The 135,964-nt window shown below is 39.9% G+C and overlaps 1 protein-coding gene across 1 annotated transcript; it reads left to right on the top strand.

Moving 5' to 3' along the window:
- The first annotated feature begins 38,011 nt into the window (after positions 1–38,011).
- Positions 38,012–113,146, top strand: TMC1 (transmembrane channel like 1). The gene is made up of 20 exons (XM_076362441.1): positions 38,012–38,051; positions 47,696–47,761; positions 47,873–48,245; positions 54,185–54,325; positions 70,422–70,512; positions 71,781–71,862; positions 79,335–79,441; positions 80,706–80,804; positions 85,308–85,450; positions 88,180–88,324; positions 90,610–90,804; positions 97,713–97,892; positions 98,112–98,264; positions 99,675–99,803; positions 103,689–103,756; positions 107,108–107,347; positions 109,934–110,059; positions 111,743–111,821; positions 111,920–112,055; positions 112,878–113,146. The coding sequence occupies exons 1-20, from the start codon at positions 38,012–38,014 to the stop codon at positions 113,144–113,146; spliced, it is 2,862 nt and encodes a 953-aa protein (XP_076218556.1).
- Positions 113,147–135,964: the final 22,818 nt, after the last annotated feature.

Below are 135,964 nucleotides of genomic sequence, written 5' to 3'. Positions count from 1 at the left end.
TGTACTTGGCTGAAGTGAGAATCTTTCTCCATCCAGCATGTGCAAGAATATTTGTATTCTTTCTGCGCTCTGTCACCCCAAAAGACATTGAGACCTTGCTGAGTTGTTCACAGAGACACAATCATTAACATGATCGCATGGAGGTCCACAATGTCATGATCAAGATATTGTGCTGACAATATGGGCAAACCAAAAACTTGTGGAAAAATTTATTAATTCCAACACAAATGAGTAATGTGTTGAAAGTCATCTATCCAGCTGAAAAAGCAGGTGGGAGTAGTCTACTAAAAGGACTTTCATGTTGCTTCTCTTTAATCTCACAGTATAGGGAGATGCAATACTCCCGGGAGGATCCGATGAACATGGGAGAGAAAGCGACTGAGTCTGGAACCTCAGCTGGGAGGAAAGGGTGCCTCCATTCCCCATAGAGGAAGATGGAATAAGACTCTCACCACCTAGCGCATGCAGGCTGATGATGACAACATGGGTGGTTACCTAGGAAGACCCTAAGTCTTTGCTGTATTTCCAGGCAGATAAATTGTTTTTGTGCAAGAGCTGTTCTCACACAGTTTTCTAAGTTCTAACCTGTTTTAAACACTACACTAATCCATGTAATTAACAAAAAGCACACTTCTGCTCTTGCTGAGATCCAAAAAGATCAGAAAGCAATTACACCAAGCGTGTTTACCATTCCACCTCCTTTACTGCAGCTGCTGTTTTATCAGTTGTCATTCCTAGATATGAGCGGGTAAATTCCTTCCAATTTTACATTGCAATTGACAAGCCCTAATTGGCTAAACTTTTCAGTTGTTGCTTTGTAGACATCATAGAGCTGGTAAGTAAAGAACACTGGTAATAGCAAGTGAAGCTTCAGTTGCTTTCTCCAAAAAACATACTGAAAGCCAAACAGTGTTCGCAAAAAAGGAATTACAGTGAAGTCTCTGCCACAGCTAACCTAGCTTGTACCTCAGATGCTGATAGCAGTGTTATAGCACTTTAAAAAAATAAGTAAACTAGATACTTTGCTTGATATTAATTAGGTGACATTTTATATTTGAAAGTCACACCACAGATTTTTCAAGCCTGTCTACTGCTTTCGATACTCCTATTTTAGATTACTTTGGAGGTAGTTGTTTTTGTGGCATTTCCCCTGTCAGGGGAGAGAATTTTGCTCCTTATTTGTGTGTTTCAACTGGCATTTAAAAGCTCATATTTTTTTAAGAGTTCCTCCATTAAATTGCACATGTTTAATGGCAAAGGAAGTACATAATCTGCCATGTAACGTGCTAAAGTAAAACTAGTACATGCTGCTGCTGAAGGCCTGTATGGTACTCGGATAAAGAACAAATTGTTCAGTGAGTTTTTGCCTTTTCTATTCCCAAGCATTATTTAAAAAAAAAAAGACAAAAAAAAAAGACAAAAAAAAAAGACTTAGTCACTGTGGCTTTTTAGGTTTGTGGCAAGGTTAAGATATACCTGTGCTGGACTCAATGTGCTCATTACTTAGAGTCTGTATCCTTACCCAGCACATTCTTCCTCTGATAAGCACACATTTGCACATGGAAAGATGACGTTTTCTTCCTGCAGACAGTTCCCAAATCCCATCAAATATGAGTATGGACAAGTTGGAGTCATCTGTGAGTTAACTTTTGCTGAACTCTTGAGTGACTCTTCAGCAGTATCTGTTTGAGGAGCGAGTGACGCCCAGGTAGACAGGGACTTCCCCATGGGACTCCCACACAATCCCCTCAATATTTTTCAACTAATGTTAAACTGTGTGAGCTGCTCAGAAAAAAAATGGGTTATAAATGACATGATAGGAGGAACTGGGTGGGCACTGTAGTCTGCTCCAGAGCTGCTGGCTGCTAGGAGTCCAGCTTGACCTCCTGCTGAGCATATGGGGCCATTTCAGTGCAGCAGGCAATAGCTGGGGAACTGGAAGGAGCAGGGGACATGAACAGTAAAAGGACTCCTATTCTTGTTAGGAGTAGGTTTCTAGGAAGTTGCTCAGCTGGTGAGAAGCACTTGCTGGGTTTCTTAAGAAGCTTGATCTCGTTTTAGAGAGTGGTGGTGTGGCAGGAGAGGGCACCTGGATTTCAGTCAAAGGTTTCTCAAAGTGCAGTCCAGTGACTTTTCCCTGAACTCTACCCTGTGCTCCTGCGAGGTCACTGCCAGTAGGAGTTTAAGTGAAAAGAGATGAGTGCAGTTTTTTTATTGTTTGAAGATTCCCTTTCTCAAAATGTCTTTTCTCTCCTGGTTAAACTATTTAAGGTATAAGAAGCCAGAAGGAATTCACAGCTGGTTGCAAACCCCCAAAGGGAAAAGCAAATTGCACAGATATGCCAGCTAAGCAGACATGATAATTAACCAAACAGACAAATTCAAAGACTGGGAGAGCCAGAAACTTTCACATTTCCTGGTGTAGGGTCAAGAAGCTCAGACAGCTGACAAGATTTACTCAGGCACAGAAAAATGGTTGATAGAAGAACAGGTGACTCTTCAATGAATTTCTTCTAAAGAGCATTCCTGTAGGAGAATAACACGGAGTGAGGGAATGGAGAGCTGGGATGTTACTCTCTCTTATTAGCAGGGGCTGTTCATACCAGGGATGAACCAAGTTGTTGAACACAGGAAAGCTTTTTTTGTCCCAAGGAAACTGAGGGCCCACAACACCCTCCTAACCCCAAGCCAAAGTTCTTCAATAAATTCATCTCTGACTCTGACAGGCACCTACCCTGTTTCCACTAAAGAAACAGTTAGTCACTGTCTCTTGGATGTTATTTGTGAATAGATCTGTATAAAATTAAAAATGAAAGATTAGGGCATATCCCTATAGAACTGTTGATGTTTCTTAGTACTCTTTCTGTTTGGGTACTCTAAACTTAAAAAGTGAAGTTTTAAAGGGTAGAGTCTTGATTTCAAGTGCAGATGGTTATGATACTAAGATTTTTATTTGTCTGTGACTGAACTTGTTACAAATGTAATTTGTCCTTTATGTGTGTCTCCTGAAATTTTTTAGAGGGTTGACTGGTAAGACTCAGGTGACATGATTGTAGAAATGTACAAATGTCAGGAAATAAAATGGCATGTGTCATGTTTTAACCTCAGTCGGCAACTGAGCACCACACAGCCGCTCGCTCACTCCCCCCCCCGCCCCCGCAGTGGGATGGGGGAGAGAATCGGAAAGGTAAAAGTGAGGAAACTCATGGGTTGAGATAAGAACAGTTTAATAATTGAAATAAAATAAATTAAAATAGTAATACTAGTAGTAGTAGTAGTAGTAGTAATAATAATAATAATAATAATAATAATAATAATAATAATAATAATAATAAAAAAGAATATACAAAGCAAGTGATGCACAACGCACAATGCAATTGCTCACCACCTGCCGACTGATGCCTAGCCAGTCCCTGAGCTGCGGCCCCTGGCCCCTCCTAGTTTATGAGCATGACGTCATATGGTATGGAATATCCCTTTGGCCAGTTTGGGTCAGCTGTCCTGGCTGTGCCCCCTCCCAGCTTCTCGCTGGCAGGGCAGGAGAAGCTGAAAAGTCCTTGACTAGTGTAAGCACTGCTCATCAGCAACTAAAACATTGGTGTGTTATCCACATTATTCTCATCCCAAATCCAAAACACAGCACTGTACCAGCTACTAGGAAGAAAATTAACTCTATCCCAGCCGAAACCAGGACAGTATCCACCCCTTACTCTATACCATCTACGTCATGCCCAGGTCCCACACTCTCCAATACATTCCCATTAATCACTACTACTTTTCCTGTCTTTTAGTATATATACACACAGATATCATTCCCTTAGCCTATGGGCCATCCCTCTAAAATATCTGTTGAGTTCATATAGTCCATGACTTTGGGCTCCACCTGTCATAACAGTCCTTCAGGGCAGGAGAGATGGTGTGTGGTGTTGGGTTGTTGCATGCTGAAGCCAGTTCTGGTTCCATTATCACTGTGCTTTGCTCAGTTCCATCAAAGTTCTTTCTTCATTAATCTGTGTGATTCTTACTGTAATACCATTGATATGACATATAGTCGCCATAGAAGTGATGATATACAATGTTATATATCGATTAACATCATAGAATTTGATTTATTGACTATTCTCACCCAAAATCAAACCCCCTTGAGGTACACATCAGACTTGCCCATCCTCCCGCATCACCCACCAAGTGCACCCAGGTCCTTGAGCAAAAGCAGTCCCACGGGTGGGTTTGCCTTTGCCCGAGGCAGGAATAACCCAGACTGTCTTCCCCAGCCTATTTTTTATGATCACTACAGGGACTTTATCCCCTTCTACAGTACGTAGAAGTTCTGACTGGGCAGGGCCAGCTCGATTGGCAGATCCCCTCGTGTTGACTGACCAGGTGGATTTGGCTAAATGTGTATCCCAGTGTTTGAATGTCCCACCACCCATTGCTCTCAGCGTAGTCTTTAACAGTCCATCGTATCGTTCGATTTTCCCGGAGGCTGGTGCATGATAGGGGATGTGATACACCCACTCGATGTCGTGCTCTTTGGCCCGGGTGTCTATGAGGTTTTTTTGGAAGTGAGTCCCGTTGTCTGACTCAATTCTTTCTGGGGTGCCATGTCACCACAAGACCTGCTTTTCAAGGCCCAGGATAGTGTTCTGGGCAGCAGCATGGGGCACGGGATATGTTTCCAGCCATCCGGTGGTTGCCTCCACCATGGTGAGCACGTGGCGCTTGTCTTGGCGGGTTTGTGGGAGTGTGATAAAATCAGTCTGCCAGGCCTCCCCACATTTATATTTCAGCCATCGTCCTCCATACTCCAGAGGCTTTAACCACTTGGCTTGCTTGATTGCAGTGCATGTTTCACATTCATGGATAATCTGTGCAATAGTGTCCATGGTCAAGTCCACCCCTCGATCACGAGCCCATCTATATGTTGCATCTCTTCCTTGATGGCCTGAGGTGTCATGGGCCCACCGAGCTAGAAATAATTCACCCTTATGTTGCCAGTCCAGATCCACCTGAGCCACTTCAACCTTAGCAGCCTGATCCACCTGCTGGTTGCTTTGATGTTCTTCAGTAGTCCAACTCTTAGGTATGCAAGCATCTACGTGACGGACTTTTACAACCAGGTTCTCCACCCGGGCAGCAATATCTTGCCACAATGCGGCAACCCAGATGGGTTTGCCTCTGCGCTGCCAGTTGCTCTGCTTCCATTGTTGTAACCACCCCCACAGGGCATTTGCCACCATCCATGAGTCAGTATAGAGATAAAGTACTGGCCACTTTTCTCGGTCAGCAATGTCTAAAGCCAGCTGGATGGCCTTTACTCCTGCAAACTGACTCGATTCACCTTCTCCTTCATCAGTTTCTGCGACTTGTCGTATAGCACTCCACACAGCAGCCTTCCACCTCTGATGCTTTCCCACAATACGACAGGACCCATCAGTGAACGGGGCATATTGCTTCTCATTTTCTGATTGTGGGGCTTCTTCAGCATGGGTCACCTCCTCCTCTGGTGATATTCCAAAATCTTTGCCCTCTGGCCAGTCCATGATCACTTCCAGGATTCCTGGGTGGCTGGGGTTTCCTATTCGAGCCCCTTGTGTGATCAGTGCGACCCACTTACTCCACGTAGCATCGGCTGCATGATGTGTACAGGGGATCCTCCCTTGAACATCCAGCCCAGCACCGGCAGTCGGGGTGCCAGGAGGAGCTGTGCTTCAGTACCAACCACTTCCAAAGCAGCTCGAACCCCTTCATATGCTGCCAATATCTCTTTTTCAGATGGAGTATAGTGGGCCTCAGATCCTCTGTATCCCCAACTCCAAAATCCTAGGGGTCAGCGTCGAGGCTCCTCTGGTGCTTTCTGCCAGAGGCTCCAGGTAGGGCCATTCTCCCCGGCTGCGGTGTAGAGCACATTTTTTACATCTTGCCCTGCCCGGACTGGCCCGAGGGCTACTGCATGAACCATCTCCTGTTTAATTTGTTCAAAAGCTTGTCGTTGCTCAGGGCCCCATTTGAAATCATTCTTCTTCCAGGTCACTTGATAGAGGGGGTTTACAATCAGGCTGTAATTTGGAATGTGCATTCTCCAAAAACCCACGACGCCTAAGAAACCTTGTGTTTCCTTTTTGCTAGTTGGTGGAGACCTGGCTGTTATTTTGTTGATCACATCCATTGGGATCTGATGACGTCCATCTTGCCATTTTATTCCTGAAAACTGGATGTCCTGTGCAGATCCCTTGACCTTACTTTGTTTTACGGCAAAACTGTCCTTCAGAAGGATTTGGACTATTTTCTTCCCTTTCTCAAAAAATACTTCTGCTGTGTTGCCCCACACGATGTTGTCATCAATGCATTGCAGGTGTTCTGGAGCTTCCCCCTGTTCCAGTGCAGTCTGGATCAGTCCATGGCAAATGGTGGGGCTGTGTTTCCACCCCTGGGGCAGTCGATTCCAGGTGTGCTGGACAGCTCTTCAAGTGAAAGCAAACTGTGGCCTGCAAAGGGATTGAGAAAAATGCATTAGCAATATCAACTGTGGCATACCACTTGGCTGCCTTTGACTCCAGTTCATATTGAAGTTCTGGCATGTCTGGCATGGCAGCACTCAGCGGCAGCATGACCTCGTTCAGGTCACGATAGTCTACTGTTAGTCTCCACTCCACATTAGACTTTCACACTGGCCATATGGGACTGTTAAAGGGTGAGTGAGTCTTGCTGATCACTCCTTGGCTCTCCAGTCGATGAATCAGCTTGTGGATGGGAATCAGGGAGTCTTGTTTGGTGCGATATTGCCACCGGTGCACTGTTGTGGTAGCAATTGGCACCTGTTGTTCTTCGACCTTCAGCAACTCCACAACAGAAGGGTCCTCCGAGTGACCGGGCAAGCTAGACAGCTGTTTAATTTCCTCCGTCTCCAAGGCAGCTATAACCAAAAGTGCACCAGTACCCTTTTGGGTCCTTGAAATACCCTCTCCTGAGGTAGTCTATGCCAAGGACGCATGGAGCCTCTGGGACAGTCACAATGGGGTGCTTCTGCCACTCATTCCCAGTTAGGCTCACTTCAGCCTCCAATACAATTAGCTGTTGGGATCCCCCCCACCAGTCCAGAAATACAGATGGGTTCTGCCCCTTTGGAGCTTGATGCCATTAAGGTGCACTGTGCACCGGTGCCTACTACAGCCTTATACTCCTGTGGGTCTGATGTGCCAGGCCACCGAATCCACACAGTCCAGTAAACCTGATTGTCCCTTTTCTCCACCTGGCTGGAGGCAGGGCCCCTCTAGTCCTGGTCATAGGACATTCGTTATTCATTTCTTGTAAATATGAGTCAGAAGTCCCTTCATTAAGATCAGAAGTGAGATCAGCCCTTCTCCTCTGTCTGGGGAACTGCCCACTGGAAACTGGAGCAGCAATTTTCCTGGAAGAACGCACTTTTGTGACTGTTTTCCCTTGCAACTCACGTACCCATGCCTCTAGGGTTGAGGTAGATTCTCCATCCCACTTCCTAATGTCCTGTCTGTGGTCATGCAGGTAAAACCACAGGGTGGCCCGTGGTGTGTACCCACTATATCCTCTCTCTTGAGCAGAGGGATGCCTACTCCTAAGGGCTGAGATACTGGTCTGTACAGGTGGGGAGTAGGACCTATCCTCTTTGAGTTGCTGGACCTCCTGGGACAGTATTTCCAGAGCCAAGATGCAGGCCCATAGGGAGGAAGAGAAACTTTCTTCGTATTGCTAGAGGTGGCCAGCCAATTCATCCACCATTTGTTCCTCTCTCTTTCCAGGTCATCACTGCCAATGATCACTGCATGTGACGCTGGTGTGCTCCGTACAAACTTCCACCACATGGGTTGCGTGCACTTGACTTCATCTTGCTCTTTGGATAACTGCTCATTGTTCAGGTCATCATAAATCACCTCCAGCATAGCTAATTCCTTCAGGTACTGGATACCCCTCTCCATGGTGGTCCACTTGCCTGGGTGACATATAACATCTTCCTTGAAGGGATACCTTTCCTTCACGCCTGACAGGAGTCGCCTCCAAAGGCTGAGGGCTTGTGTCCCTTTTCCAATTGCTTTGTCAATGTCCCCTTCCCTAGAAAGGGATCCCAGCTGTTTGGCTTCCCTACCCTCTAATTCCAGGCTACTGGCCCTGTTATCTCATTTATGGGTTCTGCCTCTTCCTCCTCCTGTTCTTGTGATGGCCCTGGTTCATCTTCATGCCTTTACTAAATGAGCTGATTTTCTTGTGTATTTCTTCTTGTGTATAGGGGCAACTGATACTGGGATGGGTTGGTTTTCTGGTTCAGCTGCAGTGCCTGTCACCTGGGTTGGAGTAGCTGCAGTGCCTGTCACCGGGGTAGATCTCTGGATGGTATTTTTAAATAGTTGTTTAACCCTAAACAAGACGTGAACCACATTCAGGAGAGAGAGCAATAGGAACATGCTGGTTTGAACATGCCAAGGATATTCAAAATTCTCAAGAGCTGTTGTAACTTGCCTGAAGGAGAAAGGGAAGGTGAAGGAACGGGGGAAAGTGTCCCCCGCGTCTCTCCCATAGATTGGTTCTCCAAGGAGAAAAGGTAAGGAGTGGAATTATTAATAGTTTCTGAGAGGTGGCTCCTGAGCTACAGAGATGACGGCAATGCTGAGTACAAATATCAGATTAGTCTCACAACCAGTAATTTTTTCACATCATAAACCAGTAGTGTTACACAGTGCAGCAAAATGATGTCCGTGATCCAGTTCCCAGAGGTGAGAAACAGCACAACAGGGAACACGTACAGCAAGTAAGGTGTTGCATAACACAACTTTGAGAGCAAGCACGACGACTTTGAGAGTAAATTAATCAACAGTGTGACCAGGGACCATTAAACCAATATGATGAATGCTTATAACAAATTTGCCTTAACATGCTCTGGTCAGATCTGTCGTTATCTCAACCCTTATTGCCCCACATTGGGCACCAAAAGGACTGCTGTGGTTTAACCCAGCAGGCAGCTAAACACCACACAGCTGTTTGCTCACTCCCCCCCCCCCCCCCCCCCCCCCCCCCGCAGTGGGATGGGGGAGAGATTTGGAAAGAAAAAGTAAAATTAGTGGGTTGAGATAGAGACAGTTTAATAGGACAGAAAAGGAAGGGGGAAAAAAAAATAATGATAAAAAGAATATTCAAAATAAGTGATGCACAATGCAATTGCTCACCACCCATTGACCAATGCCCAGCCAGTTCCTGAGCAGTTGTCGCTGCACCCCGGCCAACTCCCCCCAGTTTGTATACTGAGCATGATGTCATATGGTATGCAATATCCCTTTGGCCAGTTTGGGCCAGCTGTCCTGGCTGTGCCCCCTCCCAGCTTCTCGCTGGCAGGGCATGAGAAGCTGAAAAGTCCTTGACTAGTATAAGCACTACTTAGCAACAACTGAAACATCGGTGTGTTATCAACATTATTCTGATCCTAAATCCAAAACACAGCACTGTACCAGCTACTAAGAAGAAAATTAACTCTATCCCAGCCGAAACCAGGACACCAAGGAAAAATAAAACCTAAAGAAGGTTTTTATAGAGGCTCAATAAATAGAGGCTCAGCAAGCTACAAAATGGTATCTGCTCTGCCAGAAGTCCTGTAGCACATTCATTTTACCTTGTCCTCTTTGCCATTTTGGTCTGCCACGTAAGATACTAAAAGAATGATTAACATAGCTGATTAGTGCTATTGTTGTCTCTTTTTCCCCCTTCCATGACTTAATGCCTCATTCTAATAAACTTCTGAAGTAGCTTTGAAAGCCTGCCAAGAATTCTTCTGTTACATGATTAATAAGTCCATTTTGACAGGCATGCAATGTCATGCAGCATTGCATTTAGACTGGATTTATTCAGATTTGATTGTGAGGTCATTGCACATCACAGACACAGTGTACAACTCCTTGAGAAAATTTTTTGCTTATTTTGCTGCATGCTGAGAGGGACACACAAATCTGTATCTGTGTTTTTAATAACTGGGATTGCTAAGTGATTCCAGCCATTATAACCAGAAATCACTCTGAGGTCCAGAGAAAGTCTGAGGGGGTCTACCAAGGGAAGTTGCCTCAAACTGCCATCTGAGAGTTACACCACATTGGCAGACGGTGAAACCTCCAACACAGCAGGAACTAAGGATTTGATGAGTAAGACCTCCTAGGTTCAAATGAAAACCTTCTTACTATGCTTCCAGTCTGCCTATGCTCTACCCACCATGGCAACACGGCTTTAGACATCAGTTAACATCTCTGCAGCTGTTCAGCACAGGTTTTGAAGGAATTAATGGATCTCAGTGCCATATTAATTTTCACCTTGACTACTGTATAGAAATTACAGGGAGGAGGATGTGGGGATGAGGTGCTGAAGCAGTTTGTAGCTCTGCCTTGGCTCTTACTGGCATTAACAGGGTCCAGAAAGTTGTGTTCCTACAAGTGGACAGCAATCCCTCCTTTCTGAGCAGGCACTTCGGTGAGTGGTGCCCACCTCTTCCCTCAGGTTGCAAATCAGAGTATGGAGCTTCTGTTCACTAAAACAGAGACACGTGGTACCTAACTGTTTGCAACTCAGTATGCAAAGTTATTCAGGACAGATTTCAGCCTGGATTGCAAAGGTCTCTCCTCTGTCCCTGGCTTGACTACTCTAGATTTTGGGCAGGATTCACAAAGTGTGGGAACTGGCTATATTAAAACCCCCAATCTGATGTCTGGGAGTGGGAAAGGAGTGGTGGGAACCACCAGTGTTTTTGTGGACAAACCTGAAGGAACAGGCTTTTGAGAGGGTTTTGGGGTTTTTTTTGGGTAGTTAATAACCAGTCAATATTTAATATTTGGAAGTTGCAACTTCATCTTGTAATAGTTCACTTGCTCCTGTGGTTTTCTTTCTATGACCTACTTGGACAGTATTTACCAAATATTTCTGTTTCTACTTTAAATGAATTTTACTTCACCTCTCAGCAGATATGTCTGTTTGATGAAAAGAAAGTCAACCAGAAATGTGATGTCTGGTGTTTCCAAACACATAAGTGAGAGAACCTTTTGTAAGACGAAAGTTTGTAAACATCCAGCAATACAAGGAGTACAAGTAGTCTGAATCACAGTGTGTCTCTTTGTTCAGGAAACTGTGAACAGATTCTTACCCTCACAACCATGTAGCAATTCTAAAGCCTGTAGAGTAGTTGAAAACCAGTTCAGTGACTGAGTTGATCCTGTTCTTGAAACAAAAGCTTTCTAAAGGTGTTCTTTCTGGAAGCTATATTCACAAAAAGTAATTTCAGATGGCTCTTGACAATGGAAGATGGGAAATTTGCTGTGCTTTCTAATTCACAACAATACCTCTTGTTTCTAGCTGTTCTTCTCTGCTGGCTTAAAAAAATAGCTAAGTGTCTAGAACTTCGTCCAGCACTGCTCTTCGCTAAACAATGGTTATCATCTGTTCCTTTTTCATTCTGTACAAGTTTCATTTTTTAAATGCACTTAGGTGAAATGCATAATTTTGGGTCCCATTTGATGTGACTGCTTTGGCAATGGGACTATGACAGCGAAGAGGTGAGGAGCTTTGATACTAAATAAGCATACTGTGAGGGTCTGAAAGGCTTCCTTGCTTGTATTGTGCATTTGTGGCACAGTGAGTTAGAATTGTCATGCAGTATTCCTCAGGTGCACTGTACAGTCAGATGTGCACCACTTCCCTACTCTGCTAGTGTCCTTGTGAAGTGCGCCTTGTGTGGATGGTATTACAAAATAGATAAAGCTTTAATGATTACTGTGATTTCAGTGAGATCAACTTTGGGGAAATTTGACAAGTTTGTTATATGAATATTTTCACACACTGGAGGTTTCCGTGAGCTGCAGCTATAACCAGTTTTAAAAAAGGTTTACGATTTGGGGATAATTTCTCCTGCATTAACTCAGACTTGGTAAAAACAAGAAAACAAAAATACAGCTTCGGTCTGTGATATCTGAGTCAGTCGGTGGAGCAGTTTTGTGTACAGATAGAATATTTTATTTAAGGATATGACACAAAAAAGACAAAGTTTTTTTGACTAATAGGAGGAATACTTTCCTCAGGAGGCTGACGTGAGTGAGTGAAAGGAAAGCAGAACCTTAGCCCTATGTACCAGTGGAAGATACTTACTAATTTGAAGCTGCAAAGTAGTATAGCTTGATAATTTCCATATTTTCTTGTTTTTATTGAACGGGAAGGAGGAGGACACTGTGAGGTGAAACTCTTAATACCCTTTTTTCCAGGCTCAGGAATGCCAATCACTGTTCTCACTGTCAGCTCTTCCCACACAGCTGATGAGGGACAACTGGAAACTGTCTGAAGGGTAAGGTGGATTCAGAGCTATACAGGTCTCTAGGACATATCTGTGTGCCCCTCATGCATGTGCCTGAGCACCACGTGCCATTTGCTATACTTTTCAATTTATATCCTTCCCACCACAACAATATCTCAACAATATGATAAAGGTCTCAGCTTCCCCCCCCTCTTTTTTTTTTTTTTTTTTTTTTTTTTTAATCTAGTGTGTAGGTGGGGGATTTCTTATATGTAACACTACAGTATAAAATCTGAGCACTCAGTCTTCTGCCTAAGAATTAAGCGCTTTATCTCAGTGAAGCAGAAAGTCTTTTAAGAACATTATGAGAAGGCTTGCTTCAGGCAGATTTTTAACTGAAGTTCTCTGTGCCCCAACATTGGGCACATTACGAACTACAATCCCTCCTTTATCTTAGCAGATAGAGTGCCTAAATTAGACAGCTGAAGACCTGCTGAATAAAACCAAAAGTATGTGGGTTCTTCAGACATTATAAAAATCATGTATTAAATGGCATCAGGCCTCCAAATCAAAATTGCTAGTCTAAAAAGGTCACACCGGACAGGACACAAGAACCAAAAGATGCATCAGATGACCACAGATGTATTAGCCATATTCAGCATGAATACTTAAAAAGGAGGGAACTAAAAACAGGCTTTTCACCGTGTAGACTTTTCAGGCACAGCTGTATTGAGACCGACAGCTAGTGCCTGAGCCCTGGTTGCCTGTGGTGTCCTATCCTGCAGGACCAGGCTTAGTGGAATGAGTGACATATAACTGTACGCACAGCATCTTCAGCTCCTGCAAAATGACATAGTTTTGCTGAATTCAGCTGGACTCGTTTTTCAGCTCATCTAAATCACCCCAAGATCATTGACTTCAGCGGAGCCCTCTTCATGTCCATGTAGTGTAGTACAGCGTCTTAGCCTTTCCGCTTATTTCAGCTACTAATCAATAACTTCTTTTGGAGGGAGCTTTGCATTCATCAATCAGCTTTCCTTCCTGCTCACCCCCTGATACCAAGCAGGGACACCCGGCTGGTGTCTTTGCTTTAGCCTGTCCGGCAGCGCTGCCTCCTTTCAATGCTCCCGGAGTGCCTGCAGCCAGTGTGAGGTAGTGTAGAGGGGGAGGGAGGGAGGGACGACAGCAGTTACTGTACTTTTCCTCCGGTTAACACTGAGCCCAGCTTTTGTAATGTACATGAGAAGATGCATTTTGCTAGCAAAGACTTGATAGGTAACAAAAGACTGCAAATGGCTCACAATTTTAATGCTGTTCATCCAAACTGCAGAGCTGGTTTTCATGTTGAAATGAAGAATCCTCATGTTGCCTTGATTGAAATCAGCAGAACTTCATGGATGTAAAGCTGGTGTAATGGAAAGGAGAATCAGGCCCACTCTTTAAAGAGGTATATAGCTGCTTTGGTGAGAAGCACTGGCATACTGCTTTTGCAGTCATTCGTAAATAGGAATGCTTTGGCTGTTAAGCAATACATTTAAAGCCAGAGAAACAGCATGGAAAGCAGACGCTTTGACTGCCCCCCACCATGTTTACTTAATATGCAGACTAATTGGGAGCATCATCTGATATCAGCTCCGGGGAAAGATATTTCCTGTGTTTGAAAATAGGTCAAGAGGAGACCTGACATTGCCTTGACTACCTGATTGCTGTGCTTGCCAGTCTGGGCAGCCTTTCTCAGAATAACTTCTGGGAGTGAGAAATAAAAAAAAGTGTCAAAGGGGCTGGGAGTCTTTACTCTGCTAAATTCATGTACCGGTTTCAGCTTTTTGCTCTTTTTTTCCCACCTAGAACAAATCACTCTCAGGCTTTGCAGCCTCAATGTTGTAAGCATCTGATTAATTTCTTGGGTAATCCAGAGCAGAGGGGGGAAGTGGCTGGTTGGAGAGGACTGTTTCTTACTGGCTGGGGAGGTACTGCGAGGTGTGGCTTCAATGACAGCTTCGGGGGTGACTCAGCAGACGCTCCTATTGTCGGGTTGAAAACGTCATTCAAAAGCAGCTGGTGCTTCTTTTTCTATTTTCGTTCACTTCATCCAACTGCACCAGTGCAAAGCCCTGTAATAACATGAATGAGTCATTTCTTACATTGCTCAATATTTGTTTTGAAATTCTGATGCAGATTTGGGCACCAGGCTACTCCCTCTTCCATGATGACTTGGTTTTAAAAACAAATGCAATGTTGAACACTTGGTTTAAGGAGTTGCAACAGGCAACAGCCCTGATCAAACAGGAGCACTCTTCTGTGTATTTGAGAGTAGGGTTAGTCTCTGGGACAGCTTGAGGATTTTTTGTGTGTGGTGCAGCATACAGTGGAGCGATGCTCTGGCTGGAGTTCCAAAAGAAGAGTTTTGTGGCCTCCAGGCACACAGAGCTACAGCATCCATGCATACAAACAGGCAGGGAACGTGTTTTTGTACACATACACGTACCTACTTGTGCAGTTGCAACAGGTGTTTTCTTAAAATAGTTAGGCATCAGCAAGTGATTTTGGAAGGCTTGCAAAGTTTCAAACCCCAAGTCTTCAGGGCTACCCACCTGCCTTCTACATAGCAGGAGGAGGAACAGAGTTCAACCTACTATGCGCTAAGGCCATAATAAAAATGGAGCTGCACCCACCAAAATGTGGTTTGAAAGTCTACAGATTAGGGCCAGCCTTTTTATCCCTATCTTCTGAGCTTTCTCTGAGCTGACTACTCCATCTCAGATTACTTCCCCTCTCTCTCCTCCCTGCCTGCACTACAAGCAGGTGATGCAAGATGATGGATGTGAAAGTCACATAATGCTAGCAGCTGACTTGTCCAGCTCAGGACAGCCCTTGCAGCTGTTTGGCATCTGCAACATGCTGTCCTATGTGGACCTGAGGAGTGGGGAGAGGGACAGCTGCCACCACCCTCTTTTCAGTGCTCTGCAGCAAGTCCTGGCAGCCCGAGGGAAGGGGATTAGAGGAAAGGCAGGTGTCTGTGACCATTAATAACAAAACAGGGTTTGTTGTGTTGTTAAACTTGCTGGGCCTACTTCTTCCTGTTGCAAGGCGGCTGTTCAGGACAGCTGAGGCAAGCTCTGTGGTTTCCTAAGACTGCCCCTGAAGGGGATGGAGGATCATGCGGTACCACAGTTTCTGCCCCATCGGCAAAATCTGGCTGACCCCACAAGGAAAAAGTAGTCATTTGTGTGGCTTCACCTGTATTTGTCTTGCAGTGAATTGGTACTTTCTAATTACTCCAATCAGTAGCTATAGCTTCCTTTAAGAAGGTGAACCAATCTGGTGCATGCTGCAGCATCATGAATCATGGGCTTTGCTGCTCCAAGCTACATTTATCATGGATGGGTGAATGTTCTTAAAGGGTATAGGGACCCTGTTTAAAACTGCACTGTTCTGCTTTCTGCTTGCAGGACTGTGTCTTGAAAGGTTTCATGATCTGCAAACAGAGAGTGAGTAAATTTTCTGGAATAGGGCCCTGGGCTGAAGAATTCAGCTGTCCCATAAAGGCTGCCTAAAGCAAGTAATCACAGACATTCCTTGAGTGCACCAAGCAATTCCAGTGTCTCCTGCCTCTTTCCCAAGTGGACCTGTGACTGTTACACAAAAAATGCTGGCCAGGTGAACACAAAAGAGTGACAAAGGCTTGCTGGACTTGGAGGAGAGACGTGCAGATCAGAGCTCTGTGATGGAGGAATAGCTTATTGCAAGGTAAGGAAAGGAGAGAGGAACTGAAGTCGGGGGAAAATAGGGGAAAGGGTAGGTAAAGATTTAGCCATGTGGTACAAGGTAGTTGAGAAAGGGAGAGGGCCAAGACCAAGAGGAGATACAGGGTGAGGCTGTGTTTTGGTAACAGCACTTGGGTAAGGACATTAATTTCCATCCCCATGCTGCAGCATGCGTATCATGAGCACCCTACTCAGGAGTGCTGGGATACAGCCCTGCAGGGGTGGGAGGTGCTCAGCCCCATCCCCATCCAGTGAGTCTCAGCTGAGGACACCTGTCCAACTCCTTGAAGCCAACGAGACTTCACAAAATGCTTAACTAACCCTGAGCCTCTATACCTGCACCACTGAGTCTCAGCCAGGGAGACCACCCAAAGTTGAGAGAGAGGGATGGGAGTGGGAGGGGGAGAAACCATGTGGGACTGCAGACAGAGGCCGTGGCAGCAGGAGCTTTTCCAGCGTGCACGCTCTGACTCAGGGTGTTAGAAGTGAGCTTTGAAAAATCACATTGCCAGCACACATGAATGTCGCAGTGTGAAGCAGATTGCTTTAGTCATTTTTTTGGCATGTAAAAAGCGAAACTCCCTCTCGCCCCTTGTAGAAGAAAAGAACATTGTTCATTAGGCTTAGTAGATGCTGGTTTTTTTCTGTCTCTTTTTAGCAATCAATGAAAGAAAAAAGGCAGCAAGAATGAATAAACAAACAAACAAACAAGAGCCAGTCTTTTAATTCCCAGTGGCAATGTGTGGCTTTTGCTCTAGGAATCATGCTTGCCTTCGTACAGAGATCCCAAGGGTGCAGTTGCCCCTGCTCCACTTTTCAGTAGGCATCTCTGACTGTAACTTGTGGTGACTTATCCTAGTGTGTCCCCACAGGATCTCACTGTTACTGCCTCAGGAAAAACTAGCAGTAGCTCCTTTCTCTTACCATACCATGCTACTATGTCAGTGGTATCAGTCCCATCAAAGGTCTGGATTCAGAATATTTCTTCTACTGACATGAAATAATTTTGTTGAGTCACTGCCCAGCACACAAAATTAGCTCAAATTGAATCTTCCAAAAATAAAGTGTTTGAAATTCTCTCACATCTATGCTGACGGCTATTATCTACCAGTTCTTCATGCAAGTTAAATAAGCCGCTTAGAAAATAAAAGACTTTCGGAAAGCTAATCTTTGCGAAGAGGGCAGAAAGCCACCCTACCATGCTTGTGTTGCCACTGAGCTCCGCGCAACTCAATGGCAAACCTTCAGCTGGCCTGTGCATGGCACAGCACATGGCAGGACTTGGCAAAGGCCGGCCATGTCTGAGATATCAGACTGCTGCGGCTTGTCCTCAGGGATCTATCAAATCATGAGTGCAATGCATCAGGCAGGGTCCTTCGTTTGTGGTCTCTTCCAATATGAGTGTTGGGGGGAACAAAAGCAGGGTTGGATTCGGCATGAGCAGAGGCACTGGTTCATCAGGCTGATAGGGGTCAGGGTGTGGAAGGGTGCCAAAATAACGCACGGGCTGAGGGACAAATTCATGGAAGAGAAGTCCCCTGAGGACTGGTTAAGGCACAGGAACCACGTCAGCCTTAGGAGGTGTGTGAACTGAAGAGGGTTAGAGGCTGCGAGGAGGGCACTAGAGGGAAGAGTCAGAGATGCCTGTCTTCCATAGCTTGTGCTTATGGCCATTGTTACAGGCAGGATGGACCTTTGGTCTGATCCAGAAAAGCTGTTCTTTATATATATGCAAAAGTACACAACCTATTTTGAAATAATAAGCCATTAAAAGAATGGAGTGTTACTTTGAAAAATGCACTAGGATTATTTTTGAAGATTACAAAAATGACAGAGGATCTTGATTTTCCTGATGATTTTTTAAAATATTGTTCTCTTGCTCACTCTTCTAAAATGTTTCTAAAATGTTCATATGTAGACAAGGAATAATGACATTGCTGGGGGGGTCTGTCATGAATAGGGGTTGGCCTTTGTCATGGGGAAACATTTTAGCTCAAAATTTTTGTATAAGCTTTTAGCATGAGTCATAAGTGTATAGTTGTACATTTTTTAGGAATTCCATGAGTTAGAAGGAAATTACAACAAAAAATGTAGGTGGAATGGTTTCCAGAGGCAGTCTCTGCCTTTGCAACAAACGTTCCCACACACATTTTTGTACCTGTGACTCACCATGGAGGCTGATATTAATTGTTCGTGCCAGTGCTTTCATAAGAGCCCACTGATTTAGTGTGGCTCAGTGTTTGGGTGCTCAAATGAAGATGTCATTGGGAACTGCCTGTAACTGACTAATTCCCACTAGCTTCAGTGGGTGTTAAGTGCCCAACTACATAAACATCCTTTGTGAATCTCACTGGCTATTCTTCTGCATTTTAGTGAATATCTTCCTTTGTGCTCTATGTTCTGTCCCAGGGACAAACAAAGGTGTCTAGAGGACTTTAGTTGCCCTCACACATGCCTCTGCTTTGGAAACTGTCCTTGGAAGACCCTCATAACCTTTGGTCACCAAAAATTGATTTAGCTGAGGTCTTTGGGAGGGCATTAATAGTCTAGCACAATATTTTCTTAGCTCATGAGGCAATGAGTAACCTAGCTAGACTTGGCATCATCTACAAGAGTGGCACAACTCTCACATGACAGATCAGTGTGGTTAAAACCAGGAAGGACAACTTCCATTTTTAAATCATGGGGCACTGTATAAACAGTAGCACAGGTGAAGTTTTTATAGCTAGAACTGATCAGTGCTGTTAGTTAATGTAACTGGCATAATGTCACAAGCTGGTAATTAGCCTGAAGCATGTTTTACCATGGTTGTGCTCTTTATATTGACTCACAATAAATCAGCACAAATAATGAGAGAGCCATGATATAAAATTCATATTTTTTTGTTGTGACAAAACAAAACTCACGTGCTGGATTGTTTCCTGTCTAAATCATGAGGAACTGGAGGCAGAGCACAAATGGTAACTCCTGGTTAAAATTTTGTTCCAGGGCTTTCTGCCAATTAGGAAGACATTGCTTTTTCTTGAGCATGCCCTCTATAAAAGCAACTGAGAGTTGCTGTAATGTCATCACTGACAATATTACACTATCTGTGTGCCCTGCACTGGTTTGACTGACTTACTGATAATAGTGATTAAATTACTCTGAGAGGCACAGAATCCAGGTGCATACCTTTGCAAATGGTGTGTGTATATGAATAAGTTCTTTTTTAATGGTGTGGTGGGTTGACCCTGGCTGGACACCAGGTGCCCACCAAAGCTGCTCTATCACTCTCCTCCTCAGCTGGACAGGGGAGAGAAAATATGATGAAAGGCTTGTGGGTTGAGATAAGGACAGGGAGATCACTCGGCAATTACCGTCATAGGCAAAACAGACTTGACTTGGGGAAATTAGTTTAATTTATTACCAATCAAAATCAGAGTAGGATAATGAGAAAATAAAAACTAAATCTTAAAACAGCTTCCCCCGAGTCCCCCCCTTCTTCCCGGGCTTAACTTTACTCCCAAATTCTTTACCTCCTCCTCCCCAGCAGTGCAGGGGGATGGGGAATGGGGGTTGTGGTCAGTTCATCACATGTTGTCTCTGCTGCTACTGCCTCCTCACACTCTTCCCCTGCTCCAGCATGGGGTCCCTCCCATGGGAGAGAGTTCTCCATGAACTTCTCCAACGTGGGTCCCTCCCACAGGCTGCAGTTCTTAACGAACTACTCCAGCGTGGGTCCTTTCCACGGGGTGCAGTCCTTCAGGAACAGACTGCTCCAGCATGGGTCCCCCACGGGGTCACAAGTCCTGCCAGCAAACCTGCTCCAGCGTGGGCTCCTCTCTCCACGGGGTCCCAGGTCCTGCCAGGAGCCTGCTCCAGCACGAGGTCTCCACAGGGTCACAGCCTCCTTCGGGCACATCCACTTGCTCTGGCGTGGGGTCCTCCATGGGCTGCAGGTGGATATCTGCTCCACCGTTAACCTCCAGGGGGACAGCCTGCCTCACCATGGTCTTCACCACAGGCTTCACCACGGGCTGCAGGGGAATCTCTGCTCCGGTGCCTGAAGCACCTCCTCCCCCTCCTTCTCCACTGACCTTGGTGTCTGCAGAGTTGTTTCTCTCACATATCCTCACTCCTCTCTTCTGGCTGCTGTTGGGCAGCAGTTTTTTCCCCTTCTTAAATATGTTATCACAGAGGTGCTACCACCGTCGCTGATGGGCTTGGCCTTGGCCAGTGGTGGGTCCATCTTGGAGCTGGCTGGAACTGGCTCCATCTGACATGGGGGAAGTGTCTGGCAACTTCTTACAGAAGCCACCCTTGTAGGGCCCCCCACTACCAAAATCTTGCCACGCAAAGCCGATGCAAATGGTTACTGTAAAACAAACTAATAGAGAAACAACCACCAATAGTTATACTAAATCTAACCAATTCAGAGCACGCGAATTCGGCTTCTGCTTATGGAGGACCATCTCTGTTCTCTCTCCTTCAGAAAGAACCTAGGGAGATAAACTGATCATGTTAGTTCATTAATACAGATGCTGAAATTTGAATGAAATATATACCCACAGTATACAAACAGTGTCATCCACAAAAATAGCCTTTTGTATAATTTTTTTTATCTTCTGCATTATATAATTATGTCAAGGAAATTTAGACTTTAAAAATGAAATCCAATGAAAAAGTAGCATATTAGTACAAAAGTAGCTTTTGTATTAGTCTGGCTCAGTTTAAAATTCTAGCTGTGAAAATCATCTGATATACTGATATTCTTTTTTGGTTATTTGTCTGTCCATGTCCATTGTCCTGCCTAAGTAAATGTAGTAGGCCTTATACATAAAACACAGCACTACAAATTTGCAAGATTCCCCTGGTCCATATTGTGATTGAACAGGCTCTACTGTGCAACTTCTTCAGATCTTTCAATAACGAAATCTATTCATATTTCATCTTATCAAAAATCATCTTTTTGGCTGAAAATATGTGATCCATGTAGTATTTTTTAAAATTAAATTATGAGGGCAAGAAAAAGGAGTGAAAACAAAAGGAGCAAAGGAGACACCACTCTCTTATAAGAGAATAAGCTGAAAAGAAGATGCGGGGAATTTATACTAGGTTCATCATTAATTCTAACCGAGTAAAATGTTAAGATAAGGAAAAAATAATTCCCACAAGAGATCTGAGATTTGCTCACTGCTGAATTACATCACTTTTATAGGTTCAAAGCTGTTTTTCAATGGAGTTACATGTCCAAAACCAGAATAATGAAATGGTGAATTGCAACAATGCCCTGCCATCTGTGGGAAGACTCCCACAAACTTCCACAGTCTGATTTGGGCACTCTTTGGTGCACATGGTTGAGCTGATCCCTAGTCACTGACCTTGGTGTGGTCTGCTCTTCACGAGGGGTTTGCCATTGGCTTTGCTGAGAATGAAACAACACATGCTTATGCCATTTGGTAAGTAAGGACAAGATTAGCCTCAAACATCTAATGGCTAATTGTTTTCCTGGATAAGACTGCACACATGCTTCAGGGTAAGCATGTGCTTCAATGTTCACCTGAACCAGGGTCTCCACTAATCATCTGGGCAACGTCTACTGCAGTGTGCTGGCTCTGGTCAACAATGGCTCTTTGTAGCCTATGAAAAGGTGGCTACACTTCCTGAAGGTTTCATTTCATTCTCACAGAGTCTCAGAAAAAAAAAAATTACATTACTCTATGCTTCAGTTAATTCCTAAAAAGCACTGTGAAATGTAAATAGAAGATGCAGAAGTAGAAATAAAAGAAGAAACAAAAGCATTGCAGTATTCTCTTACTGACCCTGCACCAGTGTAGCCAGGCTGCAAATTCTCTGGAGGAGGAATGCTGGCTATAGCTTGTGTAGTACAACCTAGTTTGTACAGATGAGGTTTTCTATCTCTAGGTCTCCAAGGTGGTGATATCCCCTTGTAGCAGATGAGGAAGCAAGAGCACAGAGAGGTGAGATGTTCTGCCTAAAGGCACCCAGCATTTCAATATTAGATCTAAGTCTCCCAAACAGTAGCAGTCCCTTCTCCATGCAGCAGGCCAGAGTCACTCCCAAATACATTCCGGTGTCTGTATAAACAAATAGATAATCTAGCAGGATTTCTGTCTGTATGAGAAAAAGAATAAGAAGCACTGAATGGTAGCAAGTTGAAAAAAAAGCAGAAGTAATAACTTAAACACATCTAGAATTCTTGGAAGCTCAGAGTCTGATATGCTCTCAATTAAAAATATGCATCATCATCTCATTAATGCGTGCCAGCCACAACTGTTCTGAAATCATAAGTCTAAATAGCAACATACAGAATGTTCACATATACCTTCTAGCACTTGCAGTTTTAAGAACATATTTGTAAGCTTATTATGAGGGCTATTCTTTTGCAAGAGAGGCTATGATCACATGACTGAAGATCAATGAATTTAAGAAGAAATACTGAATATTGTGAAACTTCAAAGTAAGTTGCCAGTGTGGCAATGTTACTACTGGCTACTAGTTACAAAGCAGGGATGGAAGAAAGAAGAGGAATAAAATACAAAATAATTTGTGTCTATGCCAAAATTGAATCAAACATATATATCTTCTGAGTTCCATAATATATAACTGCTGTTCAGTTTTATTTGCATTCCCGATTTTGCCTGATCAGGATAAAGAAATGCTAATATAGTAAAAGAAATACCACAATTTTTCTGGCCTGGCTTGAATATTTGGAGATCTTATAAATTTATATTTTCTTATAACATTTAAGGTTTCTTTGCTGATGCAAGGGGCTTGTTTAGTTAAAAAAAAGGCACTAGTTCAGGACTTTTGTCCTTCACCATTACTGTTGAGTTTGAATAGTGAACCAAAGTGACTTAAAAGTTTGCAGATATTATGTCAACTTACAATATGGAGGATGTACCATTTGAAATGCAACTGATCCCCAGAGCTATACATAAGAAAGTGACCCTTTTTTCTACATCAGCTGTACAAATGAGTTCTACCATGTGCAGGGATAGGTGTGACACATTAATTCTGTGGGAAAAATGCATGTTTTCTGGTAACTGCACTTTTTCATAGTGTTATGGGTCTTTAGGTTTGTGTGTAATGGGGAACATGTAGCCCCATTTACTGTGGCAATTAAAATATGACAAAGGAAAGACTCCAGGACATCATAAAACATAATTGAACTTTGGGGTAGACATGACATGGATGTTTTCATTTAAAGCCATCACTCTGTGTGCACTCCACTGGCAGGCCAGTCTCTGTCTGTTGGGGAGCAAACCCTTTCCACAGATGGGCACATGAAAGAGGTTGCCTCTGTGGTTTTAATGCCAGCGAGGCAGAGCCTCTTGGTTATCTCCCTTAGTCTGCAGTTCTGTTCCGCAGAAGGGGCAAGTGAAACCTGCGTCTTTTTAAATTTTCAAAACAACTTTTAAAGAACTTGGCCATGACCTGTCAGAAACAGAAATGTGCTGAAATCCCACAATGAAAAGGTCCTTTGTGATTTATGAGGAGAATATCCTTAAATAGTAATCGCTAAGTGAATTGGAAGCTCCTACAACTGACCATGGCAGTTGCCAACATGGCTGTGAAAAAGGTTGTGTTTGGCAGACTGACTTGAGTCAGCTGCATTTTGTGGTTACTGGTTGGTGTTAGTGTCTATATTAAAGGATCTGTGAGAGCGTCAACTGGGTTAAATGTGCTTTCATTTACAGTACTGAAATTGAAGACTGCTTTGTATATGGGTGATACTGCAGAGAGTAGAACATGACCCATAAATATACATGCATATCCCCAAGGCAGACTTAAATGAAAATCCTGAGTTTGAACATCATGAAAATTTTAGTAAGGCTCTGATGCAGTAATGAATTTCATGTCTTTCCTTCTTATGACAAAAGTCTGATCTCATTTGCACAGTCTACTAGGTATGTTCTTTAGGGTACGTAGGATTTACACCAGTGAAAATGAAATTCAGTTCCCTAGATCTAATACCTTGAATCTCTGAAAGATTTCGACCCTGTTTCAAACACAGACTCATTTAAATGACTTATATTCAGCTCTGTGTTAGAAGAGAGGACAATTTAAGTCTGCTTTACTTGAAGAACCCTTCCAGAAAGCTCCAGAAAAAAGCTTTGTTTCCACACCACTGCTCAGCTTCTCCATTTTAAATTAATGTATTGTGTTTACATGAAGACAATGAAAAATATTCTTCATAATTAGAACAAGATGAAAATTTAAAGGAAATTTAAGCCGTTAGCAAGACCTCAGTACTTAAAAAAACTAAAAAGGACAAGACATGAAATGTTTTATAAAGGAGCTTATGGAAGAAACGTGATACTTGACAGAAAAACTGATCCCCTCCCCAATTTTTTTATTCAGGTGCAGGAAGCACAAAAATTAAAGAAATACTTGGATTTTATGAGCATTTTAGTGTCTATTTCTTCATTGAAGGTATCAGAGCTCATTGGAAGGATTTGGTGAAGCCTGGGGCTGCTCCAGTGCTACGTCGCCACCTCCAGGTAGGTGTGTGGCCAGGCACTGCAGACTGCATCCTCAGTGCATTGCTTCTGCCCATTGAGCTGTTTTGGTACAGCCCAACCAGTGCTGCCCCAACAGAGAAAAAAAACATGGTTAGCTGTAATTTTGAACTCATTGCTGTTGATAAAAGAACACCCTTTAATGAAGTGCTACAGAAAGTTGGATCCTGTCAGAAGACAAGAAGGGTCTGTGCATTCAAAGCACAGCTATCCTCTGCTGGTTATTTTTCTAAAACACTTTCCTCGGTTAACACCTACTCTGATTTGCACGTTGACTTTGATTAACTGACTTTTGCAGCTTGACCAGTTGAGTGGTGAAACTTTGGTGATTCAGGGTAGAGGCTGCAAGGTCTTTCCAGCACCTTGGGACCATGGAGGCCTCCAGGAACAGGCTCGTATGGACTGGTATGGAGATGCCTCGTTCCTGCGCCTGCGTTTGCAACATCCCTAAGAGGTTTAAATGTCCCCCTGCATGTAAAGAGCAGTGCACAGCAACCCGTAGGCATGTACAACAGCAAGTTTTATCTGTCCTTGAAAATCCCAGGAAGAGTGCTACATATTCTTGAGTGCCAGCCACTGGCACTTTCCCTGTGTCATATATACAGTCATACTTTTCTTACAAGCACTTTCATATTAGCTCCTTCATAATAGCTTTCACTGCCAGCTTTGGTGGTGTGGGTTACTTTATCCAGGACTGTAGGGTAAGTTGTTCACCACGCATCCCAAGGAGTTCTTCACCTCACATCTCCCACTGCATCCAGGACCCAGACCCCCAGAGACCTGCACCCAGTTCCTAGACCTACAAAGTCTTCATGCTGGTCCTCAGACAAACACCATACGTATCTCAGCATCCTAGTTCTTCAGTTGGTTATTCCCTCTCCTTATCCTTCCTGCTGCCTTTGAAAGTATCTTGGGACAGCAGCTCAAGTGCCTCCATTGAGGCATATAAACAATGTACACATAGCTAAGGGCAAAACAGCTAATCATAGAATATCTCAAGTTGGAAGGGACCCATAAGGATTATCGAGTCCAACTCCCTGCTCCTCCCAGGACTACCTAAAACTAAACCATATGACTAAAAGCGTCGCCCAGACACTCCTTGAACTCCGACAGGCTTGGTGCTGTGACCACTTCCCTGGGGAGCCTGTTCCAGTGACTGACCACCCTCTCAGTGAAGAACCTTTTCCTAATGTCCAATCTGAACTTCCCCTGATGCAGCTTTATTCCATTTCCTCGTGTCCTATCGCAGGTCACCAGAGACAGGAGATCAGCACCTCCCCCTCCACTGCCCCTCTTGGGGAAGTTGTAGACTGCGATGAGGTCACCCCTCAGCCTTCTCTTCTCCAAGCTGAACAAGCCAAGTGACCTCAGCTGCTCCTTGTAAGTCTTGCCCTTGAGATCTTTCGCCATCTTGGTGGCTCTCCTCTGGACACACTCTAGTAGTCTGATGTCCTTATATTGAGATGCCCAAAACTGCCCACAGTACTCGAGGTGGGGCCGCACCGGTACAGTGTAGAGTGGGACAATCACCTCCCTTGACCGGCTAGCTATGCTGTGCTTGATGCACCCCAGGACGCGGTTGGCCCTTTTGGCTGCCAGGGCACACTGTAGACTCATATTCAACTTGCCATCAACCCAAACCCCCAGATGTCTTTCTGTGGGGCTGCTCTCCAGCCTCTCATCCCCTAGTTTGTATGTATAACCAGAATTACCCTGTCCCAGGTGGAGAATCTGGCACTTGTTCGTGTTAATTTTCATACGGTTGGTGATTGCCCAAGCTCTCTAGTCTATCTTAGATCTCTCTGTAAGGCCTCTCTACCCCTGAGGGTGTCCACAGCTCTTCCTAGTTTAGTGTCGTCAGCAAACTTAATTAACGTACATTCAATTCCTGCATCCAGATCATTTATAAAAACATTGAGGAGAACTGGCCATAAAATCGAGCCCTGGGGAACCCCGCTGATGACTGGCTGCCATTCTGATGTAACCACATTTGCTACAACTCTTTAAGCCTGATCCATCAGCCAATTACTCACCCAATGTATTAGGGTCTTATCTAGCTGTGTGCTGGACATTTTGTCCAGAAGGATACTGTGAGAGATAGTATCAAAAGCTTTGCTAAAATCCAGAAAACCCCCACATTTACTGGCTTCCTTTGGTCAACTAGATGGGTGACCTTGTCATAAAAAGAAATTAAGTTGGTTAAGCCGGACTTTCCCCTTGTGAACCTGTGCTGGCTGTGACCAATAACTGCACTGTCTCTTAACTATTTTTCAATAACTCCTAGAATCACCTTCTCCATAATTTTACCAGGCACTGAAGTGAGTCTGACAGGCCTGTAATTACCAGGGTTTTCCTTCTTTCCCTTCTTGAAGGCTGGGAAAGTGGAAAAGTTTGCCAGCTTCCAGTCAACTGGGACCTCTCCAGACTCCCAAGACCGTTGAAAAATAATGAAGAGCAGTCCCGTGATGACATCGGCCAGTTCTTTCAGTACCCTGGGATGAATCCCATCAAGCCCCATAGATTTATGTGCATCCAGGTGGAGCAGTAGGTGTTGAAACAAGTTCAGGGTTGGCTAGAAGTTTATCAACCACCCAGTCATGGTTTTCTAACACAGGGCACCAGGGGTCCCAGGGCCTACCATCGGTGTTGAAGACAGAGGTGATGAAGGCATTAAATATCTCTGCTTTTTCTACGACCCTATTTGTGAAGTTACCGACCTTGTCAAGCAACGGACCAGTGTTATCTTTGGTTCTCCTTTTGCTATTAACATATTTAAAAAGCCCTTTTTGTTGTCCTGCACAGTGCTGGCCAGCTTGAACTCTAGTCAAGCTTTGGCTGCACACATTTTCTCCCTACAGCAGTGAACAGCATCTCTGTAGTCCCCCTGTGTCACCTGTCCTTGCTTCCAATGTCCATACACCTTCCTTTTCTGCCTACGTTCTAGAAGAAGATCCCTGCTTAGCCAAGCTGGCCTTCTGCCCTGGTTGCTTGACTTCTGACACTTTGGAATTTCCTGTGCTTAAGAGATGGCTTTTAAAAAGTGACCAGCATTTATGGACTCCAGTACCTTCAAAAGCAGATTCCCAGGGGACCTTACTAACTAGCTCCCTCAGCAGCTTGAAGTCTGCTCTCCCCGTATAAGTTTTGCTGTCCGTTTTTATCCTATCGCCAACTTTTTATCCTATAACTCAACTACTTTGTGGTCACTGTGACCAAGATAGCAACCAATCACCACTTTGCCCATGAGTACCTATCTGTTTACAAACAACAAATCTAGGAGGGCACCTTTCCTAGTTGGCTTCCTTAGTACCTGCACCAAGAAGTTATCTTCAACATGCTTCAGAAATTTCCTGGACCTGTTTGTGTCCACTGTATGATATTCCCAGTTGATGTCTGGGAAGTTAAAATCACCCATAAGGACAAGGGCAGCTGATTTAGAGATATCCCTTAATTCCTTGTAGAATAATTCATTGGTGTCATCGTCCTGGCTGGGTGGTCAATAGTAGACTCCCACAACAACATTCGCTTTATTTGCTTTCCCCTTCATCCTTACTCAGAGGCCCTCAACTGTGTTGTCACCAGCTGCAAGTGCCACACAATCCAGCCCCTCCCTTACATCCAGCACCAGCCCCCCTGCCTTGCCTGCCCTACCTATCCCTCCTGAAGAACCTATAACTGTCCATCACAGCACACCAGTCACAGGACTCATCCCATCAGGTTTCGCTTACGCCAATGATGTTGTAGCTCTGGGACCGAGCCAAAGCTTCTAGCTTCTCTTGCTTATTCCTTATATATCTTTATATACTTGAATAGAAAGCTTCAAATGTGAAGGTGAAGATGGGAATAATAGTAATAGATTTGGAGGGGCGATACAGGTAAATAAATTTATGTGACTGATTATTAGAGGAAAACTGGACTTTATTTAAGAAGAGGGGACAGGTGAATGGCAAGGTCAGTATATTTGAAAATACTTATTTACTCCTGTCCACCTGCCTGTCTCTGTATTTATGTCTGTCTGCTCTGTATCAGATTCTTGGTACATATTGTTCCTGTAAGGATAAGTTCACAACATTATTTGTAGATGTTTAAGTCTTACAGCCACATTTAGGTTTTTGATTCATGTGCCTTCTGAATATGTGGAGATACAATTACATTTCTAAACCCACTTTTTCTCCCGGATGGAAGAAGAGATGGTATAAAGCATATATATCTTCTTGCTTTTCTTTCTAATTCATATTGTCGAGTGGTGCATTTTGTGCACGTTAGCATCCATTTACTGTTAGAAACAACAGCCAAAGAAATGAGGTTTGTGTGTAATGCCATAAGTGGACTGTCTTCAGAGCCTTTATCTCCTGTAGTTAGCTGCAGTCCAGGTGTCGTTCTGAACTTGTTTAGCTTAAGCCATTCAAACACACTGAAACAGAAGAGAACATTGTTTATGTCACAGCCAAATTGACCAAGAATCATTTTTTTTCTCTGCCATCCAAATGGTTGATCAAATTAAATCTAACAGGTCATGGAAAGTAGGGACATAACTGACATGGTGCAAGATTAATGTGGTTTAATTTCGTGCTCTCTCTTTTGCTGCTTCTAAGCAAAGCCTCTGTTGGGGAGTCCTCTGCTTTCTTAAGTAATGAGACCGTGATTTTTCTTTGACTGCAGGTTTTGTTATGAATGAAGCTCTTGCTTTAAGGTGCGACTGACTCACACGCATTGCCATCTGCTGATAGCAGCTGAAACTGCAGCTTCTCGGGAGAGGTCTTCGAGGTCTGGCGTTTCTCTCAGCAAATTGTAATCCAAATAGTTTAACAAAACCTCTACCTATCTGTCTGTCTGTATATCTATCTATCTATCTATCTATCTATCTATCTATCTATCTATCTATGTATATCTAGAAGGTAGAGATATGACATATCATTCATCAACACTGCCTATGTTTCTAGCTTTGCATATTTTTACAAACTGAGTGATATGTTTTGAAGGTGTAAGAAGGCTCTTTCCTGACACTTTTCATTATTGTGATAGTCAAAGAATGACAGAAATAATAAACTAATAATCTTTCTCTACTTCTGCAGAAGTTAGGAGTATTAATTAAGTCAATTAATATAATTTGACAGATATGCATGTGTGTACGTGGAGAGCTGAAATTAAAACTGTCATATTCTTTCCCAGAGTTTGTCCTGCTGGCCTTGGCCAGGACTCTGCGACATGGCATGTTAGGCACAGTAAGTGGATACTGAAACCTCCAAGGCATTAAGAAACATTAGGAGGAAAAGAAAAGAAAGCTCTTTCCACGCCTTGTGCTCAGCTGCTTCCCCTCCTCTTGGGGATGGCTGGAAGGCTGACCCAGGGTTTGGAGTACCAGGACCATCACTGATACTAAGCCTTTGATTGTGGCATCTTATCATGGCAGTGCTGGAGGTGTCTGCTCAGGAATGCCAGGCTGTGTTTTTCCCAAGGATCTTCCCTTGATAAATGATGACACAATGCTGCCGCGTTCAGGAACAAGGACAAGAACATTCTGAAAAAGCTCTTGCAAAATTGCCTTTGTCTTTCAGCAACTACCAAAGCTTATGAGAAGAAAAGCTCACTTGCAGGTCATAATGGTGTAGTTTTCTATAATTTGTTCAGTAGCTGATGATCTGCATTTTGCCCAAATCATAGTAAATTTAAGACAAGTTTTAGTCTCTGCTACATTTACTGATATTTCTTCAAAGGATCTTTGATGTTGCAAATCATTCTTTCAAGGGTGCTTACCTTTATAGCTTTGGTTTTAATGAGAATATGATTTTATGATTTCAAGCATATATTTCAAGCCTGAGTTTTTGTGTCCAAGGTTAGAGCATACTAGTATTTTTCCACTGTTGCTTGTACATATGTGTGTATTTTTGCGGGCCTTCGTGTTTGTTTTCAAAACATTTTATCTTATTTTATCCGTGGTTTGTTCTGTGTTCACTTGATACAAGCATATTTGGTGACAAGTGGTGTCCCGCAGGGGTCCATATTGGGACTAGTACTGTTTAATATCTTCATCAATGACATAGACAGTGGGATCGAGTGCACCCTCAGCAAGTTTGCAGATGACACCAAGCTGAGTGGTATGGTCGACACGCCAGAGGGACGGGATGCCATCCAGAGGGACCTGGACAAGCTGGAGAAGTGGGCCTGTGTGAACCTCATGAGGTTTAACAAGGCCAAGTGCAAGCTCCTGCACCTGGGTTGGGGCAACCCCCAGTATCAATACAGGCTGTGGGATGAAGGGATTGAGAGCAGCCCTGCCAAGAAGGACTTGTGGGTACTGGTGGATGAAAAGCTGGACATGAGCCAGCAATGTGCGCTCGCAGCCCAGAAGGCCAGTCGTATCCTGGGCTGCATCCAAAGAAGCGTGGCCAGCAGGTCGAGGGAGGTGATTCTGCCCCTCTACTCTGCTCTGGTGAGACCCCACCTGGAGCACTGCATCCAGCTCTGGAGCCCTCAGCATAAGAAAGACACAGACCTGTTGGAGCGGGTCCAGAAGAGGGCCACAAAAATGATCAGGGGGATGGAACACCTCTCCTATGAAGAAAGGCTGAGAGAGTTGGGGTTGTTCAGTCTGGAGAAGAGAAGGCTTTGGGGGGACCTTATTGCAGCCTGTCAGTACTTCAAGGGGGCTTATAAAAAAGATGGCAGCAAACTTTTTAGCAGGGCCTGTAGTGATAGGACAAGGGGGAATGGCTTTAAACTAAAAGAGGGTAGGTTTAGACTAGATATGAGGAAGAAATTTTTTACGCTGAGGGTGGTGAAGCACTGGCACAGGTTGCCGAGAGAGGTGGTGGATGCCCCATCCCTGGAAACATTCAAGGTCAGGTTGGACGGGGCTCTGAGCAGCCTGATCTAGTTGAAGATGTCCCTGCCCATGGCGGGGTGTTGGACTAGATGACCTTTAGAGGTCCCTTCCAACCCAAACTATTCTATGATTCTATTCTATGATTCTATATTTATTTCCCTCATCAGCTGAATTGCTGGATTTGTGTGTCAAGAGATCATTAATAGTCTAGGAAACCCTTAGCCTGCAGTAAACATGTTAAAACTTTAACCTATTTGTCAAGGGTTGCCAAATAATAAAACTTATCACTTCAGCAGCTGTTCAAGAGGTCAGTAGAGGATGAGTTAATAGTTTCAAAATCTTTCCTAATGAAGGGATGTCCACGTATCAAAGACTATTACCACTGACACTGATGGGCATCCATTCTGGCACATCAGCTCACAAAACTAAGGCTGAATGTGTATGGAAGTTAAAAAATAACTTTTCAGTCATATGTTCATATTCTTGTAACAACCCTGAGGCAAATGGGTTTTATGGGAAGATTGCCATATGAGTAGTTAAAAAGACTCTAAGTAGTATGTTTTTGGGTTTTTTTTCCGCTTCATGAAAAAAATTTTCTTTCTATTCTTCTAGTACTAAGCTTTTCCCAGTACTACAATAAAAACTGCTGGTGTGCTTGGCTTGTTTGACCTTGTCCTCTCAGGATACTTATTAGCTCCTAGGAGCAGGCACTGACTGAGTGCATTGGAGGACTATAGGCAGTGTTGTTAATAATCTTTCATTCAGTGGCTGAAGAATTTGTCATTGAATCGATGACTTGTTGCACTGTTCTTCCCTGGACTCCTGCCTTTCATTTGTATTGTATTCACTTGATTTTACGGGCAATGTGAAACAGAGAGGTATGAATAGACTGGTTCCTCTGGCTAAAGGCACCATGCCTTCAGTCATTCTGTAGAATCTGCTTTTTTACCTTAGGGTTTTGTTATTTTGCTGAAGCTTTGCATTCAAGACTTTACTTTCTAATTCCTGACTTTGATGGAACATTGTTTGGGTGCTCTTTGCTCTATGATATCCCTGAAAAAAAAAAAAAAAAAAAGAGGGTTGGTTTTATAGCGTTTACCACTTGCCATGACAGCAGAGGAGCCATAGTGGGGTACAGATGCTAGCTGGGGAATATGCGGAGCTCGTTATGTTCCTAGTGCCTTCATGAGATATAGACAGGTCTGCTCCAAGAACATGCCATGGTCAAAGTCCAAAGAGAGGAGTCCCTGAGGATGGTTACAACCTTTCCACTTCCTCTGGCATGCACAGTGGTAAGGAAAGTTTTGAGCTGTGCCACGGGTGCCTGCTACGTCCTTTGCAAACAGGATGCCTGAAAAATGCAATGAAACCTTGGAGTGGAAAGTAATCGCCGTTGAATGTTATGTTCTCTGAATGATAATGGCTTGTGCAAGTGTTGTCTGGTGTAGTAGAGTACATTAAAGTGGACATGGTATTTAGGAGGAACTGATCTGTGATTTACATGGGCCATTGATGGCTGTGGAGTCATAAAGTCTCAGTATTCTAGTGCTCCCGAGTACATCCTGCCTCAATCAGTCTGTGCAGGCTAAGACTTCTGTTCACCCCTTTTTGGTTGCTCCAGCTGCACTTACTATACAAATAAGTACTTCAAGACATGTAACAATTAGTGGTGGTTTTTTTTTTTTTTTAATCTTATTTTAGGACAAATAAGCAATAAATGTTTGCACCAAGAAGTAAACCTGGAGTCCCTCCATTGAGTGCAGCCACAGCTAAGCAACAAATGTAATTATCTGAGCAGTGTGCCCATTCGTCAGCATAGCAGGTGCTGTGAGCAGTCAGACATAGCTGGCAGTGTGTGATATCAGATGTTATTAAAGAAAGCAGCTGTATTAACGACCATTCAGTCAACTATTCATTTTGGTTAGGATAAAGAGAAGAATATGATTCTAAGTAGAATTATCTAATTCTAAGTAGCATTATAGTTAGAGGAAATATATATACACATATGTTCAGATGAACTTCCCAAATGCTTGTGGCTACAAATTTTCAGAAGTGGTCTAAAGAACAGAACATATGGATATGTAGAAACTCTGTTAAATATTTCCCTTTCTAATAAAAAAATTATTTGACAGAATTTTAATGAATGTTTAGGAATTTAAAGCTGTTTTTGAGGTTTTAATAAAACATTCTGATCAATGATGGGGTAGGATAGATTCAGTGATCAAGAGCAATTTGGATAAATTCCTCTAAATCTTATATATCACCCTAATTTCTTGTGATCCACATTAATTGACTAGAAAATTTAAAAAAAAAGACTTCTTCATGAGACTTCTGATGTTTTTCTTCTGAACCTGGTGATCATATCTACTGGGAGAGTGTAAAGCACCTAAGTATAATGAAAAATACATCCTGCTGTACTTTTGGCATAACTTCCAGTTTTTCAGAGAAACCTGAAATACAGTATTTTAAAAATGTCAGAAAAACTACAAATGTCTTCAGAAACAAAAATTGCAGAAGTCTGTTGGAATTTTGTGTAGTTTTTTGACTTATCTGTTAGATTTCCTTTTCATGAGCTGCTCAGAAACCTCTACCCAAATAAGGTTTTGTCTGCAAGTAGATTTAAACTGCAGCTGTTTTCTCTGTGGATACCAGTGCAGCATCAGAACAAGGTTACTTGTGTTTCTGTTACACGGCATTCCCTAATCAGTGTTCGAGAGCTGAACATGTTGATTTGGGAGTTAATATTCGAAAAGGATGTGAATCGGCTTTTGAAAGTTTCTTGCATGAAACTAATCAATCTGATTTGTCATCTGACTGTGCCTGCCCACCCTCACCAGGGTCCCCCCAGTGCCACTGTCACCGCCCTGCTGTGCTTGCACTGCTGTGGGATGGTGCCCCTCGGGGAGGTTTTGACACTTGTCCTGCCTCCAATCCCTCCTGCTGCAGCCTCCTGCTGCAGCCTCCTGCTGCTCCCGGACATGATCGGCATAATCATCCACTCAGCTGTGAAAAGATGTGGGATAATGGGGATGGTAGGCACAGATTTACTAGTTAGTGCTGTTCAGGCTCATCTGACTCATTTGGATGCAGCAGGTTAGGGAAAGAGCGACCTAAGTATTACATTACATAGAAAAAGGTGTTTTCACTGGACAGCTACATTGCCATGACTTCCGCTTGTTTTCATATCTACTTCCAGAACTGCCTGATTTTACCATGTGCTTCAACAGGGCAGAATATACATTTTGTATGCCTCAAAACAAAATGGCATTTTAAAATCCCATCCTGAAAAGAGTCACCTTTAAAGTCTGACAGAAAATCATTTATTGCCCTAAGTTTTGCAGTATGTTTAGAAACTGATGGAAAATACACCTTGAAATGTGGAAAAATCAACATTCAGGGCATTTTATTGTGGTAGAAAGTGTTCACAGCTGATGTGCAGAAGTGGTAGGAAAGAAATTACAGTGATTATTTCTTTGTAAATAGGTTGTGGCACTGTAACTTAAATGCTGATTACAAGCAAAATTGATGCTTGCAGATTTACTGAGGCACTAATGTTTGTACCAAACATAGTTATGTCATCGTTCTTTGGTGTCATCTTTATTTCCCTTGGATGGATTTATCTGGTTGGCAGGTGGCTATCAAATGGGTTATCAGTTTAGCGGTATGAGGAAGGGTATGCGGAGCAATACTTTCCACTGCTCCTTCATTACAGGTTTTTCCATCAGTTTCAGCTGTGGTAAAAGGATACTTGTGTATTTCCATCCTCATCTTTTGTGCACCACTCATGCTTCAGCACTTAGAATATATACTAAGTGTCTCTGACAAGGAGATACAGATTTGAACAAAGAAATAAAAATGTGGCATATGTGCTAACAACAGAAATATTTGCAGTGTTCAACAAACTCATTTATGAATAAGCCCAGTTCTCTGAACCTGTCTGCACTGGGGCCATTTTCATCATTTATTATATATTAAAACCACTCTGTATTGCTCTGATTTTATTGGTATTAAATAGAGCTAAATTAAATTAAAGACCTTTTTTTTTGCAAGACTGGTGTGCTGTAAAGAGAACCTTGTGTAAATGAAAACTGTCCATGCTCTCTATGCAGTCATTTATATTTGTGCTAGAGAAGCAGTAGGATGCTATGAAGTTAAATTGGTACAGTTTGTCCTCAATCTTTGCTTAGTATTTGGTCTCCAAGGGTAAACAGAAACATAGGATGTGGCTCCATGCTATGTTATCTCCAGTGGCAAGTCTGTCTTCAAAGGTTTGCACCCTCTTTCTGCCTCCTGACCCTGGCTGCCCTTTCCCACATCATGTCACAATGTGACTCCCCCTTCTGTGCTAATACAATTGTTTGTGGGACCATGCTGTGGATGGGATCACTGCACTAAGCTGACTTAAGAAAATGATTATTTGCTTTGATTAGTGACCCAGTTTACAGGGCAGCCCCATGGACAGTTTTAGTGGTACACCGGTGAGGGCAGCAAGTGGTGGAACTCACGGAGACAGTTAACTCCTACAGCCACAAAAGTAAACCACAAACCAGCCTGGATCTGGCTTGTCTACACTAAAAACTTGCGTTGTGGTAAAAGTATTTAACTAAATCTGATCACTGTCTGAATCAGGAGACCTTGAGAAACAAATAAAATGGAGTGTGCAATTCACCTATATCATAGCAAATGTTCACCCAGAGATCACATTCAGACTGAGTATATGACCTTAATTCTTTTATTTATCTATCTTTTTTAATACTGCTTTTGCATCTTTGATGTTCATGTAATGTCATTTTTGTTGGTAAGATTGATAAAGCAGCCCTCAATGTATGTCCCATTCCTTTTCATATATCCAGTCAAGTATATTTCAATGTGGCTAATAAATGAAAGTGAGGTATTATTAAGTTAAATTTCTGATGAAGACTTGTACAGTTCCATCAAGACTATGGTCCTGATTTGACTGCAACTGCAAAATATCTTGTTACAATGCTTTCACTGCTTCTTTTTGCAAGTACTTGCAGAATCATTAACTTGAATGCCATGCTCATCATTCCTCCCAAGATGTTCTTCTTTCTGTTATTAAAGAAGTACAGAAGTCTACCAACTGAATTTTTAGAACATGATTATTCTTCTTCTGAGTTCTTAAAACCATGGCTTATTAGACATGGTCTAACTATGGATTTTCAGAGATGATTTGAATGTTTTCTTGCCTTTTTTTTTTTTTTTTTTTTTGCATTAGAAGTCTTTCCCAAGTATATGAAAGCACAGGAGCTAGGATGTTATATGATGACCAATATGAGAATGCAGTAAAGGAAATAATAATAGTTCAGAAAACATGTTTTATTGACAAAGGTGTAGGGCCTCTTACAATTGTATATGTAGACTTAATCTCTTTGGGAATATTTGAAACATAGGATGTTAACGTTCTAACAGAAATAGGACTAAACACCTGGATGTGTTTTGTCTGTAAACTGAATTTCAAGTCAGTCTGAACAACACCCACAAACATTTTCAGCATTTCCAAAAAAACCCCGATGCTAAAATTTGAAAATGAAAAGGTAAGGTAGCCGGCATCATTGGATAAACTTCCGGATAAACTTCCAGATAAACTTCCTTCAGACATCTGAATGACAGCTCCAAAGAAAAACAAATGGCTTTCATAGTCATGTGGGTAAGAGGATCCAGAAACCACCCAGGAGCATCTGAGAATGTGGGGAATTCTGCAGATGCTTACCCCTTTTTTCAAGCTGGGTCACACTGAAAGAATTCCAGATGAGGAATACTGGGGAAGCTATGAAGGAATTCTCTAGTTAAATACAGATCCAGAATTACATTTTATGTAATTTGTTTTATTTGTAGCAAGTTGTTTCAAATCTTTTACTTCCAAGCTTGACCTGTCTTGTTAATTAAATTTTTGCTTTGTTTCACCATTAAGGTTGTCTGGTGTTGTAGATACAAGGTGAATCAGGGTAAAACTGGGAAACTTAGGATGTAATATCTGCATAAAGGCAGAAGCAAGGAGTCTTAACAGAACTGCAAGGAGATGCAAATATAAACCAGCAGATATATCAGCATCTGGCTCCTTTTGCTAAGATGTTTTAAATCAGTGTCAGGCTGTTAAAGCTATGCAATTTAAATATGTCTAAGGTAAAAGCTGTCTTTCATGAGAAAAAAAAATCCATGTAACGTCCTCCACATGCTGAAGTGTAGACCTGTATACACCATCAGGGTGTGCCTGAGTGGACAATGTGCAACATCCTTGCTCAGTAAGGCACTTGAGCATTTAAACATTAGTATTAGTCATAAATAAGTACATTGCAGGAGAGTTTTTCTTTTTTTCAGTAATAATAATAAAGAAGTTGAGCAACTTCTTCCATTCTTTTGACCCTAGCATGCCAACCCTAAATAGTAAACTAAACATTCATGAAAAATTAATCACTTAGGAAATTAGTATCTTCTTATATTTCAGTCAGTGAAACTTCACCAGCGCCATCCGTTCAGTGACAGTCAGGACGATTTTGATGTGGTACACTTCATCTTGAACCACGCAACCTTCAGACGATCTCTTATATAGGTAGCAGCTGGAGCAGCCCTGTGAAATATAGTCACGATGCCTAAACATGAAAAGCCAACCGCCATTGAAGGAAATGGTAATTACAGCTATAATTATGCATCTTAAGCACATACTCATTTTCTGCATGTAGCTCAACAGTGTGCAAGTTTTGTTTTCTTCTTGTTCTTTCTAATACAAAATCTCCTTTGTCAGAATTCATTATCTTTTGTTCAGAAATGTATTTTACTTGGCTTTCGAAAGCAGCTTTGCTGTATAAGTTGGCTAGTTGTAGCATGGCAGTGTGGCTTTCCACTGGTTAGTAAATCAAAAGAGTGCAACCACAGCCCTGTTACTTGTCTTACATTTATATGTAGTTTATAGGGAAGATTAAGAAAACAAGGGTATTTTGTGGCTTCTGTAAGCTGCACAAAGGCAATGCCTCCTTTTCTTATTGCTTTCAGTATTTGGTATGAAATGTCAAGCATTCTTCATGGTAAGATTAACAATATTTCTATACTGATACTGCACTGTTCTGGATGTAAGAAATGTTTTTGTGGGATGATAATGCCTAATGGCTTATTTTAGCAAAGTGCAAGGCAACACTTTGATATGCAAAGTGCTTTCAGTTCTCATGAGCAATACTACCCTTTCCAAAATATGGATCTTTTTCATATGGAACAGGCATGACATTTCTGATCTTCAGCATGGAAGAAAATTGCCAGGGACCTTATTCTAGATGGGTTTCTGAATGAATTCATTTGGTCTTGCTAAATACCAGGGCTGGCACAGTGCTTTCTATATTTTTAATCCACACTTGTAACGTGTAATAGTAATAAAATGGGTTCTGCTTCCATAGAAAACATCAGAAGGGACTGCTTAGCATTTGGGCAGAATATAACGTGTAGTCCATTTTAAGAGTCCATACTAGTTTCTTTCCTTTTGTTGTCTGAGCACCTTCATTGTTTTTTTTCCTCCAGTTTTTTCTACAAGTCCCTTTACTGACCAATTTAACTTTCAAGCAGTACATGCTAATGGAGCTCATTTTAACATGAGAGAAGCACAGAATTTAATGTAGCATAGGCAAAATACCAGCTTCAGCAGAATTTTCATCTGAATAAGAAACAAAATTAGCATGACCATAGAACATACACATTTTTATAAGCATTTCTAATGAACAAATTCTTAGAATATCAAGGTTCTAAGTTTACCATAAACATCTGCCTTCTGCTTGCAGGTATCTGACTGAATTGACTTATCTTCTGATTCAGTAACTTTATTATTCATTCAAAGTACAGAGGTTAGCATTCCCATGCTGAACAAAAACGACACATCTTTTAACTGGAGAACATTGAGATCTCCAGGTTGCAGAATCATGATCACTCCTTGACACATTTTGCATGAAAATTTATCCTGTACATAATTTATAATAAAATCTAGCTACCTTAATGACAGTTATGAGTATATTCGGAGGTGAGATTGTGTGAGTAAATTCAAGACTCAGTCTTGATTTAAGAAGACTTAAAAAGCTGGAGGTCCACTATAAGTGACTATGAGACGCTTTCAGAATGTGGTTCTGAGTCCACTTTTGACTTAAAATGTTCCAAGGGCTGGAGTTATTCAGCACAGAGCTCAGGCACTAATCTAGTTGCAATTTCTTTACAGGAGGTTTTGCTTCATCATTGCTGACTGTCCTGAGGAATATTCTTGCAAAAAATGGACGCCATCAACAGTTGCAAAAATGCAGTCTAGGGCCATACATTTTTGCTTTTTGATATCTTTAGCTCTAGTGAAGCCCTGGTTTGGCCATAATGTCTTCTTGTTTCATAATGTCTTCTGCAAAATCTATGATAGGAGATTTATGGTTCATTATGCTAAGTTCATGAGTGTGAATTCATTGTGTCTTTCTCATACAGGAAAAGAAGACTTAGGGCACAAATCTTAGGAGTGGATGTTTAAAAGAGATCAGATGGAAAGTGCTTATTATCCTCTAAAAATAATAGAGAATCTGTGGTGAGCTGGACAGCTGTAGGTATCAACCTTAAAAGAGCTGTCTTCTCACAAGGTAGTCAAAAATACAATTGACTTCAGATCCACTAAGAATGCTACATTTGTAACTTGAACATGAACTGTTTTCTCCATATTAACGTGTTCTTCCCATGTTAACAGTACAATGAATGAATGGCAATAAGCTAAGCAAATCACATTTCGGAACCTGAAAAGGTCAGATTGGTATGATTTACTGCAGTCTCACACTTCCCAGAATGCATTGGACAATTAATATTCTGTTCCTAATTCTTGCAGTAAAGACTGCAATGAAAATGAAAAATTGCTGACCATCAAGCCAACTGTGTGATGAAGACACAATGCAAATGTGGCTTCTCCTTGTTGTTTTATTACAGTAACCAATGCGTCCTGCAAGCTCGTCAGATCTCTAGTCTTGGGTAGGACAAAGCACTACATGGTTAGGTCTTTGTCTGGCATAGGTAGGGAAATGTGGGTGTATCCACAGAGACAGTGTGAGTCACAGTGGCCTGGAAACTTTTATCTGTGCCTTCCTGAAGAGGGTGAAATACTGAGGGGTTTCTCACTAAATTATCTTCCTCCTCTGCCTTCTGTAGGTTTTATAATAGGAAAATCAGATTTGACCTAAAATTCTTGCACTGAAATCGTGCAATAAACTTATTTATCCCTGAAGGGGAACTTTGTCTAAGAGAAGTCCTGACCCACAAACTGAGAGACAACACTCAAACCTCCTGGTGTGTAAGTACAGCCCAGAAAGAAACTGGAACGAGGAGAGTGTAATCAGATGATGTGCCCAATGCCAGCCACAGTGCCAACTTGATCTATGTGAGCTCAGTCTCTGTCATTTTAGTAGAACATTTGTAATTTTTCCTTACCTGTGGAAAACAAATGAGCAATTTATGGATGTGAATTGAATGGATTCCATTTGTTCCCTGTGGTCCCCATCTGTAATTTTCAAATGTTGACTGGGCTACAATTAGTTGGGCAAATTCTCTTCAATGGCAATCTGCAGAGAGTGAAAGCTTGTTGCCTCTCGGGCAACTTCTGGAAACTCTTTGGGTATAGAAGTCTGCAGGCCATAGCATATACATTAAGACTAATAAGTCTACCGAGACACTAGTGACTTTATGACATTGTAGTATAAATATTCTGCCTACTTTAGTATTTACAACTTGCTAATTCAGGTGCAGAAAAATAAACACTATATTTGCCAGTGTGATTGTAACTGAATAGGAATTATTATTTTACTTCATAAATTCATAGCTATTGCTGGACAGGGTATATTTTTGGGTTGTGATTTTTATTTTAGTCCATTGGAAGAAAAAATTGCAATACTAACTGGGAAAAACATAGAAGAAAAATCAAGCATGGTCTCAAATACTAAATGTTCCATTTGTTCTATAAATTCAATTTTTATTTGTAATTTCTGTGTTTCAAGTCCCCTTCTCCTGTGCCCAAGATGGGCCAAGCTGTTTTTCTCAATGTTTGGAAATACACTAAGAGGATGGGGTCTATAGTATTAAGGTCTCAGATCTTGGATGTTGAAGTCTGCACCAGTTCACTCTTGCCATAGACTTTCTGTGAGATCTTGGTATATTATTTCTTGTGTGTTTTACAGCTGTTACTTCTAGTGATATTTATCCTCACAGAAGTGTTGTGAGATGCTCTCATATTTACACGATCAGAAAGAATAGTATGGAAAAGTATGTAAATACCTAGAATTGAGTATTATACAGCTCTTCCTATTCTTTTTGACTAATACTTCACATGCATTTGTTGTCTAATATGGTCTTGCATTGCTGACATTTCTGCATGTTGGGCAGCTGGTTTATTAGCTATCTAGGCTAATGGCTTTCTGGCACTGAAAAAAGTCCAGCATGGTCCAGTCCAGAGGAAGACACAATAATTGCTTGCAAGGCTCTATCTGCATATGATCCATTTCATTGGCTTGACAATTAATTAATAAAGTAGAAATTTATTTTATAACATGTACAAAAAATCTGATAACATTTTTTGAATTACAGATTACTTTTTATACCACTGATCTTTTTCTATGGTACCAGCATGCAGAAGTGCTTACCAGCAGTCAGTTTTACATAGTAGTAATGTGAGCAGTAATATTGCAACAGTGGGCCATATTTTATGGGGTACTTCTAAGAATCATGATCCCTTTCACAGTGAAAAATCAAGGAGACTTTATCAGTATAAATTAAGTTTTAAAAAAACCCAAAACATGAAATGTGAGTGTTGTACAGTTTGATCTCTCTCCTGAGCTGTCTGATGTTCTGCTTCACTGCAGTCTCTGACTTGCAGGTTAGTCTGAGCCCTTATGCAGGACACCCTCCTTTAGTCTTGTTGGCTCATTTGTGGCTATAGTCTAAAACATAAATAAGACTTCAAGTAAAATGATAGCTTACTCAGATTACACTTTCCCTGCCTTTAGTCTAGAAAGATAAGGAAGTTTCCCTTAAACTACTGTGGAAAAAAAAAAAAATCAGAAAGTGATTGGGTTTCCTAGAGCATAAGGAGTTATGGACCATAGCTCCAAATATACCTAATGATATATGTATCATTAGGGCAGGATGACGTATCCTGGAAGATATAACAGCTGAACAATAGTTTGCTCTGGGTCACATAAACTCAAGTTAGCTGACTCAAAGCCTAATAACCTGATATTAGCCCTATGAATATTAATACCGTGAAGAAATGAGGTCCTATCAACCCTTTTCTGGAACAACAAGTAATTCTAGACTGTGCTGTAGTGAGACTTAGTTGCTTTTAGTGGAGGATTCACTGAACTTTTGATAAGCGGGATCACGTGAAAATCTGTTTAAAAAAGCAGAAGACAAGTATATAGATCTAAAAGTATCTCACATAATGATGATTTTGTTCCTGCATCAAAGACTATACATTTCTATTTTAACAAACCAGAGCATCAAAAATGCTCTTCAGTTTTCCTATAGGATGATAATGCTGTGCCTGAGGAATGCACTCTACAGTTTCTTTATGTTGTGGTTTATAGAAGAACATTTAAATTTAGTGCTAAACTGCATTTAGATTTTGTGTCACCATGAACCGTAATTTGTGTATTGTTGAAATGCTTCTCCCTGTCAGTAAGACAGGGTTTGCCACAAGCAGCTAAAGTCTGAGTTCTGAGCTGCCTAGCCTCTTGCTTTCCTCTTTGAAAAGTATTACAGAGTTCATGACCTGAAATAGCTTTCCAATAATAATAATGTTAAACAGTAATGATTATTTATCTCTCTTACTGCTCAAATACCCAACCAGCTAACAACATTGGTCTTTTAATGACATGTACAAAACCCCCAAACACAAAAAGACAACTATTAATACAGTTTGTCTGAATTACAAGTCTCCAGGGGTAGATATAATGTGGGTGTGGTGGGGGGTGGCTATGTAGCTTATATGAACGCATGCATATACGCTGTTCAGGACAAACGTCAGGGGTGGTAAAGCTTCTTCATCCCCCCTCCTCAGTGACTTTGCTCTTCCTAAACAGCACCAACTGCTATCACAGCTGACACAAGTGAATAACTTTTAGTTCTACCCTGAGCTTCAGCTTTTATACTAGTGACACAACTCATGACATAAAGTAGAGTGCAAGGAAACTGGAGGATTGAAGAGTCCTCCTTGGCTTCCAGCTTCTTTTAAAAATAAATTCTAGTATAATACTTCCTGCATCATACCCCAAGAGCTGCGAGACGTCTCTTATTCTGTGGATACACCAGAATGAGAAGGACAATCCTCTAGCATTCTTCATATCAACATGTTTCATCTATATATGAGCATGGGTCTGTGGAGGCAGGAATGTTCTGAAGTTCAGTTTGGAGCTATAATTTTAAATTTTTGCAGAAATAACTTTTGAAGCTGCAGTTGTGCTTGTTGGTTATGTCTGTAGTACCCACGACTCTTCTAGCTGCATGATTCCATGTAATCACTGGTCATTTTTTCTAGGCTTGTTTTGTGGCAATATATACTTCTGTTTGATTTTATGCTTTTTTTTCATTTCTTTAAAAACTTTTTTCTTTATCACTCATGTGCCTGAGCATTTAGATGAAAAAAAGACATAAACACAAAGGAGTCACTATTCAGATACACTCCCCTCTAGTAGTGTACACTAGAGTGCACTACACTCTAGTAGTGTTTGCAGTACTACAGGGCAACCAGGTGATCAGGCCCAGTCAGCATGGATTTATGAAAGGCAGGTCCTGCTTGACTAACCTGATCTTCTATGACAAGGTGACCCGCTGAGTGGCTGAGGGAAAGGGTGTAGATGTTGTCTACCTAGACTTTAGTGAAGTCTTTCACACTGTTTCCCACAGAATTCTCCTGGAGAAACTGGCTGCTCATGGCTTGGATGGGCGTATTCTTCGCTGGGTAAAAAACTGGCTGGACGGCCAGGCCCAAAGAGTTGTGGTGAATGGAGTTAAATCCAGTTGGTGACCAGTCACAAGTGGTGTTCCCCAGGGATCAGTACTGGGGCCAGTTCTGTTCAATATCTTTATCAATGATCTGGATGAGGGGATCGAGTGCACCCTCAGTAAGTTTGCAGATGACACCAAGATGGGCGGGAGTGTTGATCTGCTCGAGGGTAGGAAGGCTCTGCAGAAGGACCTGGACAGGCTGGAACAATGGGCCGAGGCCAATTGTATGAGGTTCAACAAGGCCAAGTGCTGGGTCCTGCACTTGGGTCACAACAACCCCATGCAGCGCTACAGGCTTGGGGAAGAGTGGCTGGAAAGCTGCCCAGCAGAAAAGGACCTGAGGGTGCTGGTCGACAGCCGGCTGAATATGAGCCGGCAGTGTGCCCAGGCGGCCAAGAAGGCCAATGGCATCCTGGCCTGTATCAGAAATAGTGTGGCCAGCAGGAGTAGGGAAGTGATCGTGCCCCTGTACTCGGCACTGGTGAGGCCGCACCTCGAATGCTGTGTTCAGTTTTGGGCCCCTCACTACAAGAAGGACGTTGAGGTGCTGGCGTGCATGCAAAAAAGAGCAATGAAGCTGTTGAAGGATCTACAGCACAAGTCTTATGAGGAGCGGCTGAGGGAACTGGGGTTGTTTAGCCTGGAGAAAAGGAGGCTGAGGGGAGACCTCATCATGCTCTACAACTACCTGAAAGGAGGTTGTAGAGAGGTAGGTGTTGGTCTCTTTTCCCAAGTAACAAGCGATAGGACGAGAGGAAACAGCCTCAAGTTGCGCCAGGGGAGGTTTAGATTGGATATTAGGAAAAATTTCTTCACTGAAAGGATTGTCAAACCGTGGAACAGGCTGCTCGGGGAAGTGGTTGAGTGACCATCCCTGAGGGTATTTAAAAACCATGTAGATGTGGTGCACAGGGACATGGTTTAGTGGTGGGCTTGGCAGTGTTAGGTTAATGGTTGGACTTGATGATCTTAAAGGTCTTTTCCAACTGAAACGATTCTATGATTCTATGATTCTATGATTCTACTTTCTTCAAGCAGCCTGAAATCTATTAAGTAGTTTAACACTTTATTTTACCTGAAATGTTGGATTCAGACGAGCACATTTGTTACCCTTATGCTATTTGAATTATTAAACCTTGACAGCTACCTTCTGCACTGCTTAAGCCTCTGTGTTGCATAGTCCATTGTCACTTTCACTATTATGTCAATATGATGTCAACTTGAGCACGATACACTTTCACTGCTAATGCATGTTTCAGTATATATGATATACCTCCAGCTGTTTGCTTGTTGTATGCGCTCATCAGAATCTGCAGTGGGGCCAACCTTGTACCATTAAAGTGCTTCCCTGGGAATTTCCGTTTGGCTGGAGGAGATCAGCAAAAGCATTAGTTGCAATAAAAGACCGTGCCCTATTGTTGCATGCAAAGTATCTCTTTAGAAGTGTCTGTCTTCATCTTTGCAAGCTTTCAATAGCAACGTAATGATCTTTGTCAAATGGAGATCCTGTTACTGTCAGCAGCAGAAGGCATATGTCCAAACAGAACAAAGGAGTGCTTATTTTCACATTCCACTGATGATATTGAATGATAACATTTTTGCATAGTCTTAAAAAATTATTGTGCTGATGCTGTGGAAATGATAGAAAATGTAATTATAATGAAATGTTTTGTAGAGGGAACTTAGACTCCCTGCATATATCCCAGTTTTAAAATGCCTGTCAAATTCTGGATAATAACCCTTTGCCCATTATTGCACACAGTGAAACAAGACCCTAGATTCCTTCTTGTTTGCAGCCTTACATATTTTACTGCTTTTCTTTGATACTGGGTAAAGCTAAGAAGTTGTGCCTGATAGTTAGCTACAGCGGTCCCTAGATAAATCAATTTATGTATAAATTTTCGATTAATTGCTAGTGGCTTAATAAAATTTGTAAAAGGAACTAGGGAACTAGGGAATGGGTGGAGAAAGAATATAAAGAAAAATTCAAAAGTGTTACAGGTGAATGAAGAAGGAAGATAACTGTAGTTTCCTCTTGCCTGAAAAACGCAACTATGACATGATCATGACATGTCACCTGTCCTGTCTGTACAGAGGGGACATTAGACAACATACGTCTGGAACATACATGGTATATAGGAGTGGAATGACAGCTGCCTATTTCTATTCATGGTAATATTTCTTAGTCTTCTCATTAATCTCCTACTACCATTTATTTCTATATATTTCACTGATGTGTCTCAAGTGCTGTCCCACATGTACAAGCTCAAAGATACCTCAAGAGAGCCTATTAACTCCTGGCTTCTCAGGTATTAGTTGGATTGCTTCTGAAGAAACATTGCTGGTGAATACCACTAGCAGTTTCAGGAGTGACCCATTAAATAATACGTTCATACCAATATTTGCAAAGAGCATATTAATGGATATAATACATATGAAAGAGAGGAATATTTTGCTTTCTTTATATATGCATTATCCCAGTTTCAAAGTGTCCCAGGCAAATGAATTGGATACTTTCCTGGTTATTGATGGGTAGCAGAGGCAGCATCTCTTATTGAACTTATTAAGACTGAAAAACTTCAGCAAGAGATCCACCCCAAACCAAAAATGTTTCTAAGCAGACATACTACTTGCTTCTGTAAATAGGCTCTCTCTCTAGAGTCTCCAATGTTTTTATCATCTCCTGAGTGGTAGAAGACGACTGTGGTACAGCATGCGAGTGAGCTGGGTCAACTTTTGTCACTATGCTTAGAGATTTGGTTGCTGGAGCTGAGAGTACATCTTCCTCTTTCTTCTGGGACTATGCTTTTCAGCCATGCTGCAGCTATGAAGCTTCATGCCCTCCAGTCAGTGAAATCGGAAAATGATTCTTTTAATCTTTAATATCAGCCAGTGCTTATCTTTCACATTTAAGAAAATCTTTGAGAATTGCCCTAGAAACTTTTTCATCTTCCTTGTTCTTTTCCTCAAATTGTAGGATATTGCTATCGTGTTTCTTTTTGAGGGTCCTCCTGTCCTACGGATTTCTTCCATGAGAGGAAGTTCTTCACGGCATAACTTGAGGGTTTACTTATTTGAGTGCTGAAGTAAAGTGTAACTATTTTTTCCTGTCTTCGTCTTATTTCTTGAAAACTATTTGCCATGTTCCAAAAAGCTGGGTTTGTGAAATGTTGTAAGGGAGTACAATGCAGTAATTGCCAAGAATTTCTTAAAACCTGTGCATTCCTGGTGACTGATCCACACTTCACATGCACTGGCCTTTGTTTTCACTCCACAGATGGCAGTGATGTTGACAATGAAGAAGGCAGTGCAGCTGAGAATGAAGAAAATGTCAGAGGAACAGGTCAGTAGTGTAGATTACTTTGAGGCCACACTCAGATGTTTTCTGATTATCTGTATGAATGAAGGAGGAGGAAACGTCTCCCTCTAATGTGTTTTTTTCCCTTCATCACAGATAAAGGGGGGAAGAGAGCAACACCAAGAACCAGAAGGGGACATACGAGAGGGAGAGCGAGGCATGGTGGTGAGGAGGATGAGGATGATGAAGATGGGACAAGGAGAGCTGGGCATCGAAGGCACAGAAACCGTAGAGGACGGGGACAAGCAGCTGGAAATGAGGGCAGTGATTCTGATGGGGACCCTGCAAAAGCCAGGAAGAACCAGGCAAATCAGAAATCCAAGGAAGATGATGAAGATGACGAAGATGAGAAAGGGGGTAAAAGTGGGAAAGGCAAAAATGAGAAGAAACAGGACAAAAAGCCTGATAAGAAAGGGAAAAAAGAGAAGGCCAACAAGAAGAAAAAAGACAAAAAGAAATCAGGATCTGGGTAATTAATTAAATTATTTTTTTAATATAAACCCATGGTTATCTTACATAAAACCTGCTTTCATTCATAGCTGTGAAATACCAAGCGTCAGTATGACTCCATTACTCCTTACAGCCCAATTACAGCTGGACAGATTATTTTTTTTTTCCTGCAATGAGGAAATGCTGGCTGAGTGAAGTGGAAACTTTCCACAAAGCCATATCCATTTTGGTGGAATGAAGTCAGGGGTTTGTCACAAGTCGAGGGTGGGCCTTGGGAAATGACCAGCCAGGCCCTTCTGGGACTGCCTGAGGATTAGGTCAAATTTGGTCAGGCAGAACAGGAACTCAAGCCAGGGTCACCCTTATTGTAGTTAAATATCCTAAGTTTATGAGCCGTTCTCTGGAGAAAGGGAGTGAAAGTGACAGAGGAGGGGAGCAAATGACAGAGAGAGGTCATAACAGGTGAGATCTCTCCTGCCTTTTCCTTTCCCCAGAACTAAAATCCCCCAAACCCCAAGCTGATAACCCTCCAAACCCCCAAGGTATAGTTGTATTTCCAGTGCAGAACTAAAATCTTGACACAAGATTGAGTTCTTGTTTCCCAGCCAGGTTTGAGCCAGCTTTTTATAAAAGATCAGTGCCAAAACTTCTAGAACCCAGAACCAAGGACTGAGATGGGATTTTCCAGTCTGTCTCCCACTCACTGCCTCTGAAATATTACTGTTCACTTTTCCAAAGCATTTAATGCAACCTGGGGTCTTTGGAAGACCCCACTGAAATGGAGCACTTCAGAGAATTATTTTGTATTTTTCTGCCATCCTGGCATTCTCTTGCTCCCTGTCCCTTCTCATGCTATTGAAAGGAAACAACCCCTGGGAATGGTGTATAATGGAACAAATGGAGCTAGGCATGCTTATCTCAGTGGGGAGGGAGAGAGGTTCCCCTTCCCTCGTTCAGCACTTGCTACAGCTGTTTGTGTTCCCAAAGGCATCACTGGAGAGTGCAGCAGGAGTCAAAAGAAAGAAAAAAATACAGTGAGACATGCTGTTGCATTAATTTGTCCATGATCCCATTTCAATATACTTCTACTTCATTTCCCTTCCCTACAAGAATGCCTAAAATCTTTCTTTGTGCTGGCTCTTCGCTATGGTGCCAATTATCCCCCATCTGTGCAATTTCCTGTACTCGTATAGCAACAGTCTTGAATGTGTCAATCCATGTTCCCTTGCTTTTTATTGTCTTCCATTGTAAACATTTATTGAGCATTAATTAAAAAAAACAAACACTGAAAACATAAAATTGAATGACGACACAATATTTTTCATTGTCTTCCAAAGCTTTTAACATTAAAATACATATGTTTGGGCTAAATAATTAGAAATTGCTACCTGGATCAAGACTTAGTTCTTGAAGTAATAAGCATAACCTTTGAGGAAAAACTGAGGATGCCATGGAAGATACCTCAAGAACATTATATTTTTAGACTTTTAGGACACCAGCTGACAAGATTGCAGAGTAATAAATTTAAGAATGTTTTAAAAGGTTTTTAAAAGAAAACCAAAAATAATATAAAAACAAAGGAAAATAAGCTGGTGATCAGTTCAGCAGTGATTCAGATAAAGGATTTGCAAACCTTCAGGACAGAAGAGAAGGGTGGCAGCATAGAAATATAGCCTGTCTAGCAAGTCTATGAGGACCTATCACAACAAAAGCTACGTACTGTTTAAAAGTACATCTTGCTGATGTAGTTTTTAATTGCCAAGACATTTCAGCATGAAAAAGCATGATAAGAGTAAAATAAGAAGTTGAGAAAGAAAAAAATGAAAAAAAAACAAAACAAAAAGAAAAGTAAAATTGAATGTGATATTATTCCACAGGGAGATATTATTGTATTTGCTGCTGTCATTGTGGATTTTGCTGAGCTCTGCAAACACTACCCTTTTTGGCTATGTCACAATACAAATCAGTAGAATCTGGTGCTGTTACCCTCTTCCTCTCTGCTACTTTTCACCTAAATCAGGAAAACCTCTTTATGCCTTAATTATTCTACATAAAGGACATAAAGGAATCCTAGATGAACTCTGTGTTGACTTTTTTTTTTTTTTAACCTGATTATTTTGATCGCTGCTAATTTGTGGTAGTGAGTTTCACAGGGTAATTCCATGGCAAAAGGAGTTATTTCTGGGTGAGTTTTAAATCTTCTGCTCTTAGATGCTATTGGTTGTTGATGTAGTTGATTCTTACCTGTTACTGAGGGTGTGAGGAGGGCCTGCTCTACACTGTTCATAATCAACATCCCAAAAATATTAATGATAAATTGCTCCTTATAGTCTCACTGTGAAGATCTGTGATATTCCTAGGTTGAAAAGCGATTTTGTTCTTTACTGGCTTGTCTAATTGTGACTGATCGGTCTTAGATAGAAACCGTATGCAGTCACTTGAGCTACAAATCCTCAGAAAAGGAATCTTATATTCTGCCTAGCCTGTGCAATTTCTATTTTTACTGTATATGTCTATATGTGAGCAAATCAACTGATTTTTAATAGGATTACTCAATAGCATAAAACTTATGGAAAAGACTAGAGGTACCTGGAAGATTAAGGCAGTACAGGCACTGCATCTTTTTGCTAGCAGGAAGATTGTTGACGAGCACTAAGTGCCAGGGGATGTTATAGGGGTTATCAATAAACAATAGAATTTTCACAAAAAACTAGGAAGAAATGTAGTCAAATTTATTCACTCATCACTCTAGACTTTTAAAGTCCTACCAGTCTTTTCACTGAAAACATCCAAGCTCCAAGAAAACATTTTCATCTTGATTTTTACCTCTATAAAATGGCTTTTACAAAAATAATGAGAAGAGTAGATTACATCCATAAAGAGGAGAAGAAACTAAAACCGAAACACAGATGTGTAATATGGGCATAAAACAAAACACAGATTAATAGTATGAGCAAGTTCATTATGTGTGTGATTTAAGGAAGCGCCATTGATTTCAAGAGCTCTACTGACTTAGGAAAGAAAGCATTGTGTGCGTTTATGCTCTGTGTTAGCCTGAAGGTCACAGTGAACCCTTCTGGCCTTCAAATGTATGAATCACAACCTTTCATGAAAGGCTAAGACTTTTACTTGCAGAAGACAGAATTCTGATTTCCTGGCTTGAATCTCATCGTGTTCAACCGCTCGAGCTAAAGGAAAAATCTGCTGTAACTTCACAAAGTTTGACTGTATAGTGTAAACACTCTTGAAAATACTGATTTCTTAAAGATGCTTTGAAATTTGGAATTTTTATTACTTTCCTGGTTCCAAAGGAAAGTGAAAAATGAAAGATGAGATGTGTTTGCAAAAACAAATAAAGCACTAGTGGGCAATGGGCACAAGAGCCAATATTATCCCTACTTTACCTCTTATGTTCTGCTCAGCTTCCTTTCCTCAGTAAGCTCACTGCATTAGCACCTACCACTCATATTTCCCACCACTCTCACTGCAGTCTTGTAAAACTGCATGTTTCAGTTTTGCATAACCCAGCAATCTTCTGTCAAAGGAAATCCTCAATATTGGGCACGTTGCTGTCTGTTTTGTAAAATGCTGTCGTGGTTTAACCTCTGTCGGCAACTAAGCACCACGCAGCTGCTCGCTCACTCCCCGCCCCCCCCGGGTGGGATGGGGAAGAGAATTGGAAGAGCACAAGTGAGAAAAACTCGTGGGTTGAGATAAAAACAGTTTAATAATGGCAATAAAATTATATATATAAAAAAAACCCCAAAAAACCACAAAACAAGTGATGCACAGTACAATTGCTCACCACCCGCCAACCGATGCCCAGCCAGTCCCCGAGCAGCGGGCCCCCCGGCCAGCTTTCCCCAGTTTATGTACTGAGCATGACGTCACATGGTATGGAAACGTCCCTTTGGCCAGTTTGGCTGTGCCCCCTCCCAGCTTCTTGTGCACCTCCAGCCTTCTCAGTCGGTAGAGCATGGGAAACTAAAAAGTCCTTGGCTAGTGTAAGCATTACCTAGCAACAACTAAAACATTGGTGCGTTATCAACTTTGTTCTCACCCTAAATCCAAAACACAGCACTGTACCAGCTACTAGGAAGGGAATTAACTCTATCCCTGCCAAAACCAGGACAAACGCAAAGCAGCTGATTGTAAAAACTAAAGATTTAAAGCGTTCTCAAAACCAGACTCCCTTAATCTTTCTGTTCTTCTTAAAGACATGACTCTTTTGGCATTATAATGCCTCAAAATTATATGCACAAATCTTTTTATTGACCTTCATCCATTTGACTTAAGTTTCTCATCTCAATACCGGAATAACAATAAATATGTATGGTGTTCAGTAGCAGTCTTTCTTTCTGTAGATTTATATTTTCTGTGGCACTGTTTTTTATCACAGGAAGTCTGAAGTTTTATGGCTGATGGGTTCAACTTTCAAATGTGACAGTCTTTTCAATAAATACCATTTGAGTCTTTAATAGCAGGGCATCTGATAGCTGAGAGCTTCCTTCTTTCTTTTGCTAACTTAATCCTGTGTGTCTGAAGTTTTTAAAGGGATCCCTGTAGCTTTTGCTATAACAATGTGTATTTTATGAAAACTAAAGGCGGATGATCAATGAGAAATTTGTATTTTGCTGTATTGCAAAAAGAATTTTGCTTTTATTGTATTTGTTTGTTTTGAAACTTTTCATAAATATTCTTGCTGATAAACCCTTTTGTCCTTTATGTCACACAGATAAACCCTTTGACTTATATGTCACACAAATCTTTAACTACAGCTCTGTTATCTATTTTGGTAGAAGAAAAAGTTTATAATTCTTTAGTTATCAAGACAATAGAAACTATACAATTAGGTGACTTATATAATGAATCATTCAGCTCTGACTTCAGATTTTGAATATCAAACTCTCAGAAAGGTGAATTATAAGCAAAACAGCCTGAAAACTGCTTGCTTGATGAAGTCTGAATGAACTGTTCCCATAGCAAACTAGAAAACTATTTAAAAAAACCTGTAGTATATTTTCAAACATTCAAAACAGAAAAAAAAGGCAAAAGAAAACACAACAAGAAACAAATAGAAACGCATCAAACTGCTTTTACTAAGAGCTCACTTAGTGCTGCTGACAGTTGTCACTGTCAAGTTTTTAGGGCAGGAAGTCAGAGTCTAAAGACTTCCTTTTTATCATTTTCCTGTTTGCTGGCATAAGAAGAGGAAACACCTGTTGCTAATGATTTGCTATATGCCATTATATGAGATGTAAGATTGCTCACAGAAAAGGATATCTATGAAGGTTTTAGGGAAGTGGACATTGCCTTAATCAGCAATGCTTTCCAAAGATACTAGAAACCAATGCATGGATAAGAAGTTCAGATTACAAACACAACACATCTGGAGATGCCATTAATATTGCATCTGCTTACTCTGAGTGCTAGGACACATCACAGCCTTGCTGCAATGTGGCTTTGAATCTTTCCCATCTCTGAAATGTTACTGCCTTGATCAGTGGATGGGCTGTCATCTAGTGTTTAAACTTGTCTTTTCTGTGGCTGTGGTGTCTTTTTTCTCTCCTGCGGCACACTGAAGTGGGGTGAACAGGTTCATTTTTATGGCTGTGTGTCCTCACTTGCCCGTTGTGAGTTTGGGTTGGACGCTTAGGAGGCTGGTTACTCCTGCATGAACAATCAGTGGCTGTCAGACACTTCCTCAAGAGCGCTGCCCGCTCTCCATGGGATGCTCTGGGTATAGTGCTGGTTCAGCTGTGGCTCTGCACTTTGTGTGCAGGCTTTGCCTTTCATACTAAAATTAATAACAAGTCTAAGTGAACTGTGTCCTCCCTTCTGCGCAACAGTATCTAGGTCTCAAAGTTAACAAGAATTAACACCAAGTATGTGCTTCAGTGAAAACTTCTGTCTTTTCTGAGTTTTGGTGATGGTTTTTGTTCCTGCTTTTGTTTGAAGCTCTGATTCTGACTCTGAGGAGGAGCAGATTACTGAGGAAGAATTGGCCAAGCTGAAAGAAGAGGTAGAAGAAAAAAAGAAACTAATTGCTACGCTACGAAACAAGCCATGGAAGATGAAAAAGAAGTTGTCCGTCCTGAAGTATGGTTTGATTTCCATAGTGAATATCTGCCATCCTGCTTTGCACTGTTTTTCTGAACTTTCACTTTATTCCTAGACCTAGTGACACAATTAGCTTCAAACCATCTCTAATATCTTTTTCACAGGATGTGATTTCACAGACAGTGGAGGTAAATGACATTGCAGATCAGTGCTTTCTTGTCTCTGTAGACCTGAAATCAAATATGAAAAACTCAGATCTTTTTCTTTTTTAAATTTCCATTACACCCCCCTGCAAAATCTTTCATTTTCTTCAGTAAGGTTAATGTTGGTAAATTCTTCCATTTATAAGTTTAATACCTCATTCAAGAAAAATGATGCAATTTCAGGAATACCTCAAGATTACCGGGGTGGGAAGAGAAGATTTATCTTTCTATTCTAACTTCTTGGAAAGAAAAACAGATTTTTTTTTTTAACTTATGAAAAAGCAAACTGTTTGGAAACTGAGTTGACATTTTCATGCATTTTTAAGTATGCCACATATAAAACGGTATTGTCCTAGCAAACCTATCACTACATTTTCATTAAGGATAAAAATTAAGCTTTCATTTACAGTTAAATTTCCACCAAGTACAGGAAACTGTGTAAACACAGAGAACTTTATTCTTTTGCCAAAACTGTTACAGTCCTTAGTTTTGAATAACTCATTCACTGCAGTACTGCCTAAACACCAACAAAACCTATGGTCATGTTTCGTTAGACACATCTAACAGAGAAAAGATGGTCTCTCCTGCAGACATTTTTTGATATGGATAGAAAACACAGACAGAAAGGTAGGAAAGAGCATATGAAATATGGTGTGCAAGGTCTACAACTTTTTTCTTCTAGAAGGTAAGGTCATTTTGGGAAGGATGCAGTTACAAAGAGGAAATGGAAGGTATGTTATGAAAGAAGGCAACATGGAAGTGGGTAAAAGAGAGCGGAGTACCTAGGAGATGTAAAGTGGAAGCACTGTGAAGGTGAGAGAAATTTCAGGAAAAATAGATAAGCAGATTAGATAATCAGCTAGCACTTACTTTATTTTGCATAGTCTATAATTGAAGGGTCCCCATGTACATAAAGTTAAAATTTGTTGTATCCTTACTATGAACAGAGTTTCTAGTTTTATAGCTGTTCTTCTATCCCAGCATTCCTAGCAATTCTTAGAAAACTTGCTAGCCTGGTACAGCCTTCAGACTACCAGCAGTTATTGCTCTTCTATGTGGGTGGCGATGAAGCGGCAACATGTAGTCCAAGGACAATCAAAAGAGACTTCCGGGTCTTGGGACGGCTGGTAAGGGAAGCCAGAGCAGAGGAAATTTTTTCCTCTATCATTCCAGTTGCGGGCAGTGATATTGGAAGAAACAGATGGATCCAGTCTATTAATACATGGCTCTGTGGCTGGTGTCACTGACAGAATTTTGGATTTTTTGATAACTGGATGGTCTACATGGCACCAGGCCTGCTGGTGGATGGATTCTTCTCTCTCAAAGGGGGAAGAGGGTCTTTGCTCATGAGCTAGCGGGGCTCATTGACAGAGTTTTAAACTAGAATTTAAGGGGGAAGGGGACAACATCAGGCTTGCCCATGACAAGCCATGGGACAATGAACCAAGATTTGAGGGACAGGGTGCTAGTGAGGGCCCTCAACCTGTTGCTTTGTGATGTGCTGTGTACACTGGAACACACCTGAAACTTACAGAGAGGAGCCAGGGGCTCCTGAGGTAATAGGAGCCAACAGGGAAACACCAGGGAAGTACCTCAAAAGAATTAAGGCATGTTCTTCTAAAAAGTTGACACGTCTGGCAATCAAGCTGAAGTGCCTCTACACCAATGCAGATAGCATGGGCAACAAACAGGAGGAGTTGGAAGCCACCATGCTGCTAGAAAGCTATGACCTTAGTTGCCATTACTGAAACTTGGTGGAATGAATCCCATGATTGGAGCACTGCTATCGATGGCTACAGGCTGTTCAGAAGGAACAGGCGAGGAAGGAGGGGTGGAGGGGTTGCCCTCTACATCAAGAAATGAATAGAGTGTGAAGAGCTGTCTCTGAAGAATAGCCACGAGCAGGTTGAAAGCTTATGGCTAGGAATTAGAGACCAAGGCAACAAAGGGAACCTTGTGGTCAGTGTTTACTACAGGCTACCTGATCAAGGGGAGCCTATTGACAAAGCGTTCTTACTCCAGCTGCAGGAGGCATTGGGCTTGCAGGCTCTCATCCTGCTGCAGGACTTCAACCACTCTGACATCTACTGGAAAAGTAGCATGGCGAGCTGTAGGCAATCCAGGAGACTCCTGGAGTGCATCGAGGATAACTTCTTGGGCCAGGTAATAGACACCCCTCCCAGAGGGGATGCATTACTGGACCTGTTGGTCACCAACGCAAGTGAGTTAATCAGAGGTGTCAAGATTGGAGGCAGCCTAGGCTGCAGTCATAATTCACTGGTGGAGTTCGTAGTCCTGAGGGAAATGGGACAGGCAAAGAGTAAAGTCAGGACCCTGAATTTAAGGAAAGCAAAATTCCAGCTGTTCAAGGAGTTAGTCAAGGGGACCTCCTGGGAAACTGCTCTCAGGGACAAGGGAGAAGAACAGAACTGGCAGATCTTTAAGGATGTTTTCCATAGAGTGCAAGAGCTCTTGATCCTCATGTAAGAAATTAGGAAAGGACAGCAAGATACGGGCATGGATGAGTCAAGACATACTGGTCAAACTAAAGAGCAAGAAGGAAATGCATACACAGTGGAAGCAGGGACAGGTATCCTGGCAAGAGTATAGGGAACTTACCTGGTTGTGTAGGGATGGGGTCAGGAAGACCAAGGCCCAGCTGGAGCTGAACTTGGTAAGGGATGCAAAGAATAATAAGAAGGGCTTCTATAGGTATGTCAGCCAGAAAAGGAAGGTCAAAGAAAGTGTACCCCCCCGATGAACACGACTGGTAAACTTGTAACGACAGGCGATGAGAAGGCTGAGGTACTCAACAACTTCTTTACCTCAGTCTTTACTGGCAACCTCTCTTCCCACACCTCTCAAGTAGATGGACCTCAAGGCAGCGACTGTGGGAGCAAAGTCCCTCTCACTGTAAGAGAAGATCAGGTTCACCTGAGGAACCTGTACATACATAAATCCATGGGACCCGACGTGATGCATCTCAGAGTCCTGAAGGAATTGGCTGATGTAGTTGCCAAGCAACTCTTCATGATATTTGAAAAGTCATGGCAGTCAGGTGAAGTCTCTGGTGACTGGAAAAAGAGAAACATTGTGCCAATTTTTAAAAAGGGTAGAAAGGAAGACCCTGGGAACTACAGGCCAGTCAGTCTCACCTCTGTGCCTGGGAAGATCATGGAACAGATCCTCCTGGAAGCTATGCTAAGGCACATGGAGGACAGGGAGCTGATTTAAGACAGCCAGCATGGCTTCACCAAGGACAAGTCCTGCCTGACCAACCTAGTAGCCTTCTATGATGGAGTGACTACATCAGTGGAGATGGGAAGAGCTACTGATGTCTTCTGTCTGGACTTCTGTAGGGCCTTTGACACGGTCCCCCACAACATCCTTCTCTCTAAATTGGAGAGAGATGGATTTGATGGATAGACTGTCCAGTGGATGAGGAATTAGTTGGATGGTCCCATCCAGAGAGTTAGTTGTCAATGGCTCAATGTCCAGATGGAGATTGGTGACGAGTGGCGTCCTGCAGGGATCCATATTGGGACCAGTATTTAATATCTTCTTCAATGACAACCAGTGGGATCAAGTGCACCCTCAGCAAGTTTGCAGATGACACCAAGCTGAGTGGTACGGTCAACACACCAGAGGGACGGGATGCCATCCAGAGGGACCTGGACAAGCTCGAGAAGTGGGCCCGTGTGTACCTCATGAGGTTTAACAAGGCCAAGTGCAAGGTCCTGCACCTGGGCTGGTGCAACCCCCAGTATCAATACAGGCTGTGGGATGAAGGGATTGAGAGCAGCCCTGCCAAGAAGGACTTGTGGGTACTGGTGGGTGAAAAGCTGGACATGAGCCAGCAATGTGCACTCGCAGCCCAGAAGGCCAGTCGTGTCCTGGGCTGCATCCAAAGAAGCGTGGCCAGCAGGTCGAGGGAGGTGATTCTGCCCCTTTACTCTGCTCTGGTGAGACCCCACCTGGAGCACTGCGTCCAGGTCTGGAGCCCTCAGCATAAGAAAGACATGGACCTGTTGGAGCAGGTCCAGAAGAGGGCCACGAAAATGATCAGGGGGATGGAACACCTCTCCTATGAAGAAAGGCTGAGAGAGTTGGGATTGTTTAGCATGGAGAAGAGAAGGCTCCAGAGAGGCCTTATTGCAGCCTTTCAATACTTAAAGGGGGCTTATGAGAAAGATGGTGGCAAACTTTTTAGCAGGGCCTGTAGTGATAGGACAAGGGGGAATGGTTTTAAACTAAAAGAAGGTACATTCAGACTTGATATAGGGAAGAAATGTTTTACAATGCAGGTGGTGAAGCACTGGCACAGGTTGCCGAGAGAGGTGGTGGATGCCCCATCCCTGGAAACATTCCAGGTCAGGTTGGATGGGGCTTTGAGCAGCCTGATCTAGTTGAAGATGTCCCTGCCCACAGCAGGGGGGTTGGACTAGATGACCTTTAGAGGTCCCTTCCAACCCAAACCATTCTATGATTCTATGATTAACATCAGCTGGTTCTCTCAGTCTGCTTATATGACATCGTAAAAAAGATGTGTTTGAGGACAACTGGCAAACATATTTGCAGTGAGGCTAAATGGTGATTAACTACAGATAGAAACCTCTAAATGAGATGTGTATTTTTTTACATGCTATGTTTTAGCTCAGCCACTAGTTGTGGGTTTGAATCAGGAGCCCCTCAATGAATGTCTGCAGCCTGTGTCATCCTTTCCAGGTCAGAGGGAGTGGGAATATCAATCCCTTCTGATCTTAAAAATCTATGTTACTATGAAACATTTGTAATTGGATGAGTGCTTCTAGTCATCCTCAGTGAACGCTGAGTTACTGCATTTTTTTAATTCTCTGAGGCGGGCTTTCTCAATCAAGCCAATAGTGAGTTTTCAAAATCCCATCCTTGTTATCTGCCTTTTTATCTTAATAATTTCTTTATTAATATTCAAGGTGAAGTGGTCCTTGTACATTTAGCATGGGCAGCAATTCTACCTAAAAGTCCTTTAGTTTATCAGCTTTTAAATTCTTATATTTATGAAATCTAGACTGAGAGACTAGACATGCATTCGATTTTATTTGTTGACATCAGAAGGTTTATTTTAGTAAAAATATGCATCAATGTGCTCTTATGGCAGTTTGCAACAATGTTTTTTTCCTATGCTTTGCTACAGTCCTCTCTGAAGTAGGCTTGGAAGCATATTATCAGCTTCTTTGCCCTAGAAAAATGTGTATTCCAAGAGCAAATGACAGTTCTTCAGATTAGCTTATTTATTTTGAATCTACTTTTATTAACTGAAGAATTACGTTTATTACCATATTTCTCTGTGAAATAAGATTCCAAAAATAGCCACCTTTTATTCCAGGCAATCCCATTCAGATTGTCACAGTTCTGTAGAGAGTCATGCATATCTCAGCAGACAAAACACATAAATCCAGCAAACAGCTGAAATAAAAAATAAAAGCTAAAAACTAATATTTGGTCATATTTTTGAATGTGTGAGCTGAGAATTAGGCATTTAAATCTGTGTTTAGCATCTTAGATGAAAATGATGGAATTTGGAAGCACTCAGTACCTTTGAAAAAATCAAATCCAATCATTCACGTACCAAAGTACAGTCATAGACTAAGTTTTCTAGAGTCCTGTTTTTATAATTGGCTCTTTGGAGCCCAAGTTCAACTGAGTTGCAATGGAAGACCTGGTGTTATTATGCTGCTTAAAATAAGAAGTAACATCTTATCAGTGGGTGCTCTATTATGATTGTAGTTATAACAATACAGAAGTGTCTATATCAGCACATTTTAGGGTATCTATGTATTTGTTTTTTATTTTAGCAAGTTATTTAAGATTTATACAAGAATCATTAGTCTGATAGATTGGCACCATTCTTGTACATGTGGAAAATGGACACAGACTAGCTTTAGGTGCCTTAAACTTGTAAATCAATAACAAGTGACTTTTGAATACTCTTATATTAGCATCTCTTGCTGTTGAAACTTTTGGTCAACAGTTATTGTTAGCGTGTATTTCCCTATGTCATCTGCTTCTTCCCCTGTGCAGGTTTTAGAGTATTATGAGATGTGTGGAAAAAAAAAAGAAGCCTATCTTAGAGATAGAAGAAGAAAATTCCATATTCTTTGCCTTCCAGCTTCCACAATAGAGAGATACTTCACTGGCGATTTCTTCTCAGCAATATGAGAAATGTTCTTTACTGTAAGCCAAACTCCACTTCGATGTTTGCTCTGCATTAGCACCTATTTTTTTCCAAGAATGGAAAAAAAATGCTCCCCAGAAATGCTCAAGGATTTGTTACATATTCATGACAAAATAAGACCAAAAAAATATACTTATTTCATATTATTTTGAAAAGTGAATATTAGGGTTGATTAGGATTTTTCAGTCTAAATATTATTTTCTTAAAAGAAGTGTTAATTTGTCATGGCAAACTATTTTTGGGGAAAGATTTAATTTCCACTAAATTTTGTGTTTTGAAAAAGAGCTAAGAGGTTTTAAATTATTGAAACATTTTGTTTAAGCATTTTCAAGACCAAACAACTCCCTCACTTTGATGATTCAAAACCATTTCTCCTGAGGGAGCGTTTTTTCATAGCTTAAAAAGTATAAGGTGGAAAAGATGATTTCTACTTAGCTCTAGTGACTACTTTGTAAAATAGTTAATCTTTTCCTTCATTCATTTGTTCTGAAAATGAATAAATGAACAATAACTTTAGAACACAGACAGAACTAGTTGCCCTGTAGAAAATATATTCTGTCAAAACCTGGCTGAGATACTCATTGCTGAACTGGCATTCTTAATAGAGCTGCACTGGTAAAGTAGATCAGCTCTAATTTCTAATTTACATCCCTGTGTCTAGAAAGATGCATTTCAAACAGCCCCTGATTATTGTCTGAAGAACTGTGACTGAGGATACTGCTCTGCCGCAGTGTCCCTCTGCAGTTTGAAGTTAAGCTGTACCGGCACTGTTGGACTCCAACTTCACCTTGAGACATCATGGTCAGATCTCTACAGGTCTGGAGATGTGAAAAAAGTGAGGAAGAAGCCATGGAGAGGAATGAAAAGATGTTTTGCAGGAAACAGCATCACCATTCTCCCAGGCCCTAAGCAATAGACATGTTGGGCTGCGGGTTGGGGACATAGTGGTCCATGCTGTTGAGAGCACGAGTGTGGCTGGAGTCCAGACTTCTTCTCATTTCCAAGACAAAGATTCTCCTTCAGAAGAGTTTTCTTGTTCTTTTCATTTTCCCTCCACTGGTTTACATGGTTTGCGAATACTGTTGTGCCTTTCCTATGGGAGATGATAATTTGTGCACATTTCCTCTTGACACTGCCTACTCAGGTCGGCACAAAATTACCTGAAGAGCCATCAGATTATAATGACCATCAATCATTATTTACAAGACTGATATTTAGAGAGGAAGGTAAATTATTGAAAAGAATTTTGGATTAGAAAAAGGTACAGAAAAATAAAACTCATGGGCCACACCTTCAGCTGTTGCAAATTGGAAAACCTCCAGGGAAAGTTATTCCAACTTACCTCTGAGGGTCTGATCTTGGGGACTGCATCCCTGTCTGTGCATTCTCCTGGTTGGGTTTTGCACAGATATGAAGGAAAGCAGAAGGTTTAAAAGCTGTGCTACTGTGTTTGGCTCTGGTATAGAATCATAGAATAGTTTGGGTTGGAAGGGACCTCTAAAGGTCATCTAGTCCAACACCCCGCCATGGGCAGGGACATCTTCAATGAGATCAGGTCCAGCCTGACCTTGAATGTTTCCAGGGATAGGGCATCCACCACCTCTCTGGGCAACCTGTGCCAGTGTTTCACCACCCTCAGTGTAAAAAATTTCTTCCTCATATCTAGTTTAAACCTACCCCCCTTTAGTTTGAAGCCGTTCCCGCTTGTCCTGTTGCAACAGGCCCTGCTAAAAAGTTTGCTGCCATCTTTTTTATAAGCCCCCTTTATGCATTGAAAGGCTGCAATAAGGCCCCAAAGCCTTCTCTTATCTAGGGTGAACAACCCCAACTCTCTCAGCCTTTCTCCATGGGAGAGGTTTCCATCCCCCTGATCATTTTTGTGGCCCTCTTCTGGACCCGCTCCAACAGGTCCATGTCTTTCTTATGCTGAGGGCTCCAGAGCTGGACGCAGTGCTCCAGGTGGGGTCTCACCAGAGCAGAGTAAAGGGGCAGAACCACCTCCCTCGACCTGCTGGCCACGCTTCTTTGGATGCAGCCCAGGACACGACTGGCCTTCTGGGCTGCAAGTGCACATTGCTGGCTCATGTCCAGCTTTTCACCCACCAGTACCCACAAGTCCTTCTTGGCAGGGCTGCTCTCAATCCCACAGCCTGTATTGATACTGGGGGTTGCCCCGACCCAGGTGCAGGACCTTGCACTTGGCCTTGTTAAACCTCATGAGGTTCACACAGGCCCACTTCTCCAGCTTGTCCAGGTCCCTCTGGATGGCATCCCGTCCCTCTGGCGTGTCGACTGCACCACTCAGCTTGGTGTCATCTGCAAACTTGCTGAGGGTGCACTTGATCCCACTGTCTATGTCATTGATAAAGATATTAAACAGTACCGGTCCCAATATGGACCAAGTATACGAATTGAGCACAAGAATCCAGAAATGTGCCAACAGTGGTCTCACTTTAAAGCTATACCACAAGCCAGTTAGCAAACTATCAAAACAAGTGAAATGACAATATAATAAAAAAAAGGCAGTCAAATGTCAAATTTAGGCTTTTTAAAGGACTTCCAATTAAATACAGACCATAAAAAGAGCCATGAAAACTTTTTGGTTTTTCTAAGAAAAACAAAGCAGAGCGCGGCAGAGCAGTCTCTTCTTCATCTGCCGGGGACAGAATATAACATGGTGATTTTTCGGTATTTTTTTAGCATCATTTATTTTATTACAGGACTTAGATTACCCATCAAGACAGTTCAGTTGGAAACAGAGTATTTTATAAGTATACAAAACCCAAAGATACATAAGGTGCATGTGTGGGATGGTGGAAATATCTCAGCTTTGGATGTGCTCTTTGTACTCCAATGAATCAGTATTGCATCTCTCTTACTGTGGACGTACTGGCAGTCCTGAAGGCCAGCCTGGATGTCCTGGAGGCCAGCTGGGTATTAAATAACACCATAATTTGCCCATTATTGCTGCTGAACTGCTTTTCAAGTGAGTGTGCCTGACAACAGTTGTTTTGCAGTCAGTTTTTAGCCAATCTTTTTAAGACTTGGAGAAGTCCTGGGTGATCAATATTAATACGACATTTCTTTTTAATGAGTTTTTAGATCTTGGAAACTGAAACCTTCCTGAACTGTTACTGAAAGATGTGAGCAATCCATTTGAATCCTATTCATTAGCAACAGCCTCTGAGAGCTGTAATTCATCCTCTCTATGCAACACTGAAGTGCCTGAAGTACCGTACACCTAGCACTTTGGAAGCTGTAACTCCACACCTAGTATTAATAATTAATTCAGGCTTCTCTGGGACAATAATGCCTAGCCCCATGCAACATTTATTAGTTCCTTGTGTCTGTAATTCAATTAATAAGGTATCTCTGAAGTTTCTTTAAATTCACAGTTAGCTAATGGGGCACACTTTGGCCTATCTTGTGATATAGATAATTTACCTATAACACATGATACCAGTGATTACAAAGCTCAGTTTTGTTGCTCTGTGTTGTTTTTGACACATCCTCATGTTAGTGAAGTTGCATTACTTCCAAGTAGGCATGCATTTATATGTATGTGGTTTTGGTTGTTGTTGTGTTTTCTAAAACAGTTCTATCGTTTTAGGACTACTTTTTATTGCTTGATCATTCTTCCTGTCCTCACAATTGATTTTTAGCACAAAAGAAATGGAGGAAAGGACAAAGTGTGGCAAAAGTCTGCAGGGATGTACAAATAGAGGTCTTTCAGTGAGATAGTTTAGACATCAAGGTAGAAACCTGAATTAAGTAACATATTGGATTATATTTAACAAAAAAACCCCATGTCACAGACATGGAAGGAACATTGCAAGCCTGTTCCCTGACTGAATGGTGCCAAGTCATTGCTGAACTTTTAAAGCCAGGAAGCTTAAGTAGAAGTCAGGGAAAGTTTTCCTTAACCTACAAATCACAGAGGTCAGGAGTAATCCAGTGGGACTAACCTGCTGCAGAACTGGTGAGGGAAGAAAAGCTGAGTGGGAGAAGGAAAACATGTTCTGTTTGATGGTTCCAGCATCGTCTGGTAGTTATGGTTTCTGTATTACTTCCTTACACATAACTGCACATATGTTTCTGCCTCATTACCCATAGGCCCTCTTTCAAGCTCTGCTTCTGCACTGAACTTGCTTTTCAGGTATTTCATTAAAACTCTGATGGGAATTTTTCATAGAATCAAGTTGTTATTGAGATTCATATTTAACTACCAATGAAATAAGATCTTTAAGTCATGCAAAGATTCATGGATGCAGCTAACAGATAGGCTGCTGTGAGGCACTTAATAACACCTCTGTATATCTGCATGTGGTAGAGCTCCCTTGTAAGATTTAGTCCCTCTAAATGAGTGGTATGAAAATGCTATTTAGAATGTTATTGGTAAAATCCACCACACACCAAAAGGTAAGACATGCTTATAGAACATCAAACGTAACTTGATTTCATTTATTCCAAGAGTGGAAGAAGATTTTCACTCTTTTCTTTCATAAAAAAAATTCTTTTTTTAAAAAATAATTTCATTTCTTTCAGCTGCATAATAATTATAGAATCATAGAAGCATTTAGGTTGGAAAGTACTCTTAAGATCATTGAGTCCAACCATTAACCTAAGACTACCAAGTCCACCACTAAACCATGTCCCTGTGCACCACATCTACATGGTTTTTAAATACCCTCAGGGATGGTCACTCAACCACTTCCCCGAGCAGCCTGTTCCACGGTTTGACAATCCTTTCAGTGAAGAAATTTTTCCTAATATCCAATCTAAACCTCCCCTGGCGCAACTTGAGGCTGTTTCCTCTCGTCCTATCGCTTCTTACTTGGGAAAAGAGACCAACACCCACCTCCCTACAACCTCCTTTCAGGTAGTTGTAGAGAGCGATGAGGTCTCCCCTCAGCCTCCTTTTCTCCAGGCTAAACAGTCCCAGTTCCCTCAGCCGCTCCTCATAAGACTTGTTCTCCAGACCCCTCACCAGCCTCGTTGCCCTTCTCTGCACACGCTCCAGCACCTCAACGTCCTTCTTGTAGTGAGGGGCCCAAAACTGAACACAGTATTCGAGGTGCGGCCTCACCAGTGCCGAGTACAGGGGCACAATCACTTCCCTACTCCTGCTGGCCACACCGTTTCTGATACAGGCCAGGATGCCATTGGCCTTCTTGGCCGCCTGGGCACACTGCCGGCTCATGTTCAGCCGGCTGTCGACCAGCACCCTCAGGTCCTTTTCTGCCAGGCAGCTTTCCAGCCACTCTTCCCCAAGCCTGTGGCATTGCCTGGGGTTGTTGTGACCCAAGTGCAGGACCCAGCACTTGGCCTTGTTGAACCTCATACAGTTGGCCTCGGCCCATCAGTCCAGCCTGTCCAGATCCCTCTGCAGAGCCTTCCTACCCTCAAGCAGATCAACACTCCCGCCCATCTTGGTGTCATCTGCAAACTTACTGAGGGTGCACTCGATCCCCTCATCCAGATCATTGATAAAGATATTGAACAAGACCGGCCCCAAAACTGAGCCCTGGGGAACACCACTTGTGACTGGTCACCAACCGGATTTAACTCCATTCACCACAACTCTTTGGGCCATATAGCAGGTGCTACTTTTTTATTAACTATGTGACAATTATTAACTATGCGATGATTTTGGCTATAACTGCACAAGAATGGGAAATATTAATAGCTACAGTTTTTAGTGCATTTGAAACATCTTCTTGTCATGGTCAGTGTGGTATATGCATTAATGCCAAATGTCCTATTAATTCCAAAAATCACAGTGTGTTGTAACTGGACTAGAATGCAAACACAGTGTAAATGGAAAACTAAAATAATACTATGAGTCCACCATTTGGACTTAGTTGATTTTTTTCAAGATTTGTACAACAAATTTATAAATACAGGAAAGCAATGTATAAAAAAACCAAAAGGAGTTGCTTCATACTTCTTTCATGAAACATGAAATTCACATGTTCACATACGGTGCATGCATGGATCTGACTGGTTTTTTCTTGCATGTGTAACTCAGTTGACTGCATGTATGTAATCACCCAATAAGAAGCTTAACCGGTATCAGATTATTGTCTGGTTTGTTTGTGCTGCAGTGACGAACTTAGTCCAATGCAGGCCAATGGAGTGAAAATCTGAGAAAAACAGATTATAAAGTGATAACATTTAGGGGCGGTTTATAACAGTTCTGTAACCAGCACACACTGGAGTGGGGCAGTGTTGGGGAAGATGGGATGCAGGGAGAAAGGTTTTACTTTTGCACTGGCAAAGTAAAACCCGGGGAAGCATCCAAGAGAGTCAGCAGCATTAAACCTGGAGATCCAGATCACCACCTTCAAAAAGCAATGTTTGGATTGCTTGATGGAGAGTCCAGGAGGCAGAGAGGGGTAAGAAATACTACTTTTTGTAGAAAACCTTGTAAAAAGACATTTCAAAAAAGTGAACAGAAGGCTTGGATTAAGAGTTTAAAATAAATCTTTTTATGACTTTGTCGTGGTTTAACCCCAGCTGGCAACTAAGCACCACACAGCTGCTCACTTACTCCCCCCCAGTGGGATGGGGGAGAGAATGAGAAGGGTAAAAGTGAGAAAACTTGTGGGTTGAGATAAAGACAGTTTAATAGGCAAAGCAAAAGCCGTGCACTCAAGCGAAGCAAAACAAGGAATTCATTCACTATTTCCCATCGGCAGGCAGGTGCTCAGCCATCTCCAGGAAAGCAGGGCTCCATCACGTGTAAAGGTTACTTGGGAAGACAAACGCCATCACCCCAAACATCCCCCCCAAACCTTCTTCTTCCCCCAGATTTATAAACTGAGCATGATGTCATACGGTACGGAATATCCTTTTGGTCAGTTGGGGTCAGCTGTCCCAGCTGTGTCCCCTCCAAACTTCTTGTGCACCCCCAGCCTACTCGCTGGTGGGGGTGGTGTAAGAAGCAGAAAAGGCCTTGACTCTATGTCAGCACTGCTCAGCAACAACTAAAACATCAGTGTGTTATCAACATTATTCTCATACTAAATCCAAAATACAGCACTGTACCAGCTACTGTGAAGAAAATTAACTCAATCCCGGCTGAAACCAGGACAGACTTTCATTGTGGAAAGTTCTTTCTTGTTTTGGCTTGGCTTAATTTTATAGCAGAACATGTTTGTGGTGAACTTTTGTGTTCAGCTACAGATGCAAAATGTGTTCATATCTGCTATGGAGGATTTTTTATGTGTTAATGGTTATTTTCATATTATCCCCTTAAATTTCTAACTTACTGCTTCACTGTATAAAAAAAAAAACAAACAACCTACAATTTGGAATCTTCATGTTCTGCAGCCTAACTGCACGTAATTAGTAAGTGAAAGCACAGGATTTCTACAGGTTTTGATTTCAGTAATTTTTCATGAACAAGCTCCAATGCTTGAATTACCTAGTGATAGACGTCATGATAGAAGGTTTCCCGCTTAAGTCCAGAATATGATATGCTGACATTGGGAGATTGGTACATGTCCAGTTTATTGGTTCTGGCTGCTTTTATGGTACTGGTCCAACACTGACAGCTGAGTTTATGAGGAAGCTGCCATCTGCTGTTAGGACTGCCTTATATCTCCTGACAGTGCAACAAGATTTTAAATCCCCAGGACATGGATTTAAAAGGGACTCTCAGACACTGGTTTCCTGAAGCTGAAAGAATCTGTTTTCTCTGACTTATTTGAAAGGACTGAAATTTAAGAGTAAAATTTTTTGAGAATCAAAATGAAAGAATGAGATGTGAGCACTGAGCCTGAAAATCTCTGAAGGACTCTAAGTGGCTTGGAAAATAAAGAAGGCTCAGTCAGTGTCAAAGTTAGCTGAAATACATAAAGATCAGACTCCAAAATCCAGAATAGAAATGTGATCCAGACGCACAGAATTGAGAATAAGGGATCTAGAGCCTTAAAAATACACTGACTCGATCTCCGAGGAACACTTTGAAGTGGTGAATAGGTGGGATGTGTGGCTGGGGTGGTGGCTGGGTATTTTATCTTTTTTATCTGAATCTGTGCATGCCTTGTGCCACAGGGAAAATAAAAAAAAAAGAGTGATTGTATTGGGATTCATGTCATTGTGTGTAACTTTTTGCTTCTGCCTACCTGTGTCTTTGAAGGAGAAAGTAGGATCTCAGATGGTGGGAAAAAGCATGCTGAACTCCTGGGGAGGTCAGATGAACTGGCACTGGTCCTGATGCCTCACCAGCTGGGTTTAGGTGTGAGCACTCAGAAAGTGAGAGTGCTCAGAGGGCTCTCAAAGAGGGAAAGCTCTCAGAGAGTGAAAGCTAAATTTAGCAGCTCAATTTTGCACCGTCTTGGGAAGCATAGAAACAAAAGGCTGTTCAGAGCCTTAGTACTGCAAGCTAAAGAGACTGGTGCAGTGGGTGTCTAGTGGGGTAAGGTTTTGATAGGTTTTCAAATTATCATGAAGATCACCCTAAGCATTTGCAGTTACTAAAAATACACAATATTTTTAAAGATGTTGAGATTTTTAACCATGAGTTAAGAGAAATTATGACATAAGTAATAGCCTTTTTCACACTTAATTTTAATTCTCCTTTATCACAGCTACACCAATATTCTGCCAATGTCATTGTCAGATTTTGCAGTTTAACACAATCTTTTTGCTTGCTTACATAAAATATGTGAGCAGAAGTTATAAACATGATAATTAATTTTACTCAGTGAACTTATCTGTAGTGATTCTGGAGAGACTTGCATCACAATTAACATTTTCCCAATAGTGTACCTTTTCCCAAGTGCTTAGTGTAATACCTAATATAATATAAAATGCTTTGCAATCACCTAGTGTGATGACAAAATAGTTATACAGTCTTGTGCATACACTGACAGCTAAGAATTCTTACTCTATTTTCCAGTGTTTTAGATCAGGACATTTAGCCTTTAGGGCACATTTTTTCAATAGAGACACACATGAAAGTCATAAATGAAAGTTAGATGAAATGGAGGAAATAGTAGTATACTCTTGATCTCATCTGTTTATTGTTTTAATCCATGGACTTTATGCCTTTTTAAAACAATTTAAAAATCTTTTTTTCATATTTGTATCACCAGGGTATTATTTAACTTCCATATCTTTATAAGCAAAATTTTAGACTTTGGGGACCACTGAAGTTACACTTCTAAGAAATGATTCCGAGAATGGTACAGGTAGAGATGATATACACAGAAATTCTGAAGAGTTGAATTAAATCTAGTCTTGAGAAAGGTAGACACAGGGGAACCAAGGTTCTAGTGTATACATATCTCCAAAATAAAAAATGATAATAAATTTCCCTTAGGTAGCTGGACAACAATTTATATTAGGTGGAACCAGGAGGAATAACAGTTTGTGAGAGGCACAAACAGGCAGCAGCTGAACTGCAAAAGAAAGTCACTGCGACTGAAAATATTTGATAACATTAACTGGATGTAGGCAGATCTCAGAGCTCCAAATGAATTTGGATTAGAGCAGATGACTGAAGTTGCTTGTTCTGTTTGTACTACATATGATTAGTCTTCTGTGAAATTCAAAATCTCAGAGCTTTTCTTTCTAAACATTACTAAGAGAACAAGATTGTACAAAACTCTATGAGGAGTTAGAAGACATAAAAAATTACATTGCTATGGTAGAGATAATATCAAATTTACCATAGCATCATCTATATCTCTCTTTTGCCCTCATTTTCCAGGGAAGCCCAGCTTTTTGTTGAAAAGTTTGAAGGTGCTCTTGGAAAAGGAAAAGGAAAAAAATTCTATGCATACAAAGTGATGATGACCAAGGTAAATTTATTATTTCACTAACTTCACATAATGCAAATGGGGAGCCTTTTGCAGATTATTGCCAAATATACCCATCTTGCAAAACAGGGTTCTTTGTCTTTCTTTGCATTTTAACACTTAGTTCCACTGCTGTCACATGAAAAGTTTTCTAACGCAAGTTCACAGTTTGATTGAGACTTGTCATCAAAACAAAAAACAACTGTTTTGCAAGAGTTTGCAAAAGTTTAATATCTTGTGAAAGTTAATTTCTCTTGGTGTAGATTGGGTTTTTCTGTGGACTGAATCCAAAGCTCAGTCTTTCCCTTGAGACAGCCCTCTGTAAAGGATCAAAAAGTGTCTTTTTGCCCCACAGCAAAAATACTGTAGGCATCTCCACTAAGCCAAGGCTCTAGGGACACATATACCCTAGGAAGCAATATGGCTCTGTAGGATTGTGACTGAAAGGCTGAACAGTGATTGCTGAGGACCCAGCGTCCACACAATAGGTGTTCTGGTAGGTCTTTTTTGGGCTAAGTCCTGTGTGGTCCCGAAGACTAAATACCCAGTAGCGGTGGATGTGGATTAGCATGCTCCTCAAGTACACTCCTCAAGTACACCTTTTGACTTCATTTTATGCTCTGACACTGCTTTACAGTGCAAATGTAAGAGTGGAAAATTGGGATGGTTTGGGAGATTCACTTCAAAAGCACACTCTTGCCCCAAAATAAAATGCTGATGCAGAATGATACTAAGAATATTTGGCAGGGCTACTTGCTATGACCAGGTTTACCCTTAGTTAGACTGGATTTTCTGCAAGCAGTTGTGTAGTCACATCTCATAATCATTAATGTTCACAAAAATAATTAGGCTTTCAAACTCAGCTGGCACAGGAAGCTCAATTACAGAAGTTATATTTATCCAATAGACAAACTACTGGGTAGAGTAATTGTAATTAAATGACACAGCTTGAGCTGCAGATCTGAATTTTGAATAGCAAAGGAAATAACAAATTCAATTCTCAGAAGCAATTCTAAAAAAAATGAATGGCATGAAAGGAAGGGATTATTTAATCATTCTTCTTGTGGAAGAAATAGGGACTTCACACAAAGCCAGTAGGAGACATATTCAGAACAAACAAAAGGAGGTGGTTCTTTGTAAGCTAGTGCTTCTATTGCAGTGGGCTCTGCCAAAGGATACTGTGGATGATTAAGGGGTTACGTTAGCTCAAGGGAAATTGAACACCTGGGCACTGAGGTGATGGTGTCTTTTTAATCTGTGACTCTTTTCAGAAATGGATGAAATTTCAAAGAGATTTTGAGAATTTTAAGACAGCCTGCATACCCTGGGAAATCAAAATTAAGGAGATTGAAAGTAAGTACTTATGGAAGGTAATAAAGAATAATATCTAGTATCATATTCCTGATGCATGCCAAAATGGTAAATTACTTTTTGATACTTTAGAAATATATGTCTGTATTCGATGTGTAGTATAAAATCAATGAGTATTTATTTTTCATTAATATTTATTGAGCTTGATATTATAGCTAGTTGAAAATTTCCTTGTGACAGTGTTAGTCACCTTACAGATAAAAATCCCCAATTCACAGGTAACAGTTCAGGAGCCAGTGTTGAAGTTAATCCTAGAAAAGTGGAATTGGGATTCAGCTATTGCCTACCTTCATTTTATTTTGTCTGTATTTATACTATAATTATTTCTGTGATGTTTTTTCATCATCTTGAGTCTTATGTAAGAGGTATTTTGGTGTTATTTTTTACATTTTCAACCATATTATACAACACAGAGAAAACAATAGTGGTCTTGGATGTCTCTGTATATTTAGGCATAAATATAAACAAAACAGTGTAGTTAGTACTACAGGTATGTTTGAGAGTAGGTTTTTGGCACAAGTCAGTTTTGTATTTCAGTTCCAGTGATGAATTTAAACTGCAGCCCTCTCTTTGAAAGACATTTGGCTTAACTGCATAGGTACCTGAGTGAGGCTCTGCCACTGATGAAATGCAGATGAAAGTGCAATGGAAACTGATTTTAGAGAAGTTGCCTTTGGAAGAAGCTGTGGGTTGCATCAAAAGGCAATAACCAAAACAGTAGAAGAACAGGAAAATGATAAATTGTGAATTTTGTGGAGTTTTGGACTGCAAAATAACCCTTGAGAAGAACTTATGTCCTTAAAAATATTGTCTACAGACTGCTGAACAGATTACCTACTCACTTGAGGTGGAGTTTAGAAAGAAGCTGCTGCATATGTGTAGTTAAAATCAAACTCAGCAGCAAGATGCATTTGGTCTCTTACTGGTCTGGACACATAATGGCCATCTTGAGGATTTGTGAGAGCGACGTTTCTGCAAGTTTCTGTAAAGCAGTAGTCCTGGCACAAGCTGTTCTGTTAGTAGTAACTTCCAACAGACACATCTCTTTCCTTGTAAAATCAGAATGCTAAAACAGAACAGGGTCATTTTTCCAGTCCTGCTTTTATATCTATTTATTTTTTCATATGAAATGAGTAACATTTTTGCTGTCACCTGGAAGGTCCCAAAATCATAGTGGAATGTAACTTTTCATAATCTCATGAGGTAAGATTGTGATGTTTACTCTTTTTCTATTAATTTTTGTTCTGTTCAGTGTATTGCTAAGGCAAGCTGCAATTGCTTTTACTTGCAGAAACAATCTTCTGTCTGAATATTAGTAATTTAAGAAGTACAGTCAAACCACAATTTGGTCCAAAACTCTATAGTCTAGAATAAGGCTTGATTTCAAGGGAACAGCACTGAAATATTGCTGAAGAAAAGAATTTTAAGTCACAATTTATTTGATTCTGGTTAATCCAAACAGTAGCTCTCAACATGTACCTCATATTAGCGAATTTGTAGTAACAAGATCAAGGTCATCTTAAGGATGATGCTGATAAAGTTGCCAAGTCCCAGAAAAAAAAGGAATTTTAGATATTAAAAAAGGAGAAGTGAGGGAAACTGAAATGGAAAAAAGCTAGTCTGTGTATAAGGGAAGAATAGAGATTAAGATACATTTAGTCACAGAGACCAAAAAACTGCTGCTTCAACTTTTTTTAGAAATCTAATTGTCATCTGAATTTATATGTAGGTATATTATATTTATATGTGCTACATTGGTCATATTGTATCAAGTTTAGTAAAAGGGAAAGAGTTGTCCTCTATTTCTTGGTATTTAACAAACTGTTGGTGCTGAGTCAAGGATTACTCTGCATTCTTCAAATTTCAGGTTAGCAGAGTCAGTAAAAGATCATTTGTAAAACCATTTTTTATATCAAGCTCTGATCAAAATCTCCAGATTTGTCAGAGATCAAATACAGAACATACTGGAGGAGCAGCCACCTTTTCAACAGAGTCAGCTTCAAGCTTGTATACATGAACTTCAGGGAATGAAATGTTCTTAACAATTGCTGTCTTCAGACATGCAGTTGTGTTAAAGAAGCAGAAGAAGCAACTCTGCAAGGCGAGGTGTGTTTCCAGATGTCTCCAAACTGAGTAAGGATCTGATTCCCCTTTGACTCCTAGCACCAATGGCTTTGTCTTTTGGGGCTCAGTTCAGCCCCTTGTAAAATGACAGTTACAGTACTGACTTAAACACATGACACCAGACAATGAACAGAATGTGCCTGATACTGCTGATGAAGAATTTGGCAGAAAAATATCTTTGGTTGCTTAAGACTTTAAATAAGACTTGCTAAATGCAGCACATTGAACACCTTAGAGAATCTTGTTGACACAAACACCACCTTGCATGTAAGCACTGGATCCTTCAGTCCACCCAAAACACTGAGCAGTGGTTGAAGAAAATGGTTGAACACTAGGCTTGGACACCAGGATCAGTGTTTAAAAAGATACTGTTGTTGGAGAGTATTGTTTGTGGTGAGTCCTTAGTCATGTCAGTTCCCATGGTCTGCAGTCTCATGTGGCAAAATACGGTTGCATAAAGGAAATCAGAGGGAGCACTGTCTACATGGCAGCTCATTTTTGGAGGAGACAGTACAGTGAAACAAGCAGCAAATGACATCGGGTTGTCTCAGGTAAAGTAGGCTGTTTGGACCACTGTTGGAAATCTGATGATGCAAATTGTGCTGGCTCAGTTCTCCACCATGGAGTTGGGTCTGTACAACTGCTTTCCATGTCACTACACAGTTTAGCATTTTTAAACTTATGTTTCTTTTGTGATAATTTTTCCACTAGAAGACATGCATACACACAGGTAAGTATCTGGTGTATTTCATTCACCAGTTAAACACGTTTGAAAATGAAATGTTCATGGGTAGCTTCTGCTCCTTCCAACAGATGGGATTACAGCTAGATCAGCAGCCTCTTAGCCCAAAGAAACTAGAGGTAAAACTTTTATATAATCCTCCATGATCACTGCTAATACTATGCTATAAGCTATTTTCTTTCCAAAGGCAGGCACTAAGCACAGAAGTGTAAGTATTAACAGGGTATAAGAAGAGGCCATGTCACTAGCACCTAAAAGAGAGGCAAGAATTTATGAAATTTCAAGTTCTGTTTGAAACTTGCGTGGTCCCAACTAAAAGAAAGAGTAAGCAGCAGGAGCATGAATGGAACAAAAGCCTGATACTTATGTGCAGGCTACTCTGTATGGGAAACCTCTTCATTTGGCTAAATATCTCTGTGTGGGGGAATAGTTTATGCTCAGCAAACCTTTACAGTTGTTAGCTTCCAACCAGTTAACTTCTCAGCATGTCATCTCTGTGATCTTACATGAAGATGATTTGCATTTTCTGACCTCAAAGTGAGCTCTTTATAAAAAAATCCCAAGCAAACAAGGCAGTAGCTGTTTACAGTAGAAAATGGGGGAAGTAAATATAATTCTCTAACTGCTGAGAAACACTAATGTTTATTCTTCAGTCCTTCTAAAAAACTGCATCTGAACAACCAAGCACGACTTGTCCAAAAGAAAACAGTTTCAGAGCACTAACAATGTTTAATGCCCTATAAATTAGCATTAGTACAGGACTATCATGATACCTACTTTGAAATCTAGAGGATCAACAAAGCAAAGGAGGTCAAGCCATATGTTAATAGAATGGCAAAGATCTGTCTTCTTTGTGATGCAGTTCAGGAGTTAACGTGTAATAGAGGCTCTCTTTTAGAAAACCTGATGCTTATACTGTGGTGTTGTTGGGAGTTGGTCCATTCTCAAAAGTAGCCAGGGTTGTAGACAGATTGCAAATGAAAAGTGAATTAAGGTCCTGTATAGTGGCAAAAGATCAGTTAGGTACTACTGGGGAAGATTTCTTTGACTTAAAAAGAAGTACTGCACTGGTAAAACAATGTTAGATGACATACAAAGTTTTCTCTCACGCAAACTGAAGAGGATAGGTAGCCGTGCCACTGTGCCACTGCCAACTGATGCAGAAAATTTAATGGGGAAAGCAACGTTGAAACAAACACACTTTATGAGAACAACAAAACTGCTAAATTCACATAAAGTCGATAGAAATAGTGTAGCTTCAGGAAAAAGGAGGTTAAATGAAGAATGTGTTGGACTGGGGCAAGTGGCACATGTGCCTGGCAGTGTTACTGAACTGAAAAGTTCCTTGGACCATTACTTATACACTAGAAAGACCTGGGAAGAAAATGCTCTGTGCTGAGCAAACTCTCTGTATCTGGAGTTGTGTTGGTATGTCTGGGAACTCCCAAGGTGTAAGACACAAGTTTTATCATGCTTTTTTTGTTACCATAGTTTCAGCTTGATGGGAAAATTTAAACAGACTTCAAGAAGATACTTTTGATAAACAAAGGACTCCTTTAGGATAGGTCAGACTGACCTAAGGAGGAGACCAGCTAATGCTATAGCTAAATCTAAGTGCTTCTGTCTGCTTTGAAGATACAATTCTGATTTTATTTCAAGGCCACTTGTAGACACCCAAGAACCACCTTGACCACATCAAGTCAGATAATTCAACAGTCACACTACTGTGCCTTAGATGTGCTACAGAAGAGTATATGAAAAATAAATAAATATTATTGACTATCAATCATTATTAATATTGGCATGAGAAGACACAGCTCTGTTTTAAACTTTTCATACTGTGTCCTAAACTTGCATTAACCACACATTTAAACTTTATACAGGGATCATTTCTGGTGGGCCTATGGACCAGCAGCAGGGGGATGGTTAATGCTTAGATACTAAAATTCTTGAAAGATTTTTCCTTTCTGTCATAGTTATAACCAACAATGTCATTTAATAATAATAAATAAAAGAATAAAAAATAAAGAGAGTAATAAAAAGAAGAAGAGAAAAGGAAAGTACTAACTACATTTAAGCCTGAGCAAGAAAACTCAACTTTAATCTCTGCTTAGTTTCATAATGCTCCCCACTATAACAAATAGGGCCCTTCTTATCACAGACCTCTTCAGTTGGGTCTGACTATTCCAGGCTGCCAGCTATCTAGAAAGACCAGGTATCAACATGAAGTGCTGGGCTATCTTAGGTAGGTTCCCTGCATCAAGATGAGAGTCCTTTCTAGTGCAGGGAGCCCAGCTTCAGAATAACAGGCATCAAGCTCTGCTGTGCCACATCCTTGTGTCGGAAATAGGTGAATCTGCTGCTGGGGTTTTGATGTTTAAGAGAGATAGAAGTTGATAAATGTATGAAGTACTTATATTTAGATAAGAGATGCTTCTTTTCCTTACAGAATGGACATTCAGTAATATCCATGCAACAGGACTTTATGGGAAACACACATTGCTGTGCTGGGACAGGGCGAGCCTCTTCATTCCACTGCTGAAATTTGTACTATGCATGCCAGTCTGCATGCCAATGCATAGTATTGTGAGGCTGTGGATGCAGGAAAAGATGGCTAAAGCCTGCTTTAAAGTATTACTCTCTCATTCATACCTGGAACATGTTGCACCCCAGAGTGGATTCAACACACTTGAACTGGTAAAACTTGAACTGGTTTTGTGCACAGCTGGTGCAGGCTGTTTGTACCATTTGCCATGTTCCCTATTGCCCCCTGTTTGGACCTGCCCACTGTGGAAATGTAGTTAAGGGCATCCGTAGCTAAATTATCCTTATCTTCAGCTAAACTTTTCACGTATCAGAGGTTGCTGTTCTTGCCTCATTGGTGAAAAAGAATAAAGTCTATGTGCAGTCTGTGCGTTGTGACTTGCAGTAACTATACTGATGCATGTAATTCCAATGCAGCGCCTTAATGCAGATGTTCCAGATGGATGCATGGCAGTGATTTCATCAGGATAAGTGATACAAGAGCTATAACTCAATGCATGAAAAGAAGCCATTCCAAAAAGAATGGGGATATTAGGATTCGAGCAAAAGAATTACATGGCATGGAGAGGTCTACAGTATCAAAAGTGTCTAGAAATCAGAAATCTTCCTAATTTCCCGCACTTCATTTTTTTAAGTCCATAGCATCCCCAAAGGCTGCAGCTGGGTTGTAATTGGGTAATTAGCATACCACAGCCAGATTGACTAACTCAAGGTCTCTTGCTTTATGCCTCTACCCAGACTTCCCGCTATGTAGGCAACTGCTAGGATTGGGTACTTCTTCATGCAAAATTTCAAAATTGTGGTTTCATTCTGAACAGTGAATAAAGCAGATTTTGATAAGCTGAAATTCTTGGCAGAATGGTTTGCTCCTCCCTTTGCACAGCCCTGATACCAGTCGGTCTCTGTTTATACTCTGGGGTTGTACCACTTCAAGTGTATTAAATTTTCTACCAATTTTATTGTTATAGTAAAATGTGCATATATATGCTACAAATAGCATGTTAACCATGTTAACCTCATTTTACAGAATGTAAGAATCTGTTACAAGGCTTGCAAAAGCAGTGTAGAAATACCAATGTAAAGTCCTCTAAACAGAGAGATTTGCTTCTCATTATTTGCCATCAGGGTGCATCAGAATGCTTAACTAGACTGTGTGTGGAAAAACCTGTTGAAAGGCAACTTTTTTTTCCTGTGAATGACTGGTAATGGAACTGAAATCTGGTGTTTTGCTAATTCTGACAGACAGATGAGCACAACTGCCAGCTGTCAGCAGAACTGTGCTGCAGCAAGCTGGGGTTGAATTTGAACTGTTATTTCTGTTTGGTCTGACTTGCAGAGTGTTGGTCAAATCAGGCCCTTAGTGCTCACTGCTTCCCCTGCAGCCTCATCTTCTTCGCACAGGTCTGGGTCAGGGGTCTAGAGTGGATGGAGTCCAAGGTTTCATCTGTGCACCTGGTGATGGGACTGCCTCCACACCTGGCTGCAGGTGGAACACATATATAGCAAAGTAAGAGAAAGAAAAGGTACAAACACTTGCAGATCTTTTTGTTCTTCCCTGGTGAACAACTCTGGTGAGCACTCCAATAACAGCACTTACAAGTGTTTTGTGCCCTTGGAAGGACGATCCCCACTGGCTAATTCTGTGCTGCTTCCTATTAAAACTGGGCTGGTGGGGGCTTAACGTGTCAAGAATGCTTACAATCCACATAAGAAAAAAAAAAAAAGAAGAAAAAAAGAAGTGTGATTTGCTTTGAATCCTGCCACTAGAAAATTTAGTATTAGTAAATATCACAGCTCTTACATGACCCTAAATGCTCTGTATAAATAATACTTTCATATTTTTTGTTTCTGTTTTCTCTGCCAAGTCAGTGAATGCTAGTATGCAATCTGGAAAAAAGTTATTAGAATTATGGTAATAAAGAAAATGAAAAGCCTCCCCTGATTTTATTTATTTTGAATAAAATTTGAGCATCTTCTTCTTAAGGTAAAATAACATAAGAGGCCTAACTTATCTGCCCTTTTTTCACATCTCATGTTTTCATAGGTCACTTTGGCTCATCAGTAGCATCTTATTTCATATTCTTGCGCTGGATGTATGGAGTAAACATGATTCTTTTCGGACTGACCTTTGGACTTGTAATGGTGCCTGAGGTGGGAATCTTTCAAATTATCATTGAGAATTATTGCGTGAATTTCTGTCTTTGCAGTAAGATTTCACAGGACTGGACCTTTAAATAAATTTGTAATCTCTTTATGCTCCATTTAAAAGTTTTAAGGTGTACTAAGGCTGTAAAAATATACTTTCTTTGCGGACAGTTGTCTCTACAGAGAGATGTCTTGAAATAGACACAACAGAAAAATGTATAGGGTTGTGTCTTGAAAGTGTTTTCCCATGGCCTGGTATGATGCTAAACTCTTTTTTTTATGGAGAACTGAGAGGAACTGAGACTAAGAAGCAGCTACATGGAGTATCTTGACTAAAATGTGCATTGCAATACAAAGATACATTCCAGGCTTCTAAGGCACCATAGATCCTTTTCAGTTGCCTTAATACTCACATACTGATAAGGCGCAACAGGACTGTAAAGTCATGAGAGAAGCCCGTCATGTTTTGCGCTGCGTGCAGCATCACTGTTAATAACGTTGCTCAGAGCAGATGTAATTCAGGCAGAAATCACTTCTGTGAAATGTAATATTCTTCTAGTTCCTTTGAGCCACCATATTGTCTTCCTAAAAAGAGGGCTTATATGGAATTAAAAGTATTGTGCCATCTCCCTGATTTCACTATTCCACATCCTCTTACTTATCTTCTAGTAAGCAGATGGGAAAGAGTCAGGTAGGGATTTCCAACAGCTTCCTAGTACAACATTTCAATAGCATGACCCATCTTCTGTTGAAGCCAAAACAGAGAAAATGCCCAACAGTTTTCAGGGTAAAGCCTGGAAAGGACCCCATGAAGACATATACTGTGGCTGAGCAAGCACCTCGCCAGCAGCAGTGGGGCTCAGAATCCAAAACCTGAATCCCTAACATCTTCCCATACATTTCAATTAAAAACCCAATAAAATCCATAATGCAAGAAAAATTAATCTTCTGGTCTTGTCTGTGTAACAAACACCACTCATTAGAGGAATTTGGATTTCTGTGTTGCCTTTGAATGTAAGAGGCACAGTGACAATCCATTGATACTAGTGAAACATCACTGTAAATTTAGAAAATATCATTAATGCATACTTTAAGCATAGTTTCAATCATTAATGTGAGCAGCAATGAAAAGAATTGGAGAAGTAGGTCATCGTCACTAAGGAGTTTAGGAGCATAAAACAAGTCTTCCTAAAAAATGACAGACCACTGTCCCTTCCCTTTGTTGGTATTCTGCTTTAAAATGTAAATTGCTTTAATTTTTTGGTTCCAGGCTTTGATGGGGAAGCCATATGGCTCTTTACCTAGAAAAACTGTCCCAAGAGCTGAAGAAGCAAGTGCTATGAACTTTGCTACTCTCTGGGATTTTAGTGTAAGTGCATAAACTTGCAATATTGCATATTCACATGACTGATTATTACAGGCTTTTATTTTATTATTTAATATTCAGAGATTTAATATTAAATATTTCAGGAGCAAATGGCAATAGAATTAGTTTACATTTTTTTTCCACAAGTTTTGAGTATAGATGTTTCCTTCAGACAAAACATATAACGAAGCTTAATGTCCACACGCATATTTCAGTATGTGTAGCGATCCAAAGACACATGGGAAAAAGTCTCAAAGCTGGATTCACATCCCTGGGTACTGACTTTCCATTTCTTATGGGTGAATTTGGTTGTCTGTTTTTATATGATTGAGGTTCTGAATTTGAGGATACAGCATGAATTAGACAAAAAGAAAAGAAATTCCAATAATGTGCTCTGTAGGCTTTTTCTAAAACAATGCTATTTTTAGTTGTTCTGTCTTACGGAATATGCAGCTATTTTAGCTGAATTGAGAAGCATGTCTTAATTCTTTACCATTGATGTGATGCCCAGTCTAGCCTGCGGATCTACACCTCCTGTACTGGCAAGCTAATGGTATATTCCTAAATATGTCATACTGCTTTTTGTTCCTGAAAACAACAGTTTTATCTAATTTTGCATGTGGCATGTCTCTGTTGTCAGCCTCTTCACATAAAGATGATACAGCTTTGCATAAAGTCAGCTGATGATAAATTTGGTATCACAATACGTTGCTTAGAAGGCTGTTAGGTTTCTCTATGGTGTGCAATCAATGTTGTCAAAAGGTACTCTTCAACTGTGAAAGGGTGCAACTATCTAGTTAAGGTTTTCCTTCAGATTAATGGAAGCAGCATCCATTGAACTAACTGTGATTTCTCCCTCATTCTGCTGTGCTCTTTTTGTTCTGTGAGAAGTACTAAGACTTTTAAAGATTATGCGTATACCTATCCTTTAGCACTTGAGGTTTTTTAGCAGCAGCAAGCATGAATATGGTATTAGAAGCAGATGCATTTCTTGGAAAAATAAACTCAGGCGCAGGTTTCTCCAGTTTACAGCTCAGCCTCTCCAGCTGTCTGCAGAACGACTCATCTAAAGGTGGCCTCTCCGTGTAGGTTTGACCCACGTGAGGTCCTGTTCCACCCGTACCAGTGGGGAGAACTGTGCAGGCTGTGGAGCTCTACACAGGCAATCCCAGGAGGGGCACAGGCAGATTTTCATACCTGTCCCCTTTCCAACAGAAGGCCAGCTCTGATCTCTCCTGAAAAAACATAAAAGGGTATGGTGTCTGCTGCTCATTGATATTGCCATGTTTTAGTATGGTTAAGGTGTGGAGAGGTCCCTAATCTTGTGACATGCAGGTCTGAAACAGGATCCCTTGGTTTGTGGCTCAATACCTTCATGTGGAGACTCAGATGATGCCAGATTTTGGTCCTTTATTTAGCTTCCTTGGCTCTATTTTCAATCTTCAGCTATCAGTGGAGGAAGAATCAGGCTGTAAGGTGACAGAACATTGGAAAAAACTTGACTGGATATACACATTTTCGCATTTACAAGTAAATCTTTCAGGCTTATTAACTGTAGACAACCAAATTTAAATAAAATAATATAATAATAGGTAGAAATTACAATGCTTGTCTGTCTTTTGACTATAAAGGTATGTAAAGTGAACAGATTACTTCTGCTTTATTTTGCCACATAAATTGATGGACCCTCCTTGGATACAAAAAGAGAGAAAGGTCTTTCTAAAAAGCCATGTATGTAACATTTTGCAATGAGTTGTATATTTGAATGACAGGAAGAATACATCTAGACATGGACCTGGGAAGTTAGATAATGATGACAACATTATAAAATGAGAAATTAAAACATCAGATATTGGAGAAAAAGGAGCCAGAGTAACTTGGAGATTTTGTAAAGAGAATAGAGGCTGGAAAAGCTTTATACAGCAAATGGGAACAAAGTTTTTAAAAGAAACGTATTTGAAAAAAGATGAATGAAGACAGATGGTGGAAAGAGAAGAGAAGGTTATAATAACTGTCGGAAACAGGATCTGACAGCTCTGAAGAAGAAAGTATAGTAAATAACAGAGTAGCAGTTAACACAAGTAGCAAATACAAAGGTAATAAACATGGAATAGGGCAGTGAAAGAGATGGATCCCCTGAAATACTGAGGGGAAGAAAGAATTTTCTTGAGGCACGTCAGATTGATAAATACTCCCTGAAGACAATGACATCTTTAATTAAACAACACAGGAAACAGTACCTTTCATCGGCTAGCAGTTCTTGTATGCTACCATGTAAGTTACAAATAAATGAACCCACATCAGCAAACATTATTTCATCCTAAAAGAAACCCCAAAACCCCACCAATATTTAAGACAGTAAAGAAAAGATGAGCTCAACATGTCTTTTGCTTTTTTGCGTTTGAAATTGTACTCATTTTACTGACATGGCAAAGAGAAAGTTTTGGATTTTGGTATGTTTTACTTGGAATTCAGTTTTAACATTGTATATTTTACAGTTCAGATAATAATCCAAACCTAAAAAAATCAGACTCTCAAGGCTCATTACAATAAAGCATTTGACCAATATTCTTATCTCACCCTTCTTATGTTAGGCTTAGAAAGGAGTGAGAGATCTTCCATGCATGCCTACCTTTACCCAGCTAAAGATATTTCAGGTCTCATGGAAAAGCTTTATACAGCAAATGGGAACAAAGTTTTTAAAAGAAACGTATTTGAAAAAAGATGAATGAAGACAGATGGTGGAAAGAGAAGGGAAGGTTATAATAACTGTCGGAAACAGGATCTGACAGCTCTGAAGAAGAAAGTATAGTAAATAACAGAGTAGCAGTTAACACAAGGAGCAAATACAAAGGTAATAAACATGGAATAGGGCAGTGAAAGAGATGGATCCCCTGAAATACTGAGGGGAAGAAAGAATTTTCTTGAGGCACGTCAGTAGGCAATGCAGTAGGCAATGCAGTAGGCAATGCAGTAGGCAAAGCCCAGGAAACAACGTACTGAATGACACACAGTGGAGGAATTATCTCTGACTTTGCAGAACATGGTGACTTAAAAAGCATTTTCATACTCTGAGGGATCCAAAAGGCACTCTAGAGCCACGTTAGGCTGTATTGAAACCTGGGCTGAGATGGAATTATAAGATGTTTTAATGAGCAAAAAGATATGAAAGACATACTATTGAATTTGAATGTGTCCTGACTGGTGTAGTTTTTTTACTAGTAATTAGTAATAAATGTGTTCTATAACAATATTTCCCTTATCAGAGAAGAACACACATATCTGTTATGTGTAGGCACATCTCTCAAAGCTAGCCTGACATGAAAAAAAATGAGATATGTTGATTACCAAATAAAGACATTTTTAATAATATTTCTGTTTATCATATATTAATATTTCATTTTCAGCTTAGAATTGCAAATTAGGTTTTCCAGGTAACACTGTGACTCATTTCATATATAATAAGAGCTACAATAAATTAAGTGCATGTTTTGCAATAATATATGAGAAAGATGTTATTTAAGTAAAATGAGCAACTGAAAAGCAGAAGGGAAGTAAATGTCTTTTTTAATTCAGAAAACTGCCAGTTTACTGTATTAGTGTCAAAACAATGCATGGTCTATCCACCAATTACACGGTCAAATATGCTGTATTTGACTTGAAGTCATTACATCCAGCTGGAGATTTGCCACTGCTGTGCATGTGCTGAGCTCTCCTTGTAAAGGCTCTGGACACAGTCTTCTTCTAGAAGGCAAGTTCTTGCTCTAACCTGAGGATTATCAGGAACCTTTAGCTATTTAGATAATTTTAGACACCAGCAATGGCTTACAGTTAATGTACTAGTAAATTATTTTGAAAAATCAGCAATCCGACCTGTAGAAGAGGGGGTAATTCTCATTAAGATTTTTAGGAAAGGAGATACACTTTGAATTGCTGAGAAGGAAGGTATACTTACATTACACTTTTTATAGCCTTGGAGTGTAAGTGTTAAGAAACCCTGCACACTGAATAATCATCCATAAAATGCAACTAAGTATTCGTTAATGTATATTGAATGATCACTCAATAAACTGCAGGCAACATTGCTAGACAGAGAAGGCATATGAGAATTTTATATCAAATAGGCTATGCAAGTAGATTTTAGAAAATTAAGTTAAAAATTTGGCATGTTATATGCAATTAATTTGTAAAACAAATTTTGTAAACCGAAAGGTTTTTGTCTTTATAACAAGAAGTATGTGGATGAAAAAGTTTTGACTCATTAAATCATAGATGGAATGCCCATGAAGAGTTTTAAAGATAAAAGATTTGAAAGTTGACATGAAATATTCTAAGTCTTTCTAAATGAAAGGAGAGATTTTCCATCCTGAGAGATTTATTATAGTGATGCTTACAACTGTTTTGAATGCATTGAAATGAATGTTTCAGTACATTGCTATTGGTACAATTTCTGATTATGTGCATATTTAACAGATGTGATATTACAATTTTTTGCTGACTTTTCAGGGCTTTGCACAGTATTCTGTACTCTTTTATGGTTATTACAATAACCAGAGGACAATTGGATGGCTCAAGTTCAGGATGCCTCTTTCATATTTCCTTGTTGGAGTTGGGACTATCGGCTACAGCTTTATGATTGTTACTCGAACGTAAGTTCTCCTTGGCTCTGGAATAAAGTACATTCAGAAAGGCAGATAATTCCACTATTCACCACTGAGACTATCTTTTTAAAAATATGGTAATTGTAAGGGCAGGATGATGCAAGATCAAATGCAAGGTCAAAGTCATGTCAGACTCGTTCAGCCTGTATTTATTTATCTATTGTTCTGCACCAGCAGCTGTGTTGCAGTGTTGTGGAAGTAGGAAAAAATCTTTACTGAAATAACATAACACTTCCCCCCTGCAACTTCAAAATGAAAAATGAATGCATAAAGCAAGGAACAGAGCTGTCAGCCCATCTTTTCATAATACTCTGCATCTAGCAGAATGTCAGCTAACATTCAGGAAATTCAGTTCTTCTACCTTCAATGATACCTTATGTGAGTTAAATTCTTTTACGAAGGAAAAAGACAAGAAAGAAAGAAACATATGGCATATAATTCTGTGTGTAAGTCACAGTCAGCAGTAAATGATTCTCAGCAAGACTATAGTGGTTAGGTCACATTTGCACAGTGGTGTAGAGGAATTAATGCTACTGGCCATAGTAAGGGTTTAACGTTCTGTGGAATGCAAAATAATCTCAAGCAGTGTGAAAACTATGCTTAATATAACATTAAGAACATAATGTTGAAACAGTAGGAAGCATAGGGGTAAGTGAAACAGGGCCTGGGCACTACAACTGGTGATATATTAGCCTTTTGGCTCTCAAATTCTGGACTTGAATTTTGTCTTAGGATCAGAATTTAAATGAAGTGAAATTATTATTTTATAGCCAAATTCACTATTGGAATAAAATGTGATAATTCTGATAGTTTCTAAAGAGATAGGCCGCCAATTAATATAACCTTTAATACTCTTGATTCAAGCAAGGTGACCACCTACCACAATAATACAGTTAGCTATAGTGGTGACTTTAAAAGATGTCTACGGTGAAAATTCAGAGCATTCTGGGTCAATATTCGAGGACATTTGTGAATATAGAGAAAACTGCAGTTAATCTATTTCCACTGTTTTGTGCTGAAGTCAGTATTTTTCACTTGCATGAGCACTAAATTAATTCATGTTCTGTTTTTCAAATATTACATGGTTTCCTGCATAGAGCAAGAAGCATTTCAGAAGGAAAAAAAAAGTCTTCAGTTACATATATGTATTTTTGGAGGAGAAACAGACTACTACAATAAAAAAGTAATTGGTTTAGCTCAAAAATATCTTTTAAAATATTTTTTGATAGTGTAGCTGTGAAGATTAGAAAAGTCTTAGTCTCAGACAATTGTATTTCAATGATTGTCACCCAGACCAAAAAAAAAAAAATTCCTTCTAGCAGAAAATCCCTGTGGCCCAAACAAAGGAATATCCTTGAGGAAAAAATACATTGTATGTGCTAACTTCTCATCTGGCCATGTGCCACTAATGCTGATCAATATTTAGGTAATCTTATGAGCAGTTCTTGCAGTCTTCTGCTCTTTGCTCTTTCTCCAGAAAGCAACACAATGGGCACAGAAATGAAAAGCGGTGTAACAGGAGGTTACATTGCTCTTGACTGAGATCTGGAAAAGGGAATGTCTAAGTGAAAGGGATAGTGAGGATTATAAGCACTATTATTCTATTTAGGGGAAATATTTAGATTTAGGGCTCCTCTCCACAGCTCTTCCAGTGCATAACATAAAATGGAAACATTTCTGGTCTCAAAGAAATGATATCCTAACCACAAGACTGTTCACTATTTCATTAGGAACTCTTGAGAAGGAATTATCTTAGTCTAGAAACCAGCAGCAGGGCAGATCCTACCAAGAACCTTTCATGATCTCTGTACCTTCTGTATATGAGCAGTAAAACAAAAAAACCCAGCCCCGGTATTGGTTTATGACAGCTCAGAAGGATTTTCTGTATTATTTACTTACTATTCTCTTCCTAGATTTGAGAGAATGTATTTTACTGGACTGTTAAAAATGTGGTATGTAGAATGTATTGATATTAATAACATAATTTTGCTATGTTAGTGAGCTTTAAAACAGGCGTTGCCTTTTCCTGACCAAGAAATCAATACAATACTGAAGGCTAAATGGTTTGTACCCTACCAATATACTCCATCCTTGTGCTTAATGGTTTGAATTAAGTGATAAAGTAAGCAGAAGCAAGACCACTATTATTACATGAATGACGACACTTTGAAATAGAGAATTTAGTAGTCAAGATTAAGTCAGAAGAAATAATTTTATGTTTCTGGATACTGTTATAAATCTTGTTTATAAGTGCATAGGAGATGAAAGGGAATATAGAAATCTGTATTAGTGATAGTTTTGTATGGTATAACCAGGTTTTGTTCTGGCTTGTTATGTCAGAATTCTTTTTTTCTCTTTGTGAAGATCTATTGTAGTTCAGGATGCTCTGCAGCTTTCTGTTTGAAAGATCTTCTTGATATCATTTTCCTATTGAATTTCTTATCCAGCAGAGTTTCTCTGAGGTGTTAATGAAATAAATTCATTCTTTCTCATCAAAACGTGTGTTGTGAGCTCATAAATTGTTTAAATATGAAAATTTCCAGCCTTCTCTCTTGTTTTTAGACTGAACTTTCCAGATTTAGTATAGCATGACTGACTGCGATAATAATACAGTTTTTTTCAGAATAATGTTAGAATTTATGAACAATTTAAAAGTCATGCTCACATAGCAGAACTAGTTCTAACAAGGTCTTCCTGTGTCTTTCTGGCTTTTGTAGAATGGCAAGTAATGTAAATGAAGACGGTGGTGGGGATGATACTAGTTTTAATTTCAGCTGGAAAATGTTCACAAGCTGGGACTACCTGATTGGCAATCCTGAGACAGCAGATAATAAGTTTGCCTCCATCACAACAAGCTTTAAGGTAAAATAGAGCTCACTAAAGAGAGGTAACCTGATTTGTCTTTCACACTGGTGTGAATCAGATGGAACTAACATCAAGTATTAGCTGTGCCTGGGGCCTAGAAGCTTAAACTAGAATTGGCAGCTCTATACCTTTCTGAGTCTGGGTCTTTGTGCCTTGCCATCTTAATTTTTTCCTTTTGGTTGTGGAAGAAAAAGCATTAATGGCATCTTTTGTGTCCTCTGTGACTGCAGTACTAGTTTTAGAAAAATGATTCTACTGTAAAAATATTTTCCTTTTTCTCATCTCTGATGTCTTCCAGTTTCCACGGTGCTTATCTGAAAATTTTTTTTTAAATGCTGGTGACATTTTGCCAGCTTCACATTATCATCTTCTCTTGCTACACTGAAGAGATACCATAAGGCTTTAAAGTAAAGGGGCGTAGATTTAGACTAGATATAAGGAAGAAATTTTTTACGCTGAGGGTGGTGAAGCACTGGCACATGTTGCCCAGAGAGGTGGTGGATGCCCCATCCCTGGAAACATTCAAGGTCAGGTTGGACGGGGCTCTGAGCAACCTGATCTAGTTGAAGATGTTCCTGCCCATGGCGGGGTGTTGGACTAGATGACCTTTAGAGGTCCCTTCCAGCCCAAACTATTCTATGATTCTATGATTCTAAGATAAAGCAATAGGATCGTCTATAAAGGGCTATTCATCACGTCAGAAGAATTGGCCTCAGAATTTTGAACGTGTATTTGCTCAGTAACCTCAAAAGGTTACTTTCCTTGCATAATATAAAGGTTTTATTTTCAAATTAATTATGAAATATAGCCCAGTTCACAAGGTGTTCTTAGGCCTCTTTGCAGTTTATAGGGTATGTTGATTTCAAGAGTCATTGTATGAGGAATCTGGGGCAGGATGCGAGATGCACCACTGTGAAAACAGTGAAGGGGATATATTCTATCTGTTGAATGTTAAAGAATGTGTTTCTGCACTGGGGTCACTGGGACACACCAGTGCAGCATGTAAAGGAAAATTTAATTTTCAATGTAATAATGTACAGAGAATACACTGGCAAGGTGTTACCAGGTAATGAACAAGATGCTAGACTTACAGTCACACTGACAACATACAGCATGGGAGCTGGAGGACCAAGCACTAGCTGCGCTATCCAATCACACACAGAACCCTTCCTTTCTGCAGTGGTGATATAGCCAATATACCACCTCACCCTGCCCACCCTCCCAACTGCAGGCATAAAAGATAACTACATTCAAAGTCAGTAGAAAGAAAAGGTCCCAGGAAAACAAATACTGAAGAAATACTGACTGAAAGCACTGAAACTGTGAGCGCTTTCCCTGCCCGCCTACTAAGGTCAGTTGCTGAAAGCTATTTGAAGAATACAAATCTGTTGAGTCAGAGACTTAATTTTGAGAAATAAACTCATGAAGCTTTACTGTGATCTTTGCAAACGAACAAGGAACCTCAGAGAGGAAAGGTGAAGGCTTGGGTGAGGTCATGGGAATTTTGCTCAAGAGCTGCTGCACTCTCCTTTCATTTATGTAACAAACACAATTCATAAGAAAAGCAGAGCCATGCAGAGTAACTATTACAATGCGGGAGTTCAGCTTCCCCTCTGGGCAACTGATCTCTATACCAAAGTGAGAAGCTGTAGCCAAACTCCTTTTTCAAGAGGACACTTCAGAGCAAAAGCTCTTTCTGATGGCAAAAGTAGGAGCTGCAGATTATAGTTACACCAGAGTCTTAATATTTATCAGTCCTGGCCACGGGTAAATGTGGAGCAAACGTTTTATTCTGTAGTTTGAAGCTGTGCACAGTTTGCCTTTTTTGGGATTCCTACATCTAAACTGTTGTTTCATTCCTTCTGAATTACTGACTTTCAGAATAAAACTTTTTGCTCTTTTCTCACAAATGCACATTTTTAAAGTGTGACAGTTCCTTTTCTGGCAGCTAATCACACGTTTATCCTGCTGGGTCACTCAGCCTCATAGCACCTTGCAAGCTGACAGAACGTGCTGGTTTCTTTTTGGCACACAAGTGCAGGTGTAGTGATACTCAGTGGGGACACACTCAATAGAAGAAAGCAAACTCTGGGGAGCCAAAACCCCAAGGTCTGCCCGGGTCCAAAACAAATTTTCTGAGAAAATATAAGCTCATCTCAAAACATGATGTGTGCAGTCACATCTTTGTAATTTGTTTAACTGACTTCTGACAACTGGGGAAGCAACGTGGGGTCTTGACCATTAAAGTACTCATAATATTCTTTTCTTTCTAACAAGTGCAGGAAGCTATCGTGGAGGAGCAGGAGAGCCGAAAAGAGGAAAATATTCACTTGACTAGGTTCCTGAGGGTTCTTGCTAACTTCTTAGCCCTATGCACGCTTGCTGGGAGTGGCTACCTCATCTTTTTTGTTGTCAGAAGATCCCAGCAATTTGCCCTGGAAGGTCTGGAGAACTACGGGTGGTGGGAAAGAAATGAAGTTCGTGCTAGCACATTTCTAAAATAGATGTGGTTTGAAACTGTGTTCCTCTACTCTGCATGTTGCCTTTCTTTCCTGAGAATTTAAATACTCTGAATGTGGGTGGTAAATGTCTAACAAAAGAATTGTTCTTGTCTCTCTGCTTCCTGCTTCATTAAAATGATTATTCCTTGGCTGGTTCTTTCAAATGTCCCTTTGTATTTAGTTTTCACTTGAGGCCTTTACCTTTCCTACTCTGTGCTCTTAAGGTTGTTTTCCAGCCACTCTACGGACTCACAAGATCTCTTCAAGGACCCCACTCTCCTGTTGCTTTCCTCCTGAGACTGGCCCAAGCAAAGTGGCTGGTGTGTGGGCCTATCTAACGTTACTTGGGGCCTGATGGATACAACTCTGCAGTGTAGCAACAGGATGAAACTCATGCCTTCCAGTTCCAGCTGCCCAGTCCAAGAGTCCAATACCATTTTTTTGTGCCTAATCTGCTTTCTTCTAGAGCAGATGCAGCCCTGCCTGATAGAGGTGTATAATGATAGTGATTGTGTTTGCTATAACAGTGTGCAGTAACCACCTGAAGTCAGTGTTGCTATATGAAAACCTGGGCAGGTTTACTTTCTTAGCAACATACACACTGCTGTGTATGTTGTAAAACTAGCTGTTTGTTACTTAAAGCTCATCTTCTGAGCTGGAGTATAAAGTAGATACTTGATTTAAGGTAAGGCAAAAAGATGCTAGCTTCACAAAAATGCTGGGATGGGTGACGATGGAATGAGGAAAGTCAATCCTTAATTTTCAACACCAAAACCTGACTGAGAAAGTAACATAAAAAACTCCAGCAATCCACCTCTGGAATCCAGAGAAATGGGGCTGCTGAGATTGGGTTAAGTTACTTGATAAAAGTTACTACATTTTGATGTCTTAGGAAAGAAAACTCATGTACAAAACTGCTTGGCTTAAAGCAACACAAGCTCTAAGTGTGACAACAGACTAGCAGATGGAGACAATTCAGGAGGAACTCAGCTTTCTCCCAGTTGAAAGGTGTGGTAACAGATCTGTACTAACAAGAACTGTGCTACCGAAAGCTGTTATATTAGCTTATGCTGCAGTCTGGAAAGTAGTTAAACATATGCATGTTTACATTCATTGTTTTACTTTTGTTTGCTTTACAAAAAAATACTGCTAAGGAGACTGTATCACAGAACTAAGATCTGGAGCAGGTGTGTCTCTAAAGGAGAGTGGATAAGGCAACATTGCCATTATTTGGCTGAAGAATTTTTCCTATTGACAGGTAATGAACATATTTGTGAGGTACAAAATATTGCCCTTGATTGGATATTAATATTTATTTACAAAAATATATTTGGATTCTATGTAACAACCATTTAAACATTTTTCTTATTTTCTAGATCTAGCTCTCTTATGTTTGCAACATTAATAAATGAATTGAGATTTTGATGAGAAAAAAACCCCATAAACACTTAACGTTTTAGAGCAAATGGAAGTGCAGCTTTTACGTACAATTCAAGAAACAGTATGTAAAAATTTACACTCTTCATAAAAATATTAAGCTCCTTCTGTAAGAAATTTCTTTTCATTGCACTGGATGTATTAAGGGATTAAAAAATGTTTACATGTAATTATGATGTCCTTGGAACAATCCAGGGTAAACACATTTTATATCATCTCTCCCTGAAACTCACAGCCTACTAAAGTGCCACTGGTGACTTTGTGGACAAGATCTTTTTCTCTCTGACTATCCTTCTCTGTCATAATGTTGTAAATTTTTAAACTCCCTCTCCATATCGGCAGTACCTAGTTCTGTCAGATTACAGTTCAGATAAAATTGTCTAGTGTGTCATGGAGAGGAGGAAATTAGTGGAAACAGGCAGACCGGGACTGTTAAGGGATATCATCAGCATTTGCATTGCTCCTCATACATGGCTGTGGCCTGGTGGTCGGTCATGGATGAATGATGATTCTGCACCATGTGATAATTTCCCCATGACTCTGGAAATTTTGGTAAAATGGAGAATAATGCCACTGATTCCCTTGGTAAAGTGTTCTGAAATTGGATGAAATTTGCTGAACAAAATTGACTTTCCTCATTAGATAGAACATAGTTTGCAGAGCTAGAAGGTAGTAAAAGCATCTCTCTGGTACTGAGGTACCCTGTTTTTTCAAATATATTCCTGTGCAGTTTAAAAACAAAGCTACTTAAAAGCAGAAAAAACTTACGAGGAGACAGATTGATTTCTCTGAATGAGAATCATTAACAACATTTGGGTAAAGAGGAGATAAGTTTTACACATCAGGTTTTTTTCCAGCAACAAAAAAGTAGAGCTTTAACATTTTAGGTCTTGCAAGAAACAACCCCATAGATCTTTTGCCAAAAATATCCTGCTATTTACTTTAATGATCCTATTAGTGGATGTGGAGTACATTTATATTGAAGTTATTAATCCATGTTGTCAATGCTCTGTTTAATTCTAGAAATAATCAGGCAGCTTTTATTAGTATGAAATATAATTTCTAATTCTAATTTCATTTTTTAAAAATGAAACTGTATTTACTAGAAAAATAGATCTTTATTAGTGCTTTCTGCAGCAGATGCTAGACAAATCTATGACTACTGCAATCATTGTTAGTAGAAGATATGATTTATTTTAGCTAGGCTACTAGCTCTTAATGAACTTGTGTAAGCAGTAATTTTCTAGCTTTCAGAGTTTAATGCGGGGACTTGGTATTTGGAGTCGTTAATGTCATATAGAGATAAAAACCTGTGTTTTGCACCACACTTTTAATAATTACGGTGTGCCTCTTGGTTGTTGTTCCTTTCTTAGGGAAAATTCTATCTCAGTAGGGCAGAGAGGTCTTTTGAGATTCATTCAGCAGACAGTGAACGTAAGGCCACATTGGCTATCAACCATAACTCTACTGTGTATGTATGCTGGCATGCTGTCCCTCTTGTGGCATATCATTCCACAATTTTTAAGTCACACAAAGCAGTGAAACTGTCACTGATAAAAACAGGGGAAGAAAATCTGCTTCTGCACCTGAGCTTCAAGTTGACAAGAAGTCCAGAATATAAATCAGCTCCTTTCTGAAATCAAACTAGATTAAAGTGGCTAAAACTCAATGGACGATTCAATGGATAATTTCTTTGTTCAGCAAAATCCTTCACAAGAAACTAAGCAGTATAATGATAATATATCTATGAAACTATATATAAGAAATGTTTATGCTTTTGAAATATAGAACCCATCATAGTTTTTGGATTTTGAGAACTCAACATGCTACATTTTGTCTCAGTAAAACATTGCATTTTTGGTTGTAATAATTTCTCACTTTTCAGCTTTGCAAGTTTCTGTGCCTCATTTCACCTCTTATCTTAATAATGACTTTTCTCCAGAATTAGAAATGCTCTTGAGATGGAGAGCATGAATAGTTAAGGCATGGAAAAATGCAGATAGAAAACAAATGAGAAAGAACATGTGTGCTTCAGATAAGTGATAAAAAAGGCAGAACATAATTAATATATAGAAAATATTGAATGTTCAAGAGAAAGAAAAGCAGTGACTTCTGTCCTGCCTCTCCCATGCAGCAACAAAGAAACTTTCAATAAAGTTAGCAGGTACTATATTTAAAACTGCCCAAAGGACATACCTTTTCTTCCAAAATGCATACTCACTATGTCTTCTAGTATGAGAACTGAGAGACATCAAATGAATTGAGTAGAAGCCAGGTTTAGAAAAAGCAAAAGGCAAGGAATGGTAGTTGGTAGGTGCCAGTGTTATGAATGCCAAAATCTATGTCTGTCTCAAGGAAAACTGATCTAAGGCATGAAAGAGAAATCCTCGGCGGGTTACTAAATACATAAAAACCACACCTGACTGAACAAGTGCCCAAACTGAATATAGTTGGAGTCTAGGACTTATTACTCATATATGTTTGCCCTGTTCTTGCTCATCCCTGGGCATCTGTTAGGCTAGAGCAACCTTTGGTGTGACCCAGGACATCTCCTCTTATGCACATATTTGCCACTAGAACTTGTTGCCACAGAGGGATATTAGACACCAGAGTCAAGTGAGGATTCTGATTTGAGATTCAGCAGTATCACAACAGGACTGAACATTTCTATTGATAAACAGGATATACAGCCTGTTACAATAAGTTTGAATTTTAAGAATTCATGATTGCTTGTGTTGGCTGTAGTTGACTCCTGCAGCTTTGCCATCTTGGGCCATATTGGGTATAAAGTCTTTGGTTTAGTCATGACTGAGACAATATGTGTTATAAACTATGTTAGAAACTTTGAAGGTTTTAAGATAAAAAAGTTTACACAGTTCATTATGAAGAAAAAATAACCAGTATTTTGATCACCAACAACTCATCACCTTCTAGAAGTACCAAAAAAAAAAAAAAAGGAATATCCACAATTCTCATAAGAGAAAATTTATTCAAAGCATTAATGTATGAAACCCAACATAGCTGTTAATAAGGTAAAAGGTGGCAGGAGATTAAAATATAAATTCTGTCCTTTTCAGTTATAAACCCAAGCGCTGCAAGAGATGACAGCTGCAAGTTTTTGGTTGGTTGTTTCTTTTTTGAGTGTTATGAGGTAACAGTGACTTCTTGTTATTTTAACAAGGTAATCCCAGTTACCAAATAACATTATATAAATACATAGGAAACATCAGTGAATTCCTGTAACCGTTAAAAAAAAAATCTACATACTTCTTACAGGGTGCCACAAGCCATGTACAGAATGCACTACTGATGGCCTACAAATGCAAAATCCAGTAATTAGCTCTAGAACTCATTAAAAACCAAGAATAGAAAAACAACAAAAAGAAAGCCATTTATTTCTTTTCATTAAGAACACCAGTCTCATGGATGAAACTTTTTAAGAGTGGGAATGTACGTATTTGTAAGTGAGTGAATTTATTTGTTGGCATAGTGCCTTTCTGCTGCCATATTATTTCTGAGAAGCAAGAGCAGGCCTAACTCTCTTGGTAGCAGGAAGTTAGAAATGTATTAAAATTTATAATAGTTCTAACAAAATGGATTCCAGCATGGCTGAGAAATGCTAGTTTCAGAGCAGTTGGAAGACTAGAGTTCTGTGAACAATTATGTTTTTTTGTGACTAAATCAATTATTTTTGCTTAATTGTTTTAATATGATACATCTCAAATAAACACCTTTGTGTTTTCCAACAATCTTTGTGACTTAGATTGAGACAATGTTTTCTGTTTCTTTTTTGTTGTTTTTAGTCCCTTAAAGACGCACTTTTTGTAATGCAATTTTATTTTAAATTGAAATTGAATAACTGCACTCTTAAACTTTTTCAAATATTTTCATTTTTGGCTGACACAATGAATTAGAACCAAAAGGTTCAAATAGGCTTGAAAGAATTTTCAGCAATCACTTAGGAATGTTACATTACTAGAATGCCTCACTTGTCAGTATATTTATAAACTATGTTGTATTTCAAATTTTTTATAAAAACTAGTTATCTGTTTTTCTCACTTTGCTTTCAGCAAACTTGTTCCATTTCCATACTGCTAAGATGATGAGTTATTCTTATTAGAAGTTTCTAAGAAAATCAGGCAGAAAGAAGCAAGGTGGATTTGAATTTGCTTATGCAGTGAGGACATGAGATCTGAGATAGACTAGAGAGCTTGGGCAATCACCAACCATATGAAATTTAAGAAGAGCAAGTGCCAGATTCTCCACCTGGGATGGGATAATCCTGGTTATACATACAGACTGGGGGACGAGAGGCTGGAGAGCAGCCCCACAGAAAGACATCTGGGGGTGTGGGTTGATGGCAAGTTGAATATGAGTCTACAGTGTGCCCTGGCAGCCAAAAGGGCCAACCGCGTCCTGGGGTGCATCAAGCACAGCATAGCTAGCCGGTCAAGGGAGGCAATTGTCCCACTCTACACACAGAGAGTGTGCCCAGAGGAGAGCCACCAAGATGGTGAAAGGTCTCAAGGGGAAAACTTAGGAGGAGCGGCTGAGGTCACTTGGCTTGTTCAGCTTGGAGAAGAGAAGGCTGAGGGGTGACCTCATCACAGCCTACAACTTCCCCAAGAGGGGCAGTGGAGGGGGAGGTGCTGATCTCCTGTCTCTGGTGACTTGCGATAGGACACGAGGAAATGAAATGAAGCTGCCTCAGGGGAAGTTCAGATTGGACATTAGGAAAAGATTCCTCACTGAGATGGTGGTCGGTCACTGGAACAGGCTCCCCAGGGAACTGGTCACAACACAAAGCCTGTCAGAGTTCAAGGAGCGTCTGGATGACACTTTTAGTCATTTATGTTTAGTTTTAGGTAGCCCTGCAAGGAGCAGGGAGTTGGACTCAATGATCCTTATGGGTCCCTTCCAACTTGAGATATTCTATGATTCTATGATTCAATGATTCTATGATTCTGTGACATCTAGAATTAACTTCGGGTGAGATCTCAGATAAATTTAATTTAGTGCAGTATTTTTGTAGGAATGTTTTTTATAGAACATCTATGTGTCTCTTGCAAAGATGTGGTAGAGACATAGCATAAAACAGTACTAGAAATAGATTTTGTTAAGTCCTCTGATAGTAGAATTTTGGTTAAAATGTAGGTTCTAGTCAGAATAACTAACATTTTATTATTTTGGAGGTTTAAGTGAAATGTAAAATGAAAAAAAGATTTCATATATCCATCTGCAGTAGATTACAACTGACTTTTCATCCCTTTCTTCCTTTGTGAAAATATCTTGTGACTCCCAGAGTGGATTTCATTTTTCGTTAAATCAAAAACCAAATAAAAAGTAGTAATGGAAATATACTCTTCACCCAAATCAATAATAATAATAAAAGAACTTGTTTCTAACATTTCATTGTAAACTTTTTTTTTGCTTTTTCTTCCTCTCAGGTGAACATGGTTATGTCACTTTTAGGAATGTTCTGTCCAACTTTATTTGATGTAATCAGTTCTCTGGAAAACTACCATCCTCGAATAGCTCTAAGATGGCAGCTGGGACGAATCTTTGCTCTTTTTCTTGGCAATCTCTACACTTTCATTATTGCCCTAATGGATGAAATCAATCTCAAGGCAAGCTATTTACTTCCCTTCACTATTTTTAACATGTAGCTGGGCAAGAATGAGGATTTCCAGCCAGTCAAAGACACGTCAGTGAAAGACGTTCTTTTCTTTCTGTACTGTAAATCATGTCCATGCCTGAGCTGGTAATGGGAGTCTTGTAGTAGAAAAGGTTGAGAGTTGGTAACAAGCTCATGTTGGTTTTTTTTCCCAATTTATTTCTTTATTTAGTTGGAAGAAGAAAAAGTAGTCAAGTATAACATGTCAATATGGGAAGCTAGTCTGTACAATGGTACTATTCCAGAAAATTCGACTGCCTCTCCAATACAGGTGGACCCTGCAGATGTCCCCAGAGGGCCGTGCTGGGAAACAATGGTAGGACAGGTAATGTAACTGCTTTAAGCTCATATTTGAAAATAGATCATAGTCTGTTACAAGATATGATATCTAAACCCTCTTTATTTCTGCTAATAGGTGACATTAAGGTGGGAAAATTTGAGGAAAAGCAGATGTAGGACACTTTCCTGAGCTAAAAAGTTGAGAAAAAAATATTTGAGTTTCTTTGGACCCTGTCTAGTAGGGAATTCTTTCTCCTGGTAGTTGACGGCATTGAAAGCATTTCTTTTTTTCCCCTCCTTTTCACTATTCTCTTAATTTACCCTCCTCTTCCTCATCCCATCTTTGTCTTGCAAAAAACCTGTTTAACAATTTTGAAAAGTTGGATTCATCATAACCCATAATAAATGTGGTAATTCTGATTAGAATTCTGATTAGATTATCAGTTTCTGCCTACAACAGACCTATAGAAAAGATAAAAAACAGAGTAGCTCAACAAGGAAATATGCTCATACAACAAGAAGATAGCTCTTAGAGCAGTGTGTTTTTGAGAAGGCATCTTTAGCCAAGTAACGTAATGCAAAAGAACAACAGTGGTTTAATAGTAAATCTGCTCAGTCATTTCATTTGATTCAGTTGAACATTTATTCTTATTGACCTATTAATATAAAATGTAATTTCCAAAGAATTTTCTAACATCCCCCTTTCTTCTATTTGATCATACCCTATTATTTTTTTGTGCATAAGAATGACTTCACCACTGAATCACAACTTTTGCTGTTGCTCTATCACTCTGACAATCTCACCTCCTGACTGAAGAAATCACCAGCAGGGAGCAGACAGCAGGAAAAACAGCCCCTCTTTTCTTTTCACTGATGCTGAATAATAAGCTAAGAACACCAAGAGCTTATCAGTGCACTAATTTTCTCCTTAATTTCAGATCAGGGAGAGTAATAGCTTTTTGGGCTATTGGGGTAAGGCCTATTACAGTAGGGTTTAGTGGAACTTACTAAAATAAAAGTGGAAGAATGAGGTTTTCCATTAGGATTTTCTTTCCTCTCCATATTCACTGGGAGTTGGTGTTCCTTGAGAAAGCAAGCCATTCACTTTTATTTTTTTTTTCAGTCTTCCCAAAGTCAGAGAGCAAAAGCAGTTTAAGATATCAGCTCAGATTTCTGTTATAGCAGCGATCTTGGCTGGAAGCCTTTCCTAGTCTGATCATACCCTGGAAGTCTCATCTGATAATATGGGCACAAATTAGAGCAAAGGATACCTCTAGCAAATGAGGGGCAGTTTTTCTCCTGGCATTTTTCAGAATTGGTGAATGTAGAGGAAGAGCAGAGTCTTTTCCATGTTGAAGCAGGGTAAGCACAATTAGGGATCTAGCCCAGTATTTCATTATTATTGTAATTATTAATTGCTTAAATATATTCTTAAAAGAAAATATTGTTCTAACAGGAATTTGTGCGGCTGACAGTCTCTGACATAATGACAACATACATCACAATTCTAATTGGCGATTTCTTGAGAGCTGTCTTTGTTAGGTTCTTCAATTACTGCTGGTGCTGGGACTTGGAGTATGGATTTGTAAGTATCTGATTTGCTATTTTAAATGTCTTTGCCAGATTATCACTTCACACTTTTGTAGTAAATTACATTTTCCTTTCAATCATACAGAGTTAACAGTCGGCTAGACACATCACCTTCAAAATCCCTGAATAACATTGTGTTAGTTTTTCTCAGAATTTGATTATGCCTTAGTATTTGTCTTATTCTTTAGACTTTGGTAACTTTCAGATTTTTTTTTTTTCCATTTGATTGTGTAAGAAAACTGGGTACACATTTTTCACACATTTCCAATTTGAAGACTCATTCCCTGTTCCACAGAATACAATCTCACTGATTTCTATGGGATTTTGGATAGGGTCTTTTAGCACACAGTGTTTGTGGAGAAAAAGATGAAAGAACTTGTTCTAGAAATCTTATTATATATATTTTTTGCTAGAATTAGTTTAGCTGAAATAAAGTTAGTAAATCCCATAACATAAACGGGTGTAGAGCTCTTCAGTTGGGAGTTGAGATTCACTCTTACACAGATCTGAGCTAGATTAACTTAGCCAGATAAGATACCTACACTGTAAGAACTGATGCTGTTTTTTCACCTGTTAAGTATTAGTCAGGGTACTGGCAAAGCTTGTGAAGCTCCTGAAGCCTCTTTTGTACTTACTGAGAGGTATGGAAAAGAGCTAAGTAATTTAAAGCTATCTTGGGTACATCTGCATGAACAGCCATCATAGCTGTTCTGCCATCCTTTTGTTCTCCTTTCCTCAAAATTGTACCTTCATAAATATGCAAATTTCTTGTTTTACTAAAAGCAGCCTCTCAGGAAATGATAATCTTCCAGAGGAAGAGAAAGTTTTGGTGTTTTCTGTAGAAAAAACAGTTTTCTGGTATAGTAATCTCATTGCTATGGGCTGGCTCCTATGAAATTTCAGACTTTATAGCAAGGTTCAGGTTTCTCCCTGCTAATTCTACAGTGTGTCTCAAACAGGACTGGTGTAGGGTTGGAGAGAAAGACTACCAGCTGGCCAGGTTGTGGACAAACAAGTTATAACCCTTGAAATATCAAAATCAAATGCAGGAATTTGAATATAGCATGGGCTTGTGGAACCATGTATTTTCATATACTTAAATTGCAATCAGAGCTTACTCACATTTTCAGATGTTCCATAGCCGTTGCAATAGCTAAGGCTGGGTGTGGGGAACACAAGAACCATTGTAGCCAGTGCTACATCTGACAGAAAATGGCTCAGACGTCATATTTTCCAAAGATGTTGAAGTGATAGCCTGGATCCTTTCCCCCTCAGGATCTCCACAATCAATGAAAGAGCCTGAATTAATGCAAGCCTGAAAACCATTCTGAAGACTGTAGGACAGACTCTTTACCAGGAATGTTATGGCTTCCATTTGGGCTTCCTGAAGCTCTTCTGTCTTGTTATTTACTCTGAGTCATCTGCCTTTTATGCAGGGACTTTTTGTTGCATGACCTGCCCAACCACAGGTGCCTAGTGCTATTTGAGATGACCCTGGGTATCCAGAACAGCTGGATGGGGCTACTAGATGTATTTTTTTGTGAGATGCCTGCTGTCTCCCGGTGTTGGGAGCCACACAGTGAACTGTAGGACAACTTGGCTTGAACTGGGAGTGCCAGTTGTCAAATAAAGACACATACATTCATCCATTAACACTTCAGACTTAATTTTTGCTCTTTGTTTTTTGTTACCATTAAGGATGTTAATGGAATATAATACAGTAATTCAATGAATAGAACAGAGCCTATAAAGAAAAGAGCTTTAATTAAGGATCTGGGCTAAAAAGCTGCACAGATACCGTCCTTCTTTCTAGCCATTCATCCATTTACAAAGTAAAGAACATAGAGAGAGGTGATAAGCAGTGAGGGTGAACCTCACAGCCCACACACAAGGGCTTCAACACTGCTAATGGACGCTGTGGCATGTTTATCCAGCAATGAAGGGACACTTATTTCCATGATATATTATTGTTCTCAAAGCGTCAACAACACATCTGCTGGTAGGGGATGTTGAAACCAATTTATTATTGACATTTTTATTTGGCAGTATATAAGAATGGCTATAACGGTCTGGTCAGTTATGGTCCTCAGGTCCAGTAAGCTGCCTGAAACAACAACCAGAAGTGGAATTGCAAACTGGAAATCATTGAATTTCTGGAAATATCTGAGCTTAAAATCTTTTCTAGGAAGTATCTATACCTGTGTCTCTGTAGTTAGTGGCCATGATATACCTATCATCCATTAATTTTTAAACTTTATTTATAACCTAAATATTTTTGACAACCAAAATGTCCTTTGGCAAAGCATCCCAGAAATTAACTTGCATGTCATGTGGAAAAACTCTTCCTTTTGTTTGTTTAAAAATTAAATTTCAAACTATTTTATTTGTTAATGCTAGCCCCTATGTTATGAAGAACAATCACACATTATTTGATTCTGTATGATCCTATCCATCCCTCTGTGTCACTTATGATATTCTATCCCTCTGTACAGGTCTCCTTAGTCAACTGCTTTCCAAGTTGAATACTACTGATCTATTTAATCTTTCTTCGTGTGGAAGCAAATTCATAAATACATGCAGCACAAATATAGCAGTTTGCTGTAAACATATATAACTGTACATATACACAAAACTACACAGAAAGAGTGTAGGGGCTCCACATATTCCTACAATATAACATAGTACAATTCAAAATTGTGACTTTAATTGGTGATTTTAATAGAATAACTTTGTCTTGGTTCAGCCGTAAGGGAATAGTTATTTTTGTATCTCATGCCCCTTCCTCGCCCTATCAGTCATCCATGTAATTAATACCTGGAAGATACACATTATTCATGATCTTTTTGTCCACCCACTATGCTGAATCATGCAGGTCACCAGCTATGGTGTAACAAAACTCTCTTTTATGAGAAAGCTGATTAAACAAAATCTTGTGACAATGCAAAACCATACAAATAATATGCTTGAATCAGACATTTACATGTAAACCAAAAGTTTACAGCCACAATTTCTTACCAGAAAGTTTTGTTCTGGTGCATATGCACACAAACTAATAGGTATGTGTGTATTTCAGTCATCGCTCAAATGCAGTGTATTCAGTGTTTGCAGATGGAAGTGTTCATGAATTAGAGACTAGTAAATAGGGTAAAAGAAGAGATGTGGAAATGATTAAAGATTTGGAAAAACAGAATGAAAGGGTCAAATGAATAGTTCAGAAATATAAGGCTAAATAATTATTTGTTTATGACATTTATGTGTCTATACTGGAAACAAAAATTTATAATACAGTGCTTTCTTCAGCGGACAAAGTGATAATGAGATGCCATGGCTGAAACATGAAGTAAAAATTAGAATCAAACACACTCAAATTAGAAATAAGATATTCATATTAAACAGGGAAGACAATGATTCGCAACATCTATCAATGCTTAAAAAGAATAAAAGTGTAACTGTTAAACTTAAAATATGAAAGATAGTGCTATAGTTCAAATAGGAATTAAATCACAGCAGCCTCATGGCTGGTACTGTATGGGAGGACACATTACATGACCACTCCTAGCCACTCCAATGGAAAATTTATGAATTGTTGTTTTAAAATTTACCCAGTACCCAGAACTATTTTTAATTCTCCATTAGCACCTTCATCTGAACAAATCTCAAAAAGATTTTCAGTAAAATACCGCAAGCTGTATTACAGTCTGCCTGTTGGCCTTGAGTCATATTAATTTGTTTCATGATTCGCTGATAAGATGCAACAAGAGGCCTTACAATACAATGCTAATATGCTGCTGCTGTTGGAAATGACAGTTTTAATCTACTGTAAGTTATCTTAAAACCCTTTGTGAAAGTCTAATGAAAGAATCTGTATTATTTCTTTCAGCCATCATATTCTGAGTTTGATATAAGTGGAAATGTGCTGGGACTGATCTTTAACCAAGGCATGATCTGGTAGGTGTGGCAAAGCATGTTGCATCTGCAGGACTGCAGGATTTAGCTGTATCTGTGAAAGATTCTTCTGAAATGCTGATCCTGTCCCATTGTTTTATTTGATGGACATGTAATGCAATATATATCAAACTCTGGTACACTGCAATCAGTGGGACCACTTCAGAACTAGTTCTGGGCTAAGATTATGGGACCAGATGCATCAGGATTTTGCAATGAGCTGGTAAGACCAACCAATAAAAAGCTGTGTAGATGAATCTTATCTTTTCATTGACTGACTGCTTGCTAGAGCAAGCACCTGGCCTGTACTGTTTTGCTTTGAATTTCAGCCTTTCAAAATACCTTACCACCCTTTTCCCACGCGTCCTTAAAACGAATGTATGTACATTTATCTGTGCAGGCATGTGAATGTGTATAAAATCCTACTGCTGCAGTATTAGTCCTTAGCTCTAGAGGAGAAGAGGTCTATGCTTCATCCCATTTTTGGACTTTACATAAGTGGTAAAGAATACCAGTGTGTAGAGTCCTCATGCGAGACATTCAGTCTTCCTCAGGAACTGTCCTCCTCAAGCACTGTTGACTTCTCAAAGTTAGTTCTTGCTAAGGCCTAATTTTTCACTTTTAATATGACTTTGCTGATCAGACTTTTTGTTTGGTGAAAGCTCTCACTTCTGTAAAGCCCAAAGGTTGTATGTTGTGTGCATGTCAAAGAAATGCTGCACAAATACGGCAAAGAAAGAGGCTGAAAATATCTTGCAGCTCCTGTAATCAAACCCTGTTGGGGGGATGCACTGAGGGCCCTGACAGCAGCACCATGGGCTTGCTCAGGAGGGTATATTTCTGGGGATGACCACAGCACCACCTATGGCCTCGTAGTGATGGCATGCCATATGAGTGTGGCTGGAGGGCGTCCAGCCCTGCTGCTGGCATGTGAGGCACCTATATTGTGTCTTGCACCTTAGAAAAGCAGCTTAGCTTTGCAATTGGCATCTTGCTATCTCCCTTAGGACTGGTATTCTAATTTCTGATAAGTAACATTTTTCAGGCTGCTGTTCATCAAAATGATGAGGCTGCAGCATACACTCTGCTTGCAATTTTATACATAATTGATGGCACTAATACTTTCTACTGCTGTAATTAACACTTTGGAAGATAGGTTGGAAATCATTCTCTACCTGAGAGATGTTGAGGACTGGGTGAGGGAGTTGATTCCTGATTATTCTCTAACGAAAATTCTATACATACCTGTCATTTTTATACTTCATTACATGTACAGACTCTGTGCACTTCTAAGCTGCCATGCCCCAATATACACATTCTGGCACAGAAACTGCAACTTGTGCTTTTGTGATGTTATTTAGATACAGCATCCTTTGGCTTACTGGTTATTGCAGGGTTGGGACCACATTTACATGCTAATTGATATTTGCAGGGCTAAGTAAGGCACTAGAGCTGTAGTGTTTTTCAAAATAATGTCTGATGATTTAAACTGAAACAAATACATCAGATGAGTAAAAAAAGGTTGACTGAATTGTAATAAACATACACTGCCAAACCCATGTTCATCATTAATACATACATAGGGTAAATTGGTTTCTGTTTTATCTGAGCTTTACAAGTCCTATTGTACATGCTTGTGCTCATCTGAAACAGAATAAAAAAGAGTTTCAAGTGCAGCTGGTGAGCTGGTGCTATCACAGAGCTAGAAAGGAGACAAAAGGCATGTATGCATGCATTTATTTTTGTGTAAGAGAGAGAGACCATATGGTTAGGAAAACTCCTCTCTTGTCTCTCTGTTTTCACAAAGCAAGTGAGATGCAAATTATTTGAAAGTATTCTCCATATTAATAAACTTTGGCAAGAATTTGTCTACCGTATAATAAATGTTATACTGAAATAGTATAATATACTATATAAAATATATATAAAATATATATAAATATATATAAAATATATATATTTTAGCCTGCAGAAAAGGAGGCTGAGGGGAGACCTCATCGCTCTCTACAACCACCTGACAGGAGGTTGTAGCGAGGTGGGTGTTGGTCTCTTCTCCCAAGTAACTAGCAATAGGACAAGAGGAAATGGCCTCAAGTTGCGGCAGGGGAGGTTTAGATTGGATGTAAGGAAAAATTTCTTTACTGAAAGAGTGGTTCAACATTGGAACAGGCTGCCCAGGGAAGTGGCTGAGTCCCCATCCCTGGAGGTATTTAAAAGACGAGTAGATGAGGCACTTAGGGACATGGTTTAGTGGACATGGTGGTGTTGGGTCGACGGTTGGACTCGATGATCTTAGAGGTCTTTTCCAACCTCAATGATTCTATGATTCTATGATTCTATGAAATATTATGATAACGGCCATAAGTTACCCAGATTCTGAACTTGTTGAAATTGAGGAGTATTTTGCAACTGATTTCCATGAGGGTAAGGAACAGGGCCATGAGGTGCTCCCTCCCCTCAACCGTAGACTAGCAAACCTTTTATCTTTTCACTGAAGATATATGAAAAAAGGAAGGAGAGATATTAATATAATAGAGTCTGTCATAATATTTCTGTACTTGGAAGGTCTTTCCAACCATGTAGATCTATTTCTTATTTTTTAAATAGAAAAACCGAGGCACTCAGAGGCAAAGCAGCTGAGCCCTGGTTACCTGGACAATGATTAAGGGAAAAGTAGATTCCTGATCTCTTATATTCTGTATCATTTGGCCAGGCAAATAAAAGTAATTGCTCTTCAGTCAGCATGGCACAAGAAACAAGGTGTGATAAAAATAAAATGGTCCCAACTGTTCCAGTGTTGTAACCATGCAACCATACATAATAAGGAAAAAAACAATATTTAACAGAATCTATAAACAGTTTGTTGGAATGAAGCACTAAATAGCCATGGTAATAGAAGTAAAATAAATGTCAACTAGCAAAAATATCCTTCCTAAAATGGTGCTAGTATATTAAGAAAAATAATAAAGAATGAACTAGATTATTTTGGTAATACCTAGCTTTAGGGCTATCCTTTTTTATACAACACAAGTGAGATGCTACCTGAACTCAAGGGACAAAGTAAGAGTGGATAACATTTCATAGGGTGATCATTTAATTTGCAGAGAAAGAGGGCTTTGTAACTTTGAAGCAAAAAGTTCATACGGAGAATTCTCTTCATACACTTCCAGTTCTTCTTAAAGCAAGACCGAAGAGACAAGACCAGTAAAAAAATGAAGATGGTTTTATGAACTTGATTTCTGAGCACACAGTGTGTATGGCTGCAAAGCACATTGATATAGGGAATGGGTGGCATATCTAGGAAGGCAGAAGTCCTACAACAAAGTGGTTATTTTTTCTTTGCTTCTTTTCTAGGATGGGATCTTTTTATGCTCCATGTCTCCCAGCAATCAATGTGTTCCGCCTCCACACTTCAATGTACCTGCAGTGCTGGGCAGTGATGTGTTGCAACGTCCCCCAACAGAGGGTCTTCAAGGCTTCCAGATCCAATAACTTCTACATGGCCATGCTGCTTTTCATCCTCTTTCTATCCACACTGCCTACTGTGTACACCATTGTCTCCATCCCACCATCTTTTGACTGTGGTCCTTTCAGGTTTTTTGCATTTTACATCCATCTTTTTTTACTGAAGTAATGAACTGCCTCATCACATCACAGTGAACGATGCAATAATGAAAAAGAGCTTCTATAATAAGTGTTAACACCTAATAGGCTGAGTGTTTAATTGTGTCACATTTCTCATTGTGGATAATTCCTGAAGCTGGAATCCTAGAAAATGGAGTAGTTCTTTAGAAAGTTTTATCTGAGGTGTAGAACAGAAAATCTTTTCTTTTAGTTAGTCGTAATGTAGAAAATTGTCATTATTGCTGTAGTTAAGTCAGAAATTATTCTTAAGGAGTAGAGCAGTGACCTGTTATGCATCTCTGGTCTGCTGGCTTGAGAGTGATGGCTTTCAGGAAATGTCTGCATATGCCCTGTAGGAGGGGCATATCAGAACATATGGTGGTGTGCTAAACGTATGGTGGTGCAGTCTTTGACTGCTGTGACTCTCTCCAGCTGACACAGTATTTCATGCATCTGTATTACCACTGTGAAGCTGGTTCTGTTTCTGAAGTCTTCAAGACCTCCATGTTCATTAGTCCCTTCTAAAAACTTAGGCCTGCCTTGCTGGTGCAAACATGTCCCTTGCATTCAAGCTAGCTTAGTTGTTGCTACACTTTCTCTTTCTGTGCACACTACCTGGTAAGTCCAGGACCATTTTCATCATCTTTACTTACCAGGTAGCATGACATACAGATATAATAAGTACACAACAACAGTCAATATATGAAATTAAAATTTTTGAAAGACTTTAGTCTTTGGTTTTGAACAAAGTGTTAGCAAAGCAAGAGTAGGGAATAGTAAAAGAGACATCCTGATTCCAATGAAAAGTTTGAATAATACATTACTCTTGTGAGTAACATGATATCTGCATAATCCTCAGTACACTTTTTAAAGGAGCAGAAGTCTTGCCACATTAACTTTGGCCAAAGGCAAACTACCTGGGATATTGTTTCAGGCCACTTGCAATAGTCACAGTCACCTAAGAGGGAGAATTGCATGACATGCCAAAAATTCTAAGGAGACAGAAAATTGCTTGAATTTACAGAAGCAATGATAACAGAGCAAGTGATGCAAAGTAAGATTTTTTATTTCAGTCATAGCAAAGAAAGTACAGAGGGAGACATCTGAAGTCAGATCTGAGTAGCTGCAGTTATTGAATTGGATATTACTGAAATGGTAAGATTACTGTTCAAAATGAGAGAGATAATAGTGCCTGCAACTTTTTCTCTGTCAAATGCAGACATACTTTGTTCTTCATAAAAAATGTGAAATCTTCAATGTAACTTTTAATGAGGCAGGACTTGAAACTAATGAAGTTTCATTCAATCTGGGTATAGGTAAAGCTACTGTTGAGCAGCCAGTGGATAAATACTGGTAGTGCATGGCTCTATATTAAATAAAGAAAATATTTTCCTGTTGGTAACTCAGTGTCTCATCTATTATGAAAATTCCAATTCTTTTGTTTTTTTTCTGTTTTGTTTTTTAATCCATCATTAAAGGCAACACATACAACTCAACAGAGACCTGCCAGGAGTAGGGAACCCGGGACAGTATTAGCAAAGTTGCAACAGAAGAAGCTTTGTGCATGTTAGGGAAAAGATACGCAGAGCACAGAGTGGAATTTCTCATCTACTGGGTGGGGGAAGTTCAGAGAAAGAACTGGTCTGAAGAAGCATTCTACCTGCAACCCTTTTACATTACCGGGAAGAGGGTAAACACTGAGAACAATGAGTTAAGAAAAAGACCTTGTTGTCAGAAATGCTTTACAAGAACTGAAAAGAGGTGACAGGAGACCTTAATGACTGCAATACAGTGTGGCAATTTGGTGACAATTCCTTTAACAAACTAAAACTACCAATTAGTCTCAATACAAATAAAGGTCCTTGCTGGTCTTGTTCAGGTAAAAAACTTCAAACTCTACATTGTGAGGCACAGCCAAAAGCAAAATAAACAGGAGGAGACTTTTGGAACATCTATTAAAATGCTTCTGCAAGAAAAACTTAATGTTCATGGTCTAGGGAGAAAATATTTTCTAGATAAGCTGACCATGGAACAATTATGCATGAAGGTTATTAGATTGCTGTAACAATAACAAAAATCTCCTAAAACACAGCCACTGACTTCTATAGCATTAGTACACAGAAAAGAGAGGGGGGAATTAAGCTGAACAGTGCTGAACAGAAACCAATTGCAAGCAGACCATTTTTTGCTTATCAACCATACAAAAATGGGATTTGAATTTTTCACCAGGACTTCATAGAGCACAAATTGCACTTCACTCTTTGGTTGGTGGTAAGGAGATCACAACTTGGTACACTGATTCTTTGAAGAGTAATCTTGGTGGTACCTGCAGGCAAAATCTATTAGCATACACTAAAAATATTGATGTCTATTTCCCCCCTTAAAATACATAAATAATATTTTAAATAATATTCCTTTCAGTGTCAAGTTTTAAATAATATTTATTGTCCTTTTCCCAGATTTGATGTGATGTGATTAACCTATATATTCATACTACTGCATTGACATTGCCATAATATTTGTATGTGATATATTGTCAACTTTTCTGTTTAATAGTGGGAAGACTAGAATGTTTGAAGTCATATCAGAAACTCTGGAGCATGACTTCCCTTCCTGGTTCGGGAAGGTATTTGGTTATGCCTCTAACCCTGGACTCATCTTACCTTTCATATTGCTGATGGTGTACGTATAGAATATTAACTCAAAGCTTGCTTAATCTAAGGTCTGTTAAGTTTCTTTCATTCTGAATCTTCATTGCCTGAATATCTTATTAGATACAGTACTGATTGCCCTGTGGTGAGGGACTTGAAGAATTAATGAGCTGTTATTTTACCATAATTAATGTGCCTTTGCACAAAGGCTAGTATCTCTTTTTTGTTCAATGGCTTTCTTTTTGTTTTTGTTATTGCTTTTCAAAAATGTTGTTGTTGTCACAATAATGGCAAAGCTATTAAAATGCAAAAACCTATAGGGGATCTGAAGTGCTGTGACTTTGATCAGCTTCTCCAATAGGCAGAACAGCACATCATAAATCCTTATCAAGTTGAATAGAAACATGACCACCATGAAGCAGAGCTATTTCTCAGTAACTTTCAGTGAGTCTGATCTTCAGTGCCTTGGCCTTTACTTGATAAACAATGATGTGCTCTATGCTGTTGGGACAGGAGTGTGAGTCAGGGTGTTGAAAGCTTTATGAAATAGGGTTAGTAAAGATTTTTTGTAAGTCAGTACCTGATAAAGTATAATGACCCCAGAATAGTCTTTCTCAGAGACTGTACTGAGTCATGCTTTATAAAGGCATTTTAAACTGCTCTATACATATATCAGATTATTTAGCACACTGCTCAACTAAAAGTTAATTCTATGTAGAGATGAGCTGGGATTTAACCCTGCATTGTAGAACTGCCAATAAATATAGAGAAGATTACAGAATACAATAGGAATTGCAGAAGGTTTTTACATGAGCAAAATGAAATTCTGAGATGAAATCTTGCCAAGGTTCACTTAACATCATATTCTATTTTAACCCTTGGCTAGAAAAACAAAAAATCTAAACTGTCCTCTGAAATACATGGTCAACTCCTACTGATTTTTTTTTTTTTTTGAGTGCTATTCCTTTCTTGGAATGGTCCAAGGGAAAGATACTAAAAATAAATAAATAAAAGGGAAAAAAAAAGAAGGAAAATACAAGTCAAAATCAGGCAAAGCAGAGAAAACAGCATATACAGATTAATTATTTACTGCTTACATCAATAAAAGACTTCATATCAGAATTTCTCTAATTAAATCAGGATGGTAAAAAATACTAATTTCATAGAGTCATCACAAAAGTAATACGACATACTGAAAAATGAAAATTGCATTATGCAGTTATGTTTTTGTTTAGTAGAAGGAGGAGGTCATAATTTAAAACAAAAATGAAAACCTATGCTTTTGGCTGTTTTCTTGGCAGTGCTTGAGTTTGCCTATTGCATTAGTTCAAAAGCTTTTATAAATATGATTTACTCATTTTTAAGTTATGTCATACAAGTTAATTAACTTTTATAAGTTCTTTAGAACACACTTCATAGTGAGGCATAGCTTTATGGAACATCTTCCTTAATTACTATAAGATTGAATGTAGAGTAGTAATAGACAGAATAATTTCTTTCAGCTTTTTTTCCCCCCTGATATAACAGTGCCTTCTTTATACTGTAAGGAAGCACATTGTTCATTGTCAAAATACTACTACTGATTAGGCACAATAAATGAGGAAAAGATACAGACTTTATATTAACACAGCTGTAGTTGTTGCTGTAGGAATGTTGTAAGAGTCTTTATATTTAAATTATTACCTAACAAGAAATTATTTTTCTTTAAATTTAGCCTGAGTATTTATTATCTCAATGCGACATCCAAATCCTACAAGGAAGCTAACTTGGAACTTAAAAAGAAGATACAAAGTGTAAGGAATAGAGAATTATTGATTTTTGGTTTTACTAAATATTAGAGAAGCCATTCAGGTCACTGAAAGATGCCTTCTCTCTCTCTCCCCATCATTAGCAAGCAGAAGAAAATAAAAGAAGAAATAAACAAAAGGCACAAAAATCAAATGAACAAGAGGAAAATCCATTTGAGACAGAACCACCACAGTCAAAGCAAAAAGGAGACAAGCAAGATGAATCCACTCCAAACCAAGGTAAGGACTGTTTTGAACTCCTCAGGATGAGGAATTCATGTGTGCCAGACCATAGTCTTCTTCACTATCTTGACTGCTTCCTTTGCCATAATCTCCTGAAAGATACTCAGCCCTGAAAAAAAAAACAACCCAAACATTTAAAGCCTGGTCTGAATGTCAGTGATCCCTCTTACCTATCATGAACCGGTCAGGTCCAAACCTTGCACCCTCCTATTGTATTTTGTTAATCCAGGACTGCTCAGGACAGTGATTGTCCTCCGTGCCAGGTTCACCAGGAGAAGGTATAGTGAGAACACAGTATAGTAGCAATCCTTATTGGAAAGCCTAGCTTGGTCAGGCAGGTTTCAGTCTGTCCTGAAGGATTTTGCAGGCTATTTCTTTTCTCCTGGACACTGCTAGACTTTCCCCATCATACATGGATGCCATACAGCCAGTATAGGCTCAAGCCTAGCAGAGAAACCCAGATTAGAGATGACTGTCTTTGGAAGAACCACGCCTAAGGCATGTCTGCAGCCTCAAAACCTGCCTGCTTAACTTTGAAATTTCTACCTTCATTGTCATTTATAGATGATATCTAGGTGCATCTAGCTACTTGGGAAAAGCCTCCACTTTCCTCCACTGGGGCCTTGCAGAAAGGACTGGAGGGAAAATACGGTGCAAAGATTGTGAAGGTCCACTACCCCAGATTTCAGGCTGTTGGCAGGGGAGGCTCCAGACTTTCCACCACACTCTGGAATGGACAGGCGGCTGCAGGATTTCCCTCTGAGGGAATTTCTGGTTTGGATGTTCATTTTTTAATTCTGTTCTCCAAACACGTTTCAGACAACAAGAAAGGACAGGGTGGCAATGAAGAGATGAAGACAGGCCAGCCACAAGAAGCCAGCTCCTCTCAGGCACTCCAGCATCCAGGCGCTGTCCTGAATGGCCACTACGCCCCGCAGAGCAGAGGCGGAAACCTTCCTCCCCCATCCATAGCTGTGACAAGGCCACCGGGCCCCAGGGGGTGTGGAGTGCCGGGCTATCCACCTGGAAACCCACGCGTCCCAGGGGTGCAGCCAGGAATGCCCAGGGTCCCTCCCAGCTACAGATAAGGAGCCTCAAGCACATTGTGATATGATGAAGGACACTGAGGGATGGAAGTGCGGTCCTAAACCCAAACACACTCCTGCAAGTGCAGAACCCCTCTGCCTTCATTGTAAATCTTCGCGTGCATAGAAGTTACCCATGCACTTCGTTTTTTGCAGGATGGGAGACTTCAGAAGAAAACATTGCATAAGTTGTCTTGCATTTGAAGGCATTGCAAAAATGTGTTATCTGTGTCAATAGGTTACTAGACTTAGGGATATTTATTGGAAGATATTTATTAGAAGAATGAAAACAATTTTGTATTCAATTGATATTTTGCTTGAAAGTGTGTCCCTAATATCTTTCCCTTTTTCTTAGAAGCACAGTTCACTGAAAACATAGCTTCGTACAAAGTGTATGGGAGTCAGTTATTTTTAAACAATGCATATAGCTTGTCTTCTGCAGGTCAGATGCTTACCCAAAGATTTCAGATTGTACATGGGAAAACTAGGATCTTTTAAAAAACTGGATGATTACCTCTAAAGTCTTCATGAAAGTATTAAAAAGGTAAAAGAAAAGCAATATTCTGCCTGTTGCTATGAAGAAAATTTAACTCCTATTACAGTACCCCTTTTAGCTAATAATAGTTTTATCACATTCCGAAAGACTAAAAATAAATTTAAAAAATCAAAGTGGTGAAGAAATATCTCCTGTGCAGAAAAATATATTTGAGGAATAAAGGTAAGACAGTTATGCAATAATTTCTCCCAAGTACTCACCAGGATTGTGTTATGGCACAGAGACAATTATTGCATAAGAATATGTACTGTATAATCTGCTCTGTGGATTTATCATTGTATACTTGTATTGACCTCTATACAGTCCAGGGTGGAACAGGTCTTTAGTCTGATAGGTCTTGTGGAAACACAGGATAGATGCAAACCCATGTGCGAGCTGATGTTACTTATTCCAATGATACAGCTTTATTTTTATGTTCTGATTTTATTTCCTTGTCCAGAATTTGGGCCTTGATAATTATTTTAAGACTCACAAGATTAATAACAACAAAATTAGTCAAGTGACTGTCTTCTAAACAATCAATGTAATTCCCTTGGGGGCCTTCTGTATAACAGAGGTCCATTTTGTACAGTAGAAAAACTTTAACCATATCTCAGTATAAAACAAGTCTGTAACATCACAAAACAACCTCCATGTAATTAAATTGTGGAACTTATTGAAAAAGGCTTACAAAAAAACCCAGCATGGACTATGTATCCCCATAAAACACAATAATCCAAATGCAATTTCCAGCTCTAGCAGTCTTTAAATCAGTTGCCAGAACCTGGGAGAATAAACCAAGGGAAAGCTCACTTTATACTTGACTCAAGTCTTGTACTGCTTCCATAAGCATCTGCTATCAGCTGGAGATAAGATATTAGATTAATCAGACCTTTAGTGAGCACCAGCATGGCTGTTCTGCATGTAAACACTAAGCACCGATAACTAAATCAAGAGATAAGTGTATTGCAGTAAATACAAGGGAGGGTCTTTCTAGCTAACAGACTGGAAACCTGTTGTTAATAAGGAAGAGAACAAATGAGTTAGGACTGGATCCCAAGACATGTCTGCATTTGGGGAGCAGTGAGTCTTGTATTTTAAATTAGAGAAAGTACAGCTAAGTGCAGTGTGAGTTGTTTCATCTTTCTCAGATAAGATTTCTAATCTATGGACTTCAGACATGTGGAAAAATTACAGTAATTTAAACTGTCTATTAAATGGAAATCTTCTTCTAATGTGATTAATTTTTAAACTGCGTATGTTTTTAACCCAGAAACTTATAAGATTGTCAGTAGTCTTATTGAAATTAAGTATGGGCCCTGGTGCTCTAGTGCTTCCATGCTTTTAAGATAAACTTTTTCCTACAAGCTGGGATTGATTTGTCATGAGACACTGGTTTGCATACAAATTTTAGCTCACTGTTTGTTAACATTTCATGGTAAGAAAACATTGGATATTCCTTAGAAGAAGGGAGATTATTTATAGAACAAGTGAAGAAACTGATTTTAAAGACGCTTTATGGCTTGGTGATCCATATGAATTTTTCAAGGGGTTTTGGAATAAATTGGAGTTGTAAACTGGTTTTGATGCAGTCTGGTTCCCTGAAATGTAGAGGGAGGTTTATGATACATACACAGATCTTAATAAGGATTCCTTATTCTGTTAGGAGTGAAATTTTTCTGTGGGTTTTAAAGGCTTTCTCAGCTTCTCATTATTAACATGCTTAGTATTTCATTCTGTGGGATTGCTTTACGTCATGAAGAGGAGAGAGACACAGCAAGGAATGCACCAGCTGAAATTATTTTGAGGAACTTTCTGTTAGATCTGTATGCTGTATTGATTTTCAACAATAAATGTGTTCTCAGAATGCACCTGTATATGCAGTGATGAGCATGTAACAGCCAACATGAATAACAATAACAAGACTAGATGTTGCTCATGCCCTGTGATCAGCATCAGACTGCTGTGACTGAAAATGAAATATTTATTCTTATTCTTTGGTACTTCTAAGTAAAGGTCTTTCATCACTGTGTTTCATGAAGCTGTGCTTTCAAAGCTTCCTAGCTTAGTTCTATTTAATTGCCTGTCATCTTACTGATAACATAACATCAATGTAGCAGACAAGATGGGATCTTACACATTTCAATGTTCTATACTAAGTCCACCTTCAAGAAAACATGCTGTTTACTTGGTAAAAGTAATTTTGAGTTTGTTACAATAATTTTGCATTATCAGATTTCAAGTCACATTTCCTTTCTGTACAGCCTTTCTCTATCCCTCCTGTATTTTGAGTCTTTCAGTTCAAATTTTTTGTCTCTGCTTTTTTTGAAAAAGCACCTCAAGCAGCCCCCATCCACTTACCCACACAGCTGCTCCTCTGTTTGAGTCCTGTACTGTGCTGAACAGGTTTCTTCTTGACAGCAGGAATAATACTTACTGTGATTCAAATCATGGCAAATGATCTTGCTTATAGAAACAGAATATATTTTGTTTTCATTGGTGGCACATACACTATTTTCTTTCTTCTATGTTGCTAGACCTGCAAATTGTGCTAGGGATACCTCAGAGCTCTATCATCCAATTACTGTCAGTGAAATCAGGGCTCAGTGCATCTTGCCATGTCCCATATCTTCCTCTGCACAATTTACATGCCATCTTCATAACATTTGGTTGAGCATTTCGTATAATTTTCTGTGTAATAAAAGTACACTTCACTATATTAGTGTACTGGTACAGAGGGACCTTCAAAATATTTTTAATTCCCTGCTAAAGATTTAATTTCTCACTGATCTGTGAAAATTATAATTACTGTAAAATGATGGTTATTGAATACATGTCCCTTCTCCTATTAACCTTTTTTCTGCTGTTGAATTAAATATTTTTACTCAATGACAAAGTCATACCATAGGACTGTGCAGTGCTCTCAGATGAACAGGAAGCAAAAGGACAAAAATAAAGTCCAGACTTGACTGAATTCACAGCAAGTGAGAGACAGGCCTTTTAAAACATAACCTTTTCAACACTAGATTTGTGGTAGCCAGGACCTGAAAATAACAAGTATAATACATGCAATAATAACATCCATGGAGAACTACAGAAATTTAGAGCTGTTGTAAAGCTGATAGAGGTTTAAATCCAAGGAATCATTTTATTACTCTACGTTGTTTAAAAAGACCCACAAAATGCCCACTGGAAAATTAGGTGCCGTTTTTATCTGTGCTGAATCCTTTGCTTCACTTTCTAGTCGTCTGTGAAAAACCAGGCTATTAAACTCATTATGGCTAGGGATTAACTTCAGAAGCAGTTCACATCTGCTCTGTTCATCCTTTTTTGAAAAATGAGGCTGTATGAGTTCACTATGAGCTTTATGTTGTCCATGCCACATAACCAGTCTGTATTAATTCCTTGAAATCACTGAATGGACAAAAAACCCCAAAATTATAATGATATGTTGACACAAAAAATATTCCCCTACCTCCTGTAAAAAAGGTCATTATAATCTGAGGAGCACCCATGCCCAGTGATTATAAAAAAGCTATGAAAAACAGTATTTCCCTAAACTAAAGAATGACCTGGGGGTCATGACAGAAGGTTGTGGCAAACTCTGCTTTATCTGATGTTTACAGTGGTAGCTGTGCTTCAAGTTACTAAATTCAGCTTAATAACGGAATGTATACTTTTCTGTGAGTTCTCTGCTTTCTTCATCTATTTCAGATCAGCTAGTGTCTCTTAACGCATTCAGGAGCCTAGTTATCACCCAGTAATCGGGAAACAGAATTCATTGGTTACATTATGGATGTGGGACCTAACTATAGCATGGTTTGGAGAGACAAAACCCATAAGCACCCACTGCCTATCTTGTAAGTGTGAAGGAAAGGATGCAGTTCTTATTCCTCTGGCACAGGAAGGCTGTAGTAGTCCACGGAGAGACACTGCTACACCTCTTTGGTGCATCAGCTACCACTGGGAGAAACTTTTTCACTTTTTATTGCTCTGCCTGGTGGGTGGAAATAAATGTGTTTCCAGGCATTGTGTCAGAGGAAACAGTGAGGCAGAAAGGTGTGACTCCCTGGTAGCCCAGCTGTGGCTCAGCCTGCTGGCTCAAGAGAACATGGGGATGATTTCAGCAGCAGACTTCTTCCGGAGGGGCATAGTGCAGAGGGCTTTGCAAGCCACAGCAGGAGACTCCAAGAGCTTCCTCTGACAGCTCGGTGATGCTGCCCTGCAGTGCTGGGGTGGGAGACTCAGCTCCTTGGGCCACAGCTGTGGGCAGATGAGCTCTGTCTCGCATGGCTGATTCATGCAGTGATGCTAAGGTTGTGCACAAGGGAAAGGAGACTAGGTCAGAGTCACTAGGATGCCATGGTAATGGTTTGTGAGACTCAAATGCCAGCATGGTTGCTTGTCAGATACTCACTGAAATATTTCCCTGTGTGAAACTGGACTGTGTGAAACTGCAGGGCTTTGGCTGCTGCAGTAACTGCTTTGGAAGGGGGCAGGGGCTCTGAACAAGGGCTGCCACATCTTGGTGCCAGCCAGCTGCAGTCCCTTGGTCTCAGCAAAGGAAACAAGTCACAGCCTTGTCCCCCTCTTTCCTGTCCCCTTTTAGTTTAGCTTCTTTCACTCAGTACCACAAGCAAGAAGCTGTCTCTCCATGAGCATATTCCATCACATGCAGCCACAAAGTCCTACGTACAGCTCCTGTGTACATAGTGTACATGACAGGTGGCCATTTCCCTAAAAAGCAACGTTATCCAAGGAATTCACGTGTCTATGTTAACAAAAGCCACAGAACCAAGATATTTTTGTTGCAGTAAGTTTTTGTATTATTGCCTAAATGCTGTGGGAGGAGACTGTGTCATAAATTACAGATCCTATTGACAGCTTGCAAATAGAAATGTTGCTAAGGTTAGGACCCAAATGTACTACCAGTATCATATTTTGGTATAAACAATCTCAGTGGAGTATTTCCTTGTATTTACACTATAAGAAGATTTTAGGCCAGTGTAAAGAGCTGAAAGATGTTTGGCATTAATAATAATTCAAGGTAGGAATAAATATCAGCTCCCTACATGTCTGGGGAATACCTGAATATACTGACCTGCACTTCAGGGGTCTGATTCTTTTATCCTGCTTAGCATGAAGATCTAAAGAAAAGAGCTTGTACACCACATCAGAATTTTTTTCTTTCCTTTGAGACATAACATCTCAGCTGCAGTGCATAGTCATAGAAAGCTGTGAACCACATCTCCTGAAGTGTTAGCAAAATACTAAAAAAAGAGAGTATTGCATACTTTAACTGAGGGGGGTGTGTGTTTGTCCTTGACTTTTTGTTGGAAGATGTTTTGTGTATTTGTACATACTACTCTGTGCAGTTAATGTCACGGTTATGTACAATTTGAAAAATATTGGTTATTTAATTTTGAAATTGCACAAGAAAGAAGAATTTTCAAAACTTGTGGCTGATTTTCTGCTTAAAACCGTTCTTGTCATGTGCACATTGCTATCATACAATAACTAATGAGGTTTGCAGTAAATTATGTTCATCATTTACCATTTGACTCTTTTGTCTGTGTCCTTGCCAGGTGTCCATGGCTGTGGGGAGAGATTTTAATATTTCAAACTTTTAATCCATTGTGAATAACTTCCTAAAAAATAGAACCAGAACATTTTTTCGCTCTCTTTCTTGGAATTAGATCAGAAAAAAATTCCAATATATAATCCGTAGTCAATAATAGTTATAACGCATTATCTCAAAATACTGGAGCAGGAAACAAAACAGTTATATTGGGGAAATTGCATATTTCTTAGAGCAAATAGTTTTCACTCAATATAAATTCTACTCATGAAAACTATTCATTTAAAATTTTGAACTTTCTGCCTACAAAACTGTACCTGTGCTTATCCCAAGTGATTGACTCCACAAACTAAAAGCTACTTTTACACAACGAGCTAATCAAAAGAGAGTCAAATGGCTAACAGACCATTAAAACCATTAGTTTGCATCTCTGATAAAGGATGAGTCTTGGTTTTTCCACTTGATAAAATGTTTTTAAAGACCTGGAAAAATGAATAGAAGAAAGAGAAAAAGTGTTATGTAATAATTGTAGGGAAAAAAATCTTCTAAAATACTTTCAGAAGTTCTCAAAGTACAAAGGCCAAATATTCAGCAAAACACCAATATCCACCGGTAAGTGGTTCATCAATCTAATACATATCTTATATAAAGTAACATTTCTATCCTTACAGTGTGACAGTATGAAGCACAATTTCATTGTAATCAACATGGGATTAATTTCTTGCTAGCTGAAGGTAAATGTGATATTTCAAAACCTTTACCTTTCTTCCTCTCTTCCTTTTTGCTAGAAGGATGAGGCAAATGTATTCTCACTGTTGTACTATTTTTTGTCAAGAACATTCCCTTCTTTTTTTTTTTTTTTTTTTTTTAAATAACGCAATGACTGCTCCACAGATACCTTGCATAAAAGATGGTTTTAGAAAGTCTACAAGTTGCATCCATTTATTTAAAGGAATCATATTTAACACATTGAGGACATTTTTCCAAACACCTTGTAAGCCTCGTTATCTCTCAAATCTCTGATACCGTTCTAAAGGCATATTCTTGTCACCATTGTACAGCACCAGTCTGGCACCTTCGAGTACCTCTGATGACATGTCTCTGACACATAGCAATGGCGCTGGTGGACCGTAAATCAGCTTATGTTCCAACTGCAGCTAGATTAAAAATATGGAAGTGTATTTTTTTTTTTTTAATAAGCAGTTTCTTTTTGTCAAGATCAGCCTTAGTCCTACCTACCATGCAAAAGCAGACAGACAACTCTGTCTGTGCCACTGCTGCTCTCATGTGCTGGATTAGCATCATACAGTTCAGTATTCTCAGATCGTAAATTGTGCTCTCACTGATTTTCTCTGTTAAGATAAGCTCCTTGGCACTTGGCATTTCCTCTCCCCAAATGAACTTTGCTGCACAGTGGAAAGCAAATATTCTGTCATTTCCACACACAGAGGAAAGTGGCATAACATGCACTGGAAGTGAGATACTCTGGTGTACGGTGACAAATTACTATAAATAGCAGTTTTCAGAGAAACTGAGTGCCCACCGTCTGCCTGTATGATATGAGGTTACTTTCATCACCAGGCAAGACTAGCAATAAATCTAACTGTTTATTTATCTGTCTACATACCTATGAAGAGTCTGTATCCTAGGTTCTGTGACAGCTTAGAAAAATGGGATGTCAGCTATAATAAAAAGCACAAAGCACATTACGGGTTAACATCTGATTTCCTCTCCTGCTTCAGTATTGTCTCCCATGAGTTTTCTGAATCACCTGTGATTAAGGCAGGTTGTAAAGGCAGTTGCCCCCTAGCCCAGCCATCCCCTCCACATCAGGGTGCTGATGGCATTGGGAATCCTGGCCATCAGCTTGCAGGCCCCCATCTTCTAAAGATTGCCTTAAATCAGAGAGGGAGCCTGATCTGATTCAGCAAACAGGGCATCAAGATAGGAAATCCTGCTCTCTCTCCTGCTTTGTTCACTAATCTGTGGAAGAATGGTGAGTTAAATTAAAAGAAACTAAGCCACAAGGAAGCCACAAGGAACATTCTTTTGTTTATTGCTGGGCTGTCTCCTGGCAGATTTGTTCAGTGAAAATACAAACACATCACTGTCAGTACAAAGCTGCCTCTAACCTTTGCTTCGTCTCCAGTTTGGTTTCCCTTTGCACCAGCCTTTTAATGACAATTTAGAGGAAGGATGCAGCAGGCAGAACGAAGAGCAGACAGATACTAACAAAAACAGGGAAGTAAATTGCTTTCCCTTCTCTGTGCAGCGTTGTGGTTGTGCAGCTCTAGCGACAGCCCTGGCTGTAGTCCCATTGCCCTAGTGACAAGGTGGTCCGGCCACACACTGTGGGACCACCCCAGCCCAGCAGAGGCAGGATCTGTATTTTCTGAGACAGCCACACTGTCTACTTGCAGCATGGCGAGAGGCTTCTCACCCTTTCCCAGCCCTGCAGCTGCTACTCCCTTATGCTGTGACTCAGCCCCATATCTGGAACAGGGAAGGCACGTTCATGTTTCCTCTCTGTTCATGCTACATATCCGTCTGCTTTCTGTGAAACATGAGACTGGCAATCTCTGTGTGTTAGGCTATGCATATTTACACTAGTGGCCCTAAGCTGGGATGGTCATGTCACGCCTGAGGCAGGAGGGGAGATGCTCTGTGTTTAACTGATGTTGTTGAAAGAGCAGCCCTGCCAGGCAGTCTTTTTCTGACATCAGAAATTGTCCTTTTACATGTGGGATCAGCTCTCAGGGCTCAGTGTTTTGTTTACATAATTTCATGTAGGTGTCTTTTTTTTTCCTTCTTTTGTATGCAATGTGTATGATTTAATCAACAAAGGAAGTTTCCTTTGGACTGCACTTTGATGAAGAAACCCTGAAAATTCAAAATTACTTTTTTCTTTTTTTCCCCACATCTAGATAGGTTTTTTTTTTGTCTGCAATCTTTTCCAAGTCATTCCCACATGGCAGAATCCAGAATTTCATTCCTGTTTTGATGAACCACTGAGAGAACACTTTATAGTTCATAGCAGAATTTAACTGAGTCAGAGGCTAAAATTTTATTTGCTTACTTAATGTATGAGTTTACCTCACTGCCTTATACTTCCCATATTCACTTCCATGCTGCAGTTTTGCAGAATACCATTAGGAAAAAAGCCACTGGTTATACATAGGGTTATTTAGGCCTTTACCTGAGCAAGCCCAGGCTGCATAGATTTACTTTTAAAGATTATATGATATCTCCGACATGACTCTAATGTTTTCTAAAAGGCACTCATTAACTCTTTGAATCCCACCTTTAGCCTGTTTCTTTATCAGAAGGTGCCCCTAAGCCAAACTAAATTAAGTTGGTAAAATCCCTTTTGTATTTTTATATTCCAGAGTGTTTGAACTAGGAGATAGTTTATCTCAGTAGTTCATCAGCTTTAACTGAAGAAAGACAAATATGTCACATTTTTCTTGTTAGTATCTGAACTTAATGAAATTGTGTCCCTGAATTCTTCCTTGTCTTTCTCTCAACCTTCAACCCTTTCCTGAAATCCTGCTCTTTGCCATTTCTCTTTGATAACTGTAGACCTCGCTTGTAGTTTAGCTTCTACCTTATTCACTCTATCACTACAAACTATAGGTACAGAGATTATAATCCAGCATTTAAGTATGGATTTAGTAAATGGTTCACTGACTACAGAAGGATGCCTTGTGTACTCATTTTAATAACTACTGAATTTAAATTAAAGTTAACTCATGAAAAACGTAATTTTATTACTATTGCCTTCGTCAGCCTGACCACTTCATTTTCAGCTATTTTGCTTTGTCAGACTTACTAACTGCATCATGTTCTAAGCTACATGTAAACTCTTTGGGGTAGCTTAGCCTTTTTATCTGTTTGTGAGGCTCCCACTGCAGAGCCGCTCCAAATCTGACTGGGATCTTTGAGTGCTACTAGTAAAGTGAAGGGAACATCTAGGTGTGCGAGTACTTAACCATTAGTTTCACACTGATATGTGCCATCAGATACTAATTAATCTATTACCTGAATGCGTAATAAGAAATGGTTTTAAAGCTTACAGTGAAGTAAAAAGTGCCTTTTTCTTTTCCTTTCCAGTTGCCTCAAAAAAAAAAAAAAAAAAAAAAATTACATGTGCCTTGGTATTTTTTCCAGCAGAGGTCACAACAACATAAGATATTGCCCTGCATCCATGTGAGCAACTACCTTAGGAAAGGATAAATCCTTACTATTTGATCCCATAAAAGTTGACAGAACTAAGGCTGCTAGTAGAGTTTCAGATCAACTGGGAATTTGTGGGAACGCCGTTTGCTGATGCGATGTTTGGAATAATGCCAATAGTACAAGCTTCGCTGTGCTGTGGCTATCTAAAAGGAACAGAGAATTTAATAGGCCATCTGAAATAGTGCATGGGAAAATTCAGTGAAAAAAAAAATCTTTCCAACATTTGTGTGGTTTTCAGATATAATAATTGGTAGTATAACTGCTTGGGAATAAGTCTGTTGGTTTCTGTTTTTAAAAGCAGCATCGCTGAATCTTATAGTCTGACCCATAGGTATTTTGCATGTCAAAATAGTCCATTTATTCTCTCATCTCAAACATGACAATATGTAATGCTTGTTCAGAAAGCCAGCTTTAAATATATTTCATAAGTACTGCAAAAGCAAACTGCAAACTCATCAAAGCAAGTTTTTTTCAGGAGCCTCTATTTGGGAAGGAAAAATAATACCTTCTGTCTTACGTGTCTTGTTTAAAGTAACTGCGTAATGATTTTCATTTTGCTGGATAAATGCATAGATATGTGGTAATATTCAGGTAGAAAAGCCTTATCCAGAATAATTTGGGAAACATTTTTGCAAAGCAAAGATGTTTGGACAAATTGTAAATTGTTATTCCCTCAGTGCAGGTAGCAAACAGCTCTGCAAAGAATCCAGCAGTACACCATACCATGGAGCATCTGTAATGGCCCAAACACCGCAATAATGAGAGATCACATGCAGAGATATGATTAAAGAGAAAGCCACAGGCTTTATAAGCTGTGACAGAATGGGGCGGAGGGAGAGATGGTCCTGCCTCTCACAAACTGCTCCTGTAGGTAAGTACAACACAGCTTCAAAAGCTGAGACATCTGTCACAGGAGGTTACACGTACCTATCCCTTCTTTTCCATACCATGGGTGAACAGGATCAAGAATACCTCAGACTACACCTTTCTGTTCCCTAACACAAAACAAGTACGAAGGTGCAGGAAGGATCTTATTTCCAACACAATGTAAGGCAGGGCAGGTTCCATGCATAGCAGTGGTATATCCAGTCCCCACATTGTATTTCAGTAAACTACAACAAATAAATGTACAGCGGCAAACAATACTCCCCCAGACAACCACTAGCATTGCACTAGAAAAGACAAATATCACCTTAACTTTAGCTACCACTGTGCAATGTGGAGTAAGTTCTTTCTGTCTCCTAAGAGTCACAGGAAAACTAAAATAGTATGGGAATCTCGCAGCAAGAAACAAGGAAAGCTAACTGCAGGGAAGTATGAATACAAAACCCAACATCATCAGGATAATTTTCTTCACTGTATTGCTAACAATATTTTATTACTTATGTAGCATTATATTTCTGTGGTGTTTTGTGATGTGCCAAAGATACACAGCAGAATCGCTCATGCTACATCTCAAGTGATGGTACTGTCTCTGCACATATGGTGAACTTTGGTTACATCCCAGCAGGGCTGCAGGAGACTTTGCTGCTTGAAACTGCTTTTTTGGTTTGGCTTCTCTTTCTAGGGTTAGTCTACAAACAAATATATGGCCATCCAAAGTGACTCAGTTGAGACCTCTCTGCTGGATGGTCAAGGAATTAGTGGATACTTTTCCTGTGTCAGCTGCACCTAGCTGAGAGAAAGTAAGGAGCAGTAGCTGAATCCACCAACATAGGCGTTTAACTTCCACTTTCACTGTGTGTATTCAGAATTACAGAATAAAAAAAAAATGCCCTTTCTTGCTGTCTTGCCTGAAACTATCTGAAGTTTCTGTGAAAACATTTTTTCCAATAGCAAAGTTACCCCACTACCCAAATGTCTACTAGGGCATGTGTAGACCTGCTTAAAACTTGATTGTTACAAGTGCCAAAAGCCAGGTCACCCAGTATATGTTTAAATTATACTGAAAGTAACAAACTCAGATTCAGGATTAAACTCTACCATCTTAAGCATGTAAACGTTGCAGAGCGTGACTAACACTGTGTGAACAATGAGGCCAGAGCTCCCCTTTTTCTGTCCTAGGGTCCTGGTGGTGAATGGATTTTGTTGTGCCGGACTCCAGTTTCAAATCTCTGGTACCAGACTTTTCCCAGCGTCTTTTCTCTCTAGGAAATGCCAATACAGCAGCCTGCTCTGTAGATGGCACTTTCTCCTTTTCTCCTGTTTCACTCGCAAGAAAGCATCCTTGTGCCAGAGATTGAGCCAGAATGACTCCAGAGCCTAGTGATTGCACGGGCTATTCCCTGCAAGTGCAGGAAGCTAGCCCCTAGCCTGTGCTATGTTTAGTTGCCCCATTACTCTTCACTGTTTTGCAATTGTTAGCTCGGTGCTTAGCATACAAGATTTTGCAGATTTCATTTCAATGTTCTTAATATGCTCACTTGGATCCTGAGAGCTCAGGGCACATCCTGGGAATGTTCAGGGACAGCAGGGTGCCTTCCAGTTAGACTGCAGCCCTGAGTAGGTGTCGTGGTTTAACCTCAGTCGGCAACTGAGCACCACGCAGCCGCTCGCTCACTCCCCGCCACCCGGTGGGATGGGGAAGAGAATTGGAAGAGCACAAGTGAGAAAAACTTGTGGGTTGAGATAAAAACAGTTTAATAATGGCAATAAAATTATAAAAAAAAAAAAAAAAAAAAAAAAAATTAATAATAATAATAATACACAAAGCAAGTGATGCACAGTACAATTGCTCACCACCCGCTGACCGATGCCCAGCCAGTCCCTGAGCAGCGGCCCCCCCTGCCAGCTTTCCCCAGTTTATGTACTGAGCATGACGTCACGTGGTACAAAACGTCCCTGTGGCCAGTTTGGCTGTGCCCTCTCCCAGCTTCTTGTGCACCTCCAGCCTTCTCAGTCGGTAGAGCATGGGAAACTAAAAAGTCCTTGGCTAGTGTAAGCACTACCTAGGAACAACTAAAACATCGGTGTGTTATCAACTTAGTTCTCACCCTAAATCGAAAACACAGCACTGTACCAGCTACTAGGAAGGAAATTAACTCTATCCCTGCCGAAACCAGGGCAATATCCACCCCTTATTCTATACCATCTATGTCATGCTCAAGTCTCATATTTTCCAGTACATTTTCATTAATCACCACCCCCTTTTTTTTTTATATATATATATATATACACACACACAGATATCATTCCCTTAGTCTGTGGGCCATCCCTCTAAAATGTTCAGTGAGTTCATTTAGTCCATGACTTCAGGCTCCATCTGTCATAATCATCTTCCAGGGCAAGAAAGATGGAGATGGTATGTGGTGTTGGATTGTTTCATGTTGAAGTCAGTTCTGGTACCATCATCACTGCGCTTTGCTTGGTAGGGTAACTTTTATGCTATTTTGTCAATCTCCTAGGAGTTCACAGGTGTGTTCTAGGAGGTATTTCAATGAAGAGTAAGTTAAAAAAAAAAAAGTTTTAAAAAAAAATGTTTTAACTCAATTGTACACATAATTTATATGGGATTGTGGCATAAAAAGTATGATTTTCTCCCAGGCAGATAATGAAATAAAGAATATTTCAATCCTAGGTTAAAATAGGATTCTTCCTGATTCTGCAGTAACTGTATCATTGTTCATTCATGTGTTTTTTATTTCACTGACAGACGAGGTGAGTTAAAGTAATGTTGTGCCATCACCTCCTTGAGGCTAGGAACATTTCCTTTATATAAATCCTTCTGCAGGTATTCTTTTGACAGATGATTTTTCTTCATACACAGTTTTTCTTCATATACATAGATATTTTTTTTGTTGTTGTTGAGGAAGTGTTTGTATTGCATTATGGCAAAGGAAAAATGTATTTACTGTGAAAAGAAAACAAGACCCATCTGTCACAAATGTCAAAGCAGTAGAATCAGATTTCACATATAAGCCATTGTTCAAAGCCTTCTTGAGATCCACATTAATAACTACATCAAAGATTGAGCTGAGTGGCATCCTAGCATTAGTAGGTTATCTGTGGATGACTCCGCTCTTTTACGCAGCTATTTCTTAAGTATTGGCAAGAAGGGAGAAAATATAAAAAGCTGAAACATAAATTAAGTTAAATAAATTAGTTCCTCTAACCTGGCTACACAGGCTCTCAAATAGCTTCTTCTCCTTTGCTAACTACGGAGTATTACTGTAAATATTACTGATGTCTGAGGGCCACATTGTGGGTTTTTTTGCCTTATGTACTTGCGTTTCTTTTAAGTCTAATCTTAACTATGAATTCGCTGAATCTGTCTATTATGCCGAGTTTGTTCTATGTAATTTTTTTTCTCAATTCTGAATTCTTCATATATATGCTGATCTCTAGCCTTCTGGGATATGTATTCCTTATGTAAGGAAGAGCTATAAAGGTTAGAAGCTGGACTTTTTAGAAGAAGACTGAAAAATGTCATGGGGTGGAATGTTTAATTTATTGTCACTTTCAAATGTTGTAACCAAAAGTGTATTCTTACAAATGTTAAAATATCATAATTGCCTTAATTTTCCATCTTATTCCATAATATGAGACATTTTCTTTCTATCTCTGCAAAAGGTTCAGTGTTAGCATACCTTTTCTGTGGACATATATTTCTCCCTTCTCAGTAAGGATTCTTGATTTGCTTTATATCTTTGCTCCTGATTGTTTTTTCAAGCTTTACTTTTTAAGCCCATAAATGTTTGGGGAGATAAAATCTTGTCCACTTTATTCACTGGAGTCCCTCTGCCTTCATCTGATTAGTATGAACAAGATTTGACCTTGGCATTATGGATTTTGCTGGGTGGTTGTAGTCCACTGCCACACACACTCACAGATTTGTGCATCAGTACTTTAGAGCAGCAATTTTTCTCACAGAGAGCACAAGGACTAAAAAGTAAACAGATATTTTCTGTTTAATCATGTAATGTCTTATTTATACAATGAGAATTTTAGTTTTAAATATTTAACTTGTTTCTGGATTCTCTCAACCGGTGTGCTCTTTTTTCTCTCCTCACATTTGTTATACATTTCCCTGGTTGAATACCATTATTAAAAGTCTCACCTTCAAAATAATTTATTCTATGCAGCATTCAAGTGAAAGATTAGTTTTAAAGATGTCCATTTGGTTTGTTTAAAGATTAAAGAGCTAAAATGCATCTTTCAGGTAAAACATGGTTTTGGAAGTTAAAGCAGTAATGTCATGCAAGCAGCCCTGAGGCAGTAAAGCACCAGACCACGATGAATAACTGGTTCTTCTATTCAGAGCACACCAATGCTCACAGGAGATGTTTACCTGAATCACAGGGACATCTGGACCCATCAAAATTAATGCTAGTGACAGCTGACACCCCTAGAAATCTTCAGTTTAAAAAGTCTCTTTGTGAATGAGACTGACATTTTTGTATAGGCTATAGAGTGTTCAGGCTGATCTCTTGTCATCGACAAGTCAGCGTCAGCATGGACAGTGCTGAGTGCTTGATTTAACAGTCAAAAATGATGTCAGACTCCGCTAGATTTGGTGGTTATGGAAAGTTTCAGTCTGTTAGGAATCGATCACTTTAATACATAGCTAGCTGCTCCCATACGGCTCTTCGTATGACATGAAGGAAGTCCTAATGAGCTGTGAACCTCTTCTTCCCAGCTGTAACAGTGACATAAAACCACACAAAAATCTGATTCAAACTGACTCACCCCACCCTTCTCCCAGGCAGCTGCTTGTGTGCCAGGAAAGTAGGCACAGAAGGAGGCAGTGAACCTGCTATGACCTTGATCTGGACAGATATGTTTGGTGTGAAGGCGGCATATGTATTTTTCTTCCTATATGTCCTGTATGTCAAAGTTTTAAATTTTCATAATCTCCTTTTATGAAATAAAATTCTGCCATGTTCTGTTCTTGTAAATATACTCCATAATACGACGACTTACATATAAGCTCATATTTGTACATCAGTTGCACAGGATTAGTACTTAAATGCATTTTTTTTGTAAGCAAAGTATTTACAGAAAAAAATAAGCAGGTAGCAAGTAGTCAGTAAACATGTGCAACAAATACATCTCATTAAAAAATTAGTCATTTGGCTAAATAAAGTTTAAAAAGTCTCTTCCGGTGTCCATAAAGCCACATACTTAAGTAGCCCAATTTCTAGCAGTGAATAAGCCAGTGGAGGTTAACTATTCAGCCTACGTATTCACAGAGGCGGGGGAAAGTGACAGGTGAAATGTTAAAGGTTTTGCAAGGGCTCCCTTTTTTAGTGGTAGGTGGTACATCACATACAGAAAAGAAAAAAATAGTAGGTGATTGCTGAGGTAGTGACATATCATCAGACATGATCTGTCTTGTATCAGTGAATAGTGTAATGCACAGACATTTTTCCTTTTGCTAAAGATAATTAAGACCTCTCTGAAGAGGAGTACAGTGACACAGTGCAGGGTGAGGAAACATATTGTGAATAAAACACACACCTTGCTTTGCTGAGTGTAAGGTTTATGTTCCTAGGATACTTTCTCATGGAGATTGACCTCTCCTTAGTATTAATGGCACCAATTGTTTTCTTCTGTTTGTTTGCTGAGGTCTAGAGAGAAACATAATGAAGCCTAACTTTTCCACCAACAAATCAGCAAAATACAAGGTATGAAACATGCTGTTTATTAGACTGTGAAGTTTCTTCGGCTCTATAGAGAGGACAGATTTTTTTACCCATTTCTATAATGCCATGGCTAATTGTCCATGTAAATAACTCCACAATTATGTCTCTCAATCATATTGAAATTATTTATTATGGCATTCAACATGGAAAGCTAATTTCATATTAAACACCTCCTTTATATAGGTGTTAACAGAGAGGTAGCCATGGAGTACAGGGGAGTATGTACATCAGAAGATGGAGGCTGAAATAGTAGAAACCTTACTGCTTTTCCCATTGCACATTAGATGCCGTAAGGAGTGACTAACAAAGAAGCTATATGAGATTTTTTTTTGCTGAGACGGAATTTGGGTATTGTGACCTGGGAGTGCTCCTCTCCTCTGCCTCCTTACTGTTACTTTGACTGTGATTGTTCCCCCTCATTTGTGATCAAGCCTGAGAACAAGCAGGCAGCAGGTGGCGTGGAGAGGGCACTTTGTACCCAAGAGCTTCTTTGTTGTTCTGCTATTTAACTTGGTCTTGTAAAAGATTTCACCTCTTTCTAATCATGTTGTTTTACCTTTAGACCCCTACAGCCACAACAGTATTAATGGTGAGTGTTTGTACCTCCTTCCTGCTTCAGACTGAATGTCCTTCATGACACATGGATATGTGGAGCTGTGAATTCAGATTCCTTCTGCTAGCTTTAGTTAACCTATGCCCAAGGCCTCCTATATTAAACAAACAGAATGTCTTTATTGCTCAGGACATTAAAAAATAAATACTTACATTTATTTTATTTTAGAGAATTTTGACTTAGTACACATAAAAGACATAGAAGACCGATTTTCCCTGGAAATTCCCCACTAGGAGAAAACAATACGTTAAGAATATTGATTAAAAATTAGTATATTAATATTGAATAAATAATTTGCAATGAGTGTTTACTCCTCTGCGGGATAAATATCTGTAGACAGTTTATGATTTTCTTGTGTTCATTCATCATCCAAATATATGCATTGGCATTTTTCCCTGTAGTTTGAACTTCACCAATGTGCTGTATGAAGGCCCATGCATTGTGCTGAAAATAAGTGCACTGTTGATTGGTGATGAGGGTTCATAGGAGATAACTTGCATGTACGACGATACAAAGGCATTATTCTGTTTGCCACAGCTGGATTTGTGCTGTATGGATCATGCTATGTTATCAAAGCTTCTTAATAGTCCGTGAAGGAGGTATTGGTGGCTAAAGGATTTTTCTGTGCTGACTGTGAGATGGTGCCCAGTTGCAGTGGTTTGTTTAATAACTTGAAATGCTTTTCAGTTTATCAAATTGCACTTTACGTCCAGACCCATCTTGAATGGGGGTTTATTGAGCATTTGTAATTGTCAAGCTATTATTTAGTCATAATCTTATACTCCATATAGAACTATAAGCAATATGAGGATATAAACTAAAATAATAAAACAAACTCTCTCCTTGCTGCTATCTCTTCTAGCTTGCTTGCTTCTAAATAACCCTCAGTACTAATAATTTTTCTTGGAAGAGTTAGCTACTTCTATTCTGCTCCCGTAGAGGACAACCTTATTGTATTTTGGTTAATATTTCTCCCAAATCTCTCTGTAACGCCTATTAGTAATCTGTAAAAGCAGCTGTAGTCTCTTCCTCTTGCATGGCCAGTTTATAATACTGTTTATGAATCATCTTTGTTGCTACCCTTTGAGGACTGTTTCACGAGTTGGATTTTCAACAGTCAAACCACCCGATACTCAGTTCTGTTTATTGGATCTTCATGCCTGTCCAATTTTTCATGCAGCAAGTTATTTATGTCCTTCCTACAAGACTGTGCAGCATTTTATTTGACTGAGTCAGTTTATGTTGTGCTTCCAGATCTTTAACTTTTGTTTCCAGAGCAGTATATTCATCAAGCCACTGTTTTTCTCTCAGCATAGCAAAGGTTATAATTCAGTCCTTAGGGCCTCCCACTAAGTTCACAGGGAACTATTATTCCCAAATTTTCAGAGACTCTTTTTTTGCTACTTTATTTTAAAGTGGACTTTTGCTAATAAGGAGTTATTTAAATCTCACTTTTCAGTAGGGGAATAGATGGAAGACAACATTAACACCAAGAGAACTGGAGCATGACTTGAATGAGAAGAGGGAAAGCAGAAGGATCAGGCAGGACAAAAACTATCTGACAGCAAAGATGATGATGGAGGGGCTGGGGAAGGACAATTCTTCTATTAAAGCCCTTCATGTTAACTCTTACAGAATTACAATGACATCTTACAGTGAGATATTTCAGAATCTCAGGGTGATCCTTAGCTTTACTTTCATTCCTCGTCAGACTCCGTATACTTCTGCTATTGCTCCCTTCCTTTCTCCCGCTTTTTCTTGCACTTGTCTTTTCTGCACTTATCTTTTGTGTCCCAGATGGGATATGCCACTCTCCTCCCCCCAAGCCCTTTTGCCTGCCAAGATCTCACATCTTTCAAATTCCTCCCTAAAACCTACTTCATCAGGGAATTTTCACTCCTTATCCAAGCCAGATGCCTTTCTTGCTCTGAATATTTTTTCCATATCTTCTCTTGTCTGTCTTAAGACCTGGATATCTGGCAGTCGAGGATTATCAATAATTTTCTTTCTTGAGTCAGAATGAGAATTCCTTACAGCTTCACTATTTTGACTGAAATAGCTTGAGGGTACCTCTATCCTGCTGTTGACATTCAATAGCTTCCCCCCTCTTAAGAAAAATAGTGTGTCGGGGCAGGGGAGGGGGCAGGGACGGCCTTGGTGATGGCAAGACAATGGCTTTAAGGACCCCAAGTTTCTAGGACTTGCTTTTCTATATGATATAAAATTGCCAGAAACATGTAACTTTCCAAGAAGCCTGCAAAAGCATCTCCTTGGTCATACTTTCATGAAAATTAAAGGTATGCATTCAATAGTGTTAAGGGGATAGAAAGGTAGTTCATTGGAAAAAGAAATAGTCCTATTCAAATCTGCTGGGATTTTGCTGTACATTATTTACTCAGACACCCACTGCCTTGGAGAACTATATGAAAAAATCACCGTTTCAATCCAAACATAAAATATAAATTTAGTAGTTGCTGCTGACTATGGCAGTCAGTTTTCAGGGGCTTTGAAAAGAAGTGCAGCAAGTTCACTTCTTTTGTTAATTTTTATTCTCTGTGAAATGCTGACTATAACTTCACTAACATTATAAGCAATATTTACGTAGAGATCAACTATTGCTCTTCTTGTGTTTGCTTTAGCCCAGTAAATTTCAATGGTGCTGCTTTGGCATGTAACAGGAGTAACATGATAGTGATTCAAGCCCAGAAAGAAAGGACCTCCTTAATTACCTGTGTAATATTTGTGGAGTTTAAGTCCTCATTTATTCCTGCCCAGACTGGGTGATCACAAGTCACTGTACCCATGTGCAGATATAATGCAAAGACATAACAAAGATATTTCACCATCGGATGGAGTCTTTAATACTATGAATATGGTTACAAACACTCTTAATTGTGAAAGGACATTTCTTGTATTCACAGAGAGATTGTATTTGTACTAATAGTGTGCGCATTGTGGAGAGCAATCCACTCCTGACCTTGACTCTGAGTTAGTAACCAGGCAGTTGAGGAACAAATGGGACCATATGCTGAAATTGTTCTGGGTTGGACACTTTGCTGTGTGCTGTGAACTAGTGTGCTCTTGTAAGGTAAACTGGACTATGCAGTTTATTGAGCCTTTGTTTGCCTCCTTCAAACATATTTCAAGTGCTTTAGGCAAACACACATATATTGAATTCCTTAAACTTACTAGATGCCAAAAGGTGTATCTCTTTACATTGGCATCTCCTGGGAACAACTTCAGTGTGTCATCAGATTAACCCAAAGCTATACGTGGCTCTGATGAGAAAGTTGGGTGTTTCACCTTGGTTCAATGCCAGTCTTTGTCTTCTTTTGCTCTCTCTCTCTCTCTCTCTCTCTCATGCGTAATATACACATGGAAACATTTCTCTGACTCAAGGCTTTTCAAAGAATGAGAACTTAAAGTCACTACTAGATGCTACATTTTGACCACATTGAAACATTTAAATTGACAAAACAAGACCATTGCCAGCTATGTTTTAACTGTACTTAAGAGAAAGATTCTGTCAAACAAGAACTAAAATAGATTTACAATATTGCTGAGAACAGTTTTAAAATATTTTAGGCATTGTAAAGAAGAATACATGTATGCGTGCATGCAAGGGTCGAGTTGATCCTTCTCCTATACCCCTCCATTTATGTTGGGTTTTCCCTTTCCTTGGGTTGTATTTCAAAGTCATTCTTTGCTTGTGCTTGCAATTGCAGGCAGCATAGCCTGGTAGGACTGGATTTGCAGTCCTATGCTGCCAAAGGACACTGGAGGAGTGAGAACCAACTGCCCACATAGTACACATTCAGAGGGGAGTTGCTTCAGACTAGCCCTAGTCTGCTTCTAAGAGCTGAATGGTTATTAGTGGTGGGATCATACCAGACACAGGCCAGATGTGCATCTTCTGGCTTAGTGTCATCAAAAAGGCACCCACATTTGCTCCCCTGTATCAGTCTTCCATGTGAACCAAAGAAGGTAAGTGGGGATTTCAAAAGTGCACTCCTGATCTAAACCAAAATGCAAATGTAGACTTACTGTCATGTGGCTTATTCATCCTCCTTTGAGACTTCTACAATTGACTTCATCAAAAGGAGAATTAGGACAGTAGAGATTTATGAAGACCCATACCTGCTCTACATACTGCTTTTCATGTCTTTTAAAATATTTAATCTTTCACTATATCCAGGTTTTCTTTAATACTATGTTCATTACCACTTTTAAAGTCTTTCAGAGTGTTTTGCCATTCTTTTCTTCTCTGCAGCTTATTTCTTTAGGATTTTTTTTTCTTTTCCCTTTATTTGGCATTTATTTTGATTTCTGTGTTTTCTTCTCTACACTTTCCTCTGCTGAACAATCTCTGCTAATTATTGCCACAGTGTATTTTTACTTTGGATTCACTCTTCCTTCTTTTCCTGCTTCTATTATTTTGTTTCTTGATATGGGACCAGGATTTGGTTTGTTTGACAACTATGGCTAATGAAATTATTTCAGAGGCATATATATGGGATTTGGAACTGACAGCTTTCAAGAACAGATAAAGCAGAGGCCTGTGGAGAGATATACTTGTGTCACAAGTCTTACGTCCAGTCCTTAACTTCATTAAAAAAAGGCATCCAGAGAAGAGTCATAGGGTGAAATCCTGACCTGGGTTTTGGTTTAACCATTTTATTAAAAAAAAAAAAAAAATTGACAAGCGTATCCAAACAAACAAAACCTCTTTCCTTTCAATACTGTGCAAATTCTCCACACTTGCTGCTTAAAAATTTGTGGTGTGCTATGTTCTTACTAATGGGCAGAGCTTGTATGTAAGGTTGTATGTAAGGCTGACCCTCTCTAACAAGAGATGAATTGTGGCTCTGGATTCAGTCTAAAAAAAATATGACCCTGCCAGTAACAGGCTATGTAATTGCTGTACTTGGTGTCTGCAGACTACTGTCCCAGAGCTTATCTGGTGGCTGCTGATGGTGAGCGGCCATCGGAGGGTGCTGATAGCTGCTCTGGCAGAGAATTGTGAAACACTGAAGCTGCACAGACCAAGAGACCTTAGAAGTTATGATCAGCTTGGGACACATATGTCTGCAGAGGGCCTTTCTGACAATAAGCAGCTATATGAAAAAGAGAGGATGAGGAAAAAGGATGAAGGGAAACAATGGACTAGAGGAGGAAAGAGGAGGGAGGAAAACATGCAAGTTATATGTAGGCATATGAA

Source organism: Aptenodytes patagonicus, chromosome Z (genome assembly GCF_965638725.1).
Source record: "Aptenodytes patagonicus chromosome Z, bAptPat1.pri.cur, whole genome shotgun sequence".
Taxonomy (NCBI): Eukaryota; Metazoa; Chordata; class Aves; order Sphenisciformes; family Spheniscidae; genus Aptenodytes; species Aptenodytes patagonicus.
Note: the sequence above shows the minus strand (reverse complement) of the source record. Positions and strands in the feature narration are given on the sequence as shown.

Excerpts from the sequence above, each read along its gene's own strand:
- TMC1 (XM_076362441.1), top strand. The coding sequence starts at position 38,012 with ATGCCTAAACATGAAAAGCCAACCGCCATTGAAGGAAATG. Across the intron at positions 88,325-90,609 it reads CCATCACAACAAGCTTTAAG|GAAGCTATCGTGGAGGAGCA; the intron begins GTAAAATAGAGC and ends TAACAAGTGCAG. Across the intron at positions 98,265-99,674 it reads GGGAAACAATGGTAGGACAG|GAATTTGTGCGGCTGACAGT; the intron begins GTAATGTAACTG and ends TTGTTCTAACAG.